Source organism: Coregonus clupeaformis, chromosome 11, assembly GCF_020615455.1.
Source record: "Coregonus clupeaformis isolate EN_2021a chromosome 11, ASM2061545v1, whole genome shotgun sequence".
Taxonomy (NCBI): domain Eukaryota; kingdom Metazoa; phylum Chordata; class Actinopteri; order Salmoniformes; family Salmonidae; genus Coregonus; species Coregonus clupeaformis.
Genome location: NC_059202.1, coordinates 50,950,744 through 51,092,111, shown reverse-complemented (window position 1 = coordinate 51,092,111; position 141,368 = coordinate 50,950,744). Strand labels below are relative to the sequence as shown.

The window sequence follows — 141,368 nt, the reverse complement described above, 5'->3', positions numbered from 1 at the left end:
TGCTTGCTTTAATATTTTGACACTTGTTCTGTGGACTGAAAGGGGCATCAAACGGTCATAGAATCATGTCTAAAAATAATAACCATTTGACTACCATGTTGGTCACCTTTTCCCACATCGAAGGAACACTTCTATGATCCTGACACGGGCAAAGGATATCTGAATTATCGCCTGAAGACGGTATCAAGGAAGACCTCAAGTCGACCCATCAAGAAGAGTATTTCACCCCAGTCAGGAGGCCCAACCCATAGGAAGAAGACTAACCTGGACCACCAGCTTGTTGGTGATGCTTGCAAGGAGGCCATATCATTCCTTGTCCGCTCAGCTGATGAAAAACAAATCTATCAGAAGATAGGTATTCCACTATTGCCAGGAGCTAGTTTATAGTCCAGACAGAAGCACAGATGTCCTCAGTCTTTCCCAGGTTTCTGGACATCAAAGGATTGGTGAGTGATGTAGTATGTCTTGGAATCAGAACTACGGGCTATTTGTCTGATTGTGAACATGATTTTGTGTTGGTCATGAAGTTGAGTTGATCCACTTTTTTTAGGTGAATCAGGACTTTTTGCTGATGTTCGACGATGAAACATCCTCTAAGCTCCTTAAAGTGGGACACCTGTATTGAAACCTAAAGTCATCAAACTGGCAAAATCCCTGACTGCGACCACCGATTTGCTTCGCCTCCTGAAGTCTGCCGAAAAACTGCCAGAGAATGACAGCGAAACCAGTAAGTGGATTCTCTCGTGGGTAGTGCAATGTTTCAAACTCAGCGATATTCTTATGTGAGTTGGGGTGTTTGCCTTTTCTTGCCCTCAGACTGGGACAATGATATGTCCTCCCTGCTGCTGCTGCTTCATCTCCTCCCACCACCAGCAGGAGGGAAGAGGACCAAGATCAGTGCCAGTGATGCTTTTGGCAGACTAGTGCACTTTCATAAGGGAAGATGATACAGTAATTGTTGTGAAATTTCTTTTTTGGGTTGTCTCTTCATTGTCTTAACATGTGGAGGGTGACTTAAAAATACCCTTTGTGTGTTGCAGTCATGCTGCAGCATTGAAGACCATCATGATGGGAGCCATGGTCGGAAGAAGACAGAGCAAGATTGACAACTACTACATCGTGGTGGACAAGAGGCTTGTTCCCTGCCAGGTGGTCTGTGTGCATTTTATGAACTGTTCAAAGCCCACTTTGTCTTCCACTTTTGTCTTTAACCTCTACTTGATCAGTGTCCCGTATACGGGAAGGTTGAACTAACGTGTGCTAATGTGATTAGCATGACTGTTGTAAGTAACAGCAAACTTTCCAGGACATGGACATGTCTTATGGGCAGAAGGTTTAAGTTCTTGTTAATCTAACTGCACTGTCCAATTTACAGTAGCTATTACAGTGAAAAAATACCAATACCATCTAGATGTGTGAAAGTTAGTGTATACGCTAATGATCCATCATGTATGACATTCCTGGGAGTGTGTAAACTTACATTTTGTATTACCATATCAGTTTTGTATGTTTTCTATAGTTATGTACTTGAAAATGTATAAATTGACCAATTCGGCACATTTGGGCAGACTTTATACAAAATAGTCTAGTATTGCAATGCTTCACTGGATCAGCCTGAAACTTTGCACACACTAAATTGCGCCTAAACTGCAATATTATATTGTGGCCTTTCTCTTGCATTTCAAAGATGATGGAACAAAAAAATAAATAGAACGCATGTTTTTTTGTTTGTATTATCTTTTACAAGATCTAATGTGTTATATTCTCCTACATTAATTTCACATTTCCACAAACTTCAAAGTGTTTCCTTTCAAATGGTATCAAGAATATGCATATCCTTGCTTCAGGTCCTGAGCTACAGGCAGTTAGATTTGGGTATGTCATTTTAGGCAAAAATGGAAAAAAAGGGTCAGATCCTTAAGAGGTTAACCTGACATATGATGATGCTCTTGTCAACTTCTACACATTTGTGCAGACAACTATCTACAACATTGATGTAGGCAACAAGAGGCCCCTAGCGTGATAAGAGTTGAGGACAAAACTTAACTAGATAAATGTATGTTACGGTGCTTTTGTTGTCAAGAGTTGCACAGAAACAGCCAGTTATTGATCTCTCAGTTGAGAATTGAGCATAGCTCCTATCCCTCCAAGTTTAGATTGGTCTGTGCTCAATATACACTGCTAAAAAAAATTAAGGGAACACTAAAATAACACATCTTAGATCTGAATGAATGAAATAATCTTATTAAATACTTTTTTATTTACATAGTTGAATGTGCTGACAACAAAATCACACAAAAATGATCAATGGAAATCAAATGTATCAACCCATGGAGGTCTGGATTTGGAGCCACACTCAAAATAAAAGTGGAAAACCACACTACAGGCTGATCCAACTTTGATGTAATGTCAAAATGAGGCTCAGTAGTATGTGTGGCCTCCACGTGCCTGTATGACCTCCCTACAACGCCTGGGCATGCTCCTGATGAGGTGGCGGATGGTCTCCTGAGGGATCTCCTCCCAGACCTGGACTAAAGCATCCGCCAACTCCTGGACAGTCTGTGGTGCAACGTGGCGTTGGTGGATGGAGCGAGACATGATGTCCCAGATGTGCTCAATTGGATTCAGGTCTGGGGAACGGGCGGGCCAGTCCATAGCATCAATGCCTTCCTCTTGCAGGAACTGCTGACACACTCCAGCCACATGAGGTCTAGCATTGTCTTGCATTAGGAGGAACCCAGCGCCAACCGCACCTGCATATGGTCTCACAAGGGTTCTGAGGATCTCATCCTGGTACCTAATGGCAATCAGGCTACCTCTGGCGAGCACATGGAGGGCTGTGCAGCCCCCCAAAGAAATGCCACCCCACACCATGACTGACCCACCGCCAAACCGGTCATGCTGGAGGATGTTGCAGGCAGCAGAACGTTCTCCACGGCGTCTCCAGACTCTGTCACGTCTGTCACATGTGCTCAGTGTGAACCTGCTTTCATCTGTGAAGAGCACAGGACGCCAGTGGCGAATTTGCCAATCTTGGTGTTCTCTGGCAAATGCCAAACGTCCTGCACGGTGTTGGGCTGTAAGCACAATCCCCACCTGTGGACGTCGGGCCCTCATACCACCCTCATGGAGTCTGTTTCTGACTGTTTGAGCAGACACATGCACATTTGTGGCCTGCTGAAGGTCATTTTGCAGGTCTCTGGCAGTGCTCCTCCTGCTCCTCCTTGCACAAAGGCGGAGGTAGCGGTCCTGTTGCTGGGTTGTTGCCCTCCTACGGCCTCCTCCACGTCTCCTGATGTACTGGCCTGTCTCCTGGTAGCGCCTCCATGCTCTGGACACTACGCTGACAGACACAGCAAACCTTCTTGCCACAGCTCGCATTGATGTGCCATCCTGGATGAGCTGCACTACCTGAGCCACTTGTGTGGGTTGTAGACTCCGTCTCATGCTACCACTAGAGTGAAAGCACCGCCAGCATTCAAAAGTGACCAAAACATCAGCCAGTAAGCATAGGAACTGAGAAGTGGTCTGTGGTCACCACCTGCAGAACCACTCCTTTATTGGGGGGTGTCTTGCTAATTGCCTATAATTTCCACCTGTTGTCTATTCCATTTGCACAACATCATGTGAAATGTATTGTCAATCAGTGTTGCTTCCTAAGTGGACTGTTTGATTTCACAGAAGTGTGATTGACTTGGAGTTACATTGTGTTGTTTAAGTGTTCCCTTTATTTTTTTGAGCAGTGTAGTTGTAGACAGCAGTTTTCAACATACTCAGGTTTCAGAAAACATTTGAGTAGTATTCATAAGAATATTGGTCAAGTAGTTGATGCACTGAGCTTAGAAGGGCCCTCTCATGTTGCTGATTTTCCAGTCCAGTTAGAAGCTCCACAAAAGGGTGGTGACATTGGTGTCCCACATGATAACACTCAAAAGCGATTGTTTTGAGGAAAATTGACAGTCTTGCTAAAGATGTGTGCCTCCATCATTGCCAAGTTGCAAGCTAGTGGAGTTGCAAATAGTGTTGTGTCGACAGTAGTGTGTGATTTAGAAGAGCTTACTACTAGTCTGCACTCCCAAATTAAACAAGATGTTCTGTCAGTTATGCCTATGGATAACCCCTCTACATCTGCTGTAAAGGATAGTTTCGAGATTTTTTAAAACCCATTTGCCAGTTTTAAGACCGAAACCAAGAGAACCAAAAATGGAGTATTGTGGAGCCAGTAGAAGTAGTGTTAGGAGTTAGATATGATAGCAGGCGAAATAAACAAACAGGCATGTATGATCAAGTCCCAGTGAAAGACACTTTTGTATATATTCCTATACTGGAAACGTTGACGTTCATGTCTCGCAATTCTGAAATCTGTAAGTTATTGGAAAATGAACCTAGGGATACATCTGTGGAAGACACTTATGAAGACTTTTGTACTGGAAGTTAATTTAAGACTCATCCCTTGTTCTCAAAACATAATGCTTTACAGATCCAATTGTACTATGATGACTTTGAAACTGCAAACCCACTTGGATCCAAGCGTGGTGTTCAATAATAATAATAATAATAATATGCCATTTAGCAGACGCTTTTATCCAAAGCGACTTACAGTCATGTGCGCATAAATTTTTACGTATGGGTGGTCCCGGGGATCAAACCCACTACCCTGGCGTTACAAGCGCCATGCTCTACCAATTGAGCTACAGAGGACCACAAGATAGGCGCCATTTATTTTGTTCTCCGGAATCTGCCTCCCAAGTTTAACTCTGCTGTGATTAATATTAATTTACTGTCATTTCATTATCAAGATCTAAAGAAATATGGCTTTGATGCCATTCTAGAGCCCTTGGTTAATGATGTTAAACAACTGGAGAGTGATGGTGTAAATTTGCCTTTTTCAACTGATAGTGCCATAAACTCTATCTGCCAAATAACTGGAGACAATTTGGGGATGCATGCAGTCCTTGGTTTCATTACTTTTGCCGGTGCTGTTTGATAGAAAAGTCTAATGCTCAGACGGTATACATTGTCTTGCGTGGTAAAGATCAATTTGAAATGCATTTGAATCAGTTGCAATCACACCCAAAGCTCCAATATGTGTATGGTGTAAAGAACAATTCTAAACTAAACAATTTGCAGCACTTCCATGTTTGTAGTAATTTTTCTGTGGACATAATGCATGACATTCTTGAAGGTGTGGCTCAGTTTGAGTTAAAACTGTTTGAATATGTCTCTGAATTTTATTTTGAAACGTGCGCTTCTCTCTAGAATCTACTCGTTTGACTATGGGTACTTGGAGCGCAAAAACCGTCCAACTAAAGTCAACCTAGAGAACAGTGGAAATAGCATAGCACTTAATTCTATTCAAACTCTGTCTTGTGAGAAACGTTCCCTTGATTTTAGGTGATGTTCCACCAGGAAATGAGAACTGGAATGTCCACCTGTTATCAGAGAATTGAACGCATGTCACCCACTGAGCAGGTTTGGGATGCTCTGGATCGACGTGTACGACAGCGTGTTCCAGTTCCCGCCAATATCCAGCAAACTTCGGACAGCCATTTAAGAGGAGTGGGACAACATTCCACAGGCCACAATCAACAGCCTGATCAACTGTATGCGAAGGAGATGTGTCGCACTGCATGAAGCAAATGGTGGTCACACCAGATACTGACTGGTTTTCTGATCCATGCAGGTTTGGGATGCTATGGATCGTTAATTTAAGACTCATCCCTTGTTCTCAAAACATAATGCTTTACAGATCCAATTGTACTATGATGACTTTGAAACTGCAAACCCACTTGGATCCAAGCGTGGTGTTCAATAATAATAATAATTATTATTTTTAAGGTATCTGTGACCAACAGATGCATATCTGTATTCCCAGTCATGTGAAATCCATAGATTAGGGTCTAATGAATTTATTTCAGTTGACGGATTTCCTTATATGAACTGTAACTCGGTAAAATCTTAGACATTGTTGCATGTTGCATTTATATTTTGTTCAGTATACACACACACACACACACACACACACACACAAAGAGACACATCACCTGACAGTTGTCAGGCAGACAACCCTGGACCTGGGGTTATCTGACCCTTGACCTCAATAATCAGCCATTTGTGAGCCAGTTGTTTACGTCATGATAATATCACCAGAGTCAACAGACAAAGGGGAAGAAAGAGAAAAAGAGAGCTTTCAGCAAGAGCTGATACACTGTATGTGCATGCGTGTTTGGATGTGTGTGTGTTTGCGTAAGTTCAACTGCATTGTCACGAATAGGTTACTATTTTGATATATCATAACAGTGCCTTCAGAAAGTATTCATGCCCCTTGACTTATTCAACATTTTGTTTTGTTACAGCCTGAATTCAAAATTGATTAAATATTTTTTTTTTATAACTCATCTACACACAATACTCCATAATGACAAAGTGAAAACATGTTTTTAGAATTTTTTGAAAATGTTTTGATAATGAAATACAGAAATATCTAATTTACATAAGTATTCACAGCCCCTGAGTCAATACATGTTAGTCACCTTTGGCAGTGATTACAGCTGTGAGTCTTTCTGGGCTTTGCACATCTGGATTGTACAATATTTTCACATATTTTTTTTTTAAATTCTTCAAGCTCTGTTAAGTTGGTTGTTGATCATTGCTAGACAGACATGTTCAAGTCTTGCCATAGATTTTCAAGCTGATTTAAGTCAAAACTGTAACTAGGCCACTGGTAAGCAACTTCAGTGTATATTTGGCCTTGTGTTTTAGGTAATTGTCCTGTGGAAGGTGAATTTGTCTCTCAGTGTGTTGGAAAGCAGACTGAACCAGGTTTGTCTCTAGGGTTTTGCCTGTGCTTAGCTCTATTCCATTTATTATTATCCTAAAAACTCCCTAGTCCTTGCCGTGACAAGCATACCCATAACATGATGCAGCCACCACCATGCTTGAAAATATGAATAGTGGTACTCAGTGATGTGTTGTGTTGAATTTGCCCCAAACATAATGCTTTTTTTATATTCAGGACATAAAGTTCATTTCTTTGCCACTCTGTCATTTAGGTTAGTATTGTGGAGTAACTACAATGTTGTTGATCAATCCTCAGTTCTCCTATTACAGCCATTAAACTCTGTAACTGTTTTAAAGTCACCATTGGCCTCATTGTGAAATCCCTGAGCGGTTTCCTTCCTCTCCGGCAACTGAGTTAGGAAGGACACCTGTATCTTTGTGGTGACTGGGTGTATTGATACACCACCCAAAGTGTAATTAATAACTTCACCATGCTCAAAGGGATTTACTCCTGAACTTATTGAGGCTTGCCATAACAAAGGGGTTGAATACTTATTGACTCAAGGCATTTCAGCTTTTCATTTAATTACATTTGTAAAAATGCCTAAAAACATAATTCCACTTTGACATGATGGGGTATTGTGTTTAGGACAGTGACAAAATATCCATTTAATCCATTTTAAATTCAGGCTGTAACAAAACAAAATGTGGAAAAAGTCAATACTTTCTGAAGGCACTGTAGATGATTGATGATGAGAGTTAGTCAGAGAGAGTGCGAAAGGAGGAGGGACTGATGGGCTAAGATGAATAGGTGAGGGTGTCAGAGTTCAGGTCATGGCTGTAAATACATGAGGTCAGGAGTAATCGCTTCTCACTCTGAACACGACCTGTCACTGTCTCACTGAATCATCTGCTCTCTCTCCGTTTTCTCACTTTGGCCTGACTCTTTGGCGTGTGTAGTTAGTAAACAGGTGTCAAACTCATTCCATGGAGGGCCGAGTGTCTGCGTGTTTTTCGCTCCTTCCTTGTACTTGATTAATTAATTAAGGTCACTAATTAGTAAGGAACTCCCCACATCTGGTTGTCTAGGGCTTAATTGAAAGGAGAAAAAAACCTGCAGACACTAGGCCCTCCATGGAATGAGTTTGACACCCCTGAGTTAGTACATATAATGTTTGAGGAAGGAGTGTGTGTGTTGTGGTGGATATTTTAAATACTATCAAATGAGGAGAGACAAACTTATCACACAAGTCAGAGTTACACTTAAACTAAATCTTTATTCAAATAACTTATCGATAAGGGAGCTGGTCGCAATACCCACACAACCAAGTGGATAGAGTGAGAGCCCAACGAACAGGAAATGCTGACGTCTTATATAGTGGATCTAAAAATGCTTAGTCATGGCTGGTTCCACCCCTCCCCGGCAGATCAGGAGCTACCTTGTTTTCTTCTTGTGGCTATGTGTATCGGGTCATAGTGCACAAACAAGTGATAACGTTAGCTCCGTTACTGCCCATATCTCCACACAGCTGCTTCCTTGGAAGATAGCAAAAGACAGGATGAACTGAAAAACTGTGGTCACTCTGAGGCTCTTTGTCTTATGCCATGTGACCTGGTTACTCAGAAGCAACGAGAAAGTGAAATAATACAGGTCTATCTGTTCATCGAGTTTATCTCTATCCCATGTCCTTGACTACACGCCCAGACCAGCTGCAGGGAGCTAGAGGGAACCATCCTTATGAAAAGCACAGCATTGGTAGTTAAGAAATGTCTCTACTATTCATATTAAACAAATCAGGTAAATACATGATTTTTCTCCCACATTGTGTATGTGTGTGAGTGAATCATTCTTTCTTTGAACCCGACCTGTCACTGGCTCACTGAATCATTCTCTCTCGGTTTTCTTAATTTGGCCTGACTCGAGCGTGTGTGTAACACTGCGTCAAAACAAGGCTCGTCTCCATACACAATTTGTTTTGTTACCAAAACATTCAACGATGTTGTGTGTCCGATGTTGTATGGCTTGTGTTTATGTTTCAGTGTGTGTGCGTACGTGTGTTTTGTGTTGGATGGAGAAGAGAGAAGCATTATGTTTCTCCCCTAGGCATCCCAACCCTAGTGGATCAGGTTCAGGACATTCTTGGAATGCTGTGACTCTCTCTCGTTAACTCTGACTGACAGGATTCTGCTTGATGTCTCGGGGGAACGGGGTTCATGTCTGTGTGTTTTTGCATTTTCATGGGTTATGTTCAGAGTGCTCTAATGATTAGATGGGTCAGGGCTGGGTTGATGCACCTTTAGCCTTTGACTATGCATCAGCAACATGTTTCCAATCCACAAATCCCAAGAGAAAATTCCCAAATCATGGAAAACTGTTTCAGAAAGGATGTCTAATCATGGTCTGTCTTTTTCACTCTCCCTCATTAGCAGCAGGATGAAAGAGATACAGAACAAAGAGAAATGCCTCTATGGTGACGAGGTGTGAATGAAGGAGTCAGGCGCAGGAGGTAAAACACCGAAGTCCAGAGTTTATCCCGTTTGCATAAATAAAATGCACCAAGCGTCAAATGAAACTATTACAAGGGAAAACATCCACCTTGGCATAAACACAGTGAATAGTAGCTCAACCGAGCTACACGCTCTCACAACAAACAATCACTCACAAAGACAAGGGGAACAGAGGGAACACTTGTACACATACTAATTAGGGGAATGAGCACCAGGTGTGTGTGATTGACAAGACATGACAAGTGGAGTGATGAGAATGGGATCGGCAGTAGCTAGTACTCCGGTGACGACGAACGCCGAAGCCTGCCCGAACCAGGAGGGGGGGCAGCCTCGACGGAATCCGTCTACGTCCCTGTAAAAGTCAGACAGTCAACCAGACATGCTAGAAGGCTAGCGTGTAATGTAAAGCCTTGTATAATGCTATATGTGGAATGCTATAGGGCACTTGAAATGACCCCCTCTATATTGTCCTCTACCCAATTTATTTCTTGTCATCCCTCATCTCTTTTATTTCCCCAGCTACTTGTAATTTTCCTCTCTTTCCTCATACCCCTCTTGCCTGTATCGCTCCTAGTCACCTTCCCTTCTGAATAATATTTCAAACAGGCGTTCCATGGAACAGTGCACCCTGACAGTTCTGGAAGTTTTCATTCATATTTCTTTCTCTTCACCTTGTGACATCCTCTCTTGTTGCACAGGAAAGATTGTCCGGTCAGATGACCGAGTGCTGGCCTAAATTAGCAACAACCGAGCGAGGCAGAGACAAGGGAATTCTAGGAAGGAGTTTCACCTTCATGAAAGCCAGACCCAGACCACAGATCTGTCCCACATTTTGTATTATAAGGCAAAGGGGGAGAAAGGGGGTTAACGGAAACTACAGAGGGGCCAAATTATACGACATGTACGGTGTCATCTTGGTACACACACTCCCCAGACAGTGCGACGTGTCATCTCCCTCTTGGCATGAATGAAGACCTAACAGTATTATTGAGACAAGGAGAGGATATGATGTTATACAGTATTATTAAAGAGAGGATATGGGGGACAGAGGGAAAGGTCTTGTTCTTTACATAGACACTTCATTGTATAAACTCCAGCTCCTGAGTGGCGCAGTGGTCTAAGGCACTGCATCGCAGTGCTAACTGTGCTACTAGAGATCCTGGTTCGAATCCAGGCTCTGTCGCAGCCGGCCGCGACCGGGAGACTCATGGGCGGCGCACAATTGGCCCAGCATCGTCCAGGGTAGGGGAGGGAATGGCCGGCAGGGATGTAGCTCAGTTGATAGAGCATGGCGTTTGCAACGCCAGGGTTGTGGGTTCGTTTCCCATGGGGGGCCAGTATAAAAATAAAAAAAATGTATTCACTAACTGTAAGTCGCTCTGGATAAGAGCGTCTGCTAAATGACGTAAATGTAATAAACCAATGTTATACTTTATAGTTTCCTCTTTTCTATCAGCAAGTTGTAATATGAGACACTTCACTTAATAACAGCTTTTTGGTATCCCTGAATTTTTGGGAGGTGTTAGAATAGGTAAGGTTAAAGCAGGTTTCTAATGTAACATGGCGAATGAGGCCTGGGCTATTATGGCACAGTTCATTAGATGCCTGCCTCTGTACCTCAGGACCTACAGTCCAAGTCTCTGTTGCAGCTCTCGCTCTCCTGCTACACTAATTATTTTTCAGCCACTTTCTTCCTCCCTAGACAGTGTCTGTAGTGTTTCTCAATGAGGAGAGAAATCATTACTAATGTCATAGAAGGAACACTGCGGGTTAAAGGGCAGTATTGATTGTTAATAAGGGAACTTGATGACAGGGTGGATGACACAGTGTCACTGTATTAAGAACCAATTACAAGGTGAAAGGGTCACATGGTGAGAGAGACAATTGCAGACAGGGGCTGTGTCTGAAAACGGTACTAGCTGTCAAATCCTTGCTTCCTCCATCCTTGATAATTCATTCCAACCGCAGACCTCCTCCTCCAAGGTTTAACTGTTAACATTTTCAGACATAGCCAGGATGTAGAAAAAGCTAAGTGCATGGACTTAGTTTTCCTTGTGCTTTCAGTTGCGGATATGTGCCCAGCACAACACTGGGTGGATGTTGTCCCTGTTTCTACGGGTCAAGGCTATGCACAGCATGAGGATGTGATGGATACCACCAACCTTATGACCATGTTGTTAAAAGCATCACAAATTCACATTATTTGCAGCTGTCAGGTAATCGGAAAACAGTAGAATACTTAGATATTGCATGGTAAAATAATAATTACACAATAATAAACTATGAGTTTGTTTGGGGTGGTGGGTGGTGTTGAAGTGTTTTGTTGAGGTTTGAAGTGACAGATGGATAACTCAAGCTGTTCTGAAGTAACTGTAGCCTGCTGTAGCCTGCCCCCCTTCTATCCCCCCCACCCTCAGGCAAAAAGGACAGGGGGTAATCAGGGCCTCTCCTGGACCCTGCACGGAGGACCATACCGGATGATATTCTGGGTTGAGGATAGGGAAGGAGCTGGGATCAGTGCGTGTGTTATGATCGGAATGTCTACCGCCCTGACGCAGTGACCCTGCTTTAGGCTCCATGTCTATGTGAGAAAGTGTGTGTAAAGTAATGCCCCTGTCTGTGTGTGTGTGTGTGTGTGTGTGTGTGTGTGTGTGTGTGTGTGTGTGTGTGTGTGTGTGTGTGTGTGTGTGTGTGTGTGTGTGTGTGTGTGTGTGTGTGTGTGTGTGTAACTAGAAGTCCCCAGTAAACTGAATAGTAAACTAACAAAGAAATTGACCAAATGGGGACATTTTGTTGGTCCCCACAAGGTCAAATGCTATTTCTAGGGAGTTTAGGGTTTAGGTTAGAATTAGTGTTAGGGTTAGGTTTAGGGTTAGGAGCTAGGGTTAGTTTTATCCTAACAGATTGGTCACTCTCCATCAACAACAGGTGCAGATCAGGGATGGTTTTCATTATGTTGTTGTATCCTTATTACATATCTCTTTAATGATACAGATTGTTTCTCAGGTTGTACTTTCCTTTCTCCTGATTTATTCATCTTGCCTGTTGCAATGGAACCAGTAGAACAGTTCATAAAGTGCAAACCCTGTCCACCTGTCACTCCAGGCAGGCTAAAGCATACTCTAATTTAAAAGATTTTCTAAGTATTTGAATCCAGGCCTGGTGGGAATTGGCGAGTCTCGCAGGACTGCAGTTTACTTTTTCTAGCTCTGATTTTGGGCACTGTAACTGAATCCGTTGCTAAGGAATTCTGAACATAGTCAATGTTTTTTTGAGTCATCATCAGTAGACTAGGCTCTATCATGTTACTTGTATCCGAGGACTTTATGAGGTTTACATGTAAAAATCTGATAAACAATAGAGTTAAACATTACATTAATACCACTAACAGCAGCACAAACACACACACACACACACACATACACACACAACTTGTAATCTTGTATGGAACTTCATTCATTGTAACTGAAAATGGAGAGGCCTCTGTCAAAAGCATGTCCATGGACTGACTGTTTATCAACTTGTAAATTCCACCACTTAACACCCTATCTGTGTAATCCTCAGGCACATCTTTTGATTGGTAAGAAGAAATGTAAACAACAACCCACCCAGTAGAGCTCTGTATATAATAACAATGTATTGAAAATACTCTGATCTTTCTTGTCAGCACCCATCTCAAAGACAGAGATAATAGAGTAACGAATCTGTCTCATATCTCTCCTCAGGGCCTGTATTCAAAAAGTGTCTCAGAGTAGGAGTGCTGGTATAGGATCAGTATTGTCTTCTGGATCATAATGAATAAGGGGACCTGATCCTAGATCAGCACTCCTACTCTGAGACACTTTTTGAATACAGGCCCTGGTATGATTTGGAGTCACATGATCCCATATCAGAGTGTGGATGTTGGTTGCAGAGAGAGAGAGAGAGAGAGAGAGAGAGAGAGAGAGAGAGAGAGAGAGAGAGAGAGAGAGAGAGAGAGAGAGAGAGAGAGAGAGAGAGAGAGAGAGAGAGCACACGGTGCCAATGAGAGCCACCAAATAGTAGACTTCTGAGAGAGAGAGCAATTCCACAAATAGCCAACATTATTTAGTCTACTGTGTGGCTGCATTATCTGAATATAATATACATTTTAAAGAGGAGATAACATTTCAAAATGTTCACATGTTATGCAAAGCATTCACAGTGGTTGGGAGAGTAAGCTACTTCAATCAATGTGAGAACATTATCTCCTAGTGGTTATTACTGTAACTCAATCTGCTGATGTTCCATTTTGTCTCTTCTCCATGTGGAGCGCCCTACGTCTTGCGAGCGAGAGAGACTATAATGTATCAAGTATCTGATTGTAACACTGTAACTATAACTGTTTCATTAACATCTAATCTTTCCCGCAAAGCCCTGTCTGGTGTTCTTTCTGGTTCTGTAGCCAATCAGGATGAATGATGACATAAATTGAACCAATCAGATTGCAGCTTTTGTACAGAGCAGAGAAGAAGAGGTGAAGCAAGAAGGTTACTCCTCCCAAAAACTGTGCATGTTAAGCAGATCATTAGTTATTTAGCAAGTGAGGACTTTTTGTGTGGGGGGCAATGAGAGCGTCGAATTTTGTCAAGATAAAAATGAATTGCTATTTTGAAACGTGAGGCTTATTTTATCTAATAGAAGTTTTGAAATGCTACTGCTGTACTAATTTAACTGTGATGCACGTTACAACTTTGAGAAAAAAACATAGAAACGGACTTGCATATTCATGAGGCTAGCATAGCGTCTTACTCCCCGTTGGCAGTCCTATGGGGGTGCCACAGGGTTCAATTCTTGGGCCGACTCTTTTCTCTGTGTATATCAATGACGTCGCTCTTGCTGCTGGTGACTCTCAGATCCACCTCTACGCAGACGACACCATTTTGTATACATCTGGCCCTTCATTGGACACTGTGTTAACAAACCTCCAAACGAGCTTCAATGCCATTCAACACTCCTTCAGTAGCCTCCAACTGCTCTTAAACACTAGTAAAACTAAATGCATGCTCTTCAACCGAACGCTGCTTGCACCCGCCCACCCGACTAGAATCACTACTCTCGACGGGTCTGACCTAGAGTATGTGGACAACTACAAATACCTAGGTGTCTGGTTAGACTGTAAACTCTCCTTCCAGACTCACATTAAGAATCTCCAATCCAAAGTTAAATCTAGAATCGGTTTCCTATTTCGCAACAAAGCCTCCCTTCACTCATGCTGCCAAACATGCCCTCGTAAAACTGACTATCCTACCGATCCTTGACTTCGGCGATGTCATTTACAAAATAGCCTCCAACACTGTACTCAGCAAATTGGATGTAGTCTATCACAGTGCCATCCGTTTTGTCTCCAAAGCCCCATATAATACCCACCACTGTGACCTGTACGCTCTTGTTGGCTGGTCCTCACTACATATTCGTCGCCAAACCCACTGGCTCCAGGCCATCTATAAATCACTGCTAGGCAAATCCCCGCCTTATCTTAGCTCATTGGTCACCATAGCAACACCCACCCGTAGTCTGCGCTCCAGCAGGTATATCTCACTGGTCATCCCCAAAACCAACACCTCCTTTGGCCGCAATTCCTTCCAGTTCTCTGCTGCCAATGACTGGAACAAATTGCAAAAATCTCTGAAGCTGGAGACACTTATCTCCCTCACTAACTTTAAGCATCAGTTGTCAGAGCACCTTACCGATCACTGCACCTGTACACAGCCCATCTGAAATTAGCCCGCCCAACTACCTCATCCCTATATTGTTATTTATTTTGCTCATTTGTACCCCAGTATCTCTATTTGCACATCATCTCTTGCACATCTATCATTCCAGTGTTAATACTAATTGTAATTATTTTGCACTATAGCCTATTTATTGCCTTACCTCCATAACTTGCTACATTTGCACACACTGTATATATATGTATTTCTGTTGTATTTTTGACTTTGTTTTGTTTTACCCCATATGTAACTCTGTGTTGTTGTTTTTATCGCACTGCTTTGCTTTATCTTGGCCAGGTCGCAGTTGTAAATGAGAACTTGTTCTCAACTGGTTTACCTGGTTAAATAAAGGTGAAATAAAATAAATAAATAAAAAAATACAGGCGGTTGACGTCAACACCCCTCATCAAATATTCAAGAAAGTATTCAAATAACGAGATGTATCCACCAATCCAAAGAGAGGAATAGGCTTGAGCTTGACAGCCCGCCGGTCCGCTCTGTGGACAACGAATCCCATTGTTAGGGCAGAGACAAACATCTCATCATTATATCCAGTATCTCTGTTCAGAGTTCACCACTGTTGTTCCATCAGTGTACAATTCACGTTTTCACAGAGCGTGCTAGCTAGAATGTGACGCTCGGCTCGTAGCTTTGAGGATTGAGGCTCTTGCAACAGTTAAAAGTTATTAAATTAGGAGCCATGCTGAAGTCAAAGAGGAACAAGAAAAGTAGGAGCAACAAGCATCAGACAGGTGCCCATCCTTTTGGGAGGGAAGCCTACCATGGCGGCTGCCAAGAGACGCAAAATAAAAGTAGTAGTGGAAAAGGATGGAGACACATGAAACCAGGATTCCGACAGTGATGGTGATAATGATTCTGATGAAAGTGTAATTCCAGGTTTGGGGTCGATGAAGAGATAGCTGAAAGTAGGTTACGTGTTTCCTGATGAAGCTAGCAATAATGAGGGAAACGGGGCATCGAGGAAGATTGGCGTCAAGTACAAACAGGATGAGCCATACTCCAATAGCTCTGGAGGTGAATTGGAAGAGAATGAGGATGGAGTACCTGAGGTGGCAGTTGTGATAAAGATCTCAGAGCTCGAGTCTCGCACCGATGGTCAAGATAAAGATACATCTGGTCCAGTAGGAATGAAATTGGCTGACCCCTTTGTGGTGTCAGGTTGGGTGAAAAAGGAGTTGGGTACTGTTGAATCGGTGAAGGTAACCCGAAGTGTACTTGTGATAATAGTTTATTCCGCCCAGAGGGAGCGGGCACGCCACACCACGTGTCTGGGGAAAATACCTGTTAATTGCTTTGCTCTCAGGAACAGAGCACCATTGAAAGGAGTGATTACTGAGAGGGTGGAGGTGGATCAACAGAAGTTGAAGATTCTCGGTGTCTGTGACGCCCGCCGTTTGGTGCAACGCAGGCCCGGTGGTGAGCGTGGTGAAACAGAAAAGTCACTGTCTGTCCTTTTGAGTTTTGATTCTGAGTCTTTACCTGCCAAAGTAATGTTAGGATACTGTATATCAGTTATCCCGTAACAGCTTTTGTTCCGGACCCACTACGGTGTTTCAGATGCCAAGCTTATGGTCATGTTGAAGCAGTGTGTAGGAGGGAGATTCGTAGATGTGAGAAGTGTGCAGGAGGGCATGGGACAAAGAAATGTGTAGTGTCGGTAAAAGTAGCTGTCACAAGTGTAGTGAGGAGTAGGCAGTCGCAGGTTTAGAACTACTGAATTTATTAAAGCACCATAGCTTAAAGCAGGACGAACCCACAGTGCAAAATATAAAGTACACAGGCAATAGTAGGAGAGATTCTTCTCAGGATAAAAGCAACATATACAATGACCGACAAAGACAAATGACATAGGGAGTATATATACAGTGATAGAGTGGGGATTGGAACCAGGGGTGTGTAATGATGACGAGACAAGTCCAGGGTTGATGAGTGAAGGGCGTTTGCCAGCAGCAGGTTCAGCAGGCAGCAGCTAGAAGGCAGGCGACGCCGAACGCCTGAGCTGGACAGGAGGGGAGCCAAAGCGAAGGCTGGTGTGACAGTAGCGGTATGTGTTAACTGTAGGGGTGCCCATGTTGCTGGGGATCAGAGGTGCCATGGTTATCAACTGTACCACAGAAATGGTGGCAGCTGCAGAGAAGTACTTGAGTTTACGAGATTTTACTGAAGAGGAGTTACAGGGAGTGTTGAATGCAGGGGTGAAACTAAGGCGATATGGTCTGGTACGGCAAAATAAATAGTTGGGGTACGCCATACTGGTAAAACATGAGCCTATCACAATAATTAAAACAAAATGTCAAAGAAACGGTAAGCTAGTACATCACTTTTTATTATTACCGCATGTCAGAGGCATGAAAAATGAGCGATTGGATTTGAAAATGTGTGGTATAGCCTACACTCCAAAATGCGATGTGGTTCGACGAGAACACTGATATTTTGCCAAGGCAGAAATGAGTGGCCGGCACCGAGACGCGCGCGGACAGCAGTGGACACATCAATTCTGGCCAATTCTGGCCTAATGACAATCACCAAATGTCATTACACTTTTTGATGTTTTATGTAACAGATGTCTCTTTCCATTCACCACTGTTTGGAGAGTGGAAATATGTTGCGAGTGGATGAACGTGCACTCGTAGCCTAGTAAAGGAGCCCTTTGAAGTGATTGTTTGACAATCAGATGAAAACATGACTGGCTGTGTTTATGTCACAACAAAAGGTAATACATTTTAAAAGTTAAATGACAAATCTTTACGACTAGGCCCACGGAGATCCTATTGAATTAATAGGGATTCTATTTGTAATTCTATTAAATGTTTTCGTATTTCTGAATTGTAGCAATGTTTAAGACATGGATTTCATGTTGTTGAAATGTTAACAAGACACCCAAAAGTCGTTTGAAGTAACATTTTCATGTTATTAGCTAAACAAACCTTGTTTAGGAGAAAATACTCATATAGGAGGTCCCGTACGGGGAATAAATTAATTCTACTTTCACTCCTGGTTGAATGGTAGTGTCCCATCCTCCCAGGCTGTTGGCCTGGTGTAGGATCAGAAAGGGTCAAAGTAGTGGAATGTGGTGGTGGGTTTTCTTTTGTTTATATATATATATTATTTTATTTTTTTCTCCCTTTTGCCTTTTGTATAATAAAGTGTAATGGATTTACATTCCACTCTGTGCTACGTAATTTGGGGAAAGACCTGTATCTTGCTTTGCGCTTGTTCCCATGTAGCTCAGTTGGTAGAGCATGGCAAGCGTCAGGGTTGTGGGTTCGATTAGCACGGGGGACCAGAATTAAAAAAGTATTCAAATGTATTCACTACTGTAAGTCGCTCTGGATAAGAGCATCTGCTAAATGACTAAAATGTTAAAATGTACAGGGCACCATTGAAAGGAGTGATTTCTGGGGTAGCATTAAGTGTGGAGGTGGAGCAATTGAAGTTGAAGATTCCTGGTGAAGAAGAAGAAGAAGAAGAAGAAGAAGAAGAAGAAGAAGAAGAAGAAGAAGAAGAAGAAGAAGAAGAAGAAGAAGAAGAAGAAGAAGAAGAATTACAATTTACAATTTACACTCCAGTCCAGTTGGTGGCGGTCATGCACCTTTTGGTTGCCAACCGCCATTGAAAAAAACAGAAGAGTTCACCACTGCTTCCTGCAACCAACAACGGCGTGCAGTCGTGGTTAGCGCTCATACAACATACAAATGGTAAATATAGACTATATAATGAGGTGTTGGATGAGAATTAATAATATGTAGTGAAATGCCAGGCTATCATAAAAATTCCAGTAGCTACAGTAGCTATCATAAATTCGCATTGTGCGCTTTTGTTGTGATTATCCAACTAGCTAGCTAGTTAGCATCTAAGTTAGCTAGCTAACTTGTTAGCCGCTTTTGCTTTGCACTGCCACAGTATGTGAAAGGCTAGTTTGACTAGCTAGGAATCTAAGTAGCTAGCTGTGAGATGGAGCTAATGTGATCAAATGTACATTAATGCTAGCTAGTCTCATAACAGCACGTGAATAAATATCATTTCAGAGTTTACCGCTGAATCCCAAACCGTTCCTGAATGGTCTAACTGGCAAGCCCGTGATGGTGAAGCTGAAGTGGGGTATGGAATACAAAGGATACCTGGTGTCCGTGGACAGCTACATGAACATGCAGGTACGTGGACCAGACCGATGTCTAAAATGTGTGAACATGATTATCCTCAAATGGTGAAATGCACCATTGTACAGCATGCTCTGGAATGATTACCTTATGTGCAGACAATTAAATCCAGAGCCATACATATGTACATGTCTGGTTTTGCATTGCCATCTGTAACATATCTATAATAACCACTAATATCTATAACACCTAGTTATAAAATCTATTGTCTCTGATTTATAGTTGGCCAACACTGAAGAGTATGTGGATGGAGCATTGGCTGGACACCTAGGAGAGGTGCTTGTCAGGTAAGTTCAGTGGAATGCTCATTTGTTTACTTGCACTTCACATAGCTGATTGCACACATTAGCCTGGTCCCAGATCTGTTTGTACTGCCTTGTTAACTCCTATTATGGTCATCATAGTTTGGTGTGACAATGACCAAGGGAGTTGCGAGACAACAGAAACAGATCTGGGACCAGGCTACACGCATGTAGAACTAGCCCTTCTCTCTGTCATACAACCAGCCCGCACTGAGCTAACAGTTTCCATATGTTTCCCCTCCACACAGATGCAACAATGTCTTGTTCATAAGAGGAGTAGAAGAGGAGGAGGAGGATGGTGAAATGAAAGACGCTTGAAAACTGAATGCTACAGCAGGCTTCTTCTACTTTTTCCCCCCACGTTTTTTTGTCCGGGCGCTAATCTTGTTCACTGAATTAGTCCTCATTTTTTTATGATAAACATCTTGTTGTGAAAACAGTTATGTATTTTTTATATGATGATGAACCAAGCTGTTGTGCCCCTCTGGGCACAAAGATAATAAAATTGTGCATATTGCACTTTTCAGGAACATCTTTTTATGGTATTATTTTGTGCAATGTACATACCGGTACTTTCTATCTGTAAATTATCATATTTAAGAATCAATAACAGAATATACTGAGGCAAGAATATTAAACAATTTAGTTATTTTATAATCAAAGTATACAGTACATTTAATTATCGATCTAACTGAAATAACATTAGACAATAGCACATTTATGAATAGTGATTTTATTTTTATCCTTCTTTGGCTTGAGCTAACTGAAATATAGGCCTAACATATAAAAGCTAATTTATATCAGTAAATGTTTTCAGACGCCGAACTTATGGCAAGTCGAACTGAAAATAAATTAAGAGCGGGCTGGCATGGTAATTCAGAATGTATCTCACTGTTTCTCATAGAATATTTCACACAGGGTGCCTTTCCTTAGCCGGGCAGGCTGTTTAGGAAATGTTGAGCAAAATTAAGAGTATACCCTCTTCTTCAGACACCACTACACCACTGAATACTCTCCCAAGTAATCGAACACTAACGTCCATTCAGATATTTGAATAACCGTGCCCATCCCTATTTGTCAGCCCTGTACTCTCCGAAGGAGAATATCCTGGACACACTGTTAGCAGTTAGTCTGAGTGCCAGTCTGTGCTATCAAATGCCAAGTACATACATCTGGGATCAGGCTAGATAGCAGTCACATATGCAAAGGATCATGGTCATATTCATTAGGCATGAAACAGAAGAAATGAGGGACAAGGAGGGACTACTTGGATTTGTCCAATACAAAACACTCATTGTTGTTTCCCATGGCAAAAAAAACGTTTAAAAAAGGTTTTGCTATGGTGTGCCCTAATGAACATGACCCTGGTCACACACTATGATATTGAACAGATTGTATGCCCAACTGCCCTTCCTTACATTTTTTTCCTGCGCTAGCTGGACGGTTTTGCAGATCTCGTCCGTGGCCTCCTCTGTCCCCTGGAAGTTCTGGATGTAGGACAGGTTATTATCATCCAGGTCAGTCAGCACGTTCAGCTTGTCCCTGGGGTTTACTTTGAGTAACACAACTCTGGCTCCTTGGAGGAGAGGAGACCGCAGAGAGAAATAAATGGAAGTGCTTATGATAACACAAATATTAGTCTGGTCCCAGATCTGTTTGTGCTGTCTTGTCAACTCCTATGATCATGTAGTGGAGGGTCAACACAAGTAAACCCAGTTTCTGTCTTATTTTGCGAATAGGGCTACGCATTTATTATGGTAGATATGTTATTTATTACTTTTTTTGCATTAAGGACTTCATTCAAATTTTTAAAAAATCCTCAGCAATCTACACACAATACCCCATAATGACAAAGCGAAAACAGGTTTTTATAAATTTTAGCAAATGTATTAAAAACAAAAAACTGAAATACCTTATTTACATATGTATTCAGACCCTTTGCTATGAGACTCAACATTGAGCTCAGGTGCATCCTGTTTCCATTGATCATCCTTGAGATGTTTCTACAACTTGATTGGAGTCCACCTGTGGTAAATTCAATTGATTGGACATGATTTGGAAAGGCACACACCTGTCTATATTAGGTCCCACAGTTGACAGTACATGTCAGAGCAATAACCAAGCCATGAGGTCAAAGGAATTGTCTTTAGAGCTCCGAGACAGGATTGTGTCGAAGGCACAGATCTGGGGAAGGGTACCAAAAAATGTCTGCAGCCTTGAAGGTCCCGAAGAACACAGTGGCCTCCATCATTCTTAAATGGAAGAAGTCTGGAACCAGCAAGACTCTTCCTAGAGCTGGCCGCCCGGCCAAACTGAGCAATCAGGGGAGAAGGGCCTTGTTCAGGGAGGTGACCAAGAACCCGATGGTCACTCTGAAAGAGCTCTAGAGTTCCTCTGTGGAGATTGGAGAACCTTCCAGAAAGACAACCATCTTTGCAGCACTCCACCAATCAGGCCTTTATGGTAGAGTGGCCAGACGGAAGCCACTCAGCAGTAAAAGGTACATGACAGCCCGCTTGGAGTTTGCCAAAAGGCACCTAAAGACTCTCAGACCATGAGAAACAAGATTATCTGGTCTGATGAAACCAAGATTGAACTCTTTGGCCTGAATGCCAAGCGTCACATCTGGAGGAAATGTGGCAGCTTCCCTACGGTGAAGCATGGTGGTGGCAGCATCATGCTGTGGGGATGTTTTTCAGTGGCAGGGACTGGGAGACTAGTCAGGATCGAGGCAAAGATGAACGGAGCAAAGTACAGAGAGATCCTTGATGAAAACCTGCTCCAGAGCGCTCAGGACCTCAAACTGGGGCGAAGGTTCACATTCCAACAGGACAACGACCCTAGTCCCTGAATGTCCTTGAGTGGCCCAACCAGAGCCTGGACTTGAACCCGATCGAACATCTCTGGAGAGACCTGAAAATAGCTGTGCAGCAACGCTCCCCATCCAACCTGACAGAGCTTGAGAGGATCTGCAGAGAAGAATGAGAGAAATTCCCCAAATAAAGCTGTGCCAAGCTTGTAGTGTCATACCCAAGAAGACTCGAGGCTGTAATCACTGCCAAAGGTGCTTCAACAAAGTACTGAGGAAAGGGTCGGAATACTTATGTAAATGTAATATTTTTATTGAATTTTTTTTCATTAGCAAAAATGTCTGAAAACGTGTTTTTGCTTTGTCATTATGTTGTTTTGTTTGTAGATCAATGAGGGAAAAAAACGATTTAATACATTTTAGAATAAGCCTGTAACTTACAAAAAGTAGAAAAAGTCAAGGGTTCTGAATACTTTCCAAAGGCACTGTATATACAAATATATGTGGACACCCCATCAAATTAGTGGATTCGGCTATTTCAGCCACACCGTTGCTGACAGGTGTATAAACTCGAACACACAGCCATGCAATCTCCATAGTATCTCCATAGACAAACATTGGCAGTAGAATGGCCTTTCCAACGAGTCAGTTCATCAAATTTCTGCCCTCCTAGAGCTGCCCCAGTCAACTGTAAGTGCTGTTATTGTGAAGTGGAAACGTCTAGGAGCAACAACGGCTCAGCCTCGAAGTGGTAGGCCACACAAGCTCACAGAACGGGACCGCCGAGTGCTGAAGCGCGTAGAGTGTAAAAATCGTCTGTCCTCGGTTGCAACACCGAGTTCCAAACTGCCTCTGGAAGCAACGTTAGCACAATAAATGTTCGTCGAGAGCGTCATGAAATGGTCGAGCAGCCGCACACAAGCCTAAAATCATGCGCAATGCCAAGCGTCAGCTGGAGTGGTGTAAAGCTCGCCGCAATTGGACTCTGGAGCAGTGGAAACGCGTTCTCTGGAGTGATGAATCACGCTTCAACATCTGGCAGTCCACCAAACGAATCTGGGTTTGGCGGATGCCAGGTAATGCTAACTGCCCGAATGCATAGTGCCAACTGTAAAGTTTGGTGGAGGAGGAATAATGGTCTGGGGCTGTTTTTCATGGTTCGGGCTAGGCCCCTTAGTTCCAGTGAAAGGAAATCTTAACGCTACAGCATACAATGACATTCTAGACAATTCTGTGCTTCAACTTTGTGGCAACAGTTTGGGGAAGGCCCTTTCCTGTTTCAGCATGATAATGCCCCCGTGCACAAAGCGAGGCCTGCACAGAGCCCTGACCTCAACCCCTTCGAACACCTTTGAAATGAATTGGAACGCCGACTGCGAGCCAGGCCTAATCGCCCAACATCATTGCCCGACCTCACTAATGCTCTTGTGGCTGAATGGAAGCAAGTCCCCGCAGCAATGTTCCAACATCTAGTGGAAAGCCTTCCCAGAAGAGTGGAGTCTGTTATAGAAGCAAAGGGGGACCAACTCCATATTAATGCCCATGATTTTGGAATGAGATGTTCGACGAGCAGGTGTCCACATAGTTTTGGTCATGTAATGTAGTTTACATGCATCTAATTAGCTTATTTCTCAGTGGTGCCGGCAGCAGCCCGCCTCGGCCTCCTTACCTAATTGGTTATCAAGTTCAAAAAAGTTAGGTGAATCAGGTGGATAGTGAGTGCGTTGTTCACGATGGATTAAGGCAAGACCAAGTGGTGCACATAAACACCACAAAAATGCTTTATCGGATCAAGCTCGTGGCAAATCCACCAAACACCATCGCAGGTGGAAGCTAGTAGGCCTACTTATGCAGCAGCTAGCACTAGCAGCCTCCCAGTCCCAACAGAGACCTCACTACAGTGGCCGTGCTCCTTCCCCACTATTCCCCTCGAGAATAGTGACAGTTCCTCTAATGAGAGTGCCTGCTCTCCTCCTCCTCTCCCAGAAAACCAAGCTGATGACTGCCAGAGACCCAGAGAGCGACCCGCCCTTCTGTGAACACTGTAAAGCCTATGAGTGATGAGACGGATAGTCCCGACAGCGTGGAGTCTGAGTTCCAATGTGTATTATAAACCGGGTGGTTCGAGCCCTGAATGCTGATTGGCTGAAACCCGTGGTATATCAGACCGTATAGCATGGGTATGATAATTGTATTTTTTTATTTTTTTACAATTTACTGGTTTAATTACGTTGGTAAGCAGTTTATAATAGCAATAAAGCAACCAAAAAGAAGGCACTGGCTGTCGTTGGTGACCCCTCCCACCCTCTACACCCTCAGTTCGAGAGGCTTCCCTCTGGCCGGCGCTTCACAATGCCCATGGCCAAGAAGAACGTGTTCAAACATTCATTAGTTCCTTGTGCTGTTGGACTACTAAATGCAAAGTAAATTGTATCGGTATATGTACTTATCTATCCAGTACAGTTGGGACAGCGGTCAGTTGTGAGTTAATGTATCAATGTCCTCTATGTTTTTAGTGCATGCAGTATGATGGACTGGCTGGTTTAAATGTGTATGATGTGAGAATGGATGTGTATGTGATCCTTTTAATGAAACATTTCCATCCTGGATGGACTAAGTTTTATTCTATTATATTCTAAGGCACCTCTGGGGTTTGTGGTATATGGCCAATATACCACGGCTAAGGACTCTATCCAGGCACTCTGCGTTGCGTCGTGCTTAAGAACAGCCCTTAGCAATGGTATATTGGCCATATACCACACCTCCTCTGGCCTTATTGCTTAATGTGTACAAAACATTAGGAACACCTGCTCTTTCCATGACATAGACTGACCAGGTGAATCCAGGTGAAAGCTATGATCCCTTATTGATGTCACTTGTTAAATCCACTTCAATCAGTGTAGATGAAGGGGAGGAGACAGGTTAAATAAGGATTTCTAAGCATTGAGACATGGATTGGGTATGTGTGTCATTCAGAGGGTGAATGGGCAAGACAAAATATTGAAGTGCCTTTAAACAGGGTATGGTAGTAGGTGCCAGGCGAACCGGTTTGAGTGTGTCAAGAACTGCAACGCTGCTGGGTTTTTTACACCTAACAGTTTCCGTGTGTATCAAGAATGGTCCACCAACCAAAGGACATCCAGCCAACTTGACACAACTGTGGGAAGCATTGGAGTCAACATGGGCCAGCATCCCTGTGGAACGCTTTCGACACCTTGTTGAGTCCATGCCCCAACAAATTGAGACTGTTCTGAGGGCAAAAGGGGGTGCAACTCAATATAGGGAAGGTGTTCCTAATGTTTTGTACACTCAGTGTAACTAGGCTACCAGCTAAATACTGTAGATGGCTAGTAGGCTAGACTGCATTGTCTGCATGATAGGGGAGTGCTCAATATAAATACATTGTGATTTAGTTTCGGTATCAGACTAAGTTTTCTTATGATTTTGCTTACCGCCAGTTCACCCCATTGTCACAAGGGAGAATTGGACGAGGAGTACGGCCGTCATCCCTGCATGTGTGGTCTCTTCCATAAGGCGCGCAAACCCAGAAGCAAGGGTTTGAGTTTGAATAAAACCAGTTAATTTAGTAAATCTAGCCTGCTGTAATTATTTCAAGACATGGTCTAATGCCAGCGCCTTATGTAAAAAGTGTATTAGTTTGCACTATAACAACAGGTTCAAGTGTAACCAGAGAAACTTGCATGGAAGACAACTACTTTCAACGCGCACTAACCTGCTGGCCCTGTTGCTAGACAAGTGACTTCAACTAAACTAGCTTTGGCTGCCATCTATTGTAAAGTAATGGTAACTACATGTCTTGTTTTGTACGCTTTGTACAAAATAATAAAATGCAGGACGACAGGATATTTATAAACGTAGCTCTTTATTAACTAGCTATAACGTGCATGTCCATGTGTCTCTGGCCATGATCATCTTAGAATGACCTCACCACCTGGGTGGTCTTAACCAATCATTGCACAGTATGATGCATCCAATTACAATTCAGTATGGTGACACATATGAATATTACACTACACTGGGCAGCTAGTTGGCAAAGGAGACTTTAATAATATTAGCAGACACTTTTATCCAAAGCGAACTGGGTACATGGTAGTAAAAACAGATCACAGAAACAGGATTATAAAAATGCATAGTAAATTACAGGGTTATTACGTTGCTTTTACACGTTCCAATGAAACAAGAAAAGGTTTCACATGAAAGGCTGTGAAAGGTTGTGGTTGCCAGTCTTTGCCTCATGCACGAGATCAATAGATACTACAGCAGTAGCTTACCTTCCAGGTGCGATCAGCAGTTGCTACATACATTTTTGCACTTTTTAAATGAATGATATGTACCCATTCATTCATGAAGAATATAACTTATAAATGCCTCGTGAGCTTAGTTCAACTGTCTTACCCCATCAGAACCAAAAATATAAGCTTGTTTGTAAAAAAAAAAAAAAATGTAAACAAACACAATATAGCCCCAAAACATGGTTCTGTCGAGTGGTTACATTTCTCCAGCCCCATCCCTCAGCTTTTTACCGAATCAGGGACATGGAGAACACTTTTTTTTTTATTGTTTCTACTGCTGATTGCCGCTTTAAGAAGTTAAATTGCAGATTAAATACACACCAAAATATGTCACAGATACTATAAAATGTCTCAGACAGTTAGTGAATACACAGCATGCAGCACAGCAAGCAATCAATAAATCAAATGTATTTTACATCAAAATAATAACCACAGTGGTTATAGAGGGTGCAACCGTTCAAGAACTCAGGAGCAAATGTCATCTGGCTTTTCATAGCCGCGCATTCAGAGGTCGAGACAGCATGTCCGAGAGAGAGAGAGTCGAAACAGCAGGTCTGGGACAAGGAAGCACGTCCGTTTAACAGCTCAAAAAAATCAGTGGAAAAGCAATTCCACTCCGATTCCCTCTATGGATGGGGGCATCTTTGGATTCGCTGTTGAATTGCCTGTTCCTTCAGCATTTTCGGAACACCAGTCCGCTTCCCCAAGGTGACCGCCACTCTCTCTCTCTCTTTGGGCACTCAGGAGAGTCCGCTGGGATGGTCCTAGAGCCAGATATAAGTTACATATATCATTTTAGGTAATTTCCTCTCAGCCAGCAGATGAACTTCCATCAACAAACTGACTTGGTCATCTGTACTGTTGACCACTAGGCTATGTGCATAAACTTATTTCACACCATTTAATCAACTATCTTTATGTCAACATCTATATGTCAACTTACCATTGGCACAGCGGTCAACGATGCCGTCTAGAAGATCAGACCGGAAACACCATGTCTGCTCCTTGATGGGTTTCACCACAAATGCCCTGGCAGCCTTGGAGAACTCTTGCTTGAAACGGAGCACTCCCTCCTTTGTTGTAGCCTGCTGTCTGTCCACCGAATAATTGACCGAATAATTGTGGTCCAAGTCAGCCACTTGGAGTCTTGCGACATCCCTTGTAGGCCGAACTTGTTCCTCCTGGGCATGTATTTATTGTACAGGGCATGTACACTCTCGAGTTCACCTATCTGAACACACTTCGCCACCTACAAAATACAATTTCTAATTAATGTAACTAGAGATTAATAAGTAGGCTACTACAATTATACTGTTAATGATTTTATTAAATCAATTGGCTGTAGTTATTCACATAGGAATGCACAAAAAACTAAAACAAGGTTTGAAAAATTTGCTTATTCATTTACTAAAAAGGTTGCAATATACAGTACCAGTCAAAAGTTTGGACAAACCTACTCATTCAACGGTTTTTCTTTATTTTTTACTATTTTCGACATTGAAGAATGATAGTGAATACATCAACACTATGAAATAACACATACAGTGAGGGAAAAAAGTATTTGATCCCCTGCTGATTTTGTACATTTGCCCACTGACAAAGAAATGATCAGTCTATAATTTTAATGGTAGGTTTATTTGAACAGTGAGAGACAGAATAACAACATAATAATCCAGAAAAACGCATGTCAAAATGTAATAAATTGATTTGCATTTTAATGAGGGAAATAAGTATTTGACCCCATCTCAATCAGAAAGATTTCTGGCTCCCAGGTGTCTTAAATACAGGTAACGAGCTGAGATTAGGAGCACACTCTTAAAGGGAGTGCTCCTAATCTCAGTTTGTTACCTGTATAAAAGACACCTGTCCACAGAAGCAATCAATCAATCAGATTCCAAACTTTCCACCATGGCCAAGACCAAATAGCTCTCCAAGGATGTCAGGGAGAAGATTGTAGACCTACACACGGCTGGAATGGGCTACAAGACCATCGCCAAGCAGCTTGGTGAGAAGGTGACAACAGTTGGTGCGATTATTCGCAAATGGAAGAAACACAAAATAACTGTCAATCTTCCTCGGCCTGGGGCTCCATGCAAGATCTCACCTCGTGGAGTTGCAATGATCATGAGAACGGTGAGGAATCAGCCCAGAACTACACGGGAGGATCTTGTCAATGATCTCAAGGCAGCTGGGACCATAGTCACCAAGAAAACAATTGGTAACACACTACGCCGTGAAGGACTGAAATCCTGCAGCGCCCGCAAGGTCCCCCTGCTCAAGAAAGCACATATACAGGCCCGTCTGAAGTTTGCCAATGAACATCTGAATGATTCAGAGGAGAACTGGGTGAAAGTGTTGTGGTCAGATGAGACCAAAATCGAGCTCTTTGGCATCAACTCAACTCGCCGTGTTTGGAGGAGGAGGAATGCTGCCTATGACCCCAAGAACACCATCCCCACCGTCAAACATGGAGGTGGAAACATTATGCTTTGGGGGTGTTTTTCTGCTAAGGGGACAGGACAACTTCACCGCATCAAAGGGACGATGGACGGGGCCATGTACCGTCAAATCTTGGGTGAGAACCTCCTTCCCTCAGCCAGGGCATTGAAAATGGGTTGTGGATGGGTATTCCAGCATGACAATGACCCAAAACACACGGCCAAGGCAACAAAGGAGTGGCTCAAGAAGAAGCACATTAAGGTCCTGGAGTGGCCTAGCCAGTCTCCAGACCTTAATCCCATAGAAAATCTGTGGAGGCAGCTGAAGGTTCGAGTTGCCAAACGTCAGCCTCGAAACCTTAATGACTTGGAGAAGATCTGCAAAGAGGAGTGGGACAAAATCCCTCCTGAGATGTGTGCAAACCTGGTGGCCAACTACAAGAAATGTCTGACCTCTGATTGCCAACAAGGGTTTTGCCACCAAGTACTAAGTCATGTTTTGCAGAGGGGTCAAATACTTATTTCCCTCATTAAAATGCAAATCAATTTATAACATTTTTGACATGTGTTTTTCTGGATTTTTTTTGTTTGTTATTCTGTCTCTCACTTTTCAAATAAACCTACCATTAAAATTATAGACTGATCATGTCTTTGTCAGTGGGCAAACGTACAAAATCAGCAGGGGATCAAATACCTTTTTCCCTCACTGTACCTGTCTTGTATGCTATGTCAGCACACACACATATACACACAGCAAAGCAAATGCAGGGACATTTCTTTTTCAGCAAACATTAGCTATGTCAACTTCAGTCTAGCTATCTGAGGTGGAGCTAAGAAAGCATGCCAAAAACTAATCTGTCAGCAAAATGTATTAATTGACTATCTGAGGTGGAACTAGCTAGCTAGTTATCTAATTACAGGGCTACACGGAGAAACTGTGTTGCAATTTTCATTGCCGTTGTGTGGCTTGCTAGTTGCTGGAGGTGATACACAAAGTGGCGCTGACCATAGCTCAAATAAACCTTGTAGACGATCAAAATACTAAATATAGAGACGTTTTTATGTTAAATGCACATTAGTAATAGTGGATTGAATACATCTCTTTGCTTAGCTTTACCTCCTATAGTGCTTCCATTCCCCTTTAAAGCTGCTCTATGGATTTTATTTACTGCACTGTGTGTGTGAGAGAGAGAGGGTCCCTTATGAAAAAAGATTGCAGTCAGAGGGCAGTATAACTGCAGTATGCTGCAAATACTGTCCAAAATAACACCGTTTTTTTACTGCAGTAATTTTGCAGTGTAACTGCAGTTACAGTGCAGTATAACTGCAGTTCAACTGCAGTACACTGCAGTTATTCTGCAATTACTGCTTCCAAAATACTACAGTCGACTGCAGTTACTGCACTTTTACTGCAGTTTCAATACTGCAATCTTTTTTTGTAGTGGGTGTTTGGGCACTGTGGGATTCTTGAAACAATGTGGCTCATTGGACAGGTCAGAGTTTATGTTTGAAGTTGTTAAGTGGAGTGGAGGTTTTTGGAAATACTGTACACTGTAGACTTATGTGTTCCAGAGTAGAGAGTAGAGAGTGTTTTGAACGCAATTGAAAATCTGTCATAAATCACATCATCGTTTCATAAATAATTTGTTCATCCAAACCTTTGGTAATTGTAACAGCATCGATATAGACAAAATGCTGACTGTACAATTTAGCTAGCTAGCCAGAATGTTCCCTATTTGCAAACCATGTTTTACCAAGCTAGCTAGCTAACATTAGCTAACCAAGCTAGCAACAAGCTAAGCTAGCTAGCTAGTGCAGTTCATGTTGGACAATTTCAGTTGAAACTGGACAGAGAAAGGTCTGGGTTCACTTTTAAAATTACATTTATTGACTGCCAGACCATTTACATAAACCATGACTAGCCGTGGTGTCTACTATTTTTTAAATACAGTATATTTCCCATTTGGCTTGTCTCTTTTGTTGTGGTTTGCAGCAGCAGCATTGACAGCTGTGTTGACATGACAACTGGGTCGGAGTTCCGAACCGAACCATATGATGAGCCATGTAAACTTTTGCGTGAAATAGGGTTAATTTCTATCTCTTGCAATGCAATGCAACAAAGCTGGGGGGTGACACACTGAGCAACGCAGATGCAAGCAACATAAATTGCGTCCAGATTGTTTCGTGTGACATCGGCTTTATTAGGTCGTTGGTTCAAATCCGTCTCGAATGAGATACCTTACGATTTTTTTATTATAATATTGGTAATTGTTTAGTGGGATACCTGGACATGGTCTGTGTATGTAATACATTACCTTTTCATCGCCATCATTTGTGCAGTTTCTTTTTTAATTTGTGCAGTTTTCTCCATTTCCATCATAGTCTCTTTCTCTGCCCTGGAAAGAAAGACAAAAAAACAAACATAGACATGTGATGTTTTTATTTCTTGTTACACTAACTAAACTAATTGACTTAATTTTGGATTTACTATAATCTACCTGTGGTGGACCTATTGTGAGTAAACTGACAAATTGTAACTACTTCTGTAAATGCAATTTGCTGGTTATTTGTCAATCAGGTAGCTATGACATTCTTAAAGCTAATACAACATGTGTAGGCTCATATTCATTGGTGTAATAATGATGATAGGGATACCAAAAATGTAACAGCTTCCACTGAGCTCAGGTCGTGTTCCTTGATGAATTTCTCAAAGGCGAGAGAGTCCTCCAGATGTTTCTCAGCCTGGCTGATCCTCTGAAGCTCCTTGACCGTGTCCTTCTCCAGCTTCTTGATGGTGTCTTGCTTCACTGACAGAGTACTAGAGAGAGATAATAATAATAATAATAATAATAATAATAATAATAATAATAATAATAATAATAATATACATTTAATGTGTATAGCACTTTTCATTTGGCACAGTGTCATCTCAAAGCTCTACTTAGGCAAAACATTTTCATACAAAAAAACAACAACATTTGAAGATAGAGAGATAGATTAATTATATCAAACCCACTGTAGACATGATGGCTTAGCATAACAAGTTTGGTTGAATTCAGCCCAGAGTCTCATTGACAGTGTTTACACAGGCAGCCACTAATTGGTCTTTTGACCAATCAGATCAGATATTTTACCAATACTTGGTGTAAACACAGCCATTGACACCCATTCACAAAGTCTGTGTTTAGACAGGCAGCCAAATTCTGATATTTTTTTCACTAATTGGTCTTTTGGGTTTATACTGTATCTCAAAATGGTATTCCTGTCAACACTTGTTAGGCCTAAATTAGCTCTACAGGCCTTGATCTATGCAGAGGCGGCATACTGTTAATCTTTGCTCAGATTCTATAATATTTTTATTATATTCTACAGACTGGAAGTGAATGCATAAAAGTCCCAGAAGGTATTACAGTAGCCTACATACATGTTGTTTGATTAGAGTCAATCACTCTCTTTTTGAAGATGTCAACATCCATGGGAAGGGCAAATGGGTTGTTGGCTTTTCTGTCTTCATCTGCATATCAGAGACAAGACAAATGTGTTTCCATGGCTGGTGCGTATTCATTAAACAGCTCAACAAATATCCTATCAAAGTGCTTTTAACAAGATGTAACAAGCATGAGCTCTTGAACGCAGCCTCATGGCCTGTTAGCACAGGTGTACCTTGTTGTTAATTAAGGGCCTTCAGTTCAGTCAGGGGATCCCCTTGCTTGGTATGCTGTAGGAGGACAGGGGTGGTTTTTATCCAAAGTAATTATGTAGAGAATTGTAAGAGTAGTGTTTAATGGTAATGCCCTAGTCCACCTATACTGTATATGCTTTACTTCTACCTGGGCATGCCTTCCTCTAAGTTTTGCAACACTGTCTTCTTTGTCTGATTGAAGCAAATGTATATTGTAAGTAACCCTTTAAAGTAATCATTGTTCTCCAACCCCAGTTGTAACTAATCCGATTCAGTTTATCAACATGCTAATTATTAGAATCAGGTGCGCTATATTAGGGTTGAGTGAACCTACAGGATGGTAGCTCTCCTGGAACAGGGTTAGAGAGCCCTGTTTTAGTTGTGTTTGGCTATTTACCAGAGGACATAATCTCTTTAAACCAGGTAGCGTAGGTCGTCTACAAACCTTCATAGTACTACAAAGATTTACAGATATTAAAACTTAAAACCAAAAAAAACATAATGAAAGTACATAGACCTTTCTCATGGTCCAATTTGCATGAATATTATGTAAATAAATGCCTGTACTATTTGATTTCGGCCAGACTTTCTGTAATAAATTAGATTTATTTGTTATTCATAAACTTGAGTTACAGTAAAATCAAACAAATTGTATATTTGTCCTCATTAAATACCTGTCATTCCATGTCTTCTCCTTAAGAGGTACACTATATGACCAAAAGTATGTGCACACCTGCTTGTCAAACATCTCATTCCAAAATCATGGGCATTAATATGGAATTGGTCCCCCCTTTGCTATAACGGCCTCCACTCTTCTGGGAAGGCGTTCCACTAGGTGTTGGAACATTGCTGCGGGGACGTGATTCCATTCAGCCACAAGAGCCTTAGTGAGGTCGGGCACTGATGTTGGGCGATTAGGCTTGGATTGCAGTCGTTCCAATTCATCCCAAAGGTGTTTGATGGAGTTGAGGTCAGGGCTCTGTGCAGGCCAGTCAAGTTCTTCCACACCAATCTCGACAAACCATTTCTGTATGGACCTTGCTTTGTGCACAGGCGCATTGTCTTGCTGAAACAGGAAAGGGCCTTCCCCCAAACTGTTGCCACAAAGTTGGAAGCACAGAATCGTCTAGAATATAATTGTATGCTGTAGCGTTAAGATTTCCTTTCACTCTAACTAAGGGGCCTACCCCGAACCATGAAAAACAGCCCCAGACCATTATTCCTCCTCCACCAAACTTTACAGTTGGGACTATGCATTCGGGCAGGTAGCGTTCTCCTGGCATCCGCCAAACCCAGTTTCGTCCATCGGATTGCCAAATGGTGAAGCATGATTAATCACTCCAGAGAACGCGTTTCCACTGCTTCAGAGTCCAATGGCGGTGAGCTTTATACCACTCCAGCCGACGCTTGGCATTGATCTTAGGCTTTATGCGGCTGCTCAGCCATGGAAACCCATTTCATGATGCTCCCGACGAACAGTTATTGTTCTGACGTTGCTTCCAGAGGAAGTTTGGAACTCGGTAGTGAGTGTTGCAACTGAGGACAGACCATTTTTACACGCTACGCGATTCAGCACTCGGCGGTCCAGTTCTGTGAGCTTGTGTGGCCTACCACTTCGTGGCTGAGCCGTTGTTGCTCCTAGATGTTTCCACTTCACAATAACAGCACTTACAGTTGACCAGGGCAGCTCTAGCAGGGCAGAAATTTGACGAACTGGCAGGAGATTGGCCTTACTGAAGATCTCAGTGACTTTCAATGTGGCACCGTCATAGGATGCCACCTTTCCAACAAGCCAATGTTTGTCTATGGAGATTGCATGGCTGTGTGCTCGATTTTTATACACCTGTCAGCAACGGGTGTGGCTGAAATAGCCAAATCTACAAATTTGAATGGGTGTCTACATACTTTTGTATATATAGTATATTCAGCAGCAGGAGTGTGTATGGGCAAAAACTGGTTGAATCAATGTAGTTTTAACATCATTTCAACCCAAAAAATCAGTTTGATGATGTTGACTCAATGTGCGAAAACTGATTGGATTTGCAGAGTCATCAACATAAGGGCATTTCGTATTTTTCACAACTTTGAACCTAAATCCAATGACATGGTGACATTTTTTGTTTTCACGTTGAATTCCCGTTAGTTGACAACTCAATGTACATTTATGTCTACTACTCAATGTAAATCAAAGTTAGACGTTGAACTGACGTCTGTGCCCAGTTTATCTTCACTGAAAGAACATAAAATACAAACATTGCTATTGATGGTATCATAAAATATCAACAAATAAAGTTTAGATATAAATCTGCTTGAATATTTACAACAAATTAACAGCTGTAAATGCAGCTTTATATCAGGCATTCTTAGAGGGGAGTGAATGTGATATTAAAGCCCGTAAATTAGCATTTCAATGTTAGTCTACACCTGTTGTTTACGAAGCATGTGACAAATAAAATGTGATTTGATTTGTAGGCCATTACAAAAATAATGTCAAGGAAATATTGATTCCATCACTGAAATACGAGGCCTTCGTGGTTTCTTTCAAATGTTTTTGATGTTCAGTATTTAAATCCATTTGTTTATTTATAGATACATAGGCCTATATATATTTTATTTACAGATTGAAATGTTTAATGTCTAGAGAATTGTATAACTTCAACTCAATCTTCTATTTCCACCATGTCCCTACAGAAGTAGCTTAGGCCTACATTTTTTCTCTTGAAATGAAATGAAATCCAGTGCAAATTTACCAATGTGGATAATATTACCTAATTTCATTTAAATATCATTTACATATTCTATTCTAATCACACTCAATTGGGTGCAATGGGGTGGTTTCTCTCCATGTCATAAAATGGCCTGGCACAGCATTATGTCTTGCACAGGAGCTTGTTCAGTTGCATTTCTCAGAAAATACATATTTACACAGCTACTGTGTTTGTTCTACCACCAACTCCGAAATCCACTTGAGTGAGTGAGTGATAAAAATCCAGTTGTTGGATATTTATTTTACTATAACCATTACCATGTTATTACCCCTTTATTGAGTGCTATAATGTAAAGCAGTGGTATTCTAACTTTTTCACGGGGACCCCATTTTTTTCCACTAGAATCTCTGGGGACCCATTTTTTCCCCCAATAATTTATTGCGATCCCACCCCAAATCTAATGACACAACCTTAAAATCTGTACATTTTTTATTTTTACATCAACAAATAACCTTCAATTCATTGCATTTTCATCTCTTATCAAAATGAAAATAAACCAATAAATACAATTTTATTGAGTAAATTTTTCTTTCTCAAAAACGTTTGTATATTGCCCCATACAATAATCCATATTTTGCATAAACATGAAGAATACAGTGTGGACATGTAGGCCTAATGTTGTAAGAATCTTCAGTTAATCTTCATTTATGGGGAAATAGCAGTGTAAAAATGCAAAATGGAATACCAAATCCAATTTCAGTGCCGAAAATACATATTTGTTTACTGTTTAAATTCTTCAGGTGGACATTGTAGGTTTAATTCATTATTTAGGGTTAGATTAAATCCGTATCGTGGAAGTATCGCAGAAGATCCCCGTTATAGCTTGATTTAAATTTACCGCGTCCGTGGAGACTGCATTCACGGTAAACGCGTTTGTCGGCTCAATCGGAAATTACCTTCAAATTTATTTAGGATCTTCCGCGATAATTCTGCGATAAGGATGGAATCCAGCCCTCACTCGAATTACAAAGTAACTTCTGTGTACGATCAGTTCCCAAAATTACAATTTAAAGAAGTATGAATATATGAAATAACTGAGGTAATATTAAGGCATTAAATGAGTATCATTTATTGAAAAATTAGTAATTGAATAAAGTTGAATACATTAAATCAAGCTCTATCAATACTAAATAAAAATATGAACACAACATGTAAAGTGTTGGTCCCATGTTTCATGAGCTGAAATAAAAGATCCCAGAAATGTGATCACGTTTGGGACGACCGTGTATTCCAGGTCCCACCAATATCCAGCAACTTCGCACAGTCATTGAAGAGGAGAGGGACAACATTCCACAGGCCACAAACAACAGCCTGATCAACTCTATGCAAAGGAAATGTGTCGCGCTGCATAAGGCAAATGGTGGTCACACCAGATACTGACAGGTTCTCTGATCCACACCCAGGGACGGCCTGTTCAATAGGGCGATATGGGCGACGCACTGCCAAACGGGAAAAGGAAGGGATTTTTTTTCTAATCAATTATATCACGGCAACAGTAGTTATCAGTGTTCACGTCTGATCTGCCAGCCACTAAATGTCAAATCAGGCTAAAGTCGTGCTTCAAATGGCCCCGCCCGTTTTTGGGGCGATTTCAGTCAAGTTGAAAATCGCCCAGAAGTCTCTCATAGCCTGTCATGTAAAATCTATTTTTTCAAATTTCAAAGCTTTCAATACATTCTCTATGGGTGTCTGTGGGCTTGCACTTACGCGCTTTCGTCATACGTGACGTAACCATGAACGTAACTAAGACAATAGCGGCTAGCAGCGTCTCTGTTGCGACCTGCAGTGTGGCGTTATTTTATGTTTTTAATTTGTAGACTTAGTTTACAAACATTCTGCCAACCATGGATTTCCAGTGGTTGGTTTTGGACTGATCTTGTTGATCGTGGTACATACCCGCTACGAACGGACTAAATAATGAAAACGCTGCTGGCAGCGGAATCCCAATACAGCTGGGAGACTTGGCTGGATGACAGAGTCCCGGACAGAGAAGTGGAGCCGGCCGGCTTCACCCTGGTCAGAGCGGACCGCGATCCTGGTAAGAGAGCGACTCTGTACCCGACATTGAACTGCTTTCTGTGTCATTGCGACCTTACTATCTGCCCCGTGAGTTCCCCCAATTGTTTGTTACCGTTGTGTACTGTTGATAATCACAAGTTTACTGGAGAACTGAGACCAAGTAGAGACTTTGGACAGGGGTGGATATGGTATAATAAAGGCAGTTTATTCAGAGGTAAAGATATCTGGAATCGCGTGCACGGACTCGTTCGTCAAACTCTTAGGGAGAAGAGAGCCCCGAAAACATTGTGTGCAGACATTTTATACAATAAATGATGTAGGTTGAATCTAGTAGTTCTGATCTTCTGATTGGTCCTGATGAGTTGGGCGAGGTCCCCTCCACTGTTGCATTGGCTCTGAGTCGGTTTCTCTGTCTTCAAATGTTCAGCCTAAAGAGAGGGGATTTTTGTGTGTGTGTGTGTGTGTGTTTAACAGTGATGATGTGTGTGTGTGTGTGTGTTATCAGTGATGATGTGTGTGTGTGTGTGTGTGTGTGTGTGTCCTCAGAGCAAGAACTCGTGAGTTGGAAGAACTGAGAGACCTATGGCGTGGGTGTTGTCCTTGGCCACCTGCTGACAAGGCTGACAAGATAGGACTCTTTGTCCATTGTTATAGGATAGGAACAGCATTGATTGAAAACAAACGCCCAACACAAAATGGGTCATGCACAAGATTTTAGTCAGACCAAGCTATAACATTATATATTTACTACGACAGTACATTCAACCAAAAGCTAATATAACAAAGGCATCAGAGATTATTTATAATCTGTCACAGAAACTGGAATCCATCTCCCCAGATCAGTCAATAAATGCTTCTGGTATTGACTTATATGCTGCCCCTGTCTTCATGTTGTTGCTGGACATATCTTTTTTTAAATGTGTGTAGGTCACCTAAATCATCAGAAAAATTGCCCCTCCTGAGAATTTTTTCAGGAGCCGCCACTGTCCACACCCCTACCTTTTTTTAAGGTATCTGTATTGCCAGTCGTGAAATCCATATTGAATTTATTTCAATTGACTGATTTCCTTATATGAACTGTAACAAAGATGATATTGACGATGATTTCACTCGAGGCGGTCTCGTTTCCGTGGTGATGCCGGGGGATCCAATGAGAAAGCAGTAGGAGAGATGGGGTGGGACTCAGGAAGGAACTCCATGTTATACTTCTCAATGTATGGCTGAGCCACGTTCCACACCTGAAAAATCACATCAAATACACAAACTTGGTTAAAAGCGTTCTACTAAATGGCCATATTTATATTTATTGAATAAATATAGACTCAGAGTGACATCTATAATGACCACACACTTTCCTTCTGGTCTAGAAGAAGACGATGGACAGCATCAATGTCTGGTGACATGAACCTATCCTTGATCCAGGATCTGAGAAGAGGGGGGAGACAGAGAGGGTGAGGAGGAGACAGAGGGTGGAGGTGGAGAGTGAGGGAGAAGAGGGAGGAGAATAGACTGGAGGCAGAGGGTGAAGGAGAAGAGGGGGAGGCAGAAAGGGGGAGCGAATCGGGTGAGTAGGAGGCAGAGAATGAGGAGAAGAGGAGTCACAGGAAAAAGAGGGACATTGGATAGATATTAACCAATGTGCTCAATAATTTCAGGGGACTGAGATGTGTGTTACAGTGTGTACATACTGGCCAGATCTGTTTCCCTTACTTGACTACGCTGTGTACAAGGTCATAGACCTTCTCCAATGGTGTTGTGGTACGCAGGGGGTGGAGGAACACGATGCCCTGGCAGGCAGCTAGCAGCTCGGGGGGGGGGATGTACCATTCATGGACCTGCAGAATAACACATCATTCACATGAATACATTTTTTAATTTCTTAGTAATGGTCAATGCACAGAAATATGCCAAAATAGAGAACAAAAAAAACCTTGCATACAGGTAAAAAGTATTTTAACTCTGTATTTTTTTCTGTTTGTATGAACTCCTATACCGCTGTTGTCAGCATCACTGTAAAGTTACATACAGAGAATATCTACTGTCAGTAGAAGTAAGCCTAGGACATTTTCTAAGTAACTGGGTCAATGTTTCCCAATTTCCGGGGATATTGTTCCCTGTGTGCCTGTATTTTGTTGACGCTATCCAGCGTAACTGTGTCCTATGGAATAAACTCTGTATTCAGTGATTTACCCTCCTGCGCCTGACTCCTTCAAATCACACTCTCACAGAATCCCCCACCTTGCAACTATGGAGTCAGTGGGAGAGTGCATGCCTGGAGTCATGGCACGGGACCAGGAGCATTCCATGATGCTGGCCAGCTTGGGGGAAGCGATGGATCGGGTTCTTCAGGTCGTCCAACGCCTGGAGAGGAGAGGACCCGATCTGTCGAGGCCAGCTGGCCTACCGGATCCAGCCACCCACACCCCAGCACCCGGAGGGATCCAGATATCCCGACCACGGGAGTTTGAGGGGACGGCGGCTCTCTGCCAAGGATTCCTCCTCCAACTGGAGCTCTATTTCTTCAGCATCAGGCGGGCCCCATCGGAGCGGGAGAAGGTGTCCGCCCTCGTCTCCTGCCTCTCGGGGAAAGCCCTGGAGTGGGCCAACGAGGTGTGGAACGAAGGAGGAGCCGCGTTGGAGAACTACGGGGAATTCGCTCGCCTCTTTCGGGCTGTCTTCGATCACCCGCCCGAAGGTCGAGAGGCGGGCGAGGGGCTGGTCCACCTGAGGCAGGGGATGAGGACTGCACAGGACATCGCCTTGGAGTTTCGGACTCTGGCAGCGGGGTCCGGGTGGAACAAGCGGGCCCTTATCGACCATTTCCGGTGCCATCTGCGGGAGGACGTCCAAATGGAGCTAGCCTTCCGGGACACCATGTTGTCCTTCGCGCAACTGGTGGACATGGCCATTCGTTTGGACAACCTGCTGGCAGCCAGAGGACGTCCTGGAAGGGGTCTGCCCGTTCCCACCTCGGCCGACTCGGATCCCGAGCCGATGGAGCTGGGTGGAACCGCCATCCGAGAGAGCGGAGGACGACAGCGACAGTGTCACACTGGTGGAAAGAAGGGACAGTACACCACACGTTGTCGTCAGCGCTCTTTTGGGTCTGGAGGCGGCAGGCAGGGCAATCTCGCATCACCCCAGGTATCGAACACCCACACTCGTTCAGAGCCCTCTGCTGCGCACTGTTTCCTACTCATCTACTTTCCCGATCACATGGTAGTTCCCCAGTGTAAGGCGCTAGTCGATTCAGGCGCAGCTGGGAACTTTATGGACAGGGCATTCTCACACCGGCTAGGCATTTCATTGGTTCCCCTATCCATTCCACTCCCCATCAGAGCACTTGATATTCGACCATTAGGGTCCGGGTTTGTTAAGGAGGTTACTGCACCAGTCACCATGATTACCCAGGAGACTCATTGTGAGCAGGTCACTTTTTATATTATTGAGTCTCCTGCTTTCCCTGTGGTATTAGGTCTCCCTTGATTAGCACTCCACAACCCCACCTTCTCATGGCCGCAGAGGGTTCTCACGGGGTGGTCGCGAGAGTGTCAGGGTAGGTGTCTAGGTATTTCCGTTGGTGCAACCACGGTGGAAAGTCCAGACAGTACCTCCACCGTGCACATTCCCCCCAAATACCTCGATTTGGCGCACGCATTCTCTAAAACGCAGGCTACCAAGTTACCACCTCATCAGGCGGGGGATTACGCGATAAACCTCCGGGTAGACGCTATACCTCCCAGGAGTCATGTGTACACCCTGTCGCAGGCTGAAACGGCGGCTATGGAAACATACGTCGCCGAGTCCCTGCGCCAGGGGTATATATGTCCTTCCACTTCACCCGCCTCCTCGAGTTTCTTCTTTGTGAAGAAGAAAGACGGTGGTCTGCGCCCTTGCATTGATTATCGACCACTGAACAAGCTCCCATTACATCTCTGTTGAAGGGTGGGCCGTCCCGGCTCCGCTGGTCTGCTGAGGCTGACCTGGCCTTCAGGAAACTGAGGGGTCTGTTCACCTCAGCCCCGGTACTGGCCCACCCCGATCCATCACTACCCTTCATAGTGGAGGTGGATGCGTCCGAGGCAGGGATAGGCGCTGTCCTATCTCAACGCTCGGGCACGCCACCCAAGCTCCGCATCTGTGCCTTCTTCTCTAAGAAGCTCGGCCCGGCGGAGAACTACGACGTTGGTGATCGGGAGCTGTTGGCTGTTGTCCGAGCCTTTACCGTGTGGAGGCATTGGCTCAAAGGGGCGAAACACCCTTTCCTCGTCTGGACGGACCACCGTAACCTGGAGTACTTCCGGGCAGCGAGGAGGCTGAATCCTCGCCAGGCCAGGTGGGCCCTATTCTTCACCCGGTTTGATTTTTCACTGTCATACATCCCGGATACGAAGAACGTGAAGGCAGACACATTGTCACGGCTGTATGACACAGAGGAGAGGACCAGAGACAACACCCCCATACTCACGGCTTCCTGCATTGTGGCACCGGTAGTATGGGCGATGGATGTCGATATTGAGCAGGCATTACGCACAGATCCATCTCCACCTCAGTGTCCAGCTGGGCTGCGGTACGTGCCTGCTCTTATCCGTGATCGTCTGATCTACTGGGCACACACGTCACCCTCCTCTGGTCACCCAGGTATCGGTCGTACAGTGCGCTGCCTGACCGGAAAGTACTGGTGGCCTACCTTGGCTAAGGACGTGAGGGTGTGTGTCTCCTGCTCGGTGTGCGCCCAGAGTAAGGCACCTAGGCACCTCCCAGTGGGTAAGTTACAACCTTTACCAATTCCACAACGACCATGGTCTCACCTAAGTGTTGATTTCCTGACTGATCTTCCCCTCTCCCAAGGTAACACCACCATCCTGGTCGTTGTGGACCACTTTTCAAAGGCCTGCCGCCTCCTTCCTCTGCCCGGTCTCCCCACGGCCCTGCAAACTGCGGAGGCCCTGTTTACACATGTCTTCCGGCACTACGGGGTACCAGAGGATATAGTGTCTGACCGAGGTCCCCAGCTCACATCCAAAGTCTGGAAGGCGTTCATGGAATGTCTGGGGGTCTCTTCAGCCTGACCTCTGGGTTCCACCCCGAGTCTAATGGGCAGGTGGAACGGGTAAATCAGGATGTGGGTAGGTTCCTGCGGTCCTCCTGCCAGGACAGGCCGGGGGAGTGGTTGGTGTTCTTGGCATGGGCAGAATATGCCCAGAACTCTCTCCGCCACTCCTCTGCTAACCTAATGCCATTCCAATGTGTTTTAGGTTACCAACCGGTTCTGGCACCGTGGCACCTGAGCCAGACCGAGGCTCCTGCGGTGGATGACTGGTTTCGGCGGGTGGAGGAGATGTGGGACGCTGCCCACGTTCACCTCCAACGCGCCGTGCGTTGTCAGAAGGCCAACGCTGACCACCACCACAGTGAGGCCCCGGTCTTCGTACCAGGGGATCGGGTCTGGCTCTCGACCCAGAATCTGCCCCTTCGCCTGTCCTGCCGGAAGCTGAACCCGCGATTTGTGGGGCCGTTCAAAGTCCTGAGGAGAATCAACGAGGTGACCTATAGGTTATTACTTCCCCCTGATTACCGTATTAACCCCTCGTTTCATGTGTCTCTCCTCAGGCTGGTGGTGGCTGGTCCGCTCCAGGAGTCTGAGGTGTGGGAGGTCCCTCCACCTCTTCTGGACATTGAGGGGATAATCTAAGTGTCACATGATCTCAGTATATATACACCTGTTCTGAAAGGCCCCAGAGTCTGCAACACCACTAAGCAAGGGGTAACACCAAGCAATCGGCACCATGAAGACCAAGGAGCTCTCCAAACAGGTCAGGGACAAAGTTGTGGAGAAGTACAGATCAGGGTTGGGTTATACAAAAATATCCTAAACTTTGAACATCCCACGGAGCACCATTAAATCCATTATTAAAAAATTGAAAGAATATGGCACCACAACAAACCTGCCAAGAGAGGGCTGCCCACCAAAACTCACGGACCAGGCAAGGAGGGCATTAATCAGAGAGGCAACAAAGAGACCAAAGATAACCCTGAAGGAGCTGCAAAGCTCCACAGCAGAGATTGGAGTATCTGTCCATAGGACCACTTTAAGCCGTACACTCCACAGAGCTGGGCTTTACGGAAGAGTGGCCAGAAAAAAGCCATTGCTTAAAGAAAAAAATAAGCAAACACATTTGGTGTTCGCCAAAAGGCATGTGGGAGACTCCCCAAACATATGGAAGAAGGTACTCTGGTCAGATGAGACTAAAATTGAGCATTTTTGCCATCAAGGAAAACGCTATGTCTGGCGCAAACCCAACACCTCTCATCACCCCGAGAACACCATCCCCACTGTGAAGCATGGTGGTGGCAGCATCATGCTGTGGGGATGTTTTCATTGGCAGGGACTGGGAAACTGGTCAGAATTGAAGGAATGATGGATGGCGCTAAATACAGGGAAATTCTTGAGGGAAACCTGTTTCAGTCTTCCAGAGATTTGAGACTGGGACGGAGGTTCACCTTCCAGCAGGACAATGACCCTAAGCATACTGCTAAAGCAACACTCGAGTGGTTTAAGGGGAAACATTTAAATGGGTGTGTGAATAGTTACGCTCAAGTTTTTATTTTTATTTTTTTTACAAGAAAATATATTTTGCATCTTCAAAGTGGTGGGCATGTTGTGTAAATCATGTGATACAAACCCCCCAAAAAAACATTTTAATTCCAGGTTGTAAGGCAAAAAAATTTGAAAAATGCCAAGGGGGGTGAATACTTTTGCAAGCCACTGTAAGTTGAACAACCCTTCTACTACATAAACATCAGTATGATCCTTATTAACTTCCATTGTTTGCTGCTCACTATTGACATTACCATAATACTACTCATGATCAAAAGCAGATAACATTGAGGTTTTGAATGAGTGATCAATTTGATACACACAGCTCGTGGTGGGAATTCTATTCAACAAACAATTGAAACCTTGTGCAAACATGCCCCAGCCCAGGCTAGAACAAATTAAATGATTTCCTTATTTTTGCTGCTTTGTGTATGAACCCAGCCAAGCCAATATTTCTGTGTGAATTACAGAGAAAATCTGACAGGAACAGTTGAAGTCGGAAGTTTACATACACCTTGGCCAAATACATTTAAACTCAGTTTTTCACAATTCCTGAGATTTAATCCTAGTAAAAATTCCCTCTCTTAGGTCAGTTAGGATCACCACTTTATTTTAAGAATGATTTATTTCAGCTTTTATTTCTTTCATCACATTCCCAGTGGGTCAGAAGTTTACATACACTCAATTAGTATTTGGTAGCATTGTCTTTAAATTGTTTAACTTGGGTCAAACGTTTCGGGTAGCCTTCCACAAGCTTCCCACAATAAGTTGGGTGAATTTTGGCCCATTCCTCCTGACAGAGCTGGTGTAACTGAGTCAGGTTTGTAGGCCTCCTTGCTTGCACATGCTTTTTCAGTTCTGCCCACACATTTTCTATAGGATTGAGGTCAGGGCTTTGTGATGGCCACTCCAATACCTTGACTTTGTTGTCCTTAAGCCATTTTGCCACAACTTTTGAAGTATGCTTGGGGTCATTATCCATTTGGAAGCCCCATTTGCGACCAAGCTTTAACTTCCTGACTGATGTCTTGACATGTTGCTTCAATATATCCACAAAATGTTCCTTCCTCATGATGCCATCTATTTTGTGAAGTGCACCAGTCCCTCCTGCAGCAAAACACCCCCCACAGCATGATGCTGCCACCCCCGTGCTTCTCGGTTGGGATGGTGTTCTTTGGCTTGCAAGCAACCCCCTTTTTCCTCCAAACATAATGATGGTCATTATGGCCAAACAGTTCTATTTTTGTTTAATCAGACCAGAGGACATTTCTCCAAAAAGTACGATCTTTGTCCCCATGTGCAGTTGCAAACCGTAGTCTGGCTTTTTTATGGCGGTTTTGGAGCCGTGGCTTCTTCCTTGCTGAGCGGCCTTTCAGGTTATGTCGATATAGGACTTGTTTTGCTGTGGATATAGATAATTTTGTACCTGTTTCCTCCAGCATCTTCACAAGGTCCTTTGCTGTTGTTCTGGGATTGATTTGCACTTTTCGCACCAAAGTACGTTCATCTCTAGGAGACAGAACGAGTCTCCTTCCTGAGCGGTATGACGACTGCGTGGTCCCATGGTGTTTATACTTGCGTACTATTGTTTGTACAGAGAAACGTGGTACCTTCAGGCGTTTGGAAATTGCTCCCAAGAATGAACCAGACTTGTGGAGGTCTACAATTTTTTTCTGAGGTCTTGGCTGATTTCTTTGGATTTTTCCATGATGTCAAGCAAAGAGGCACTGAGTTTGAAGGTAGGCCTTGAAATACATCCACAGGTACACCTCCAATTGACTCAAATGATGTCAATTAGCGTATCAGAAGCTTCTAAAGCCATGACAACATTTTCTGGAATTTTCCAAGCTGTTTACAGGCACAGTCAACTTAGTGTATGTAAACTTCTGACCCACTGGAATTGTGATACAGTGAATTATAAGTGAAATAATCTGTCTGTAAACAATTGTTGGAAAAATTACTTGTGTCATGCACGAAGTAGATGTCCTAACCGACTTGCCAAAACTGTAGTTTGTTAACAAGAAATTTGTGGAGTGGTTGAAAAACGAGTTTTAATGACTTTAACCTAAGTGTATGTAAACATCCGACTTCAACTGTAACTAATTAATTAATATCTAGTATTTAAATATTGCTTAGTTTCAACAGTAACAAATATTCAAAAGATGAATATCTACTGTATCAAGTCCAAATGAATGGTTCGTTTCTTACCTTGTTCCACTACCCTCAAGGCCTTTCTAGCAGCCCAGCCTCCCATGGACACGTGGTCCTCTGTGGACAGGAAATCCACTGAAGACGGGTGGCACAGCACCTTGTTCTCTGAAACTACACAAGGGAAGAGGATATACAGTTTAATGAAAGGTTATGGATGAATTTAGGAGCAACCTATTGGGAATAGGGATTGGGAATTGGCCAAAAGGGAATCTCCTAATTAAATAAAACAAATGGAAGTCTCATGGTATTCTCTTTGTGCTGTCTTGCCAACTCCTATAGTTGTTGTTTGGCATAGGAGTTGGCTATACAACACAAACAGATCCAGGACAAGGCTAGTTCAGAAATGTAGGGGAAGTATAGTATTCTGTATGTAAGCCATCGTACACTAACCCAGGGAAGTGGCGGTGCAGTGTGCGATCATGAATCCGTTGACTAGGAAGGCTGGCAGCTCACTGAGAGTGGGGTTACACAGCCGCTCAATCCTCCTCTGACTGATGGTTGCCAGCTCATACACACCTATAGCCAAGAAATCCAGGACCTATAGACAGAGAGAGAATAATAGAGGAACGGGAGTTAGATATTGCATGTCTAAACACACAGACAAACTATGACAAGGGGCACATACAGTGAGCTCCCAAAATATTGGGACAGTGACACATTTTCTGTTGTCTTGGCTCTGTACTCCAGCACTTTGGACAATGACTATGAGGTTAAAGTGCAGAATAGAATATGTTTCTAAACACTTTTACATTAATCTGGATGCTACCATGATTACGGATAATCCTGAATGAATCGTGAATAATGATGAGTGAGAAAGTTATAGACGCACAAATATCATACCCCCCCAAAAATGCTAACCTCCCCTGTTATTGTAATGGTGAGAGGTTAGCATGTCTTGGAGGTATGATATTTGTGCGTCTAACTTTCTCACTCATCATTATTAACGATTCATTCAGGATTATCCATAATCATGGTAGTATTCACATTAATGTAGAAGTGTTTAGAAACATATCCTATTCTTATTTACAATAAAAGTGACTCCAAAATGACACAATACATTATTTATCATTCATTTCTATCGGGCACAAAATAATCTGAAACACAACTAAAACAAACAGCAAATGCATCCAACAAATATGTAGAGTCACAACCTTGATATAGTCATTCTGTGCTATGAATATGTGACCAAATACTTAACTTTTTACTACACATATAAGTGAACTTGTCCAAATACTTTTGGTTCCCTAAAATGGGGGGGAACATGTACAAAAAGTGCTGTAATTTCTAAATGGTTCACCCACATTGTATCATTTCAAATCCAAAGTCCTGGAGTACAGAGCCGAAACAACAACAAATGTGTCACTGTCCAAATACTGCTCAAAGAAGCTACATAGCACTAAGAAGCTACATACAGTGGGGAGAACAAGTATTTGATACACTGCCGATTTTGCAGGTTTTCCTACTTACAAAGCATGTAGAGGTCTGTAATTTTTATCATAGGTACACTTCAAGTGTGAGAGACGGAATGTAAAACAAAAATCCAGAAAATCACATTGTATGAGTTTTAAGTAATTAATTTGCATTTTATTGCATGACATAAGTATTTGATACATCAGAAAAGCAGAACTTAATATTTGGTACAGAAACCTTTGTTTGCAATTATAGAGATCATATGTTTCCTGTAGGTCTTGACCAGGTTTGCACACACTGCAGCAGGGATTTTGGCCCACTCCTCCATACAGAACTTCTCCAGATCCTTCAGGTTTTGGGGTTGTCGTTGGGCAATACAGACTTTCAGCTCCCTCCAAAGATTTTCTATTGGGTTCAGGTCTGGAGACTGGCTAGGCTACTCCAGGACCTTGAGATGCTTCTTACTGAGCCACTCCTTAGTTGCCCTGGCTGTGTGTTTCGGGTCATTGTCATGCTGGAAGACCCAGCCACGACCCATCTTTAATGCTCTTACTGAGGGAAGGAGGTTGTTGGCCAAGATCTCGCGATACATGGCCCCATCCATCCTCCCCTCAAGACGGTGCAGTCGTCCTGTCCCCTTTGCAGAAAAGCATCCCCAAAGAATGATGTTTCCACCTCCATGCTTCATGGTTGGGATGGTGTTCTTGGGGTTGTACTCATCCTTCTTCTTCCTCCAAACACGTTGAGTGGAGTTTAGACCAAAAAGCTCTATTTTTGTCTCATCAGACCACATGACCTTCTCCCATTCCTCCTCTGGATCATCCAGATGGTCATTGGCAAACTTCAGACGGGCCTGGACATGCGCTGGCTTGAGCAGGATTTTAATCCATGACGGCTTAGTGTGTTACTAATGGTTTTCTTTGAGACTGTGGTCCCAGCTCTCTTCAGGTCATTGACCAGGTCCTGCCGTGTAGTTCTGGGCTGATCCCTCACCTTCCTCATGATCATTGATGCCCCACGAGGTGAGATCTTGCATGGAGCCCCAGACCGAGGGTGATTGACCGTCATCTTGAACTTATTCCATTTTCTAATAATTGCACTAACAGTTGTTGCCTTCTCACCAAGCTGCTTGCCTATTGTCCTGTAGCCCATCCCAGCCTTGTGCAGGTCTACAATTTTATACCTGATGTCCTTACACAGCTCTCTGTTCTTGGCCATTGTGGAGAGGTTGGAGTCTGTTTGATTGAGTGTGTGGACAGGTGTCTTTTATACAGGTAACGAGTTCAAACAGGTGCAGTTAATACAGGTAATGAGTGGAGAACAGGAGGGCTTCTTAAAGAAAAACTAACAGGTCTGTGAGAGCTGGAATTCTCAATGCTATCTGAAGAATCCCGGAACATATTCCAGTCTGTGCTAGCAAAACAGTCCTGTAGCTTAGCATCTGCGTCATCTGACCACTTTTTTATTAACCGAGTCACTGGTGCTTCCTGCTTTAGTTTTTGCTTATAAGCAGGAATCAGGAGGATAGAGTTATGGTCAGATTTGCCAAATGGAGGGTGAGGGAGAGCTTTGTATGCGTCTCTGTGTGTGGAGTAAAGGTGGTCTAGAGTTTTGGTTGCACATTTAACATGCAGGTAGAAATGACATAGAACGGATTTAAGTTTGCCTGTATTAAAGTCCCCGGCCACTAGGAGCGCTGCCTCCTGGATGAGCGTTTTCCTGTTTACTTATGGCCTTGTCAGCTCGTTACTGTCATGATAACACAGCTAGACAACAAGCTTGTTGATCATTACCTTTAATCTGTTTTTGGTGATCAACTGTTTATACATTTTTGGTGAAACGGTTACAAAATGGCAAATACAAACAACTCTTTGGCCTACATTTGCTAGAGATATTGCCAAAATGATTAATATGTTTTTAAATAAATAAATAACTAGGGGAAAATAAATAATTACCTTAATCTTGTACATACCCCTTCCTAAATTCACCAGGTCCGTCGAAGTCAGGGTTTTGCCATCTAAGAAAAGGTACTAAAGAGAGAGAGTGTTTGTTCAACACATGGTCACTTGTTAATTATAGAATATGAGGAAATAACATGTTTGACAGTGTCATGAGACAATAATACTCACATCGTCTGATTCTCTGTATGCAGCTGTTCTGTTTGATAGTGGTTAAGGATATGGACCAGAAATTATGCTATATACAATATCAACCCACAAATGACTATGGTGTCTCAATCAATGACCGTAAGTACTATGACATATTTTGACATGTGAATGCATAATGACAACCCAGCTCACATTTATTATGACAACTAATATGAGATTTGTAGAAAATGTATGACACACATTTGAAGTGAAATTATACTCATAATACAAATACTTATCTTGGTAATAAATTCCATTCCAACATTTACATGAGCAGTTGATCAAGCACAATAAGGACGCAGGTGTGAAACTCCAGGCTGGTATGGAACAAAGTCTGGACACTTGTCATCTCCTTCAATGGCTACAAATATATTATTTACAGTGCCTTCAGAATGTATTCAGACCCCTTGACTTTTTCCACATTTTGTTACATTACAGCCTTATTCTAAAATTGATTAAATAAATCCAAATCCTCAGCAATCTACACACAATACCCCATAATGACAAAGAGAAAACTGGTTTTTAGACATTTTTGCAAATGTATATATATTTGTAAACAGAAATACCTTATTTACATAAGTATTCAGACCCTTTGCTATGAGACTCGAAATTGAGCTCAGGTGCATCCTGTTTCCATTGATCATCCTTGAGATGTTTCTACAACTTGGTTAGAGACCACCTGTGGTAAATTCAGTTGATTGGACATGATTTGGAAAGGCACACACCTGTCTATATAAGGTCCCACAGTTCACAGTGCATGTCAGAGCAAAAACCAAGCCATGAGGTCGAAGGGTTTTTCCATATAGCTCCGAGACAGGATTGTGTCAAGGCACTGATCTGGGGATGGGTACCAAAAAATGTCTGCAGCATTGAAGGTCCCCAAGAACGCAGTGGCCTCCATCATTCTTAATTGGAAGATGTTTGGAACCACCAAGACTCTTCCTAGAGCTGGCCACCCAACCAAACTGAGCAATTGGGGGAGAAGGGCCTTGGTCAGGGAGGTGACCAAGAAGCCAAAGGTCACTCTGACAGAGCTCTAGAGTTCCTCTGTGGAGATGGAAGAACCTTCCAGAAGGACAACCATCTCTGCGGCACTCCACCAATCAGGCCTTTATGGTAAGAGTGGCCAGACGGAAGCCACTCCTCAGTAAAAGGCACATGACAGCCCACTTGCAGTTTGCCAAAAGGCACCTAAAGACTCTCAGACCATGAGAAACAAGATTCTCTGGTCTGATGAAACCAATATTGAACTCTTTGGCCTGAATGCCAATCGTCACATCTGGCGGAAACATGGCACCATCCCTACAGTGAAGCATGGTTGTGGCAGCATCATGCTGTGGGGATGTTTTTCAGTGGCAGGGACTGGGAGACTAGTCAGGATCGAGACAAAGATGAACAGAGCAAAGTACAGAGAGATCCTTGATGATAACCTGCTCCAGTGCGCTCAGGGCCTCAGACTGGGGCAAAGGTTCACCTTCTAACAGGACAACAACCCTAAGCACACAGCCAAGACAACGTAGGAGTCGCTTCGGGACAAGTTTCTGAATGTCCTTGAGTGGCCCAGCCAGAGCCCGGACATGAACCCGATCTAACATCTCTGGAGAGACCAGAAAATAGCTGTGCAGCAACGCTCCCCATCCAACCTGACAGAGCTTGAGAGGATCTGCAGAGAAGAATGGGAGAAACACCCCAAATACAGGTGCGCCAAGCTTGTAGCATCATACCCAAGAAGACTCGATGCTGTAATCACTGTCAAAGGTGCTTCAACAAAGTACTGAGTAAAGGGTCTGAATACTTATGTAAATTTGATATTTCATATTAGTTTTTTATTAATATTAGCAAAAAAATCTAAAAACCTATTTTTGCTTTGTCATTATGGGGTATTGTGTGTAGATTGATGAGGGGGAAACAATGTAATCAATTTTAGAATAAGGCTGTAAAGTAACAAAATGTTTAAAAGGTCAAGTGGTCTGAATACTTTCCGAAGGCACTGTAAATTGTATTATATCAATATAAACTATACAATAGATAATATCAGTCAGTACACCTAATCATAGACAATATTCCAAGGAAACACACGCTGCTGGCTGGCTTAATTGGCTCAATCCCCTGCAATTTTCTATATCGCATTAATTTCATTAGGCATGCATGGAACATGGTCATGTTTTCGTTCCACCTGAGGAAATGTACTTGTTCTATTCCATGTTTATACCTTCTGTAATAATTTTCCCAACGACTATAATTGGTACACAACAAATTAGGTGATACGTTTTTATTTTTTATTTTTTTTGGGGGGGGTAGATCAGCTTTAATATTGCAGATAGATTGTAACTTCCATCAATGTAATTGTCTGCATCACTTCCAATCCCCCATATGTTTTTTTTTCTCGCATATATACATACATACATACATATATATACATATCCTTTAAAAATATATAGATTTCCCTTTATTACTTTCCAACCCCACCACCCCTTCCTTAATTGGAGTAAACTAGTGAACAACAATGGTTAGGCCTCTACTTCCAGCTTATACATACTATATACATTTTATGGACACAGTCAATTTTACAATAATTCTATTTGGTTTGTTTTTACTCATGAACTTCCTCTACCCTCAACCTCTCCGATCATTTTCATGATGTCCATCCGGTTTGCTTCTATATGCCATATCTTTCTAACTGTGCTCTTTCACAAAAGCTCTCAACCTATATACTTATTATGGACACAGTATGCTTTACATTAGTTATCTTGTTGTTATTAGTTGTTGTTAGTTGTTATTAGTCACATCCTTCAACTCCATTCAACACCACCCATCTATCTCTTAACACCATCCATATTGGATTTCTCTTTCCCATATATTTTTTAACTGTACTGTGATGTTTTACAAAAGTTCTGAACCCTTCTATTGTCATTGTTTCTACAGATTGTAAATTGAAAATAAACATTTTTGCTAAAAGTATTAGTATATTATTGATCGATTGACTATGACTTTTCAGATCACACAGTAGTGCTATCTGCAGGGTTAGCTCCAGGTAAATATTGCAATCCTTTAGCCATTCCTGGACCTGTGTCCAAAAACAAGCTACAAATGGACAGTACCAAAACAAATAATCGAATGATTCTGTCTCTTCGCAGCAAAATCTGCAGAGCTGGGAAGATTGTATCCCCCATATAAATAACATTATATTGGTAGCAAGAATTGTATATAATAATTTAAATTGAAAAATTCTAAGTTTTGAATCCGGCGTCGTTTTGCGCATCAGTTCATAAACACTATGCCATGGAATCGGTACGTCAAAAATCTCTTCCCAACTATTTCGCAATCTATAATTTTCCCGACGACTATAATTGGTACGCAACAAGTTAGGTGATAAGGGTTTTTAGTTTCTTTACCAATTTTCGACAAAGTCATTGTCTTCGAGGACATCTTCGATGGTGTCATCACCGTTCAACAGCCCCTTCCCCTGCACCGCCTTCATGCCCCCGTTTCCCGGTTTGTTCTTGGTGTAGCGTTTGAGCGCCTCATACCCCAGCCATTGGATGGTGTAGGTCCGGTCCCGACAGGGAACCGCAAGCCATTCGTCCGGATTGTGAACAGTATAGCGAGGCATGGCGCGCGTCACTTAGGATTCCGTTACTGTAGAATGACTCTCGAGCGTCGCTATCCAAGGTACCAGGTTCAGGGGGCAAAAGGCAACAGCAAATCACGCCTCATTCTTTACCTTTCTCCATGGTGGGGTGGAATTCAAAGAAACCTTTGGTGTGCTGTATATTTTCCATAGATCCATGGTAGCCCACTGTCAATGGCTGAAGCCTACGTGGAATAACAAAAACCACCATGGTCATTTTATCAACAGGTCAGTTGCAGCTATTTTTCTCTTTTGTAGATGTCAATCAAGTTCTCGCTAAATAAACATCTCCTAGGTGAGGGTTATCTTACCGGTATTCCTATTCAATTTATTTGCAAGCAGGTTCTGTTTGTGAAGAAAAACAGGCCTACAAGGAAGACGTTATCAGGCTTTGACTCCAAACAGCATTAACCAGGATTTCTTCAAGAGTTGGCTATGGTGTTCAATAGGCTTGCTGTCACGTATTAAATCGATGTTTGTCACAGAGGTTGACTAGACATTTGCCCCCCTGCACCCAGTCTGGTCTAGGCTAGTTCCAAAATCAATGTATCTGCCCTGACAACTATGCAAAAGTACGCACCATAACGCACTCAACCTGGAGCAGTGGACATTGTGTATATCCCTTTTAATATCAGTGCCAATGTTATTAGTAGTAAAGAATAAAGACTAACAAAAATATATATTCACCACAGCCTATCCCTTTGCCTCAATAACTTTCTCTCTCACATACACTTTAGAATTAGCCATGACGTCAGCTCAACTGTAGAGTAGTTGGATAGTTACAATATTGCCATGTGTGTTATAATCGAAAGCTACTGTCTGTTGGCCATCGGCGGGTAGATATATATATATATATATATATATATATATATATATATATATATATATAGAGAGAGAGAGAGAGAGAGAGAGAGAGAGAGAGAGAGAGAGAGAGAGCGAGAGAGAGAGAGAAAGAGAGAGAGAGAGTAAAGCGTGTTTACACAGACGGCAAACCGCCGGGGGAATCGTAGGGGAGAGGAAGTCAGCCGGCTCTCTGTCTGCCTGCTCCAACTTCCTGCAACAAAAAAAAAGCCAGGATCTTATTTCAGTCCAGCAGAGCTGTGTAGCCTAGCTAGACGACAGTCAGCATGGAAAAACAAGGGATCATACCAATTTCATCATAAAAGTTTTGCAAGGAGGGGAAGGAAAGGCAAACAAGATATTGCAGGTAATGTGAAAACAAGGGATTTGTGTTTATTATTAGGTTATTATGTTTTTTATGGATGGCTTTGATAGTGAAAAGGGGACATATATTGGAATGTGAGTGGTTGAATTATTGTTATTGTAGATGATAGCCTATATTTTGTGTGAGTGGGCTACAGAATGACATATTTTGTTTCTAGCCTAACCAAAGTTCGACAGACATAAACCTATAAGTATTGTTGCTGTTTATTTTTATTTTTTACTGTACACTCAACGTGCCAGAGGAATAGAATAGAGCCCGCAGCAAAAGTTTCTGGTTTTTCTGGTATGGAGTACACCTAATTTCTACGAGCTTCCGGTTTGAATCTATCTTGTAGTGAACATCTTGAAAATGAATCAGTAAGGCGGAACAAGAAATAGACAGTCTCGAAGAGTCAACTTATTTCAACTCCGTACAATCCTATCTCCCTTGTGAATTATATTTTAATAGTCTATTCTAAAGGAAAAGAACGAGACAGACAGACATAGAAATAGATCATAAAAAAATGGGGTACTACAGCGACACCTAGATTAAAGTGAACAAACAGTTTGTGCTTCACTTTCTAAAGCTATGCAAAGACTACGGCGCTCACTCGCGATGTGTGGTTGGACTTTCCAGCGACAGACTGTGAATGTGAACAGGAAGAGAACAGATTTAGTCATGGCTAAGTAATGTCTGCACACAGCACCTAATCACATTAGGATTTTCCGTTCCCCAAACACTGGATGGCTTTGTACGGCGGCGCACCAGCAGTGTGACTTTTCAATCTTAGGCGACACTGAGCATCTGCAAAGGAGGCAAAGGATATTCACAACTCACAGCTTCGTGTGGGCATAGTGTGAAGGGACAGGGGCTTGCTGTCGCAATTAGAACATGTCATTAATGTAAAAAGTTAAACAAAAGAGGATTTATTTAGTATACAAGAACTCTGACTAACCAACAAGAGGATGATTCTTATTACAAAGGTGTCAGATGTGTTGTAATGAGTGCTGAGGTGATGTGGAAAGTACAACTGAAATAACCATGAACATAGAACGCCCTACCAAACAGTAATGTGTTGTCTTAGTATATGTCCAAGGGTTGGAGTGGGAGGGGGACAGTTTGACTTGATGTCATGATCCAGGCAGAGTCGGAAGTGGAACAGGATTGGGGAAATGCGCCACATAGTGTGGGATCCCCCTCTCCCTACCATACATATGCCCTTGGAAGTAGAATAGGAGGAAGTCCTGACTTTGACAGTTTTGTGGTTTCACATGGCAGATAGAAAACTCTAGGGATTGAATGTGCCAGAAACATGTTCAATCAGCTTTGACAGTGTGTGTGGGGGACGGTTTCAACCTGGTCACAGAGCATTTCGTATTATTCTGTATGTAAATCTCAAACACGTTTCGTATGGTTACATAAGACAGATGGTTACTTAAGGCAAAAACAAAAGTATGGTGGTTGGTCAGGGTGTATGGGTGGGCGTATAACGCAAACGTCTAGCGAGTTCGAATGTCATTGTTACGGAGTCTAGTTGATAGGTAATGGACTAGTTGGACTGTTCCCCAGACTCCAGGCGTAGGGATTTGTACAAGGCTTAACAAGGCTATTGAACTGAACATTGGTGTCTGTCTTTATTCCTTAATCCAACATATCATACAGAAACATGGTATCAGAAGTGGCTCGGAAAACACACGTTTGTTATTTTTGTAGCTAAGTACAGTATAGGCGCAGTTACGTTCCATATGCGAACACAAGCCGTTTCCTACTCACAACACTGATCAACTCGTGTTAGCTGGCTAGCTAGCATCACTACCTACCTCCATGACTGAAGACAAAGAAATCTCCTATTCCATTGCTATGGCAGCGAACATTCCGCCACCAAATCACATGGTTCTCACAGGGGACTGGAATACTAATTGGGACAACTTCAGGGATGAATTCGAGGACTATGCGCTGGCGACCGGTCTACATGAGAAACCCAACGAGGTACAAGCGGCAACTCTGAGGAGTTTAATGGGCAGCGAATGCAGGCATATCTACCGGCACAATCTCACCCTCACGGCACGACAACAGTGTGATGCAAAGGCTATATTGGATGCATTGAGAATTACTTCAAACCCGCCAGAAACGTAATTTACGAGCGGTTCGTTTTTCGGAAGCTGCAAACAGGAAGAGGGTGAGTCAGTACACAACTTTGTAACCCGTTTGAGAGAGAAATCCGCCACTTGTGAATACGGGGGATTGAAAGATGAACTGATTCGTGACAAAATAGTACTGGGAATTGCAAATGAGAATACGCGCCGGCGTCTACTGAGAGAGAGAGGCTTAACATTAGCAACTGCCATCGAAATGTGCCGCACTGCTGAAGTCACTGACATGAGAATGAGAGCAATGGAAACGGAAACCCCACGCTCCGACGTTGATACTGTTCACGCTGTTGCTAGGCAGACATTCAGACAAAACCAATCGAGGCAGAGTAATTCACCACGAACGGTGAACACAGAGAGCCCCGTAGCATGTAAATACTGTGGGAATACACACACACGTGGCAAAGAGCACTGCCCGGCCTATGGAAAACCATGCAGAGCTTGTGGAACTAATAATCACTTTGCAAAAGTGTGTCTCAAAAGCAAAAGAAGGGTGAGTGAGGGCAAGATTCACTGTGTTGATGATGTTACTCAATGTTCAGAGCTGAACAGTGAAAGTGACATTTACATGCATGAATCCATTGGGGCTGTACACTCAAGAGGGAAGAAATGGTTTGTGACACTACGATTACACAACAAGCAACAACAATGTCAACTGGATTCGGGTGCTACATGCAACGTAATGAGCTACAAAGACAAAATCAATCTGGCACCTGACACACATCTATTTCCCAGCGATACTAGACTAAAGCTGTACTCAGGAGAACTAATGAGCTCTATGGGCACCTTTGAGACCGAATGTGTTATTCGGGGACGCAAACACAAGCTGGAGTTCGAGATTGTGAAAACCAGTCAAAATCCTCTCCTCTCAGGCTCTACATGCGAACGCCTGGGACTGATGCAGTTCACTGTACCAAATGACCTGCACATTGTGGATCATGTCCAGCATGGACCCCTGTCCAAAGAACAACTACTCAGCAGATATGACGATGTATTCAACATGCCCGTTGAATCAGTGCCTGGGGAGGTACACTTTGAAGTGGATGAGAGCATTACTCCAGTCCAGTGTGCTCCTCGCAATGTGCCCATTGCAATGAAAGTGGCTGTGAAGGCCCAGCTGGACAAGTATGAGGCCGATGGCCACATGACATCTGTGACTGAACCAACTGACTGGATCAGCAATATGGTCATAGTGAAAAAAACCAGAGAAGCTGAGGGTCTGCATCGACCCAAAGCATCTGAACCAAGCACTGAAACGATCCCACTACATCATGCCGACACTAGAGGATGTCCTCTATAAGCTTCCCAAGGCCAGGATTTTCACCTTGGTGGATGCCCGAGATGCATTCCTTCAGTGCAAGCTGGACGAAGAAAGCAGCTTCATGACTACCTTCTGGACCCCCTGGGGTCGGAAACGCTGGCTCAAGCTCCCGTTTGGTGTCTCAGTGGCGCCTGAGGTATACCAACGCAAGCAGCACGAGTTACTGGCTGGGCTCAAGGGCATTGAACCCATCGCCGATGATATCCTGATCGTAGGCTGTGGTGAAACAGACGAAGAAGCAGAACGCGACCACGATGTGAAGCTCCTGGCACTGATGGAGCGCTGCCGATCAGTTAAGCTCGTCTTGGCCTGAAGAAGCTGCAGTTCAAGGTGAAAGACGTCCACTTCCATGGCCACATTCTCTCGGCAAAAGGCCTGAAGCCGGACCCAGACAAGGTCCAAGCGATCCTCGACATGCCAAACCCGTCTGATGCAAAAGGAGTACAGCGTCTCATCGGCTTTGCAAACTATCTTGCAAAGTTCATGCCACACCTATCAGCAGTCTGTGAGCCTCTGCGCCGGTTGCTGGACAAAGACACACCATGGCACTGGCTACCCAAGCACGAGGCCGCAGTGCAGGAGATGAAATCTCTGGCTTCATCCATGCCAGTGTTGCGCTACTACGACGTCACGAAGCCTGTCACAATCCAGAGCGACTCTAGCCAAAGGGGACTTGGATGCTGCCTTATGCAGGAAGGCCAGCCCGTTGCGTTTGCCTCGAGAGCGCTCACCCCCACCGAACAAAACTATGCACAAATTGAGAAAGAGTGCCTCAGCATCGTCTTCTCCTGCCAGCGATTCCATCACTACTTATATGGTCGAGAGCTGGTCACCGCTGAAACTGACCACAAACCACTCATTGCCATATTCAGTAAACCTCTCCTCAACGCGCCCAAGAGGCTTCAAAGTATGCTCCTGACTCTGCAAAACTACAGCCTGAAGGTCATTTACAAGCCAGGACCTGAGATGTACATCAGCGACACACTGAGCAGGGCAACAGCACAATGTACAGGTAGAGGCACTGCCTATCAGCGGCAGGCCATCTGTTCGCTACAGCAGGAACAACAAGATGTTCAACAGATCAATCAGGCAGACTACTTAAACGTGACAGATCACCGCCTAGCCCAGATCAGGCAACATACTGACAAGGACGAACACCTACAGTCACTGAAGTCCATGGCTCTAGCAGGTTGGCCATATCTGAAAGAGGAGACACCTTTCACAGTGAGAGAATACTGGACCTTTCGAGATGAGATCAGTGTGCAAAATGGCGTCTTGTTCAGAGGTCAGAAGGTCATTATTCCCAAATCACTACGTCCAGAGATGCTTACCCGCATACACTCCAGTCACGTCGGAGGTGACGCATGCTACCGTCAGGCTCGTGAAACATTATACTGGCCAAACATGCAAGCAGAAATTAAAGACTTTGTCAGCAACTGTACCACATGCAACGAGTACGCTCATGAACAGCAAAAGGAAACCATGATGTCACACGAACTGCCCACAAGGGCCTGGCAAATCATCAGCATGGACTTATTCAGCCACAGACAAAAGGACTATCTTCTCCTCGTTGATCATTACTCTGACTTTTGGGAAATTGAACTGCTCCCTGACTTGTCCGCAGAGACGGTCATAAAGCGCTGCAAGGCGCAGTTTGCAAGGCAAGGTCAGCCTGACAAGGTAATCACGGACAATGGCCCACAATTCACTGCACAGTTCAAGCGTTTCGCCTCAGAATGGGAGTTTGACCACGTGACCTCCTCTCCAAGACACCCAAAAGCAAATGGCAAGGCAGAATCAGCTGTCAAGATTGCAAAAAACCTGTTAAGCAGGGCCTTGCGCGACAGCAACGACCCATGGAAAGCGATCTTACAGTGGAGGAACACACCCACCGAAAACATGGACAGCAGCCCAGCACAACGCCTTCTGTCCAGACGTCTGAAGACTACTATCCCCGTAGCTAACAAGCTACTTGAGCCCTGCGTCATGGTTGGCGTCACGGACAAACTGCGTCACAGAAAGCAGCTCGCTAAGTGCTTCTACGACCGGACTGCTCGAGACCTACCAGAGCTGGAGGTGGGTGAAACTATAAGGATGAAACCGCTGCCGGGAGACCACACAGGACTTTGGAGGCTGGGCACATGCCTACAGAGAGTTGCACCACGTTCTTACCTGGTGGATGTTGGTGGCTCCCTCTATCGTCGCATCGGGTGGATCTGCGCGTAGCAGAGCAGACAAACCAGAACATGCCATACACTCACTTAGATGAGCTGGATCACAGTCCAGGCCTAAGGGTAAGGGGTGCAGAATTGAGACATGAGCCAACTGAAGGTGAAGCTTCTACCCCACCAAACTCTCCAGCTCGTGGCCCTAATCCTACCCCTGTCAGAGCCAATACTTACTCACGGGTGGGTCGGCTGTGCAAGCCACCGGACAGGCTTACTCTGTAAGCAAGAGACTTAACTTGTTGTCTGTTAATTTAAAAAAAATATTTCAAAAAATAAAAAATAAAAAATAAATTTAAAAAAGGAAGATGACAGCTGAAGTAAAAAGAAAATGTCATGCTTTTCAATTGTTATGACTTGACTGTTAAGAACGCAATGTTATGCCGTTATGTTTGCACTTTCTATTGAAAAGGATGATGTTACGGAGTCTAGTTGATAGGTAATGGACTAGTTGGACTGTTCCCCAGACTCCAGGCGTAGGGATTTGTACAAGGCTTAACAAGGCTATTGAACTGAACATTGGTGTCTGTCTTTATTCCTTAATCCAACATATCATACAGAAACAGTCATCACGGACACCTTTAGCATTTTAGCTAATTAGCAACTTTTAAAATGACTTACTACTTTTTAGCTACTTTGCAACTACTTAGCTTGTTAGCTAACCCTTCCCCTAACCCTATCCTTAACCCTTTTAGCTAACCCTACTCCTAACCCTAACTTTAAACCTTTTAGCTAACCCTTCCCCTAACCTTTTAACCTAACTCCTAAATTTAACCCTAACCTTAACCCCTAACCCTAACCCCTAGCCTAGCAAAAGTTAGCCACCTAGCTAGAATTTGTAACATATCATACATTTTGCAAAATCGTAACATATCATACGTTTTGCAAATTCGTAACATATTGTACATTTTACACATTTGTAACATATACACATTTTGCAAATTCGTAACAGATAATATGAATTGTAATTCGTAACATATCATACGAAATGGGCGATGGACATCCACAAATTAATACATACCATACGCAACGTAACATATCATACTAAATGGCATGTCTCGGATTTACGAAATGCTTTGAGACCAGGTTGGGGTGAGACTGTGTGTGTGTGTGTGTGTGTGTATACAGTGCCTTCAGAAAGTATTCAAACCCCTTGACCTTTTCCACATTTTGTTGAGTTACCTGATTTCAAAATGGATGAAATTCAGATTGTTTTGTCACTGGCCTACACACAATTCCCCATAATGTCAAAGTGGAATAATGTTCTTCTAAATTTTTTACAAATGAATTAAAAATGAAAAGCTGAAATGTCTTGAGTCAATTAGTATTCAAACCCTTTGTATGGCAAGCCTAAATATGTTCAGGAGTAAAAATGTGCTTAACAAGTCACATAATAATTTGCATGGACTCACTCTCTGTGCAAAAATAGTGTTTAACATGATTTTTGAATGACTGCCTCATCTCTGTACCCCACACATACAATTATCTGTAAGGTCCCTCAGTCAAGCAGTGCATTTCAAACAGATTCAACCACAAAGACCAGGGAGGTATTCCAATGCCTTGCAAAGTAGGGCACCTATTGGTAGATGCGTAAAAAAAAAAAACAGACATTGAATATCCTTTTGAGCATGGGGAAGTTGTTCATTACACTTTGGATGGTGTATCAATACCCCCAGTCACCAAAGATACAGACGTCCTTCCTAACTCAGTTGCCGGAGAGGAAGGAAACCGCTCAGGGCTTTCACCATGAGGCCAATGTTGACTTTAAAACAGTTATAGAGTTTAATGGCTGTGATAGGAGAAAACTGAGGATGGATCAACAACATTGTAGTTTCTCCACAATACTAACCTAATTGATAGAGTGAAAAGAAGGAAGCTTGTATAGAATACAAATATTCCAAAACATGCATCCTCTAAAGTAATACTGCAAAACATGTGGCAAAGCAATTCACTTTTTGTCCTGAATACAAAGTGTTATGTTTGGGGCAAATCCAATACAACACATTACTGAGTACCACTCTCCATATTTTCAAGCATAGTGGTGGCTGCATCATGTTATGGGTATGCTTAAAATCGTTAAGGACTGGGGAGTTTTTCAGGATAAAAAAGAAACGGAATGGAGCTAATCACAGGCAAAATCCTAGAGGATAACCTGGTTCAGTCTGCTTTCCACCAGACACAGGGAGATGAATTTACCTTTCAGCAGCACAATAACCTAAAACACTGGAGTTGCTTACCAAGAAGACAATGAATGTTCCTGAGTGGCCGAGTTACAGTTTTGACTTAAATCTGCTTGTAAATCTATGGCAAGACCTGAAAATGGTTGCCTAGTAATGATCAACAACCAATTTGACAGAGCTTGAAGAATTTTGAAAATAATAATGGTCAAATGTTGCACAATCCAGGTGTGGAAAGCTCTTAGAAACGTACCCAGAAAGACTCACAACTGTAATCGCTGCCAAAGGTGCTTCTACAAAGTATTGACTCAGGGGTGTGAATACTTATGTAAATTAGATATTTCTGTATGTAATTTTCATAAATGTGCACAAATTTATAAAAACATGTTTTCACTTTGACATTATGGGGTATTGTGTGTAGACGGATGACAAAACATCTATTTAATCAATTTTGAATTCGAGCTGTAACACAACAAAATGTTGAATAAGTCAAGGGGTATGAATACTTTCTGAAGGCACTGTATGTACTATGAACGTGTGTGTGTAATTATGTGTGTGTGAGTACATGTGTGTTTACCACATACGTGTGTCTGGGTGTATCTGTGTACGTATGTCTGGGTGTGTATGTGTACATGTGTCTGGGTGTGTATGTGTACATGTGTCTGGGTGTGTATGTGTACATGTGTCTGGGTGTGTATGTGTACATGTGTCTGGGTGTGTACGTTTGTCTGGGTGTGTATGTGTATGTGTGTCTGGGTGTGTATGTGTACATGTGTCTGGGTATGGATGTGTACGTGTGTCTGGGTGTGTACGTGTGTCTGGGTGTGTATGTGTACGTGTGTCTGGGTGTGTATGTGTACGTGTGTCTGGGTGTGTATGTGTACATGTGTGGTGTACAGTAAGTGAGTGTATGGTTGATAAGGCATTCATTGATCAGGGTCACTAACATTTTACTTTTCTCACCACAAAAACAATCATTGAGTTTGCCTGTCTCAGATATTGAAAGAGAGACAGACGAGAACAATTTCCCAGGTAATGTCCAAAATGGCACCCAATTCCCTATGAAGTGCACTACTTCTGATCAGACTAGTCTGTGTGCTAGTCTCTGTTCTACCAGGCAGACAGGAGCTCATAGGGCTACACATTCCTTTATTAAATGACAAACCCACCCTGGTCTCTTTCTCTGGGCCCGTCATACTTCCTGTAGCCTCAGCCAGGTTGGACCGCAGCATACTTCTGGCGTGAACTGTTGTCCTACTTTTCTTTTTTCTCTCTCATCTGCTACTCTGTTACTTTACACTACACACTAGTCGGTACTGTTATATTCCACACTATGACTTTTCTTTACACTACAAATATCGTCTCAAAACATCACAGTACAGGCTACTACAGTGTAATACTCTAGGTATACAATACAATAAATGTTTATTGATCCATTATAGAAACGACACCTTACAACACACACAACAGGCTAGGAGCAGCACAGGGTCACTCTCCGGTGGCTGGCCCGCTTATCTAACCTCCAGGCTACCGCCGCCCACGAACAGCACCATAACCCTGGTCCCATGTTGATGATGTCAGTTGTGTTTGAGAAAGGTCCCCACTGGCAGATAGTTCATGTCCCTCTAGGTATGAACAGTGCCATCACCTTGTGGCAGTTCTTGAACTTGCCAACAGTCGTTGATGTTGGTGATGTGTCTGTCGCAATCCCATATTGAGGACGTCAGAGGTGTGTTCTTCTTGGTACCGACAGTAAAATCATAACCATAGCCCTTATAACCCTTGCTGTAGGTATGGACAGTGCCATCACGTTGTGGCAATTCCTGCTGCAACTTCTCTTGGACCAGAGCTACAAGCACCTGATCTGCTGGACGTCCACTGACGGGGAGTTCAAACTGCTCAAGTCAGAGGAGGTGGCCAAGCTATGGGGGCTCCGCAAGAACAAGACTAATATGAACTATGACAAGCTCAGCAGAGCACTGAGATACTACTATGACAAGGTGCAATACACTCTCACTACACCTACACCTACACACACATAATAACACTACCCAGACACTACACTAACTGTACTACACATAAATAACAAGACCAACATGAACTATGAGAAGCTGAGCAGAGCACTCAAATACTACTATGACAAGGTAGAATACAATCATATCACAATACATTCTTATAAAAAAGGATTCTCAAAAGGTTCTTTGGAGAGGTTCTTTCATCCAGATTTTTTTTGGGCTCTAAGTAGCACCTTTCTTTCAAAGAGTATCTGTAAACTTTTAATTTGACATTTGGGTTGATGTGACCTTTCTCAAAACATTACTTGAGTGAGCCCATTTACATCAGTGTTAAACACTCTCACATAGGGGAAAATCTCACTTAGTTGTTCTTCTTTTTCAACCAAAGATCCCCACTGGCAGATAGTTCCACTTCCACTTCCTCTTCTCACCTTAACAACAGCACAGCCATATACGGTGATGCATCTCTCAAACACATGTAAGGGCCATTTTGCGATCATTTTTGTGTGGCTTTGGTAGAATATATCTATGATAGAAATGTGGTGAAATCAAAATGGCCCCGTCAACACTGATCATTTAGGGTTCTGTTATTCGTTGACAACAGAAATAAAAATGTATATTGTTGTTATCAGCTTATAAATGTGTAATAGAGCTTTTGACTATTAATGAAGAAATAGTATGTATGAAGAAAATACAAGGTAAATCAGGAGGTCATTTTAAGGTTCAACCTGCACACTAATCCCACCCTCCTCTCTGTTCCAGAACATCATCAAGAAAGTGATCGGCCAGAAGTTTGTCTACAAGTTTGTCTCGTTCCCGGAGATCTTGAAGATGGACCCTGCGGCGGTAGAGATGGGCTTGACGTCCGGCAGGGTGACCCTCCACGAGGATGACGTCAGGGACCTAGACGTAGAGGAGGAAGAGGAGGAGGAGGAGGAGGAGGCACAGCAGCAGAGGAGAGCCCTGGGGGCAGCGTTGGGGGCGGCTGCTGCGGCTCAACAGGCTGCGTGTCGTAACGACTACCTCCGCTCTGGTCTCTACTCCTCCTTCAGCATCAGCTCCCTCCATCATCCTCCAGAGGAGCTGCTCAGAGCCTTGAGGGAGAGGCAGGAAAGACAGCAGGACGAGGCCCAGTCCGGAGTCATCCGCTTCGGGGCCGGTACCACAGAGCGAACTCCACCCTCACCCTCCCTCATCAAGCCTTCATCACAATCCTTCAGCACCCACAGTCCATCTAAACCCTCCCCCCTCCACCACCATCACCACCGGCGCTCCCCATCCTCCTCCCCTCCCAGCCCTAACCCCCAGCCCGGACCGGGGCGAGGAGGCTGGAGCCCAGAGGCTGAAGAGGAGGAGGGTGAGGACTCTGACCAGGGGGCCCAGCCCTTGAATCTCTCCTCTGGGCACAGAGAGAGAGAGAGGGCCCTGCAGCCTCCGGAGAAGAGGACCAGTGGTGGTATTAGGGCTAATGGTAGTAGTTATGGAGACAGTGGACATGGACTCCCACCCAAAACAAAGAAGCCCAAAGCCCTAGAGATCTCCTCCCCCTCCCTGCTCCTGACAGGAAGTGACATTGGCTCCATAGCCCTTAACAGCCCCGCCCTGCCATCCGGGTCCCTCACCCCGGCCTTCTTCACTGCACAGGTGAATTATACTGCTATGTAGCTATGTTATAGGCTACTTGGCAGAAGCTTTTATCCAAAGCGTATAGTGTTGCAGTGATTTTCTGTTTCTATCTCATCTGTACCGTTGCCTGCCTGGCCATGGAGGGATGGGCTTTATATTTTCTCAATTGTCTAAAAAATAACTGAAAAAACTGACCAGCTAGAAGCCACTCTTAGAAAAAGTGTTCCAAAAGGGTTATTTGGCTGTCCCCATAGGATAACCCTTTTTGGTTCCAGGTAGAACCATTATGGGTTCCAGGTAGAACCCTCTGTGGAAAGGGTTCTACATAGAACCCAAAAGGGTTCTACCTGGTATCAAAATGGGTTCTACCTGGAACCAAAATGGGTTCTACCAGGAACCAAAAAGGGTTCTTCCGGGAACCAAAAAGGGTTCTTCAAAGGGTTTTCCTGTGGGGACAGCCGAAGAACCCTTTTAGGTTCTAGGGATCCCCTTTTTTTCCCCAATAATAACCTTCCAACATGATTGTTTTCAGTCTTTTCCAATCAGTGTAGATGAAGGGAAGGAGACGAGAGGACAGATTTTTAGACAGAGGAGAAAGAGCCATGGATCTTATCCAGACCTGAGGTCATCAGTCTCCCCAAAGCCCAGCTAAAGTAGCAAGGCTCTGCCACAGGCCACAGGCCACAGTCTGGCTCTGGAAACACTTATAGATGATATGGGCCATGGAATATCATGGGCAACTCTTCAGTACAATTTTATTGAGCGTACTCTCTGTTAAAAAGCTGCATTCCAACTCAAGCAGCAGTGAAAATCCACATCAAAAAGACACATTTTCTACAATGTTTTTTTTAGTTAAAAAGATATCATTATCCCAGAACAGAAATTACACCAGAACAGAAAACTTCTGCACACAGTGAGATACAGCCTATACAGCAGGGATCATTAACTAGATTCAGCCGCGGGCCGATTTTTTCATGAGCGGATGGATGGTCGGGGGGCCAGAACATAATTACAAATAATTTGTAGACTGCAAATTAAAGCCCAAACAGATATAATGTTTGACTAAAACATAATCATTTCAAACCTTGCTTACATTTGTATATGATCATGTCTCTTTATTATGTGTGGGAATACTTGGGAACAGATTTCTTAAATTAAAATCACTTGGAGCTGATTTCCTGGTGTTTTTACAGTCTTTTATGTCCACACAAAAAAACAACCCAAAAAAATGTTTTTTTTTTCAGAAATAAAAACACCCACTGGCCAAATTCGGGCCGCCAGTTGGGGAACCCTGCTATACAGCAACAACAGAACAACACCAACAGTTTATTGGTGTGCGAAGTGAGATCAGAGGAAAAACCTGAGATTTACAAAAATCCTGTCCTCATCAGGGAGAGAGAGAGGGAGCAAGAGAGAGAGAGAGAGAGAAAGACAGAGAAAGAGGGGAAGAGGCCCTAATTGATGCCATATGCTCCAATCATTCCATTAATAGTGAAGCGGCAGACCAGGCAGGCAGGGCGTCCCACTCCTCTGCTCCCTCCACAACACTGGCTTATTTCTCTCCCTGGAGGTGAATTGATTTGAACATATGTTGCTCTCGAGCCTCTACAGGCGTTCCAAGGAAGGGCTGTGATGCCTAAGGAGTGAAACCCTAATCAACAACAATCACCCCTCTCCCCGCTACCTCACCCCTGTATCACCCCTGTATCGAAAGGAGAAACCACAGAAATGTGTTTTTGCTGTTCATAATAACACCAAGCTGAGGGAAATGAACATTTTTACATTTCAGGATGTTTTCACATTGAGTCACCTTATAAAAAAGGGAATAATACTTTCAAAATGTATTATACCTCAAGTGAAGGAGTTTTATTTCAAACAGTGGTCATTGCAGTTATTATCACAGATCCAAATCTCACATACTCTTTACTATCTCTGCACCCCCCTCCCCCTCTTCCTTCTCACTCCCTAGACTCCGTCTGGCCTGCTGCTGGCTCACAGCCCTCTGTTGTCAGGCATCCACTTCTGGAGCAGTCTTAGTCCCATAGCCCCTCTGAGCCCTGCACGGCTGCAAGGCCATGGATCTCTGTTCCAGGTAAGCAAGACAAGGGAAGGAGGGAGGGAGGGAGGGAGGGAGGGAGGGAGGGAGGAGGGAGGGAGGGAGGGAGGGAAGGAAGGAAGGAAGCGAGGGAGAGAAGGATGGAGAGAGATAAAGGAAGGGAGAGAGCAGTCTGAGTCCCGTAGCTGCTCTGAGCGCTGCACGGCTGCAAGGACGCGGATCATTGTTCCAGGTAAGCAAGAGAAGGAGCGAGGGAGAGAGAGAGACGTTAGGTGAAAGAACAGAGAAGTGCTGAATGGACTGTGTTTGTTTGTTTACTGAAGCTTGTTTGTTTACTCCTGAAGATGGATAGGCAAAGAGGAAGTTCTTAGAGAGATGGTTCAATTCTACTCAACTGTAATAATGAGCGAAGCACAGGGCAGGGGAACCCCACACTGTTCTTTTTCGTTCCTCTATCTGTTAACATTTTCCATCCGGCAGTATAATGTATGAAAATGTGTCAGGTAGAATAAATGTTAGCATTTCTCTCCATGTCTCCATTTCTCAAAACACTTGACTTGCCTGGTAATATTAATACGTAACTTTTTCCACATCCCTCTTTATCCATTTGATCTTAAGTACACTTACCTCTAATTCTACATTACAGGTCATTTTAAGATGTTCTATAATAGGGTACTTAGTGTGTGTATAAAGTAGACAACCAGATGAGATAACATGAGCAGTCTTTGTTACTGGCTGGGTTTGTTACATTAGGAGAAGCTTTCTCGTCTCTCAGTCAGTATACCTCAGTCCAGCGGTTCCGGAGGTGTCCAATTTCAGCGCTCAGCAAAGGCAGAGAGGGAGAGGATATCCTGTGAATACTTCCTGTTTGAGCCCAAGGGAGCCGAGGCAGACTGAACAGGGTGGACTGGTTTCTGAGAGGGCTGATCCTGGTCTGCATCCCAAATGGAACCCTATCCCCTAAATAGTATACTACTTTTGAACAGAGCCCTATGGACCCTGGTCAAAAGTAGTGCATTATGTAGGGAAGTTTGCCATTTGGGACACAGACCTGCTCCTCGTTTGTGCAGCTAGGCTGCTAGCTAGCCCCCTCCTCCGCTCCCATCAACACACACACACAAACCTGTGGCCTTTTTTTTATGTACAATGCGCTCACTTCTCCCTCTATACAGCCTGTTGTGGTGGTAGAAACGATCAGATGGGAGTGAGAAGGGAGGGAAAGGAGGAAGAGGCACAGTGCATAGAACAACAGGAAACCGGGAAACTGGAGCAGTGACAACACTACAGTTCCTCTCGTGATAGGAGCATTGGCAGAGAGACCTGGCAAAGGCTTCTGTGAAGTGGAAACATAGTGAATTTGTTGGAAGGAATAAAGCACTCGGGGGCAGTATTAAATGCAGTGTACAGGCCTCATCCACAGTTTCTTCATCCACAGTTCTGTTTGCCCAGCACTAGTTTTAGAAAGTTTGGGATGTACAGTATACTGACACTTCAGGAGCATTGGCTGAACCTCCACCTCGCTTCCCCCTGCTCTCTCTCCACAGTTTCCCAGTCTAATGAATGGACACCTCCCGGTCCCCCTGCCAAACCTGGATGGGTCCCCCTCCCACCTGCTCCTGTCCCCTGCCAATCACAAGTCCTGATTCAGACTCTCTACTTAGACCATCTTCATCAAGCATCTCTTCTCAAGGACTATAATCATCATTAGTCGTTGTTTATGTTCAGGCAAACGTGCTTATGATTTGGGGTCTCAAAAACTCCCCATCAGCCACCTGTATAAGTAGTAGTATTATTATAGTCTTCATCGTTAGCCTTAAGTTTCTGTAAAATGATTTTACAATGTAAATACGCAAGATTGACTCTACATTACATGGCTTGTTGACCTCACTTTTTATTGCACTTAAGTTGGTTAAAATTCCAGTTGCATTGTTGAAAGCACTTGGTTAAAGCCATACACCGTGAGGTCTGTGAGACCTCTGGCGTGTTATAATTAAGTACATTTCCACAGCAGGACCCTGTCCAAATGGACAGTAGTTAGGGTTAGCCCTGGGGTGGGCAAACCTTTTGGCTCAAGGGCCACTTTGAGTTTTTGAAATCAAGTGAAGGGCCACATACTATATGCGTGACAAAACATGTGAAGCCTTTATTCATTTTCACATTGACACGCAACTACTAGTGGACTGTAGGTGTACATATGCTTGCAGAACAATTCTTCCCTTGTACCATCTACACTTGTTTTTTGTGAACACATTTTTCACAAAATGTACAATTTATAACATCACAGACACAGTCAAACACACACAGATCCTGCATCTCTACCCTTGTAAAGTAAAATCAAACTTACAGTCACAATATGCAAACTTAAAAATAGATATATATTATATGACTGGAGACATGCAAAATGTGTAAAAAAAAAAAAAAACTATTCTAAATTTGAGTGATACATATGGTAAGAGCATCCGTTTCATTTGGAATGATCTGTTTTTGAAAGCATATTAAGGAACAATTCTCATCTCCATTGTGAGCCATATTTACAGTTATCCAATCACCTCAGCCCAAATCTGACTGATTAGTTATTACCTGTATCCAAGTGCATTGCTGGATAATTCTCACTGCATAACCATCACCATGAAAAAGCATTATCCTTGCCTACCCCAGTCATGGTTATTCGAGTCTTAATGTGAACAATGGAGCTGGTCACCTCTCTTGGCAAGGGCATCAAAGTCTGGTATCATCTTTGATGTAGAGATTCTCAGAACAGCTGACAAGTGGTCATTTGTTAAATTTGACCTGTGAAGGGTTTGTTGTAATTCATGACTGAGAACGTTTGTTCACACACATATGTAGACCCGAATAAAACAAGCATCCTTTTGGCTTGCTTTTTAATGTTTGGAAACTTTTTTTTCATTCAGTGAGCAATAGAACTGGTCTATTGTTGCTGTTTTGTACTTGTCCTTCAAAGCACTGTCACATTGGATGTCGATGAGCTCCAATTGTGTGTCTGGTGGTGCTTTCTCACAGTCGAAAGACAGGGGGCATGATACAAGCTCCAGCTCAGTCTCAATCTTGGTGAAGTCTGAGAAGCGGCGGGAAAATGTAGCATGCAGGTCGATCAAAGTGCTACTGTATGTCTAAGTGCCGCACTGCGATGTGGGCGTGTTCAGTATGGCCAGTGTCGGAAAATGAGCGATAGATTGGCTGCTCATTTGTCTGGAGAACAACATAAGTTTGGCCTTGAATGCTTTCACATTGGAATACAGTTCATGCACAAAAACACAATTTCCCTGCAGTTTCACATTTAGATCGTTCAGATGCCCCAATATGTCCACACCGAAAGCAAAGTCGCTCAGCCAGTCTGTGTTTTACAACTCGGGAGAAGTCGTCAGACAAGTTTTACAACCACTTTGACAACATTTTCCAGCTTTAACACACTTTTACACAGGGCTTCCTGATGAATAATACAGAGAAGAAATATAAATTCCTCAGAGTTAGGGTTTTCTTCTTTTACTTTGTCTTGTAATCTTTTTAGTAGGCCGATGTTTTTACCGGTTAGATTTGGTGATCTGTTGTGACGTTTGTCAGTTTCCTCCACGGTAGATTCATTTTTTCCAAGCAGATAGACACCCTGTCATATAAATCAGAGTCCCTAGTTGATCCCATCATTGATTCCATTGCAAGAATTTCCTCTGTTATTTCAAAGTTCTCATTTATTCCTCTGACAAAAATGTAAAGTTGAGCGGCATTCAGAGTCCACTTTCCTCATTTTTGCAGCACTCATTTTTCACGTCAAAAGTCGTCAAGCGATGAAGTGGCTATGATGCCTGAGCGCATTCTGAATCTGACAGTAGGCCCAAATACAGAGTGCGCTGCCAGGCTACAGCGCCATCTATTGGAGGTTGTTTGTATATCATGGAATTAGTAATTTTAGGCCAAAAATCTTAACTCAAATATAATAATATTTAATACATTTAAAAAACGTCTCGCGGGCCGGATTGAAGTGCCCAGCAGGCCGAAGATGGCTGGACAGCAAACAGGTCTAGGACCAGGCTAGTTAAGCATAGCTTAGCGATGTATGACAACATGTACGACAGGATCCACACATCAGCTAACAAATGCTCTCTTCATGCACAGGGCTTGGTTGTTTTAATCTTGTACAAAATATATTTCTTTGTCTTTTTTTATGATTTTCATAATAGAATGTGAAACATTGTTGTTTCCATTGAATTACATTGAATTGCATTATATGCAGTGTGCTTTTTAAATAGTACCAGCTGTGCCTTTTCAAAATGTAAGAATATTATTGCTGTATTTCTCCTCCTTTAAAAAAAAAAATGTTTTATATAAAACATAATTATATAAAGAAGAGATTCCAAATCAATGAAAAAGCTTTGTAACACTTTAATGTTTTTTTGTTATGCAGTATATATTCTGTATAATTTTATATTGGTGAAAAGTTTTGAATAAACCTGAAGCATTGAATGTTGCAACTGCCTTCTGGTCTTCATATTATACAGTAGAAGTCTGAAGCACTGTGTGCAGAAGTGACACACCAGAAAACTTCTCCAAGTATTTTTCACCTTCAGTTACATTTTATTTTCTCTGAAAAAAATCAAGCTCAAATATAAGGAGGACATCCCCAACGACATGCCACACCAATAATAACAATGATCCACAAATAAACTTCATGTAATAGTATCATACAAAACATCAGGTAGGTAACACTGTTAAATTGACCGTAGCAGGCTCAGTACTGTATTCACTAGGAGAACTGGGCCTTCATTCATAAAGCGTCTCCGAATAGGAGTGCTGATCTAGGATCAGGTCCTCCCAGTCCATGTAATCTTATTCATAGTCTCTTCTCAGAGCCGCTGGAGTACCCAGAGTCTTATTCATTATGATCATAAAGGTATAACTGACCCTAGATCAGAATTCCTACTCTGAGATGCTTCATAAATATGGGCCTTGGACTAGTACTAAGAGCACCCTGAATAGAATCGGAAGGGTCCATCCGAAATAGCACCCTATTCCATATAGTCTACTACTTTTGACCAGAACCCCATAGTAGGGTGACATTTCGGACGCAACCGAGAAGTTCAGTGACTGTATGTGCGCTTCTTTTCCCATACAGAGCAAGCATGCAACACAATTATGATGAACGCAATCCAAAACAAGGTACGATTTTACAGTTGGTTGATGGAGGATGGGAATGAATGAATGTATGGATGGATGACAGTGGTTGGACAGTACAGTGGGATTTCAGCTCCGCTCACACATCCTTCATGACAGACACAGGAAGTTTGGTGCAATAGAGAGGAGAGGAGTTGTCATCATGCGGTGGTAATAGACGCGTTCCAGGTCGCCTACATCACAGTCACGTTGTGCAGGGTATTAGATTGTTAGGTCATATTGATAGATTTACTGTCATTAAAAAAATAGTTCCTCATTTGTAGAAGATCTATGACCAATTACATTTGTATCAGATTTCTACAAATGAGAAAGTAGCATTTCATATTGCAGGAACCCTCATCAATATGACTTAATGATCCAATAACCTGAGCAACCCATCTGCAATGTAGGTGACCTGGACCATGGCCAATGTCTCTGGGTGTTCAGAAGAATTTGGGAGTCATATATTTGTCACATTCCTGTAATGCCTATGTCAAATTCTACATGTCTTTGTCTTTCTGTTTTTTTTGTTCATTCATTGGTCATGAGTCATGACAAGAGACCACAGCATTCTGGAATGATATGACATTGCAAAGCAATCATCCAGACGGTCTCAATCTTCTCCCTATCGGCTTGCTTCCGCGCTCTAACTAGTAGGTGTTGGGAGCAATACTGTATGGTGGAAGCTCCAGATCTACATAGCTTATATCCACTAACAACTATGTGAACCTGTTTTCACCAAGCCAATCACTGCTCGCATATCTTCTATCAAAATGGAGGTACAGTATTTCAGGTTGACAGCAGGTGGATATGGTCAGGGCTGAACTGGCCTCAACAGTATCTTGTGAAATAAAAGGTCCAGAAATATGGATGATGTTTGAATGCACGCCAACAGAAAAGAGAAAATCCAAAACATCAGACTCCGCAACAACAAAGATCCCTCTGTCTGTCTGTCTTACACTCACACACACTTAGAGGAGTTTTGAGGTGGCAATAATGGAAATGAATGATGACTAAAGAGCAAAACACCACTTAAAAATAATAAAAAATCTATACACATTGCATGTTTTTTTTTTTAAAGTGACTGAGCCAGTTAGAATCTTCTAGACAGTAGTTGGATTTTTAGCAGCAAATTCTCCCAGTTTCACCGGGCCAGAACCACAGGGGCCAAACTGTACTGTAGATAGGGGCCCCTGGCAGGTAGGGGGGGGCCACACAGAGGGAGGAGGAGGGGGGGGGGGTATCCTACCCCCCTGGCCCTTGTAGATATCCATCTCTGGGACTGAACTGTCTCCGTCTGTATGACTGTACAGGTAGCTGTTGAACAGGAACCTAGAAGAGCATGCTCTGCCTTCTGTTCTTGCCATTACCTGAGGGATAAAACCAAAACAAAAGCACAAATTCATAATTTGAAGGGACTATTGTGTTATTGTGGTTTTATCTTAAACCACTAGGTAAATGAAGACGATTTGGAGGTGATAATAAATAAACACCTTTTTCAGGGTATTAATGTATATTGAATGTTTTTAAATTGTTTTTCATTTTTGAAAAATGGAAACAGTATTAAAATTGATCCCTGGGGGACTCCACTCACCTGACTCAGGATAGTTAGAGTTCCTATAGCCAGGATCTCTTTGCAGTTGGACCTCCTTCAGTGTAAATATGGATATGCCTGTCACACAAACACAAAAGAGAGAAAAGGAACGAAGATAAGCATTACCATAGCCAGAACAATTCCATTTCCATATTTAGAACACTCAGAGCTTTGTTACACAGTTGCAGCTGACTACTTGAGTGTGTAAACTGCAGACTGATATCACTAGAACAGTAAGCAGAGCCTGCCAAGTCTCCAGCCCTGCTCTCTGGCAGTGTGTGTGTGTGTGTATCACTCACTCTCTGGCAGTGTGTGTGTGTGTGTGTATCACTCACTCTCTGGCAGTGTGTGTGCGTGTGTGTATCACTCACTCTCTGGCAGTGTGTGTGCGCGCGTTCCCAGGCTGCTGAAGTAGGGCTCTCTCATCGACTCATCTGCAGACATCCGCTTCTTGGACTCGTACTGGAAAAGCAACGACAGAGAAACATTACAGTGTGTGTGTGTGTGGGTGTGTCCCTCTATTGGAGAACTCATGACATACAAACATCACCACTCTGCATTTCAACTCCTGCCTACAGGAAGCTAAATAGTAAGTCATATTAAATATTAAATAATGTACTGTACACGTCTACCTTCTGGTGAAGTTATTATAGGCCATGTGTTCACTGAGTGTTCCCTTACAATTCTCCCAGTTTTGTCCAAGTACATTGTCCCAATGTAACATCAACATGTGACTGGTTTTCAGATACGGGTGTTGGAACAGTGGAGCAACGCTTCGGATGATTGTTTATTCAATGAGTTCATGTGTTTTTATCCGTCCCTATTCAAATATAGTGGAACTCACTTTTAGAAATGACAGAAGCAGGTCAATGCCGTCAGTGTCTAACCTGAGAACGGAGAACCACAGAGAGCGAGAGAAACAGAGAGAGAGAGAGAGAGAGAGAGAGAGAGAGAGAGAGAGAGAGAGAGAGAGAGAGAGAGAGAAATACAGAGGGGGAAGGGACAAGGGAGAGAACAGAGGGAGAGGAAAGAGAGAAACAGAGAGATAGAGAGAGAAATACAGAGGGGGAAGAGACAAGGGAGAGAACAGAGGGAGAGGAGAGAGAGAAACAGAGAGAGAGAGAAATACAGAGGGGGAAGAGACAAGGGAGAGAACAGAGGGAGAGGAGAGAGAGAGAAAACAGAGAGAGACAAGGGAGAGAACAGAGGGAGAGGAGAGAGAAACAGAGAGAGAGAGAAATACAGAGGGGGAAGAGACAAGGGAGAGAACAGAGGGAGAGGAGAGAGAGAGAGAGAAATACAGAGGGGGAAGAGACAAGGGAGAGAACAGAGGGAGAGGAGAGAGAGAAACAGAGAGAGAGAGAAATACAGAGGGGGAAGAGACAAGGGAGAGAACAGAGGGAGAGGAGAGAGAGAGAGAGAAATACAGAGGTAGAGCGAGGGATAGGAGAGAGAGATTGGGAGGGAAAGAGATACAGAGAGAGACAGGGGGGACATAGAGAACAGAGGGAGAGGTGTTAGATCAGTGGGAGTGACTCATGGTGGTGTAGCAAACTCTAGGAGTCGACTATTCCACAGGATGTCCTCCACAGGAAGTGAAGCACACACACGCACACAAACACACACACAGAAAGCAGCACAGCACAAAAGCACAGCACACACACACTCTCAGAAAACATTTTTCAAAGCAGAATGGCCAGTAATACCAAGGTACTTCACTAAAAAAGAAACACCTGGATTTTACACATAAGCCATTCACTTTGGGAAAAGAGCTGACAAGGGATATGTGGTGTAGCTACTTGTTGTGGGAATCTGTGGAAATCGCTTTGGAAAAGGCGTCTGTCTGATAAGGGGCGAAATCCTAACTTACATTCAAGTCAAATGTTCACTTATTCATGCATTGGCGACAATTTGAGAACTTCAGTGGATGTTAGGACAATATTTATTCATATGAAACCCCTCAGCTCCAACCACAGGCAGCCCTACATACCTGGGTGCATGGTTGATAAGGGGCTGTGTCTTGTACTTGGGGAACTTGTAGGACTTGAACTCGTCCATGGAGGAGATCCCAGGCCAGCTGTCCTCTGTGGGTGTGCCTGTTTGAGGGGGGTGGGGGAGAGGATATTCAGACATACAGGAAGGCTAAAGGCCCAGCGCAGTCAAAAACGTGATTTTCCTGTGTTTTATATACATTTCAACACTACGAGGTTGGAATAATACTGTGAAATTGTGAAAATAATGATAATGCCCTTTTAGTGTAAGAGCTGTTTGAAATTTTCAGTTTTCCTCTCTCCACTCAAACCACTCCTTGACAGTCCAAGCTAAATTAAACAATCACAGTGCGGTACTTAATTGTTAACCAGAAATGATTTGATATTGAGATAAAAACAGCTGCATTGGACCTTTAATCATAACAGCTGACTTAGATTAACTTTACTTTTCCAGAGACAATTTTATGTGTGGTACTGTGGCATATACACTACCAGTCAAAAGTTTGGACACACCTACTCATTCAAGGGTTTTTCTTTATTTTTAAAAAATTTTACACTGTAGAATAATAGTGAAGACATCAAAACTATGAAATAACATATATGGAATCATGTAGTAACCCAAAAAGTGTTAAACAAATCAAAATCAAAATATAATTTATATTTGAGATTCTTCAAAGTAGCCACCCTTTACATTGATGATAGCTTTGCACACTCTTGGCATTCTCTCAACCAGCTTCATGAGGTAGTCACCTGGAATGCATTTGAATTAACAGGTGTGCCTTCTTAAAAGTTAATTTGTGGAATTTCTTTCCTTCTTTATGCGTTTGAGCCAATGAGTTGTGTTGTGACAGAGAATAGCCCTATTTGGTAAAAGACCAAGTCCATACTATGGCAAGAACAGCTCAAATAAGCAAAGAGAAACGACAGTCATCATTACTTTAAGACATGGTCAGTCAATCCGGAAAATTTCAAGAACTTTGAAAGTTTCTTCAAGTGCAGTTGCAAAAACCATCAAGCGCTATTATGAAATAATAGGTGGTAAGCGTAGGGTAGGGTAAGGGTAGGTAACAACACATCTGCCAGGCTGATCCTCAACACGGGGGCACCTCAGGGGTGCGTTCTCAGTCCCCTCCTGTACTCCCTGTTCACCCATGACTGCATGGCCAGGCACGACTCCAACACCATCATTAACTTTGCTGACGACACAACAGTGGTAGGCCTGATCACCGACAACGATGAGACAGCCTATAGGGAGGAGGTCAGAGACCTAGCCGTGTGGTGCCAGGATAACAACCTCTCACTCAACGTGACCAAGACAAAGGAGATGATTGTGGACTACAGGAAAAAAAAGAGGACTGAGCACGCCCCCATTCTCATCGACGGGGCTGCAGTGAATCAGGTTGAGAGCTTCAAGTTCCTTGGTGTCCACATCACCAACAAACTATCATGACCAAGACAGTCGTGAAGAGGGCACGACAAAGCCTATTCCCCCTCAGGAGACTGAAAAGATTTGGCATGGGTCCTCAGATCCTCAAAAAGTTATACAGCTGCACCATCGAGAGCATCCTGACTGGTTGCATCACCGCCTGGTATGGCAACTGCTCGGTCTCCGACCGCAAGGCACTACAGAGGGTAGTGCGTACGACCCAGTACATCACTGGGGCCAAGCTTCCTGCCATCCAGGACCTCTATACCAGGCGGTGTCAGAGGAAGGCCCTCAAAATTGTCAAAGACTCCAGCCACCCTAGTCATAGACTGTTCTTTCTGCTACCGCACAGCAAGCGGTACCGGAGCGCCAAGTCTAGGTCCAAAAGGCTTCTCAACAGCTTCTACCCCCAAGCCATAAGACTCCTGAACAGCTAATCATGGCTACTCAGACTATTTGCACCCCCACCCCATCTTTTTACACTGCTGCTACTCTGTTAATTATTTATGCATAGTCACTTTAACTCTACCCACATATTAGCTCAACTACCTCAACTAGCCAGTGCCCCCGCACATTGACTCTGCACCGGTACCCCCCTGTAAATAGCCTCCCTACTGTTATTTTATTTTACTTCTGCTCTTTTTTTCAACACTTTTTTGTTGTTGTTGTTTTATTTTACTTTTTTATTAAGAAATAAATGCATTGTTGGTTAAGGGCTGTAAGTAAGCATTTCACGGTAATGTCTACACCTGTTGTATTCGGCGCATGTGGCAAATAAAATGAATTGATTTGATTTGAACTGGCTCTCACGAGGACCGCCACAGGAATGGAAGACCCAGAGTTACCTCTGCTGCAGAGGATAAGTTAATTAGTTACCAGCCTCAGAAATTGAAGCCCAAATAAATGCTTCACAGAGTTCAAGTCACAGGCACATCTCACCATCAACTGTTCAGAGGGGACTGTGTGAATCAGGCCTTCATGGTCGAATTGCTGCAAAGAAACCACTACTAAAGGACACCAATAATAAGAAGAGACCTGCTTGGGCAAGAAACACGAGCAATGGACATTAGACCGTTGGAAAATTGTCCTTTGGTCTGGAGTCCAAATTTGAGATTTTTGGTTCCAACCGGCGTGGCTTTGTGAGACGCGGTGTGGGTGAACGGATGATCTCTGCATGTGTATTTCCCACCGTAAAGCATGGAGGAGGAGGAGGTGTTATGGTGTAGGGGTGCTTTGCTGGTGACACTGTCTGTGATTTATTTAGAATTCAAGGCACACTTAACCAGCATGGCTACCACAGCATTCTGCAGCGATACGCCATCCCATCTGGTTTGCGATTAGTGTGCCTATCATTTGTTTTTCAACAGGACAATGACCCAACACACCTCCAGGCTGTGTAAGGGCTATTTTACCAAGAAGGAGAGTGATGGAGTGCTGCATCAGATGACCTGGCCTCCACAATCCCCTGACCTCAACCCAATTGGGGTGGTTTGGGATGAGTCGGACCGCAGAGTGAAGGAAAAGCAGCCACACGTGCTCAGCATATGTGGGAACTCCTTCAAGACTGTTGGAAAAGCATTCCAGGTGAAGCTGGTTGAGAGAATGCCAAGAGTGTACAAAGCTTGAATGAGTAGGTGTGTCCAAACTTTTGACTGGTACTGTACAAGCAAACTAAAATGATTAATAACACACAACAGTGCACAACATTGAATTACATAGGTAAGAGAGAGCAAATTGATTTAACCGTAGCATGCCATGTCATATTGTATTCCCGCCACCAGATGGCAGCACTCACCCAGCAGTCTAAAGATGAGATGCAGTTCATCCTCCACAGCAGAACCAGGGAACAGAGGCCTCCCGGCAGCCATCTCATAGAATATACACCCCACACCCCTGGGGTCAGATGGTTCAGGTTAGGGGTCAAATAGATGTAAAACAAGTCAATACATATCTTTATTAGGGGATTCTATCCACTCCCTTCCACTTAACCTTCCCTGCCCTTCACTGTAAATGAGATGCATGTTTATTCTCATTATTCAGGGGAACATAAGGACTGCCAAAAGTGTGATAGATATAGGGGTCAAGATTGCTTTCAGTTTGGCATATATAATTCAGATTAGATAAATAAATTATGGCTCATGATAACCCTCAAGTAATGCTCATGGTTCTATGTTGGTTCTCTCATGGTTCTAGATCACCTCAGCCCACTCACCACATGTCTATCTGTGTGGAGTACTCTGAGGAGCCCAGTAGAACGTCAGGAGGCCGGTACCAGAGCGTCACCACCTCGTTGGAGTACGTCTTAGTGGGGACTGACTTGGCCCGGGCCAGACCTGGAACAAAATACCAATGTGTTACACAAAGGGACATTTCTGTCAGACTTTACTGAATAGACAGGCTCAATGTCTCCCGAGTGGCACAGCGGTCCAAGGCATTGTATCTCAGTGCTTGAGGCGTCACTACAGACCCCCTGGTTCGATTCCAGGCTGTATCACAACCGGCCGTGATTGGGAGTCCCATAGGGCGGCGCAAAATTGGCCCAGCGTCGTCCGGGTTTGGCCGGTGTAGGCCGTCATTGTAAATAAGAATTTGTTCTTAACTGACTTGCCTAGTTAAATAAAGGTACAATTAAAAATTAATAATAAATAAAATAAAATGTCAGGAATCACGACAAACTGAGCCAAGCTGACATGGACTGTGCTGGCCTGGTTCCACCTCCATCCTAGTTGCTGGAACCAGACCATGTGAAAAGAAAATATCCAAGCCAGCTCAGTACGGTTCAGGTTGGCACGATAGTGTGAAATGTGAATTTGAGGAACAACCAGTGTTTTCAACCCCTAGAACCCAGGGCAGAATGAGAGCATATCTCTCACCGAAGTCTGCCAGTTTGAGTTCTCCTCGGTCGTTGATGAGCAGGTTCTGAGGCTTCAGATCTCTGTGTAGAACCTTCCGTTTGTGACAGTACGCCAGCCCTCGCAAGATCTGGAACAAGAATATCTGAGACAAAACAACACATGTCAGATCTCTTAAGTCAGATACTTTCAACTGTGGAAACACCAGCAAAATTATTATTACCTTAAACTACGCGAGTAGGAATAAAGACGTAGTAGTTTCCCTAAAATCTCCTTTAGATTAGAATAACTTTATTTTTCCATGAGAGAACTTCCATTTGTGGTGACACATTTCAATTCTTTGAGTTGACACTGCACTAGTCACAGGAGGAGCCTCGTCTCTATGGAGACAGGGAGGCCATGGCCGGCAGCCTGTAGTGCACTGTAGACACTCACCTTGACGTTCTGCATGCTCAGGATGTTCCCACAGTCGTCCATGTACTGCTTCAGATCCTTGTCCTGCAGGAGAGCAGGAGAGAAGACAAGATGAGGCACTGAATACAGCAGCAACACAGAAACACAAATGACCTCGTACCGCTGCACATCGACTCTGTACTGGTAACCCGTGTATATAGCCAAGTTATCATTACTCATTGTGTATTTATTCCTTGGCTTTCTATTCTTTTTGATATTTTTCTCTCTGCGTTGTTGGAAAGGGCCCGTAAGTAAACATTTCACTGTTAAGTCTACACCTGTTGTTTACGAAGCATGTGACACATTCCATTTGATTTGATTGATTTCACCAGGCTGTACTGTTCCTGAAACTATTACATCCTATCTATCCTCAATGATATGAGGCGTAAGAAAGAGGATGTTGTTCTCACCAGGTACTCGAAGACTAGCGTCAGGGACTTGTCTGTGTGGATGATATCGTGCAGGGTCACAATGTTGGCGTGTTTCAGGTCCTTCAGTAAGGACACCTCTCTGATGGCGGTGCAGGGTGCTCCTTCCTCGTGCTCCAGTCTGATCTCCTTCAGAGCCACCAGGTTGTCTGTCAGTTTACTCCTTCCTTTAAACACTGTAGCATACGTCCCCTGGAGGGAGAGACGGAGGGATAGAGAGATGGGTGAGAAACTTGGACTTTTGAGGGAGACCTCGCTTACTTAGGGGGTTAGGGTTAAAACACCACATTACACTCCGGCCCCCATAAAACAAGAGGGGTGAGAGATCAGAGAGACAGAGGGGGAGAAGGATGACAGTGAGTGAGAGAGTAGAGAGCGAGAGAGTGAGAGAAAGGGAGCGAGAGAGAGGAAAGAGGGATGAAAGAACTAACAGATCCAGTTGGACAGACAAGTGATTGTGTGTGTTTGAGATCAACTACACAGAATTACTGATCTATAAATCACCTTGCATCCTAATTAAAGGGGAAATCTGCAGTTGAAACAATAACAAACTATTTTGGCAAAAAGGTGAGTGAAGGGGCTGGCGAAATGTATCCACTCTCAAATTCATAGACAGAGTAATGAATGCAAGGACTGACCATCCATGACTTTAAAATAACGTTTTTTGGGGAGACTATAAAGTGTTTGTTTACAATACAATTACAATGTTTACAAACAGTGGAGTAAAACAATCATATATTTTAGGTTCTGATGGGGTACGACAGTTGAACTAAGGTCATGAGGCATTTATAAGTTATATTCTTCAAGAATCAATGGGTATATTTAATCAATTTAAACATCCAAAAATGGATGCAGCAACAGCAGATTGCCCCTTTAACTAATCACTATGTGATCAAGATAATTTGTGATTCTGTGCTTTGCTCAAACTGATCCCCTCAACACTGATTATCAGCTAAGAGTAGAGGTGAGAGGTCAAGGTCTCTATGAACTCAATGACCAGGTGAAGGTGCAATGACTGAGTGTCTAAGTCTAATTAATGACCATTGGAAACCAGCAGCTGTGGCCTTTGAGATAGTGGTAGATTTGGGAGAAGACAAGACTGGAAACACACACACACACACACACACACACACACACATATACCTCTCCTAATTTGTCCAGTTTGATGTAGGTCTCCAGTTTGCCGAATCCAATTTCTGACTAAGAGAGAAGAGAGAAGTAAACGATCGTATTAATATGGTGTATGTCCTCGTTAGCAGAGACGGACTCACACAAGCACACAGACACACACGTCACAAATCCTTCTAACTGCCTCACGTGTGTGTGTGTGTTTGTGTGTGACAGAGAGAGAGAGAGAGAGAGAGAGAGCGTGAGTGAGTGCGTGCTTGCACATGCACTCTATATGGCCCCATCCCATCCCTTCCTCCACTGACTGGGGCTAATTTCATCTGACACTGGACGGACCATTAGCCTTTATGGCATGAGAGAGAGGAGGAGGAGAAGCAGTTTGGTGCATGTGAGTGGAAGCATGTGATTCGCTCAACAGAACAGAGAACCGTACTGTTCCTCTACTCTCATCCTGACAGAGGCAAAAGCATGAACACTCACGCACACACACAGAACACAGTTATGCAGTGTGCTCGCTGACAGATGCCGACGTATAAACACTAACATGGAGCACAATTATGCAGCGGTGCTGACGCAGGCCATTCTGAGGCTAGATGTAAACAGACGACAACAGGAAGAGCAGAAGAGACAGTCCAGGTGTGAGCCCTCTCATCTTCAGTCTCTCTCGATCAGTTTTTCTCGGACTGTATTACAGTCTCTATCACACAGTTTTTAATCTACCTGTTGTCTGCCTCTCTCTCTCTTTTGCTCGGCTTCTCTCCTAGAGGCGGCGGCTCAGGGGCGGTCGAAGGAGAGGCTCCTATACGTCTCTCCTTTCCCTCCACCCCCCCCAATCCTTCCCACCCCCCCAATCCTTCCCACCTCCCCAATCCTTCCCACCTCCCCAATCCTTCCCACCTCCCCAATCCTTCCCACCTCCCCAATCCTTCCCATCTCCCCAGGGTGTGTGTGTGTCTCTCACCAGTGATGCTCTTCGGGAGCGGCGGCTGAGGGGCTGGTCAAAGGAGGGGCTGGTCAGCTGTAGTTTCTCCAGGTAACCGTCTGGGATACGGATGTCAGCAGGCAGGGACAGACGCTTGTTCAGGTCCTACACACACACACACACACACACACAAAGAGAGAGAGAGACAGAGACAGCGAGAGAGTGAGAGAGGGAAAGGGAGTGAGAGAGAGAAAGAGAGAGGTAGAGAGACAGATTGACAGAGACAGACAGACAAAACGACAGAGAGAAAGCGATGGTGAAAACAGTGAGTAAACAAGCTAGTGTAAATCTTGAACACACAATGTTAAACCTTAGATAAACAGAGCAAGCTCTAAACAAATACGGTGGACCCTAAACTAAATGGTGGAAGAGAGTGTTGGATCAACAACACAGTCGCTGCTAGCCCCATGAACAACCCACTTTAGACTCTATTAGCCCAGGGTTTCCCAAACTCGGTCCTGGGGCCCTCCTGGGTGCACGTTTTGGTTTTTGCCCTAGCACTACACAGCAGATTCAAATCATCAAAGCTTGATGATGAGTTGGTTATTTGAATCACCCTGCATTAGCCAACAGAGAGCGCTGTCTTTGTGTGTGTGTGTGTGTGTGTGTGTGTGTGTATACAGTGTCTGTAGTGTGTGCGTAAACATTCAACTGCATTTACGCGACACTGTAAAATACTGAACTCTCAACGTTTTTTCCTAATGCTATATATACTGTATAGACACTGACTGACTTGACCCTTTCTGTTTCTGTTTGTCTGACTGAACGTGACTATGACCTCATCTGCCTTTTGGTTGGGATGTTGATTTATACTCCATTTGTTAATGGAATATCAGTATGGTTATGCCTTAGGTAAGTATCTAATTTGGTCCCTCCAATGCCAGGACTGGCGATATTGGGGGTAGGGGGTGACGACCTCTGAACCCCCCCCATCCTCTCCAGTCGTCCAATCAGCCGGTCCTAATCCCGTACAACGGTGCCCATCTGGAACGTATTAGAGTCTGTAATCCCAGGCAGTGATGTAATCCCAAAACAGCCATGCTTCCTCCCTAGTCTAGCACTACAGGACAATATAATACTACTGTACCTAACCTGACTGACCACAGACAAGACTCCACGTGAGCATAGTGGAGCAGTAGGAAATCCCACTCAGCGCTCCACGTCCTTTCCAACCGCTCCGCTAAAAAAATGCTTCACGGTCACAAAAATAAATAAAACTGCTGCTCCAAATTCCCTCCATTCATTAAAATCACAATTTAACCAACACCCATCTATTTTTGTGACTACCTGGACCTACCATTTGGTTTTGAAGTATTGAAACCAAACCATATGATTTGAATGAAAAGCATTTGAATAAACATGAAAAAGTGACTGTAAGAAGCGCTCATCATTTCAAATAGGCTACATGTCATATTAAACACCATATAAACACTCTAAATAGGAGCCAGACAGGGAGCTTAAGAAGGAACGAAAATGAATTATTTAAGCTATATTATTTCAATTATTTCAAGGCTATAGCCTACAAATAAATACATTGTGAAGCATTTGCGGGTAGGGAGTCAGGGACATTAAGCGCAACATTTTGTTAGTCTATAAATCGCGCATATAGGCTGTGACTTTAAACAACAAATGCCTTAATAGGCTCAGTCTACAGTGCCTGGTGCCTGGAGAGCAGGCCAGCAGCGGTGAATATCCTCTCCACACTTGCAGAGCCACTGGGGATACTAAACACCCTTTTGACCACTCTTGCCAGGCTGGGCAGGGATGCATTTATTTTTCTATAGGTAGGCCTAAAGGTATTTAGGAAAAATAACCTCCATGAAAGTTGGAATATGCCAGGCCTATTGGGACAAAATCAATTATGGCCTATTGTATAGATAATAGAACAAAAATGAAGGAAACTTTCTAAGAGATCAGATCTGTAGTTTATAAATCCACAATGACACAGTTAGCTACCCACCTCGTTCCTTTCTTTCAGCATGTGCATGTAGTGCACCATCATGCTTTCAGGATACGTGTCTCTTCAGATTCCACAATGATTCTTTAGTTCTGGACATTACATCACAAGAAATGGCTCTTGGTTCTCATCTTTGTAAGTCACCTTGATTTTGCACCTGTTTGTTTTATCAGTTTTTTTATGAAAATATTTAGCAAACTCCATGACAGTAGCTAAAGCAAGGGGCTATTAGCAGCACACAAGTAGACTACAAATGCATGCTGGGCCGGGCATGCCCTGCGCTCGTGAAGTGAGCGCTACTGGAGCGAAATTGGAGCAGGCGAGAAGGCCGACGCGCCAACCTTTGGGAATCTCGCTCCGTGCTCCAGTCAATTTGGGCACGCTCCGCTCCTCGCTCCGCTCCTCGCTCCGCTCACATACTCTGCCACAGACACAGGGGAGGCTCAGTCACGGAGGACAGGGAGTCCCCTCCTGCTATTTGGACGCTAGGTGTCTATGTGTACAGCGTGTCCGGTTCAATGTTTTTAAATGTGTATGATCAGCCTGGGTAGCAGTCTGATTAAGTCATCATTCCACTCCATGCTACTCTTTGGAGTGAAACGTTAGCACGGCTAGTGTATGATGTGATGTTTTATACATTTTGTATGGTGGAAAAGATATTATATTCTTCTCCTCTGTGCCTTACAGGCAACGTCACCCCAGAGTGCTGGTATGAGCTGTGTGACAGGCTCCAGGCAGCACAGCAGTGTGTACTGTAAGGGTCTGCTATTGATGGAGCACTGGGACAGAATGGCTCCTAATGTGTATAGCTCCTTTCTCTCTCCCTAATGGCACTGTGTCGCCACTCACCAGGTGATGTGATGTTTTGTGGTGCTCTGGGCTGAAGCTGTGCTGCCTGGAGGGGGCCAAATCGGACGGCTCATACCGACACACAGAAAGCAGGACTCTGTAGTGAGTGGATCCAAACAGGAGCTAGCTAATCTATTGTGGATCGCCTACAGGAGGCAGACAGGAGAGAGATGTGGTAGAGATTGTGGTGTTTCACGTTACAGTGTAGCCCCCCTGAAATAAGCTGCTTAACATTTTTGGGGGTTTGGTTGTTTTTAATCTGGCCTGAACACTTGGCCTGCATCCCAAATGGCACCCTAATCCCTATATAGTGCAGTACTTTTGACCAGGGCCCATATATAGTACACTTTATAGGGAATAGGGTGCCATTTGGAATGCAACCTTGGTCTTTTGAATGCAGCGACAGGAGCCCCTGACAAATCCCCAGAGGCCCTGTGGTCAAAACAACCAATAAACACAGTCGGAGTGGACCTCCAATCAGATGCTCCCCCTCGAACCTGTCCCTGGTGATGGCCCAGCAGGTTGTAAAGAACATACGTTGTGTTTCCCTGTCTGAGGGTTTAACCAGTGCACTGCACAACCAGACTCAAACCACTCTAAATCATATAGTACATCGACAGATAATACTCTCTCTCTCTGTACTGTCATACCATCTGACATTTTGTTTTGATATTAAATCAAAGAAAAAATTGAATCAAAGTTTTCTGGTCGCTCACACCGATTTGCAGATGTTATCGCAGGTGCAGAGAAATGCTTTTGTTTCTAGTTCCAACAGTGTCGTAATAGCTAGCAATAAAAAATTAAAATAAATACACACATAATCCAGAAAAATAGAAAAATCAGTTATATAGGATGAGCCATGACTACATATAAAGTGGGTGAAACAGTATGTAAACATTATTAAAGTGATCAGTGTTCTACGACTACGTACATAGGCCAGCAATCTCTAAGGTGCAGGGTAGAGTACCGGGTGGTAGAACAGTGACTAAGGTTCAGGGCAGGGTACTGGGCAGAGGCCGGCTAGTGGTGACTGTGTAACAGTCTGATGGCCTGGAGATAGAAGCTGTTTCTCAGTCTCTCGGTCCCAGCATTGATGCACCTGTACTGTCGCCGCCTTCTAGATGGTAGCCGGGTAAACAGGCCGTGGCTTGGGTGGCCGAGGTTCTTGATGATTTTCTTGGCCTTCCTGTGACACCGGATGCTGTAGATATCCTGGAGGGCAGGTAGTGTGCCCCCGGTGATACATACCACCCTCTGGAGAGCCCTGCGGTTACGGACGGTGCAATTACCATACGAGGCGGTGATACAGTCCGACAGGATGCTCTCAATGGTGCATCTGTAGAATAAAGGGAGGATCTTAGGGGCCAAGACACATTTTATTCAGCCTCCTGAGGTTAAGTGGCGCGGTTGCGCCTTCTTCACCACAAGGTCTGTGTGAAGGGATCATTTCAGGTTGTCAGTGATGTGCATGCCAAGGAACTTGAAGCTTTTGACCCTATCCACTGCGGCCCGTCCATGTGAATGGGGGCGTGCTCTCTCTGCTGTCTACTGTAGTCCACGATCAGCTCCTTCGTTTTGTTGAAGGAGAGGTTATTTCCTGGCCCCACTCCACCAGAGCCCTCACCTTCTCCCTGTAGGCTCTCATCGTTGTTGGTAATCAGGCCTACCACTGTTGTGTCGTCAGCAGACATGATGATCGAGTTGGAGACGTGCGTGGCCACGAGGTCATGGGTGAATAGGGAGTACAGGAGGGGGCTGAGCACGCACACCTGTGGGGCCCCCGTGTTGAGGATCAGCATGGTGGAGGTGTTGTTGCCTACCTTCATCACTTGGGGTCGGCCCGTCAGGAAGTCCAGGACCCAGTTGCACAGGGCGGAGTGATGAGCTTGGAGGGCACTACTGTGTTGAAGGCTGAGCTGTGGTCGATGAACGGCATTCATAGGTATTTCTCTTGTCCAGGTGGGATTGGGCAGTGTGCAGTGAAATGGCGATTGCGTTGTCCGTGGATCTGTTGGGGCAATATGCGAATTGTAGTGGGTCTTGGGTGTCAGGTAAGGTGGAGGTGATATGGTCCTTAACTAGCCTCTCAAAGCACTTCATGATGACAGAAGTGAGTGCTACGGGGCGATAGTCATTTACTTCAGTTACCTTTGCTTTTCTGGGTACAGGAACAATGGTGGACATCTTGAAGCTAGTGGGGACAACAGACTGGGATATGGAGAGATTGAAAATGTCCGTAAACACTCCAGCCAGCTGGTCTGCACATGCTTTGAGGACGCGGCTTGGAATGCCGTCTGGGCCGGCAGCCTTGCGAGGGTTAACACACTTAAATGACTTACTCACGTCGGCCACGGAGAACGAGAGCACACAGTCCTCGTGAGCATCGGGTCCGAGTCGGCGGCTCTGTGTGGTTTTCCTCGAAGCAGGCGAAGGAGTTTAGCTCGTCCGGGGTGATGTGTCCGCAACGTGGATGGCTTTCCCTGCCACATACATCTTGTGTATGAGCCGTTGAATTGCGACTCCACTTCATCCCTGTACTGTCGTTTTGCCTCTGATTGCCTAGCTGGTAGCTGGTCTGTTTGTACACGTCCATGTACCCAGTCCAGCATGGTTAAATGCGGTGGTTCACGCTTTTCATCATCTACCCACGGTTTTTGGTTTGGATAAGTTCTAATCGTCACAGTGGGAACAACATCCTCTATGCACTTCCTGATGAACCCAGTCACTGAGTCAGTGTATACGTCAATCCTATTCTCAGAGGCGACCTGGAACATTCCCAGTCCACAAGACGAAAACAATCTTGAAGCGTACATTCCGATTGGTCAGACCAACGTTGAACAGTCCTTACCACGGGAGCTTCCTGTTGAAGTTTCTGCCTATAGGCAGAGAGGAGAAGAATAGAGGCGTGATCTGATTTGCCAAAAGGAGGGCCTTGTAGCTTTCCCGGAAGGGAGCGTAGCAATGATCCAGGGTTCGTGTTGCGCGTGTAGCACAGGAGATGTGTTGATAGAATTTAGGTAGCGTTTTCCTCAGATTTCCTCTATTAAAAGTCCCCAGCTACAATAAATGTGGCCTCAGGATATGTGATTTCCAGTTTGCACATAGTCTAGTGTAGTTCCTTAAGAGCCGTCGCAGTGTCGGCTTGGGGGGGAACATACATGGCAGTGATGATGACCGAAGAAAATTCTCTCTGGCGGTAATGCGGTCGCCATTTGATGGCAAGGTATTCCAGATCGGGAGAACAAAAGGACTTGAGTTTGTGTACGTTACAACAATCATGAAACAAACCCCTCTGCCTTTCTTTTTCCCAGAGAGTTCTTTCTTCCGGTCTGCACGATGGACGGAGAACCCTGCTGGCTGAATGGACAGGAACAATATATCCAGAGAGATCCATGATTCCATAAAACAGAGCATGTTACAGTCCCTGATGTCTCTGGAAGGAGCATCTCGCCCTGAACTCGTCTACTTTATTGTCCAGGGCCTGAACGTTAGCGAGTAATATACTCAGAAACAGAGGATGGTATGCAAGCCCTCTGAGTCTGACTAGGGCCCCACTCCTATCTCTTCTGCGGTGTTGGCGTTTTGATGAAGACCCCAGGATGACTAGAGCTGCCACGGAAAGTTCAAACAAAGGATCCAGGTCAAATTTCTACTCTAATTAATATCCGCCGATCCAATATCCAAAAGTTATTTCTGACTGTAGGTAATAATACAATAAACATTCGGAGCAAATAATGTACGAAAAAAACACAAATATACAGTGGGGAGAACAAGTATTTGATACACTGCCGATTTTGCAGGTTTTCCTACTTAGAAAGCATGTAGAGGTCTGTAATTTTTATCATAGGTACACTTCAACTGTGAGAGACGGAATCTAAAACAAAAATCCAGAAAATCACATTGTATGATTAAGTAATTAATTTGCATTTTATTGCATGACATAAGTATTTGATCACCTACCAACCAGTAAGAATTCCGGCTCTCACAGAACTGTTAGTTTTTCTTTAAGAAGCCCTCCTGTTCTCCACTCATTACCTGTATAAAAGACACCTGTCCACACACTCAATCAAACAGACTCCAACCTATCCACAATGGCCAAGACCAGAGAGCTGTGTAAGGACATCAGGGATAAAATTGTAGACCTGCACAAGGCTGGGATGGGCTACAGGACAATAGGCAAGCAGCTTGGTGAGAAGGCAACAACTGTTGGCGCAATTATTAGAAAATGGAAGAAGTTCAAGATGACGGTCAATCACCCTCGGTCTGGGGCTCCATGCAAGATCTCACCTCGTGGGGCATCAATGATCATGAGGAAGGTGAGGGATCAGCCCAGAACTACACGGCAGGACCTGGTCAATGACCTGAAGAGAGCTGGGACCACAGTCTCAAAGAAAACCATTAGTAACACACTACGCCGTCATGGATTAAAATCCTGCAGCGCACGCAAGGTCCCCCTGCTCAAGCCAGTGCATATCCAGGCCCGTATGAAGTTTGCCAATGACCATCTGGATGATCCAGAGAAGGAATGGGAGAAGGTCATGTGGTCTGATGAGACAAAAATAGAGCTTTTTGGTCTAAACTCCACTCGCCGTGTTTGGAGGAAGAAGAAGGATGAGTACAACCCCAAGAACACCATCCCAACCGTGAAGCATGGAGGTGGAAACATCATTATTTGGGGATGCTTTTCTGCAAAGGGGACAGGACGACTGCACCGTATTGAGGGGAGGATGGATGGGGCCATGTATCGCGAGATCTTTGGAGGGAGCTGAAAGTCCGTACTGCCCAGCGACAGCCCCGAAACCTGAAGGATCTGGAGAAGGTCTGTATAGAGGAGTGGGCCAAAATCCCTGCTGCAGTGTGTGCAAACCTGGTCAAGACCTACAGGAAACGTATGATCTCTGTAATTGCAAACAAAGGTTTCTGTACCAAATATTAAGTTCTGCTTTTCTGATGTATCAAATACTTATGTCATGCAATAAAATGCAAATTAATTACTTTAAAATCATACAATGTGATTTTCTGGATTTTTGTTTTAGATTCCGTCTCTCACAGTTGAAGTGTACATATGATAAAAATTACAGACCTCTACATGCTTTGTAGGTAGGAAAACCTGCAAAATCGGCAGTGTATCAAATACTTGTTCTCCCCACTGTATATATACTACAAAGTTGTCTAGGAGCTAGAAACAGGGAGACAGTGTCAATCTCAATACATATCATGTTAAAAGAAGAATATACTTGATCGGTCATCCCAAGTGGTGCAGCGTTCTAAGGCACTGCATCGCAGTGCTTGAGGCGTCACTACAGATCCGGGTTCGAACCCGGGCTGTGTCGCAGCCGGCCATGACCGGGAGACCCATGAGGCGGCGTACAGTTGGCCCAGCGTCGTCCGGGTTAGGGGACGGTTTGGCTGGCCGGGATGTCCTTGTCCCATCGCGCTCTAGCGACTCCTGTGGCGGGCCGGGCGCATGCACGCTGACACTGTCGCCATTTGTACGGTGTTTCCTCCGACACATTGGTGCGGCTGGTCTCCGGGTTAAGCGGGCAGTGTGTCTAGAAGCAGTGCGGCTTGGCAGGGTCGTGTTTCGGAGGATGCATGGCTCTCGACCTTCGCCTCTCCCGAGTCCGTACGGGAGTGGCAGCGATGGGACAAGACTGTAACTACCAATTGGATATCACGAAATTGGGGAGGAAAAAAAGGGTAAGAAGTACCAAAATAAATAAATAAAAGAAAATAATATACTTGATCAATATGTACAGTAAGGAACATACAGGGGGGGACAGATTTTGGATTCTATCAAACTAATTATTTGCATCATTTCTAATCCCCCTATTTTTCCAACCCTACCACCCCCTCCCCTGATTGGAGCAAACTAACAGACAACAATATGTCTTCTACTGCTACTTACAGCTATTTTCACTCACACACAGTGCCTTCGGAAAGTATTGAGACCCTTTGACTTTTTCCACATTTTGTTAGGTTTTCCTCATGCATCTACACACAATACCCCCAAAACATAATGACAAAGCAAAAACAGGTTCTTAGAAATGTTGCTTAAGAAAACACAAAAATAACTGAAATATCAAATTTACATAAGTATTCAGACCCTTTACTCAGTACTTTGTTGAAGCACCTTTGGCAGCAATTACATCCTCGAGCCTTCTTGGGTATGACGCTACAAGCTTGGCACACCTGTATTTGGGGAGTTTCTCCCATTCTTCTCTGCAAATCCTCTCAAGCTCTGTCAGATTGGATGGGGAGAGTTGCTGCACAGCTATTTTCAGGTCTCTCCAGAGATGTTCGATCGGGTTCAAGTCCGGGCTCTGGCTGGGCCACTCAAGGACATTCAGAGACTTGTCCCGAAGACATTCCTGCATTGTCTTGGCTGTGTGCCTGAGGTCCTGAGTGCTCTGGAGCAGGTTTTCATTAAGGAACTCTGTCCTTTGCTCCGTTCATCTTTGCCTCGATCCTGACTAGTCTCCCAGTTCCTTCCGCTGAACAACATCCCCACAGCATGATGCTGCCACCACCATGCTTCACCGTAGGGATGGTGCCAGGTTTCCTCCAGACGTGACGCTTGGCATTCAGGCCAAAGAGTTCAATCTTGGTTTCACCAGACCACATAATCTTGTTTCACATGGTCTGAGAGTCTTTAGGTGCCTTTTGGCAAACTCCAAGCGGGCTGTCATGTGCCTTTTACTGAGGAGTGGCTTCAGTCTGGCCACTCTACCATAAAGGCCTGATTGGTGGAGTGCTGCAGAGATGGTTGTCCTTCTGGAAGGTTCTAACATCTCCACAGAGGAACTCTAGAGCTCTGTCAGAGTGACCGTCGGGTTCTTGGTCACCTCCCTGACCAAGGCCCTTCTCCCCCGATTGCTCAGTTTGGCCGGGCGGCTAGCTCTAGGAAGAGTCTTGGTGGTTCCAAACTTCTTCCATTTAAGAATGATGGAGGCCACTGTATTCTTGTGGACCTTCAATGCTGCAGAAATGTTTTGGTAACCTTCCCCAGATCTCTGCCTCGACAAAATCCTGTCTTGGAGCTCTACGGACAATTCCTTCGACCTCATGGCTTGGTTTTTGCTCTAATGTCCTGTCAACTGTGGGACCTTATATAGACAGGAGTGTGCCTTTCCAAATCATGTCCAATCAATCGAATTGACCACAGGTGGACTCCAATCAAGTTGTAGAAACATCTCAAGGATGATCAATGGAAACAGGATGCACCGGAGCTCAATTTCGAGTCTCATAGCAAAGGGTCTGAATACTTATGTAAATAAGGTATTTCTGTTTTTAATTTTGAAAAAAGCTGGTTGTTGATTATTGCTAGACAGCAATTTTCAAGTCTTGCCATAGACTTTCAAGCCAATTTAAGTACAAAGTGTAACTAAGCCACTCAGGAACATTCAATGCCGTCTTGGTAAGCAACTCCAGTGTACATTTGGCCTTGTGTTTTAGGTTATTGTCCTGCTGAAAGGTGAATTTGTCTCCCAGTGTCTGTTGGAAAGCAGACTGAACCTGGTTTTTCTGTAGGATTTTGCCTGTGCTCAGATCTATTCAGTTTATTTTTATACTAAAAAAGTCCTTAGTCCTTACCGATGACAATCATACACATAACACAGTGTTTCCGTTAGCTGCTAGGTATAGCCGGGTTCTGAAAAGCCGATAAATAAATTTGCCACTGGCACCAAAAATCCCATTGCGAAATAATGCATTTTAGCCAATTAATTGATTGAAATACCAGTCCATGTAGCACGAGAGATGCTGCTACAGCTCATCAAATAGCAGTTTTTTTGCTGTTGGAGAGAAACGTGCGTTAACAGGCCAATCATTGCGCAACAATTCTAAAGTAAAACAAAAAACAATGGCCTCGATTTTAAAGAGCCACTATTTTTATTTCTCAACTGGTCATTGAAACGCGCTTCCCATTCAAGTGCTTAGGCAACTAGGCAGGCTTCAGCGCGTCACACACCAATTTCCAAAATCTAACCAAACACATGCAGGCAATTATTTTATAAAGACTAAAAACAAGTATCTTTTTTTCTCTCTTTCTATTCGTACAGAACGACAAGCTGACCAATAGAATGGGTAAACTTTTCTACTATGGGGGGGTAGTAGATTGACATAGGCTAGTGATTTTGCTGTTCATTACTCATCTTGTTGGCTGAGGAAAAATAAATATGGACAGTTATTCTAACATAGGCGGCGCATGGGTTTCAAGTTAGGGGAAGCTAATTTTCACCATAAAAATGCACCTTTATAATAAAGAATTCCATGCATCTTTACATTTGCAGATTTATCTAAGATAGCCTACTATTCCTAATGTGTTGATTAGATTGGACACTCATTATTTAGGCTTATAATAGAACTCAAATCACTGTTCGCAAAAAAAACTGTTCAATGCAGCTCATAGTTGCGTGGAGTAGACCTAGGCTGTCACGCTCGTCGAACAGAGAGGACCAAGGCGCAGCGTTGCGGGTGAACATATTATATTTATTCAACTGATCACACGATCAAAACAAAGAACGAAACGTGAAGTCCTTCGATACACAACCAAAAGGAACAAGAAACCACAAAAACCAAAGTGCAAGACAAACAGTTAAATATGGCTCCCAATCAGAGACACCCAGCTGACACTCGTTGCCTCTGATTGGGAGTCACTCAGACCAACATAGAAAATTAAACATAGACTTACACACCCTGGCTCAACATAACATAGTCCCCAGAGCCAGGTCGTGACAGTACCCCCCCCCAAAGGCGCGGACTCCGGCCGCGCCAAACAACCACAACAGGGGGAGGACCGGGTGGGCACTCCGCCTCGGCGGCGGATCCGGCTCGGACATGACCCAGGCACGGGTTGTGCTGGACTGACGACGCACACCCCTGGCTTGATGCGTGGAGGAGGAACGGGCCGGACCGGGCTGACGAAGCGCACCCCCTGACTTGGTGCGGGGAGCAGGAATGAGCCGGACCGGGCTGACGACGCGCACCACTGACCCGGTGCGGGGAGCTTGGACGGGCCGGACCGGGCTGGCGACGCACACCACAGACTTGGTGCGGAGAGCAGGAACGGGCCGGACAGGGCTGACGACGCACACCACAGGCTTGGTGCGGGAAGCTTGGATGGGCCGGACTGGGCTGGCGACGCGCACCACAGACTTGGTGCGGAGAGCAGGAACGGGCCGTGCCGGACTGACGACGCACACCACTGGCCTGGTGCGGGGAAGCTTGGATGGGCCGGACTGGGCTGGCGACGCGCACCACAGACTTGGTGCGGAGAGCAGGAACGGGCCGGGCTGGGCTGTCGACGCACACCGTAGGCTTTGTGCGTGGAGCAGGGACAGGCCGGGCTGGGCTGTCGACGCACACCACTGACTTGGTGGGAATGGCAGGAACAGGCCGGGCTGGGCTGACGACGCGCACCACTGACTTGGTGGGAATGGCAGGAACAGGCCGGGCCGGGCTGACGACGCGCACCACTGACTTGGTGGGAATGGCAGGAACAGGCCGGGCTGGGCTGACGACGCGCACCACTGACTTGGTGGGAATGGCAGGAACAGGCCGGACCGTACTGGGGACACACACCACTGGCCCCACGCAGGGATCAGGAACGGGCCGGACCGGACTGGTAACACACCCCAGTACCTCTCGCCGTGCCTCCACACTTTCCCTCTCCTCTGTGCCCAGTGGCCCCCCTAACCTGGCGGCCTTCTCTGCCAACGCTTTGCACCGCTCTAACCCGTACACCTGCTGGCCCGACGTTGTGAGCCCCCCCCTAAAAATTTCCTGGGGGTCTCTCCTCCCTCTTGCCAGACTCGCAATCATCTCCTCCCACGTCCATCCTCTCTCCTCGTCACGCTGCTTGATCCAGTCGAGGTTGCCACGGAGATCTGCCAGCGATGGCTCCTGAACACGCTGCTTGGTCTGGTTAAGGTGGTTTCTTCTGTCTCGCTCGTCGAACAGAGAGGACCAAGGCGCAGCGTTGCGGGTGAACATATTATATTTATTCAACTGATCACACGATCAAAACAAAGAACGAAACGTGAAGTCCTTCGATACACAACCAAAAGGAACAAGAAACCACAAAAACCAAAGTGCAAGACAAACAGTTAAATATGGCTCCCAATCAGAGACACCCAGCTGACACTCGTTGCCTCTGATTGGGAGTCACTCAGACCAACATAGAAAATTAAACATAGACTTACACACCCTGGCTCAACATAACATAGTCCCCAGAGCCAGGGCGTGACATAGGCTATATCTGATAGCCTACATTTCTTCTTTGCACAGGAAAATGTTGGCCTTTCATATACACATTTAATGCAATTCTACTACACTTTATATGACTGGAAAGGACACAGCAGAATATTTTTTTAATATGACAAAATTTACAGGGTAGCCTACTCTGATGACACTGACAAACAGATCAATAAAAACTATATAAAACACAACATGCAACAATTTCAACGATTTGACTGAGTTACAGTTCATAAGGAAATCAGTCAATTGAAATAAATAAATTAGACCCTAATCTATGGATTTCACATGACTGAGCAGGGGCGCAGCCATGGGTGAGCCTAGGGGGGCATAGGCCCACCCACTTGGGAGCCAGGCACAGCCAATCAGAATGAGTATATCCCCACAAAAGGGGTTTATTACAGACAGAAATACTCCTCAGTTTCATCAGCTGTCCGGGTGGCTGGTCTCAGACGATCCCACAGGTGAAGAAGCCGGATGTGGAGGTCCTGGGATGGCATGGTTACACGTGGTCTGCGGTTGTGAGGCCGGTTGGACGTACTGCCAACCGTACTGCCGGTTGGACGTACTGCCAACCGTACTCCCAAATTCTCTAAAACGACGTTGGAGGCGGGTTATGGTAGAGAAATAAACAGTACATTCTCTGGCAACAGCTCTGGTGGACATTCCTGCAGTCAGCATGCCAACTGCATGCTCCCTCAAAACTTGAGACATCTGTGGCATTGTGTTGTGTAACAAAACTGCACATTTTAGAGTGGCCTTTTTATTGGCCCCAGAACAAGGTGCACCTGGGTAATGATCCTGCTGATTAATCAGCTTCTTGATATGCCATACCTGTCAGGTGGATGGATTATCTTGGCTAAGGAGAAATGCTCACTAACAGGGATGTAAACAAATGTGTGCACTAAATTGGAGAGGAATAAGCTTTTTGTGCGTATGGACCATTTCGGGGATCTTTTATTTCAGCTCATGAAACATGGGACCAACACTTTACATGTTGTGTTTATATTTTTGTTCAGTATACGTTGTCTGATCCATATATTAGGCATACGAAAAGGGGAGACGTAAATACAATATGACATCCATCGAACATACAGTACCAGCCAAAAGTTCGGACACACCTACTCATTCAAGGGTTTTTCTTAATTTTTTATACTATTTTCTACATTGTAGAATAACAGTGAAGACATGAAAACTATGAAATAACACATATGGAATCATGTAGTAACCAAAAAAGTGTTAAACAAATCAAAACATATTGTATATTTGAGATTCTTCAAAGTAGCCACCCTTTGCCTTGAGCTATGCACACGCTTGCCATTCTCTCAACCAGCTTCATGAGGTAGTCACCTGGAATGCATTTCAATTAACAGGTGTGCCTTGTTAAATGTTAATTTGTGGAATTTCTTTCCTTCTTAATGTGTTTGAGCCAATCAGTTGTGTTGTGACAAGGTAGGGGTGGTATACAGAAGTTAGAACTATTTGGTAAAGACCAAGTCCATATTATGGCAAGAACAGCTCAAATAAGCAAAGAGAAACAACAGTCCATCACTACTTTAAGACATGAAGGTCAGTCAAACCGGAAAATGTCAAGAACTTTGAACGTTTCTTCAAGTGCAGTCGCAAAAACCATCAAGCGATGAAACTGGCTCTCATGAGGACCGCCACAGGAAAGGAAGACCCAGTTACCTCTGCTGCAGAGGATAAGTTCATTAGAGTTGCCGGCCTCAGATTGAAGGCCAAAATAAATGTTTCACAGAGTTCAAGTAACAGACACATCTCAACATCAACTGTTCAGAGGAGACTGCGTGAATCAGGCCTTCATGGTCGAATTGCTGCAAAGAAACCACTACTAAAGGACACCAATAAGAAGAAGAGACTTGCTTGGGCCAAGAAACACAAGCAATGGACATCAGACTGGTGGAAATTTGTCCTTTGGTCTGGAGTCCAAATTGGAGATGTCTGGTTCTAACCGCCGTGTTTTTGTGAGACGCAGAATAGGTGAACGGATAATCTCTGCATGTGTGGTTCCCACCGTGAAGCATGGATGTGATGGAGCTTTGCTGGTGACACTGTCAGTGATTTATTTAGAATTCAAGGCACACTTAACCAGCATGGCTACCACAGCATTCTGCAGCGATATGCCATCCCATCTGGTTTGCGCTTTGTGGGACCATCATTTGTTTTTCAACAGAACAATGACCCAAAACACACCTCCAAGGAGAATGATGTAGTGCTGCATCAGATGACCTGGCCTCCACAATCACCCGACCTCAACCCAGTTGAGCTGGTTTGGGATGAGTTGGACAGGAGAGTGAAGGAAAAGCAGACAACAAGTGCTCAGCATATGTGGGAACTCCTTCAAGACTGTTGGAAAAGCATTCCTCATGAAGCTGGTTGAGAGAATGCCAAGAGTGTGCAAAGCTGTCATCAAGGCAAAGGTTGGCTACTTTGAAGAATCTAAAATCAAAAATATATTTTGATTTGTTTAACACTTTTTTGGTTACTACATGAATCCATATGTGTTATTTCATAGTTTTGATGTCTTCACTATTATTCCACAATGTAGAAAATAGTAAAAATAAAGAAAAACCCTTGAATGAGTAGGTGTGTGTCCAAACTTTAGACTGGTACTGTAGAGGAGGAAATGATTGTCCAAAAACAAACAAAAAAGTGGCACTGACACAATGATAAAGACAGTGAATATGCACACTCACCAGGGATATGGCCGATGTTCTCCGCTGGTGCCAATGAGATATGCTACTTTTCTCTCAATTAAGTTGAGAATTTTGATAACTCAAATTGGAGTCTTTTCATTGTCTTCTTTTTACAGCAATAACCATTTTGCTTTCCAAAAAGTTTTTCCGTGACTCTATTTTTAAATATTGCGATATGCCTGGCTGGGTCAATCTGCTCAAATTGTGGGCCCTTCCGACTGTAGGCTATGCAATATAAAACAATCCATAGTTAATGATCCTCTTTGGCCAAATCATGCTTTCTGGTGTAGAAGCCTATTTTGAATGATTTATTCATTTCTGTACAGACAGGAGTAAGCTATTTAGGTAATATAATTTTAGCAATTTAATTCAATTTACTTTAGGGAAAGCTTAACTTCATTATGCATTATGGACGCGCCGCCAATGTATTCTAACATCTTCAAATTGCTCATCGGAATTCAGTAAGAATGAAGCACAGTGTTGCATCCAAGTTGCATGTTCTGTTATGATTAATTACCATAAACTAAATGTGATTTCAGGTTGCGCAACCAATGCATATGGATCCGGTACATTTCTTAAATGTCCGGTAAATTAAAATGCTGCCGGTCAAATGTCCGGTGCCACATTTTCCTAATGGAAGCCCTGCCAAAACATGATGCAGCCACCCCCATACTTGAAATTATGAAGAGTGGTACTCAGTGAGATGTTGTGTTGGATTTGCCCCAAACATAACACTTTATATTCAGGACATAAAATTAATTAATTAATTTTACTGTAGTGCCTTATTGCAAACAGGATGCATGTTTTGCAAAAAAAATCTTCTGTACAGGCTTCCTTCTTTTCACTCTTTCTGTCATTTAGGTTAGTATTGTGGAGTAACCATAATGTTGTTGATCCATCCTTAGTTTTCTCCTATCACAGCCATTAAACTCTGTAACCGTTTTAAAGTCACCATTGGCCTCATGGTGAAATCCCTGAGCGGTGTAGACTTTACAGTGAAATGTTTCCTTACGAGCCCTTTCCCAACAAATCAGTTAAAAAGTATGAAAATTAACAAAGAGATAAAAAGAAAATAGTAACAATAAAATAACACTAAATAACAATAACGATGCTATATACAAGGAGTACCGAGTCAGTGTACTGGGGTACAAGGTAATTGGGGTGATTGATTGAGGTAACATGTACATGTAGGTTTGGTTATGTGATTGATTGAAGTACTATGTACATGTACAGTTGAAGTCGGAAGTTTACATAGACTTAGGTTGGAGTCATTAACACTCGTTTTTCAACCCCTCCACAAATTTCTTGTTAACAAACTATAGTTTTGGCAAGTCGGTTAGGACATCTACTTTGTGCATGACAACATTTTTCCAACAATTGTTTACAGACATATTATTTCACTTATAATTCACTGTATCACAATTCCAGTGGGTCAGAAGTTTTACTGTGCCTTTAAACAGCTTGGAAAATTCCAGAAAATGATGTCATGGCTTTAGAAGCTTCTGATAGGCTAATTGACATAATTTGAGTCAATCGGAGGTGTACCTGTGGATGTATTTCAAGGCCTACCTTCAAACTCAGTGCCTCTTTGCTTGACATCATGGGAAAATCAAAAGAAATCAGCCAAGACCTCAGAAAAAACATTGTTTGGTAAAGTGGTAAAAGAGGATGATAGCAGTGTGATGATTGTGAGGCGCTATACAAATGACAGCCACAAGACAGGGACTTCAAATAGGCCTATGGCACGTCAAGGGGACTGTAGCCTACTGTTCAGATGGGTTAAATGGAAACTGAAATCTGGACACTGACTGTAGGTCTATAACCTCTCACATAGCCTTAATATTAACAACTGTAGAATTAAGCATTTCCTGCAGTAAAATTATACACCAAATGTAGGCAAAATTCTGACTCGTGAACAGGAGTGGAGAAATATAATTTATTTATTCCAGCATCTTGAGAGAACGCAAAATGCGCAGTTAGATACCGTCTGTAGAGGTGCTGTCTTTATCAGCATCATAAAAGCTAATAGTATTTCAACCACATAAAACATGCATCCAAGCCGAACTCTTATCAGAAACATGTTGGGTCGTTTTCACAGCTTTCTATTTCCTTACAACTGGTCAAACAGTTTATTTTTTTGTTATTGCATTTTCTCCCCGGTCCCTAAACGTCTTTGCTCCGCCAAAGAACCAGAGATGACAGAGAAAACTTTACCAATGTCAACTAGATTGAAGCATTCATTCTATTGAAAAATATCCTGCACACCCTGTCAAAAAATCGTTGACTGCAGCATATTAGCAGTTTAGGGTCGGGTGCGGGCCTCAGATTTTCACTTTATCACATATAGTCGGGCGGATGGGTTATTAGCAATTGCGGGCGGGTGCGGGTGAACAAACAGCTGACCCACTACAATCCATCTTCCTTGAGGATCTATTTTAACCGATTGTGCCTCAAGATCTAGATTGTTTTTGAATAGGATCATAACACCTTTTTGAATTCCTTAGCCCATGACAGAAATAGATTTGACCATCCCACTCTTTTCCCCAAGCCACTTTGTCAGATTATATTGAATGAGTTTCCTATAAATAATAAATATGGTATTCCTTTTCCTTTAACCATGTAAAAACTGCTCTTCTTTTCCTATTATCAGCCAAACCATTGGAATTATAGCTAGCTATACTCAATTCACCAATTACCATGATGGGTTATAATTATGAGATACTTACCACTATCCTTGCCACTATTTTGAGATACTTATGCATACCAACCTACCAGTACCACCAGAATCAATGCCTGTCCATTATCCACATACAGTTGAAATCGCTCTTTGACAGCTCCTCTCCGTTTGTCATGAATGAATCATGTACGGTTGAAGTCGGAAGTTGAAATACACCTTCGCCAAATACATTTAAACTCAGTTTTTCACAATTTCTGACATTTATTCGTAGTAAAAATTCCCTGTCTTAGGTCAGTTAGGATCACCACTTTATTTTAAGAATGTGAAATGTCAGAATAGTAGTAGAGAACTATTTATTTCAGCTTTTATTTCTTTCATCACATTCCCAGTGGGTCAGAAGTTTACATACACTGAATTAGTATTTGGTAGCATTTCCTTTACATTGTTTAACTTGGGTCAAATGTTTCGGGTAGCCTTCCACAAGCTTCCCACAATAAGTTGGGTGAGTTTTGGCCCATTCCTCCGGACAGAGCTGGTGTAACTGAGTCAGGTTTGTAGGCCTCCTTGCTCGCACACGCTTTTTCAGTTTGATTGAGGTCAGGGCTTTGTGATGGCCACTCCAATACCTTAACTTTGTTGTCCTTAAGCCATTTTGCCACAACTTTGGAAGTATGCTTGGGGTCATTGTCCATTTGGAAGACCCATTTGCGACCAAGCTTTAACTTCCTGACGGATGTCTTGAGATGTTGCTTCAATATATCCACATAATATTCCTTCTTCATGATGCCATCTATTTTGTGAAGTGCACCAGTCCCTCCTGCAGCAAAGCACCCCCACAGCATGATGCTGCAACCCCCGTGCATCACAGTTGGGATGGTGTTATTCGGCTTGCAAGCTGCCCCCTTTTCCTCCAAACATAACAATGGTCATTATGGCCAAACAGTTCTATTTTTGTTTCATCAGACCAGAGGACATTTCTCCAAAAAGTATGATCTTTGTCCCCATGTGCAGTTGCAAACTGTAGTCTGGCTTTTTTATGGCAGTTTTGGAGCAGTGGTTTCTTCCTTGCTGAGCGGCCATTCAGGTTATGTCGATATAGGACTCGTTTTTCTGTGGATGTAGATACTTTTGTACCTGTTTCCTCCAGCATCTTCACAGGGTCCTTTGCTGTTGTTCTGGGATTGATTTGCACTTTTCGCACCAAAGTACGTTCATCTCTAGGAGACAGAATGTGTCTCCTTCCTGAGAGGTATGACGGCTGCGTGGTTCCATGGTGTTTATACTTGCGTACTATAGTTTGTACAGATGAACGTGGTACCTTCAGGCGTTTGGAAATTGCTCCCAAGGATGAACCAGTCTTGTGGAGGTCTACAATTTTTTATCTGAGGTCTTGGCTGATTTCTTTTGATTTTCCCATGATGTCAAGGAAAGAGGCACTGAGTTTGAAGGTAGGCCTTGAAATACATCCACAGGTACACCTCAAATTGACTCAAATTATGTCAATTAGCCTATCAGAAGCTTCTAAAGCCATGACATAATTTTCTGGAATTTTCCAAGCTGTTTAAAGGCACAGTAAACTTAGTGTATGTAAACTTCTGACCCACTGGAATTGTGATACAGTGAATTATAAGTGAAATGATCTGTCTGTAAACAATTGTTGGAAAAATTACTTGTGTCATGCACAAAATAGATGTCCTAACCGACTTGCCAAAACTTTAGTTTGTTAACAATACATTTTTTGGAGTGATTGAAAAACGAGTTTTAATGACTCCAACCTAAGTGTATGTAAACTTACGACTTCAAGTGTAGCTAGCAACAATGACAAGAAGCTGCCTTGTGGGGAATCGTAGGTGGCTCGCTTCAGCTAGTTTTATCTTGTTGTTGATACCATGTCTAGCTAGCTAACCAACAACTCTAACAATGTATTTGAGAGACAGTGCTAATTGTACAAATGTATTTATGTTTTAAGACGAAATATAGTTTACATGTCAACAACCTAAGCTAACCTTGTCTGTTTTGCCCCATAGTTGTGCACGTGTCAGTTTTGTTCCTAAACAACCAGCCCGTCTATATGGTCCCTAACATCGTTACCCCATAGCAACGACTGTGGGATGCATACACTCACACGCCCCCCACACACACCTACACCTCTCCCCTTCCACACATACACCCACCTACACGCACACACACACAAACACACACACACACACACACAAACACAACCACCTACACACAAACACAACCACCCACACACACAACCAACACACACACACACACACACACACACACACACACACACACACACACACACACACAAGCATCCGACCACAAGCTCAGTTGTTAATCAGTTGTTCCATCACCGAGCCCAGCTTAAGAATAAGACTTGCCGTGTGAATACGTATACCGTTGTAGCTGTTCAAGAGGAGTGCTAAATTGAGCAGGGATGGGAAGATTTGATTACCCAATGTCTAGTCCTGGCTGATAGAGTTCAGATACCCCCTTCCCTCCAACACACACACACACACACACGCTGTTCGTCCATGGAGACCCTTCTTCCCCGGCACCTCTGTGCAGTCAGACCATTATGATTATGCTGTGCTGCCAGGGCCAAAGTATTCTGCCCCTTCTCCGATTGTCCGAGTGTGACCCTCCCCCCATGGGTTACCCTTTACCTGGGTGTGGGTATTCCACCGGAATTCCAACCGGCTAGGTACGAGATCATCAAGGTTCTCTTAGAAGCTTTGAGAATATTATGCTCACCCATATGGGGGCTTTGGCTTAGTTGGACCAACGCTGCCAGGCAGGCTCAGACTCATTCGCTGTGTTTCCCTGAGCATTCAACCAGTGAGTGAGTGGACAACTAGATTCAAACCTCTCTGTATGCATACAGTACATCAATAAAGAATAGATGTATTCTCTGTCAATATGCTACAGTATGAAAGCCAATACATCATGTGTTGACATCATGAGAATAATCAGCAGAGGCCATTGATTTTTCTCTTTGGTTTTTGTTTGTTCCCAAGGCAGCTCTTGTTGCTATGTACTTGGCTGGAAATCTCTTTTCCTAGCGGATATCCCTCAGCATACATTTACATTTACATTTTAGTCATTTAGCAGACGCTCTTATCCAGAGCGACTTACAGTTAGTGAGTGCATACATGATTTTTTGAATTTTTCATACTGGCCCCCCGTGGGCATACGCACTTTATAGTCTAATGTCTTTCAAAGCCAAACATCCAGATGTAATAGTAAGATTTGAAAACCACCCCATGTTAAGCTCAGATGAGAACATCTGGATAGTTTGATAATAAACAACCGTAATAGACTGGTATGTCAGTCACACACACTGATAGCTTCATGAGGCATATGAGGACATACAGTGGGGGAAAAAAGTATTTAGTCAGCCACCAATTGTGCAAGTTCTCCCACTTAAAAAGATGAGAGAGGCCTGTAATTTTCATCATAGGTACACGTCAACTATGACAGACAAATTGAGAATTTTTTTTCCTGAAAATCACATTGTAGGATTTTTAATGAATTTATTTGCAAATTATGGTGGAAAATAAGTATTTGGTCACCTACAAACAAGCAAGATTTCTGGCTCTCACAGACCTGTAACTTCATCTTTAAGAGGCTCCTCTGTCCTCCACTCGTTACCTGTATTAATGGCACCTGTTTGAACTTGTTATCAGTATAAAAGACACCTGTCCACAACCCCAAACAGTCACACTCCAAACTCCACTATGGCCAAGACCAAAGAGCTGTCAAAGGACACCAGAAACAAAATTGTAGACCTGCACCAGGCTGGGAAGACTGAATCTGCAATAGGTAAGCAGCTTGGTTTGAAGAAATCAACTGTGGGAGCAATTATTAGGAAATGGAAGACATACAAGACCACTGATAATCTCCCTCGATCTGGGGCTCCACGCAAGATCTCACCCTGTGGGGTCAAAATTATCACAAGAACGGTGAGCAAAAATCCCAGAACCACACGGGGGGACCTAGTGAATGACCTGCAGAGAGCTGGGACCAAAGTAACAAAGCCTACCATCAGTAACACACTACGCCGCCAGGGACTCAAATCCTGCAGTGCCAGATGTGTCCCCCTGCTTAAGCCAGTACATGTCCAGGCCCGTCTGAAGTTTGCTAGAGTGCATTTGGATGATCCAGAAGAGGATTGGGAGAATGTCATATGGTCAGATGAAACCAAAATAGAACTTTTTGGTAAAAACTCAACTCGTCGTGTTTGGAGGACAAAGAATGCTGAGTTGCATCCAAAGAACACCATACCTACTGTGAAGCATGGGGGTGGAAACATCATGCTTTGGGGCTGTTTTTCTGCAAAGGGACCAGGACGACTGATCCGTGTAAAGGAAAGAATGAATGGGGCCATGTATCGTGAGATTTTGAGTGAAAACCTCCTTCCATCAACAAGGGCATTGAAGATGAAACGTGGCTCGGTCTTTCAGCATGACAATGATCCCAAACACACCGCCCGGGCAACAAAGGAGTGGCTTCGTAAGAAGCATTTCAAGGTCCTGGAGTGGCCTAGCCGGTCTCCAGATCTCAACCCCATAGAAAATCTTTGGAGGGAGTTGAAAGTCCGTGTTGCCCAGCGACAGCCCCAAAACATCACTGCTCTAGAGGAGATCTGCATAGAGGAATGGGCCAAAATACCAGCAACAGTGTGTGAAAACCTTGTGAAGACTTACAGAAAACGTTTGACCTGTGTCATTGCCAACAAAGGGTATATAACAAAGTATTGAGAAACTTTTGTTATTGACCAAATACTTATTTTCCACCATAATTTGCAAATAAATTCATTAAAAATCCTACAATGTGATTTTCTGGAAAAAAAATTCTCATTTTGTCTGTCATAGTTGACGTGTACCTGTGATGAAAATTACAGGCCTCTCTCATCTTTTTAAGTGGGAGAACTTGCACAATTGGTGGCTGACTAAATACTTTTTTTCCCCACTGTACGTGTGGTGTCCCAGCAAACCAAAATTGGTTTTGTAAAAGTTCCCAGAACATTCGTTAGGTCACGGCAAATGTTCTCATAACACAAACACTGTCCAGTCGGGCTGATGATTATAGAATGTTAGTATAAAACATTCGCCTGATGTTGCAAGAACATTCTTAGAACACATGTCATTTGTTCTTTAAAGGTATACAAACATTGTATAATCAACAGCATGAATGGACAGTTTTTGTGTTATGATAACATTTGCCGCAACCTAACGAATGTTCTGAAAACTTCCACAGAACCAATTTTGGTTTGCTGGGAAAACGTTACTTGTACATTGTGTTATTACTTTACCTGGAAACCTAATGAGAACTTTGGGGAATGTTCTGTGGTGGTTGTTACAGATGTTGTGCAGAACATTTTAGTGAATGTGAGGAGAATATTCAAAGGATATTTCAAACATGTATTTATTTATTTTTATTTTATGATTTTGTTATCAAAAACTGTTTTCATCCTAATGTTAGATAAAACCCTAACTAGAACTTAATGGAAATCGTATCTAATGTACTGGGAATGTTCTCGGTTTGCTGGGGTGTGTGATACACATTGTAAGATTATGTGTGGACTGTGGTGTAAAACACATGTTAAGATTACATGGGCAGCTGAGGACATCTGTTAGAGTAGTCCGCCCACGGGTGAAGGGATACGGGGAAGGATGGTCTGTTGCACCTTGGATGAACTGTGCGGTAGTATTTGTAACAAACAATCTGGATGTGTGAGATATAGTCTGCCACTCTTGGAGGATAATGGTAGTTGAATGGAAAATGCTACTGTTAAAAACATTTAAAATTATTAAAAACCTTTTTTTCCAACTTCCACTGTCCTCCAAGATTGTCTGAATCTCTCCCAAACAACACTTCCTATCCTCTGTTGGAGTTGGTAAAGAAGGGATGTAGTGATAGAGGGATGAAGAAGGTGTCAGACTCACCTCTGCGGAAATGCGTCGGTTGCCCCTGTTCCTTAGACACACTCCTGTGGGAGACTGCACCTCGTCTGAGCTCGTCCCTGATGCATGGTCACTCTCTCCATCAGAACCCATCTTCATGTTCTCATGGACAATGTCTGAGAGAGGGGGAGAGAAGGGGGGCGGGACAGAGACAGACAGATTTTTGTCATGAAGTCAACATTTCAAATAAATGTGTTTGATAAGACCAGGGGGCCCCATAAACGTATGAGTGAGGTTATTCTTTCCATCAACTCAACTTGATGTCATCCACAGCTGCTGCTGGGAACTATAGCAGCCACTCCCTGGTTAGTTTCCACTGTCCTGCCCTCTCCCCTGACTCAAATGACACTGTGTGTGTTTGTGTGTCCATGCCCGTGTGTGTGTGTGTCTCACCGAGGCGGCTGCCGTTGCGGGGCATAGCTATGAGAGACCCTAGCCCTCCTCCTCCTATGACACTCTGAGGTCTCCGTAGTGTGGGCTTCTTAAAGGGACCTGTGTACTGGTGCAGGAAGGAGTGAACACTGTGGACTGAGGGGGGGCGACCGTGACCGTTCCTCACCATTGGCTCTGTGGAGGGGGAGAGAAGAGAACTATATGACAACCAGTTCAGTTCAGTCCAGTACATACAATTCAGACAGCTTGGCTTAGAGCACCATCTATCATACTGTAGGTAGAGTCAGGAGGCTAAACCCTGTTTTAGTCAGGTCATATGGTCAAAAACAACACAGGGCCTTTAGGTATAATCATGGAGGTACGTATTCAATGTTTTCCATAAGCACCGGCCGTCCGCTAAATAAGAGTCATTGTCAGCCGGCTAATTTTTCCACTTCATTAATCCGTGCCGAACCCCCAGCAAAATATCTGCTTTTTATTTATCTGACTTTCATTTATCTGAATGTCCAACCCTTACACAGTGCCTTCAGAAAGTATTCGCACCCCTTGACTTTTTCCACATTTTGTTGCGTTGCGAGGTGGGATTATAATGGATTTAATTGTCATTTTTTGTCAACGATCTACACAAAATACTCTGTAATGTCAAAGTGGAAGAAGAATTCTACATTTGTAAAAAAAAAATATATATATATATATATCTTGATTAGATAAGTATTCAACTCCCTGAGTCAATACATGTTAGAATTACCTTTGGCAGCGATTACAGCCGAGTCTTTCTGGGTAATTCTCTGAGAGCTTTCCACACCTGGATTGTACAACATTTGCCCATTATTCTTTTCAAAAGTCTTCAAGCTCTGTCAAATTGGTTGTTGATCATTGCTAGACAACCATTTTCAGGTCTTACCATAGATTTTCAAGCAGATTTCAATCAGAACTATAACTCTGCCACTCAGGAACATTCATTGTCTTCTTGGTAAGCAACTCCAGTGTAGATTTGGCCTTATGTTTTAGGTTATTGTCCTGCTGAAAGTTGAACTAATCTCCCAGTGCCTGGTGGAAGGAAAGCAGACTGAACCAGGTTTTAATCCAGGATTTTGACTGTGATTAGCTCCATTCATCTTATTTTTTATCCTGAAAAACTTTCCAGTCCTTAACGATTACAAGCATACCTATAACATGATGCAGCCACCACTATGCTTGAAAATATGGAGAGGGGTACTCAGTAATGTGTGTATTGGAATTGGCCCAAACATAACACTTTGTATTCAGGACAAAAAATCTAAATCAAATTTTATTGGTCACATAGACATATTTAGCAGATGTTATTGCAGGTGCAGCAAAATGCTTGTGTTCCTAGCTCCAATAGTGCAGTAATATCAAACAATTCACAACAACGCACACAAATCTAAAGTAAAATAATGGAATGAAGAAATAAATAAATATTAGGACGAGCAATGTCGGAGTGGCATTGACTAAAATACAGTTGAATAGAATACAGTATATACATATGAAATCAGTAAAGCAGTATGTAAACATTATTCAAGTGACTAGTGTTCCATTATTAAAGTGGCCGGTGATTCCATGTCTATGTATATAGGGCAGCAGTCTCTAAGGTGCAGGGTTGAGTAACGGGTGGTAGCCGGCTAGTGACGGCTATTTAACAGTCTGATGGCCTTGAGATAGAAGCTGTTTTTCCAGTCTCTCGGTCCCAGCTTTGATGCACCTGTACTGACCTGGTCATGGCTCGGGTGGTTGATGTCCTTGATGATCTTTTTGGCCTTCCTGTGACATCGGGTGCTGTAGGTGTCCTGGAGGGCAGGCAGTGTGACCCCGGTGATGCGTTGGGCAGACCGTACCACCCTCTGGAGAGCCCTGCGGTTGCGGGCAGTGCAGTTGCCGTACCAGGCAATGATACAGCCCGACAGGATGCTCTCAATTGTGCATCTGTAAAAGTTTGTGAGGGTTTTAGGTGATAAGCCACATTTCTTCAGCCTCCTGGAGGTTGAAGAGGCTCTGTTGTGCCTTTCTTCACCACACTGTCTGTTTGGGTGGTCCATTTCAGTTTGTCAGTGATGTGTACGCCGAGGAACTTTAAGCTTTTCACCTTCACTCTGGTCCGGTCGATGTGGATAGGGGCGTGCTCCCTCTGTGGTTTCCTGAAGTCCACGATCAGCTCCTTTGTTTTGTTGACACCATTCCGCCAGGGCCCTCACCTCCTCCCTGTAGGCTGTCTCTTCATTGTTGGTAATCAGGCCTACTACTATTGTGTCGTCTGCAAACTTGATGATTGAGTTGGAGGCCTGGGTTGCCACGCAGTCATGGGTGAACAGGGAGTACAGGAGGGGGCTGAGCACGCACCCTTGTGGGGCCCCTGTGTTGACGATCAGTGAAGTGGAGGTGTTGTTTCCTACCTTCACCACCTGGGGGCGGCCCGTCAGGAAGTCCAGGACCCAGTTGCACAGGGCGGGGTTCAGACCCAGGGCCCCAAGCTTAATGATGAGCTTGGAGGGTGCTATGGTGTTGAAGGCTGAGCTATAGTCAATGAACAACATTCTTACGTAGGTTTTCCTCGTCCAGATGGGATAGGGCAGTGTGCAGTGCGATGGCGATTGCATCATCTGTGGATCTATTGGGGCGGTACGCAAATTGAAGTGGGTCTAGGGTGTCAGGTAAGGTAGAGGTGATATGATCCTTAACTAGCCTCACAAAGCACTAGTCTCTCAAAGCACTTCATGATGACAGATGACATATAGGTAATTGCTTTGCCACATTTTATGCAGTATTACTTTAGTGCCTTGTTGCAAACAGTTTTACGACGCCGAACTGCAGTCAGGTCAAGTCCCTGGTGAGGATGACGAGTACGCAGATGAGCTTCCCTGAGACGGTTTCTGACCGTTTGTGCAGAAATTATTTGGTTGTGCAAACCTACAGTTTCATCAGCTGTCTGGGTGGTCTCAGACGATCCCGCAGGTAAAGTAGCCGGATGTGGAGGTCCTGGGCTAGCGTGGTTACACGTGGTCTCCGGTTGTGAGGTCGGTTGGACGTACTGCCAAATTCTCTAAAATTACATTGGAGGTGGGTTATGGTAGAGAAATGAACTCTGGTGGACATTCCTGCAGTCAGCATGCCAATTGCATGCTCCCCTCAAAACTTGAGACATCTGTGGCATTGTGTTGTGTGACAAAACTGCACATTTTAGAGTGGCCTTTTATTGTCCCCAGCCCAAGTTGCACCTGTGTAATGATCATGCTGTTTAATCAGCTTCTTGATATGCCACACCTGTCAGGTGGATGGATTATTTGGTCAAAGGAGAAATGCTCACTAACAGGGATGTAAAAAAAAAATAGTGCACAAAATTTGCTTTTTGTGCGTATGGAACATTTCTGGGATCTTTTATTTCAGCTCATGAAACTTGGGACATTTTATTTGCCACAATAAAATAAATTGACAATTCCCTCAAAGTCCCACCCACAGCGATTGATTGACAGGTCTGAAACCCTACCAACTCTGTGACTCACAAACATTCTGCCCCCTCCCCTGACAATCCCACCCACAGCGATTGATTGACAGGTCTAAAACCCTACCAACTCCGTGACTCACACACATTCTGCCCCCTCCCCTGACAATCCCACCCACAGTGATTGATTGACAGAACTAAAATTACAAAATGACACATTGGTTTCCTTACCCTAAGCGACCACAGTAGCACAGCCAATAAAATGCATAATTTGTAAATATTACTTCAATCTCAAGAGGAGAAGTTTAATGTTAAAAAGGTTATATCTATAGTCCTGATCATATAGGCCTAGGCGATATCCAAAAGAACTAACAACACACTGAATTCATACATTTTCAGTCATTTAAAAAATTGTCAAAAAAATTATACTCAATACCACAACTTATTTGACCAATCTGGAAAGGTAAAGTGGTTATTCGAAGAATTCAATAATTTCGCTGTGTATTTCAGGTGGAATCAAGGCATTAGAATGTACCAGAGGCCACCAAAATAGAGCTTTTCTGCGATTTTCTTTTCCAGGGGGTCCCCCGCACCCCCCAAGCCCGGAACTCCCTGGCTGGCTACTTTTTATATTTGGCTGGCTACTTTTTATATTTGGCTGGCTACTCCTTGTACTTACGGAAAACACTAGGTATTATTAGGCCCTGTGTGTGGAAAGATATGAATCCATGTATAGACAGAAAGAGGGATATAGAGAGCAGCAACAATAGGTTGAAGATCAAGGAGGAGGAAGAACATTACATTAGAGACGAAACAAACAATGTCCGTCAACACAACAGATGACCACAAACAAACTCCATCCCACGCAGTTACTAGATAACACATACACGCGCACACACACTAAATCTCTTGTCCCACTACTCCTGCTGTGTGCTGCTGTTATGTTGTGTTACACAAATCAGATCAAGGCAAGGATATTAGGTTTCATCCCAATGACACTATGGTGGGTTCATCTGATCTCATCTATCTGGCCACTCCATTCTGTCTCCTCTCGCTCTATGACTTGTACTGTCACAAACACGTTAGAGAGTGCCGCAACGCACTCCCCTCCGCACAGAATGCACAAGCACCATGCTCATGGGAAATATCACAATCACACACATAAAAAGAGAACACACACACAAATAAATCCTCCTACGTACACACACAACTTTAATATTACACACACACACACACCTTGTATGTCCCTATTCAGGAGCAGGGAATGGTCAGGCCAGATCTGGAGTTAAATAACAGACAAAAAAACTTAGATGAGCTGATTGAGTGAAAACAACATCCTCTGTTGGAGAAAAGGATAGGGGAGCAAGGGAAAAGGAGAGAAAAGGAGAGGGAAGCTGAAGCTGTTGAAAAATTTAAGTAGAGGCGAGCTGGGGAAAATCTTGATAAAGCCAGGAGAGGAATGGAGAGAAGGGGAGAGAGAAAACGGAGGAGGAGGAGAGAAATGTGCTTCAAGATGCCCAGCTGCTTTCACAGTCCTCCCAAAGTCGCCGTGGCAATGTCATGGAAACTCTAGAATGTTCCAGACCCTGAACAGGCAGCACCATAGCAACGCCATGGCAGCCACCGTCAACACCAGACGCTAGACTATACCAAGCTGAGCGATAACTAACCAGCTATGTCACCTTATCTTTGTTTTGACGCCTCGCCGGCTACAACCTTCACTGGACGCTAACATGAAGAAGTAATACTGATGATATGTGTGTGTTCCGGATGTTAAAGAGAAAAAGTGTGTGTAGTGTGTACAGTCAAACAACACATAGCCAGACAGTCTCATTCATTGACTTACAGTGCATTTGGAAGGTATTCAGACCCCTTTACTTTTTCCACATTTTGTTACGTTACAGCCTTATTCTAAAATGGATGAAAAAATTATAATCTCATCACTCTACACAATACCCCATAATGACAAAGCGAAAACAGGTCTTTAGACATTTTTGCAAATAAAAAACAGAAATACCTTATTTACATAAGTATTCAGACCCTTTGCTATGAGACTCGAAATTGATTGATTGGACATGATTTGGAAAGGCACACACCTGTCTGTATAAGGTCCCACAGTTGACAGAGCATGTCAGAGCAAAAACCAAGCCATGAGGTGGAAGGAATTGTCCGTAGAGCTCCGAGACAGGATTGTGTCGAGGCACAGATCTGGGGAAGGGTACAAAAAAAGTCTGCAGCATTGAAGGTCCCCAAGAACACAGTGGCTTCCATCATCATTCTTAAATGGAAGTAGATTGGAACCACCCAGACTCTTCCTAGAGCTGGCCACCTGGCCAAACTGAGCAATCGGGGGAGAAGGGGGAGAAGGGCCTTGGTCAGGGAGGTGACCAAGAACCCGGTGACCACTCTGACAGAGCTCCAGAGTTCTTCTGTGGAGATGGGAGAACCTTCCAGAAGGACAACCATCTCTGCAGCACTCCACCAATCAGGCATTTATAATAGAGAGGCCAGCAGAAGCCACTCCTCAGTAAAAGGCACATGAAGGCCACTTGGAGTTTGCCAAAAGGCACCTAAATGACTCTCAGACCATAAGAAACAAGATTCTCTAGTCTGATGAAACCAAGATTCAACTCTTAGGCCTGAATGCCAAGCGTCACGTCTGGAGGAAACCAGGCACCGCTCATCACCTGGCCAATACCATCCCTACGATGAAGCATGGTGGTGGCAGCATCATACTGTGGAGATGTTTTTCAGCGGCAGGGAGTGGGAGACTAGTCAGGATCGAGGGAAAGATGAACGGAGAAAAGTACAGAGCACTTGATGAAAACCTGCTACAGAGCGCTCAGGACCTCAGACTGGGGCGAAGGTTCACCTTACAACAGGACAACGACCCTAAGCACACAGCCAAGACAACACAGGAGTGCCTTCGGGACAAGTCTCTGATTGTCCTTGAGTGGCCCAGCCAGATCCCGGACTTGAACCCGATAGAACATCTCTGGAGAGATCTGAAAATAGCTGTGCAGTGACGCTCCCCATCCAACCTGACAGAGCTTGAGAGGATGTGCAGAGAAGAATGGGAGAAACTCCCAAAATACAGGTGTGCCTACCTTGTAGCGTCATACCTGTGTAGCTCAGTTGGTAGAGCATGGCGCTTGCAACGCCAGGGTTGTGGGTTCGTTTCCCACGGGGGGCCAGTATGAAAAAAGTATGAAAATGTATGCACTCACTAACTGTAAGTCGCTCTGGATAAGAGCGTCTGCTAAATGACTAAAATGTAAATGTAAGACTCAAGGCTGTAAACGCAGACAAAGGTGCTGAGTAAATGTCATATTTCCGGATTTTTTTATATACATTTGCAAAAATGTATAAAAACCTGTTTTTGTTTTGTCATTATGGAGTATTGTGTGTAGATTGATAAGGGGAGGGGGGACTATTTCATACATTTTAGAATAAGGCTGTAAAGTAACAAAATGTGGAAAAAGTGAATGGGTCTGAATACTTTCCGTATGCAATTACATCCACATAACCACACATTCTCTCTCTCACACACACACACACACACACACTCACTCACCGCTGTCTTTGATGCCGTTCTCCTCTATAGTCATCTGTTCAGCCCGTTCAGACAGAGACTCATCCATGGTCTGACTACCTCTCAGAGTCTGGGACAGCCTCCTTCTGAACCTCTTCATCTTCTCCATGGAGCTCTCGGGCAGGGGAGGCCTGGGGATGGAGAGAAGAAGGGGACAGTCAGTTACACACACACACACACAACAGGCCTGGGGAGAGACAAGATTCATCAAAAGAGAAATAGATACCCCACACACCGTTATTGTTAAATGCTCCCACTGTTTATTTTGTTGAGTGGAATGTTACCGCAGACAGAGGAGTCGGACACAGAGAGGCAGTGAAGAAAAGCTACTGAGGACACACACACTCAAACAAAGAGGGCCGATAAAGCCTTAGAATACATATGGCCGGGAGTTCTTCTTGATCAGCCCTGGAATATGATATAAGGCCTTCAAAGTGAACCAGAGGGTAAAGTGGGTCTTTCTTTGACAATAACTGACAGTGCTTGTGCTTGAGAAAGCTTGACAAATGGTTGATCTTGTAACATAAGTGTGCGTGTCAAAGGGTGTGCTTCTTTTGAAAAGCACTCCACTATCATGTACGTGTGAGTAAGAGGTCTGAACAGGCCCCAACATGTTCCTGGGCTAGTCCCCTAATAAATATTGCTTTCAAAGAGTTCACAAAGAATATAGCCATCAAACACACCTCAAGCACCTTGAGCTATACACACTAATACCACATCTATAGCAAAATGAGTTTAAAAAAAATTATAACCATCAAACACCACAAACTACCTCAAGATAAATATCCTAGTAATCCCACATCCATAGTTAAATGAAGACATTGCAGGATACAAGATTTATAGCTACTGACTGGAGCAAACACGAGACGCCATCAACACTCAAGGAAACAGGCCTAATTTAGGAGTCAGTCACAGAGCCTAATTAATTTCCCACACTGGAAAAACCTGATGTATTGGGAGAGATCATCATTCATGTAGCTACGGGATGGGACTAATCTTGTGTGAAGAAGAACCTAGTGATCAACACATACAAACATAATTTCGACCTGAGTTATACACTGAGTGTACAAAACATTAGGAACACCTGCTCTTTCCATGACCTCGACTGAATCCAGGTGAAAGCTATGATCCCTTAAAGATGTCACCTGTTAAATCCACTTCAATCAGTGTAGATGAAGGGGAGGAGACTGGTTAAAGAAGGATATTCAAGCCTTGATACAATTGAGATTTGGATTGCGTATGTGTGCCATTAAGAGGGTGAATGGGCAAGACAAAAGATTTTAAGTGCCTTTGCACGGGGTATGGCAGGTTGTCGGTGCCTGGCGCGCCGGTTTGAGTGTGTCAAGAACTGCAACGCACCAAAGAACATCCAGCCAACTTGACACAACTGTGGGAAGCATTGGCGTCAACGTGGCCCAGCATCCCTGTGGAACGCTAGACACCTTGTAGAGTCCATGCCCCGGCGAATTGAGGCTGTTCTGAGGGCAAAAGGGGGGTGCAACTCAATATTAGGAAGGTGTTCCTAATGTTTTGTACACTCAGTGTATAACAGTCCTCGTAACTAATTTCCAACAGTGGAAAAACATGATGAATTGGGAGAGATATATGTTTTATTCATAGGGGATGGAACTAATGTGAGGCTACTTGAGTGAACAAGAAAGAACCTATCAACATTCAGGGAAAAATACATATTTTTTACAGTAGTAAAATAGGCTAATGAATTTCCCACACTGGAAAAACGTGATGTATTGGAAGAGATGGACAGAGTGATGGCACAGTCCATGAACTGTGTTAGCAGATGGTAAATCAAGGGATTTATGCGAGAATGGAGAACAGGACTAGCATAGGCTGCATCCAGTTCAAGTCACATTCCATCACCATTCAGTGTGAGGGAGAGAGAGAGTGTGTTTGAGAGCGAGAGAGAGAGAGATAGGGAGAGAGAGTGTGTGTGCGTGTTTGAGAGCGAGACAGAGAGAAATAGAGAGAAATAGAGAGAGAGAGAAAGTGAAAGAAAAGAGAGGGAGAGAAAATAATTGACAGAGAAGGGAGTGAAAATAAAGGACATGCTGGCGAGAGAGGTGAGAGAGTGAAGTGAATGAGGTTGTTTTTCAACCTGCTGATTCAGATCTCTCCCACCCTGCCAAATGTTATCTGACCTTAGTGAGGGGGAGATTACAACTCTACTACACTTTCACAGATATGGACATGTGTCTGTTTGTCTGTCTGTACTGGGGATGAGTAATAAGAGACATGAAGCCACATGAGCTGGGCCCTGAAGGTCTGTCTGTCTACTACTCTCCATTACAAGCCTTTGTCTTCCCAAACATCACTCAGGAGCTGGAGAGAGTTCTCAAACAAAACATGGAGTAGGGCAGGGGGGAAAGTTGTTTTGAAGGAAAGAGCAGAGCTACTAAGCTAAGCTACCATCCCGTCACTGTCTCTGACGCATAGCTCCCCATTCGTTCACTGTCTCTGACACATAGCTCCCCCATTCATTCACTGTCTCTGACACATAGCTCCCCCATTCATTCACTGTCTCTGACACATAGCTCCCCCATTCATTCACTGATCAGGGATAATTGGTGACGATTCCTGCCCTTCTTTTGCATTCTATTGCTCCATGCTTTAGCTCTGACAACTCTTCCAGAATGTTACAGCCAGCTCCTCCGGTCATAAGACAAGGCCGTTTTAGGACAGCGGAGATGAGATGAGGGAGTCAATCGGACTCTGGAGTCATCACCGCCAACGGAACAGCTCATAGCCTTCTTCTCATTTCTCACAGGAGGCTACAGCTCAGACTCAGAGCACACTGTGTTCCATGGATAATTAATTAATGGATTTATGAATGAAGGACGGACGGAATAATTAATGGCTGGATGAATTAATTTCACCAGAGTAAATGAATGAATTTGACTAGAGTTTTGACGGCAGTTTCTGAACCATCCCGTCCTTGTTCGCGTCCCCCATCCTATTCTTTCCCCTTTCCATGGCTCTGTGATCTAGTCTGGAGCCCTGGAGAGTTGGATGTGATCCCTGCTCCCACGAGTAAGTAGGTCGTGCAGAGTACTGAGCTCCAGATCCACTGGGTTACGGCCAAAGAAGTAGTCCCATTCAAGCACTGATTCGGATTTATTGCCGTGGCAACATTTTCCCCCCAATGTTTAAATGTAAAGCCCCTGCAGGAGACTAGGATGATATTATGTCTCTCTGTCTCCTTTCATCAAACACCCTGGCTTACGGTACACAAACACACACACAGACATCCTACAGTCTGTGTTCACACACACTCACCATGCTAGCACACACACACAGTTAACCATGATTTCCCCAGATGGACAAACTGATAGTTCCAGCTGTATGCAAAATTGCATTTTACACATCAGTTTGCCTGGCATGGACAGTGGGGATTGGAGGGGGTAGGGGAAAAACTAACAGAAGCATGGGAAAGGAGGGAGAGGAGGAGGAAGAAGAGGATGTGAGGAGAGTAGAAGAAGGTTAAGCAGCTCAATAAGACCGGGCCTTATGCGGCAAATATGTGGTAGGTAAACTTGCCACCAGGCACATAACTATTATTTAATTGAGTCCCTTTCGTGAAATTTGTCTTACATCTCAAACATAACAGCATCACCACATTGTGCATTTTGGGCAATTCCATGGTAACAGAGTGACGCTGAGACTCACTTTTCACTTTCAAATGTACGACAAGCAAAAACCATTGATTGCAAACCATACACCTATTCGCAGAAGTCTACTTTTAACAATTGCCACTGGACATTTTACTAAAACATTAACTTGAGGAACAGTGCAGATGCAAAGTTTGGTAACAGAATGACAGTAAAATCTCCATACGTTTTTTTATATGACCAGGTTTTCCAAAAACTCTTAAATATCTACTCCGAATTAAGACTAAGATGTCTGCAGAAAGAATGGTGTGTCAGCTATGATATGACACCTTGAGTTTGAAAAAATCTATTTTGGTTATTGAGCTACAGTAAGAGAAGTGGATTAACATCCGGTAACAGAATGATGGTAACAGAATGACATCATGGGTCCCTGATCTGTACTATACAGAAATGCATAATTATGAATATCGTTCTCCTCATGGTGATGTATCCTGAATAGGTACACAAAAAGGTAGAAAAATGTAATATCCTCCTTTGCATGCTGGGGTATTATTCTACCCACTGGCTATTACCGATTTGGTAGCAGAGCGACGCATTTTAATCACGTCATTATTCCTCATATAACCCAGGTCAACTAATGGGTTAATATTATGTGAAATGTGAGAAAAAAAACAACCAACTAGATTAACAGCCAATCAAAAGTGCACAAATCCTTTAGGTCCCGCCTTTGACAGTTCAATTGTTGCAATCTTGAGCAAGCCTTCTAGAGGAAACAGCATTTTTATGATAAACTTTTTCCTGTTTGTGAAGTCAGAAAACTGCGCTAAAGCTAGAAATAAAACCTATATGTTCTATCAGGTTCAAGTCCGGGCTCTGGCTGGGCCACTCAAGGACAATCAGAGACTTGTCCCGAGCCACTCCTGCGTTGTCCTGGCTGTGTGCTTAGGGTCGTTGTCCTGTTGGAAGGTGAACCTTCGCCCCAGTCTCATCCTGAGCACACTGGTGCAGGTTTTCATCAAGGATCTCTCTGTACTTTGCTCCGTTCATCTTTCCCTCAATCCTGACTAGTCTCCCAGTCCCTGCCGCTGAAAAACATCCCCACAGCATGATACTGCCACCACCATGCTTCAACGTAGGGATGGTGCCAGGTTTCCTCCAGACGTGACGCTTGGCATTCAGGTCAAAGACTTCCATCTTGGTTTCATCAGACCAGAGAATCTTGTTTCTCATGGTCTGAGAGTCTTTAGGTGCCTTTTGGCAAACTCCAAGCGGGCTGTCATGTGCCTTTTACTGAGGATTGGCTTCCGTCTGGCCACTCTACCCTAAAGGCCTGATTGGTGGAGTGCTGCAGAGATGGTTGTCCTTCTGGAAGGTACTCTCATCACCACAGAGAAACTCTGGAGCTCTGTCAGCGTGACCATCGGGTTTCTTGGTCACCTCCCTGACCAAGGCCCTTCTCCCCTGTTGGCCGGGCAGCCAGCTCTAGGAAGAGTCTTGGTGGTTCCAAACTTCTTCCATTTAAGAATGATAGACTACTGTGTTCTTGGGGACCTTCAATGCAAACATTTGTTGGTACCCTTCTCCAGATCTGTGTCGACACAATCCTGTCTCAGAGCTCTACAGACAATTCCTTCAACCTCATGGCTTGGTTTTTGCTCTGACATGCACTGTCAACTGTGGGACCTTATATTGACAGGTGTGTGCCTTTCCAAATCAGGTTCAATCAATTGAATTTACTACAGGTGAACTCCAATCAAGTTGTAGAAACATCAAGGATGATCAATGGAAATAGGACACAGCTAAGCTCAATTACGAGTCTCATAGAAAAGGGTCTGAATACTTATGTAAATGAGGTATCTTTTTTGTTTTTAATACATTTGCAAACATTTCTAAAACCCTGTTTTCACTTTGTCATTATGGGGTATTGTGTGTAGATTGAGGAATCTCTTTTATTTAATCAATTTTAGAATAAGGCTGTAACGTAACAAAATGTGGAAAAAGGGAAGGGGTCTGAATACTTTCCGAATGCACTGTAATGTATAAGTCTACTATTTGAGATACTTTATTTTTTATAAGAGATAACATAGACAATGGTGTACAACAAATGTGCGATTTTTATGTTCTTACCTTTCGCTATTGGGTTACTATTCCATAGTATGCATTTGTGTAAGTGTAAGCTTTTGCCTGCTTATTCAACATGCAGGGCAGGTTTTTGATGGAGTTTGAGTCTTCTTGGATGGTGAGCGAGAGATCAAGATTTTCTATTGCATGCAGAAGACATCTGAAGACATGGGTTGGCAGGTAGCCTAGCAGTTACGAGCGTTGGGCCAGTAACCGAAAGGTCACTGGTTCAAATCCCCAAGCCAACTTTGTGAAAAATCTGTCAATGTGCCCTTGAGCAAGGCACTTAACCCTAATTGCTCGAGTGAGTCGCTCTGGATAAGAGCATCCGCTAAATGACAGACATTTTAACTGTATTTTTCTTTTCTACTAAAATCTCTTCAAGAGGACCTTTTCTTGAAGGACACTTAAGTACACTATTCTCCACAGCTTTACTGTGCTCAATGTAGGGATGGTGCCTGGTCAGACTGATCACCCCATATTATGTGGTGGGACTGTGAAATATTGTATTGTATTTGTTTTCTGAATTGAACTTTACTGGTGATAATTGATACTATAGAAGGTAGAACTGATTTTTACCTGAGGTATTGAAATAGATCCATAGATTATGTGAACACTATAGATTATTGTGAATTGCATATTTTTGTTGTTGAGAACTACAATTTATTTTATTATAAAATAAACATGCCGGCATTAGCACTATCTCTAAACGTTATATCTTGGGCTCTGGTCTAATCTTTCTATGCTAATCTCATTACTGTTCTAGTCCCGAATGTAGTCCATTGGTCAGTTGCGTTGTTGGTGTTCCATGCAAAGCACATGGTACAATAAACAAAATTCTTATGAATAAAAACAGTAACTAATTGGTAGGTCTCCCTTTACTTCTTACTTCTGTGAACTTTCATTATCCTCCCTCATGAGAGAGAGAAATTATAAAATATTTTAAAGATACTGTATGTGGGTTTTTGCTAACAGAATGACAAGACACTAGGCAATATTTCTTAAACTTACAGAAGGTAAATCATTTCTGCAAAACTAAATATAAAATGTTCAACATTATTGTATTTTGATGTATTTCTAATACCTTAAGACTTTTTCTAGTATATGTTTTTCAAAGAACCCTTTTCCATCTGTGTGACCAGATACTATAACAGCCTCCTCCACTCTTCTGGGAAGGCTTTCCACTAGATGTTGGAACATTGCTGCAGGGACTTGCTTCCATTCAGCCACGAGCATTAGTGAGGTCGGGCTCGTAGTTGGCGTTCCAATTCATCCCAAAGGTGTTCGATGGGGTTGAGGTCAGGGCTCTGTGCAGGCCAGTCAAGTTCTTCCACACGAGCTCGACAAGCCATTTCTGTATGGACCTCGCTTTGTGCACGGGGGCATTGTCATGCTGAAACAGGAAAAGGCCTTCCTCAAACTGTTGCCACAATTGTCTAGAATGTCATTGTATTCTGTAACGTTAAGATTTCCCTTCACTGGAACTAAGGGGCCTAGCACAAACCATGAAAAACAGACCCAGACCATTATTCCTCCTGCACCAAACTTTACATTTGGCACTACGCATTGGGGCAGGTAGCGTTCTCCTGGCATCCGCCAAACCCAGATTTGTCTGTCGGACTGCCAGATGGTGAAGCATGATTCATCACTCCAGAGAACACGTTTCCACTGCTCCAGAGTCCAATGGCGGCGAGCTTTACACCACTCTAGCCGACACTTGGCATTGAGCATGTTGATCTTAGGCTTGTGTGCGGCTGCTCGGCCATGGAAACCCATTTCATGAAGCTCCCGACTAACAGTTATTGTGCTGATGTTGCTTCCAGAGGCCGTTTGGAACTCCATAGTGAGTGCTGCAACCGAGGACAGACAATTTTTAGGCGCTACGCACTTCAGCGGTCCCATTCTGTGTGGCCTACCACCTCGCGGCTGAGCCGTTGTTGCTCCTAGACGTTTCCCTTTCACAATAACAGCACTTACAGTTGACCGGGGCAGCTCTAGCAGGGCTTAAATTTGACGAACTGACTTGTTGGAAAGGTGGCATCCTATGACAGTGCCACATTGAAAGTCACTGAGCACATGACAACACTGTCTGTAACCACCATAGCTGTCTTTGGATACCTCATAGGCAGGTCCAAGATATGTAAAGACATCCTGTATCTGTATAAAGATATATCCTTTATACTGTGTTCTTCCCGCCAATTGACCCCTCCGTACGGAACGCGCATTCCCCCCCCAAAAAAATGTCACGATGCAATCGTATATCAACGCTGTTTGAACAGGACAATGTCATTCCAGACATCGCCCAACCCAAGTTGGCATGGTTCTAGTTTCTACATTAATGTTCCATTACATTCAAACCTGATGAATTAAGGCTACATTTTATAAGACCAATACAACATGTGTTCATACTGTTACTAACGCAATAGCTACATAATATAACTCTCTGGTTGTTAGTACAATCGGCTACACAATACCAGAGCTGTGTAGTTGGCACGATTCTAGGTTCTACATTCTGATCCATTATTACACAGAACCTGAGAAGGGGATTCCAGTTTCCACTAATAAAACAAAGCACACTTTGAATTTGTGTTGGTGTTATTATGTTACTATTAAGTACTTAGGCTTAATAACAACTAATTACACCAAAGCATCCTAATATGACCAGCTATTCAGACTAATGCTTTGGACTTTACAGGGGTAGATGACTGCCTTAACGATCAAATATATACAAGTTACACATCGCATGATCACTTAGCCTATGTCCAAAATGGCACCCTATTCCCTACATAGTGCACTACTTTTGACCAGGGCCCATAGGGATGTGGTCAAAAGTAGTGCACTCTATAGGGAATAGGGTGCCATTTGGGACACACACATTTGGGACACACTTAATTAATGCTTGTGCCAAAACAGTGGAAACACTTCACTCTTGTACCTGTGTAATAAGACTGTATTTACACTAGTAACAACATTGTATTAACCATAGACAATATCTATATTAATTTACCTGTAATAACATAATACCTTAGTATTATTGAGTGTAATGTCTACATTCATCCATCTACCCTCCCTAACCAGCTGACCCTTGGTGTAGGGTGAAGTTATCCTTAGATGCTGATCTTGGGTCGGTTTTCCATTTCCCCCACTAATGCTTCAGGTGAGAATTGGCAGAGGGAAAGCTGATCCTAGATCTGTACTTAGGGGAAAGCGTCACCCCGGAGCCTGACCCTCTGACCGCTGGATGGCTACTGTATGCTGAGTGAGACTTCCACTTTCAGCCTGAACGTAACGTGAGAAAGAATGTTCGGTGAGAGTTAGGGAGGCCACTATTAGGCCATTGAACAAAATTTGCTCACACTAGCATTTGTTGTCTATCACAACTGCATTTCAGGAGGGGCCGCTTTCAGAGCCTGAGTGCCAGGATTCTTATACTTATCAAGTAGAGAAAGAGGAAGAGTTTGCATGAATTGCTATGTATAGACCTGAGTTACGGGACTGGGGAGTGTGTGGTGTGGATTCCGTGTGTGTGTGTGTGTGTGTGTGTGTGTGTGTGTGTGTGTGTGTGTGTGTCATGGCAGCTGCTCAGTGGGGACTAGGGAGAGGCGGACACTAACCTTCAGCCAGCTGTCCTTGGCCTGGTTGCTTAAACATGAGCCCTGTCCACCACACACACAGTTATGCTCATACACACACACACGCATTTATGCTCATACACACACACACACACACGAACGAATAAAAACACACATACTTATTTATGCTCACACACATACAGGAAGGCACTCAAACATACATTCACAGAATGCATATATGCTGGCATTTCACACATATACTACTCAATACTCACTACCAAAGTTCCCTCAAACAAATTTTGGCACTGAGCAAATTTCAGGTCTGCTGAGCGCAAACTTGAACATTGTGCGTTTACTGTGAACACTGAGGATGTACCCGCTTTAAGTTACAGTTTTAACAGTGGCCAAGTAGGCTTCTATGGCTATTTGATCATAATGTAGGCCTGCTACAGTGGCCTACCATCAAAAACTATGGAGAAAATGCATCCCATAACATTTTAGCATGGAAATAGCTGTTATATCATTCAGTCTACAGTAGCAGACAATGTGTGGTGTTCAATGTCTTTTGAAAAATACATGCAGTGCTTGACATTAACCTGTTTATCCATTTGTCCTTCAGACAAGGAGGTGACTGAAAATGTTGTGCTGTTTGATGCAAGAAACCACTTTACAAAATAAAATGCATTATTATTCCCATACCATTTTTACAGAGAATCAGACATATTATTCTACCCTCTGCCTATTGGCTACTTAGCTTATTCGAGCCGGTCTCAAAATACATCGCTGCCCCTTTAAGAAATGTACACGTTTTGTGCTCTTGTAGGAAGCAATCACTCCCCTATTGCTGACTACAAATGATCTATAACTGGGCTAGTAACTCATTAACTAGCAAACGATATGAACAAAATGTGCACACGTGGCTACATGCAGCTCTCGCTTTGATCTCAAAACAAGCGCATCTACTCACGACCGCTCATGCTGTAAACACAGTCCAGCTCAAAGTAAATGGTACAGATCAATATGGCAATGGTCTATTAGCATACAGTGCATTCTGAAAGTATTCAGACCCCTTGACTTTTTCCACTTTATTATGTTACAGCCTTATTCTAAAATTGATTAAATTATTTTTTCTCATCAATCTACACACAATACCCCATAATGACAAAACGAAAACAGTTTTAGACATTTTTGCAAATGTATCAAAACTAAAACAGAAATACCTTATTTACATAAGTATTCAGACCCTTTGCTATTACATTTGAAATTGAGCTCAGGTGCATCCTGTTTCCATTGATCATATTTGATATGTTTCTGCAACTTGATTGGAGTCCACCTGTGGTAAATTAAATTAATTGGACATGATTTGAACAGGCACACACCTATCTATATAAGGTCCCACAGTTGACAGGGCATGTAGGAACAAAAACCAAACCATGATGTCGAAGGAATTGTCCGTAGAGCTCAGAGACAGGATTGTGTCGAGCACAGACCTGGGAAAGGGTACCAAAACATTTGAAAGTCCCCAAGAACACAGTGGCCTCCATCATTCTTAAATGGAAGAAGTTTGGAACCACCAAGACTCTTCCAAGAGCTTGCCGTCTGGCCAAACTGAGCAATCGGGGAAGAAGGGCCTTGGTCAGGGAGGTGACCAAGAACCCGATGGTCACTCTGACAGAGCTCTAGAGTTCTACTCCTCACTAAAAGGCACATGACAGCCCGCTTGGAGTTTGCCAAAAGGCACCTAAAGACTCTCAGACCATGAGAAACAAGATTATCTGGTCTGATGAAACCAAGATTGAACTCTTTGGCCTGAAGCCAAGCGTCACGTCTGGAGGAAACCTGGCACCATCCCTACGGTGAAGCATGGTGGTGGCAGCATCATGCTGTAGGGATGTTTTTCAGCGGCAGGGATTGGGAGACTAGTCAGGATCGAGGGAAAGATGAACGGAGCAAAGTACAGAGAGATCCTTGATGAAAACCTGCTCCAGAGCGCTCAGGACCTCAGACTGGGGCAAAGGTTCACCTTCCAACAGGACAATGACCCTAAGCACACAGCCAAGACAACGCAGGAGTGGCTTCGGGACAAGTCTCTGATTGTCCTTGAGTGGCCCAGCCAGAGCCCAGACTTGAACCCATTAGAACATCTCTGGAGAGACCTGAAAATAGATGTGCAGCGACGTTCCCCATCCAACCTCAAAGAGCTTGAGAGGATCTGCAGAGAAAAATGGGAGAAACTCCCCAAATACAGGTGTGCCAAGCTTGTAGTGGCATACCCAATAAGACTTGAGGCTGTAATCACTGCCAAATGTGATTCAACAAAGTACTGAGTAAAGGGTCTGAATACTTACTGTATGTAAATGTGATATTTCCATTTTTATGGGGTATTGTGTGTAGATTGATGAGGGAAAAAATCGATGTAATCCATTTTAGAATAAGCCTGTAACGTAACAAAATGTGGAAAGTCAAGGGGTCTGAATACTTTCCGAATGCACTGCATAGGCCTACTGCAGCTCTGATTGGTTATGTCACCGTTCTGTGTAGAGTACGGTCTGTGTAGAGTACGGGCTGAGTCGTGCATGTCAATGCAATAGAATCCTGCTCCGATGCGTTTTGCCTACAACATCTCTTGCATAGTTCGTTTTGTTTCGGTATGTTGCATTGAAAGTGGCTAATATTGCGTTATTTCGATCACAATTGCCACAGTAAAGGAAAACGTTGATAGTGTTAACATGGAAAACTCTAGAACAGTTGTCAACATCACTTTGAGTCAAAATGCAAGCCGAGATCTACCGCTCAGATTTTTTTTAACATGACTTAAAAAATGAAAGCCTATGCAACATTAACCAATTAAAAACCGTACTGTAGCAAATCAAATCGTATTGGTCACATGCGCCGAATACAACAGGTGCAGACATTACAGTGAAATGCTTACTTACAGCCCTTAACCAACAGTGCATTTATTTTTAACAAAAAAAGTAAAAATAAACAACAACAAAAAAGTGTTGAGAAAAAAGAGCAGAAGTAAAATAAAATAACAGTAGGGGAGGCTATATATACAGGGGGGTACTCGTGCAGAGTCAATGTGCGGGGGCACCGGCTAGTTGAGGTAGTTGAGGTAATATGTACATGTGGTAGAGTTAAAGTGACTATGCATAAATAATTAACAGAGTAGCAGCAGCGTAAAAGGATGGGGTGGGGGGCAGTGCAAATAGTCTGGGTAGCCATGATTAGCTGTTCAGGAGTCTTATGGCTTGGGGGGTAGAAGCTGTTGAGAAGTCTTTTGGACCTAGACTTGGCACTCCGGTACCGCTGCCATGCGGTAGCAGGGAGAACAGTCTATGACTAGGGTGGCTGGAGTCTTTGACAATTTTGAGGGCCTTCCTCTGACACCGCCTGGTATAGAGGTCCTGGATGGCAGGAAGCTTGGCCCCAGTGATGTACTGGGCCGTACGCACTACCCTCTGTAGTGCCTTGCGGTCGGAGGCCAAGCAGTTGCCATACCAGGCGGTGATGCAACCAGTCAGGATGCTCTCGATGGTGCAGCTGTAGAAATGTTTGAGGATCTGAGGACCCATGCCAAATCTTTTCAGTCTCCTGAGGGGGAATAGGCTTTGTCATGCCCTCTTCATGACTGTCTTGGTGTGTTTGGACCATGATAGTTTGTTGGTGATGTGGACACCAAGGAACTTGAACCTCTCAACCTGTTCCACTACAGCCCCGTCGATGAGAATGGGGGCGTGCTCAGTCCTCTTTTTTTTCCTGTAGTCCACAATCATCTCCTTTGTCTTGGTCACGTTGAGGGAGAGGTTGTTGTCCTGGCACCACACGGCCAGGTCTCTGACCTCCTCCCTATAGGCTGTCTCATCGTTGTCGGTGATCAGGCCTACCACTGTTGTGTCGTCGGCAAACTTAATGATGGTGTTGGAGTCGTGCCTGGCCATGCAGTCATGGGTGAACAGAGAGTACAGGAGGGGACTGAGCACGCACCCCTGAGGGGCCCCCGTGTTGAGGATCAGTGTGGCAGATGTGTTGTTACCTACCCCTTGACCACCTGGGGCGCCCGTCAGGAAGTCCAGGATCCAGTTGCAGAGGGAGGTGTTTAGTCCCAGGATCCTTAGCTTAGTGATGAGCTTAGAGGGCACTATGGTGTTGAGGTTTGTGCAGTAAGCTATAGGCCCAATACATTATCACTGCATATTGGCTTTGCTTTAATTTCCCTGCCAATGCATTGTTGTTCAGACCATTTAAAAATATATATATTTCAAAATTTGAGGCAGGCTATGTGATCACACCGGTAATAGATCCGTTGTTGTATTACTTGTGAGGCACAGCTGAGTGAACATACATTTAAATAACCTGCTTTTTATTTTACTGGGCTGATGGTGCCTGCATCTGATGGTCAGTCTCAGCGGAGGGAGAGAGCAGCAGCCTGAGGGTCCGCCTCTCAACATCCCTCCGCTCTCCCTTTCCTCCACTGACACTGAGCAAAAAGGGACACCGTCTTCCAGCTGATGGCGAAACTCGAGTCGCACCGCATTATTTCTGCCTCATGCACAAATTCATGTTGTTACTCCTATGAACAGAAAAAGTGAAATATTCCTTTATATGAAAAAAAGACCCAAGCCGCAACAACGCAAGCCTATCGATACACTTTCCTACTCATTCATTACTGCTGCAGTGCTTGTTGTAGCACTGAGTGGAAATAGGAAGAACATGCATTTTATGGCTTATAAAAGTGTTGAATACAAAGTGTTGACAGTGCTGAGTAAGAACTTAAACATTAACTCATTCATAAAAACAGCAGCTCTTCGCTGTTTGTGTTGACAGTCTCTCTCTAGTCATGGTTTTAAAAGTCTTTAAATCTCACAGTATCAACTTGTCTGTAGCTTTCTTTTATGCCTGCTACGTTACTGCAGACACGGTCATCTGAGCCATCCAATTAGCCAGCAGTAGGCCTATAGTGCACTTGATTTGCTCTCCGGGCCCGCCGGGAAGGCAGAGTTTGTACCTTCAGACACATGAAATGGTTCAAATGGCAACAGTTCGCCTCCCCGGCGCGCAGGGCAGCTGAATCGGGTCCACCTACCAACACAAGGCTTTAACATTGGGTGTTTAACAGAAATGTTTGACGATCGTCTAGGAATGCCTTGGAGATCGGCCAGTCGATAGCGATCGACCGGTTGGTGAACACTGCTCTAGAAAGTTGTAGTGAAGTTCAATCTCGCGCTTCTCTCAGTGGGCTGATATTTCTTCTGCACAGCAGTCCCGGGGGAGCTGCGAGGCAGTCTCGGGCTACTGCGCTCCCACGCACATGTGCAGCTTAGAGGGACAAGCGTGATAGCACACACACCTTCACAAACCATCCGCATACACACCCAACCACACACACACACTCGCACACCCTGAGAGAGCACAATCTGATATATCCTACCCTACCCTGTCCCTTTGGGGATCAGTGCTGCGTGGCTACAGCTGTTTCACAGAAGGTCAGGTTACCCTGCCTTCCCAATCCACCACCATCCCCAAGGTCCTCACCAAGGTAATACAACAACGTCAAACAAACACACACACACACAGGAAAGACTCAACTCCACTTTGGTGGCAACCATCTCCTTACAACCTCAGTGGGGCACCATGGAACACACAAAAGCTTGACATTCCTGACACCAAAAAGAAGAAATAGCCCCAAAACCAGATCTAAACATGAGTTAACATTTGAGACACAGGCTGACATGAGAGAAACTACAACTTCACTGCAACCAACCACTGAGAAGGACTACACTATATACACACTGGTTATTACAACTCTACAATGTTGGTAATCAATAACACTATAATGATCAGCTCCAGGCTAGATTCACTCTAAAATAAACTTGCAGCTAGTGGCTGCTCTGTGCCAGCAGCCTGTTTGTGTGTGTGCGCGTGTGTGTACTGTTCCTCAGGCTGAGTGAGCTCGCATTCAGAACAATGACGTCTTCCTTCAGGACATCCTGCCAACCTCCCACACACACACACACACAGAGGGTCGTATAACTGGTTAAGCCCAGTCAAACAGTAACCATTAAAGGAAGAGGAATCTCACCAAAAGGAAGGAATACCATGAAAACGACTGACTACCACTTGAGTCACCCTTGAACCCACAGACATTTTCCTGTAGTCTACTGTAAACCTGCTCTACAGGGTTCTGTCTGCCAAATAGCAAGGCTCCCTCATGCCAACAATGTATTGCCATGTATCTATCTCCACTCTCCACACAAACATAATTCAAAGGTTTTCAAGTTAAATGAATGAATTTGCCAAATATATTTTCAATTAAACATTTCGTTTAGTTCCTCTTACACTCTGTTGTGGGAAATAATTGTACCTTTCCTCATCAAACGACAACATACAGTATTTTTTCTGCGAATTCAGCACTTCCAAATAGTGCACACTTATCTACCCCACATAAAAACATGACAGCAGTGGCTTAGCTCCTGACTGTGTACCTTTTAAATGTTGAATTATTCTCTGTGAAGAGTATCCAGTTTACCTTCCACAGCCTAATAGGCAGGACAACGCCAATTTGAATAGAAACTGCCTGTACCCCACAACAAATAGAAAGCCATTCACACACACATAGGCGAGCGCTGTGAAGTAAACATTGCAACATTGTTACCCCATTTTGTGACAACGCGGGGTGGAATGTGTCTTGTTGTAGACGCCACAACTCGTTGCTATCGACATCAAGCCACTTGCACAGTAGGCATTTGTTGCAATTTCGTAAGGACCCATGAGAACAATGTTAGCGCTCACCAGAAACGATGTGCGTTGTTTCGACCAGTGACCCCGTCCCCGGAGCTTATTTTCAGGTCAGATGCAGTCTTTCCACCCGCCGTAAAAATAAAAAAAAGAAGAAAAAAAAGGAATGCTTTGTTGTCTCGATGTAGTAGTTTCTTATCTCCGATAATGTCACCTAAATCCGCGACGATGTTGCTCCCACCATGGCTATCGAGGATTCGAAGTTAGAACCGTTGTGGGGAAAAGCAGTAGCGAGTGAACTGTTCCCTTTTCGGTTGGAGAACATACCAGCGTGGGAAACCGATGATGACGATAGATCGCTCAGAGGGGTGCGAGCTCAGCTGTGTGTGCCTACTGCTTGCTGACGGTGCCACCACCGCGGTGTCATCGAACGTATTTTTTTCAGACAGAAGAATTTCAACCCAGATCACTAGGGGAAATAGCGCCATCCACTCTTCGTTATGGTCGCTAGTTCTTCTTCTTTTTCTTCTTCTTCAGTGGGGTTTATCGGCGGTTGGCATCCAACGTTATGGTGCATTACCGCCACCTACTGTACTAGAGTGTGGGCCAGAGACAGGGAGAAACGAAATCCTACCTGCCAACCCCGTTGCTCTTAAAAAATATAACAAAATATTTGAGACTTTATCTAATGACGTTCTACTCAATATACTCTTTAAACTAATTTCCTGTATCCCCTTCTCCCTCATACTAGATCTCATCCTCTCTATTTCCCTCTTATACTGCCCACACTGTAGCAATACATGCTCCACGGTCTCTCTTTCCTGACAATAATCACACTTTCCTGTTGGATGCTTTCCTATCACATTTAATTTCTTATTCAACTGGCTAGCCTCCTCTCTTCTGTCCCTTCCTGCCGTCCTCCCCTCCCCGGATTTTCCTCTGTACTTGAAATAAACGCCTTCCCTTATTATCTCTATTCCACTGCTCCTGCCATCTCTGCACCATCACTGTATATATCCGTATTTTTGCCTCTGCCTTGCTCATTGAAACTTCAACATCAACATCCCCACTACTAAGTGCTTGTTTAGCCTGTTCATCTACTGCCTCGTTCCCCTTCACCCCCACATAGGCTGGGACCCAAGTAAATCTTATCTGTATACCCATCTGTTTAATCCTGCCATGGGTTTGTAGCACCTCATAAAGCAGGTATTGTCTGCTACGTGAGCTAAAGGACTGGAGACTCATTAACACTGCACATAAATCAGAGCAAATAACTACGCTGTCTTGTTTGACTTCCTCCACCCACTGCAAGGCCAACAGTATGGCCATCAGCGCCGCCGGATATGCAGCCAGATGATCTGTAATACATTTCCTGACTTCCACCCCACATTCCTGCACTACAAATGCTGACCCAGTACGTCCTGTCCTTGGATCTTTTGAACCATCTGTGTAAATGGCCACAAAATCCTGATACACAGTGTCCAGACATCTCTTAAACAAATCAGATGGATCAACCCCCTCCCTATCTTTCTGTAGTCTCTCCAATACTTCTAGATCAACTACTGGAGGCGGGAGTAGCCATGGTGGATTTACAGGAATAACTACCGTTGGACTAAACTCCCTTCCATACAGTCCCATCTCCTTCCCAGGGTATTACCAAAGCTTGTGTTTTGTCTTCACTCATGTTCCCAGAATGCCTGTAAAATCCCTTTCGCAGGATGAGACACCCCATGTCTTTGTAGGTTGACCCAATAATTCATTGCCAGCTGCTGTCTCCTAATCTGCAATGGCATATCACCCATCTCCACCTGTAATGCAGCCACTGGGTACGTCCGAAACGCCCCACTACATATTCTGAGTCCTTGCCCCTGTATGACATCTAGCCTTTCCAGTGAGGTCCGGGCTGCCGAACCATATGCTATACTGCCATAGTCTATTACAGATCGGATCAATGCAACATACATGGTCTTCAATGAGGAACGCCCAGCACCCCACTCCTTCCCCGTCAGACAGCGCATCACATTTAGCACCTTCTTACACTTTCCCATCACTCTCTCAATGTGTTCTTCCCAGGTCAGTCTAGTGTCAAAGTATACCCCAAGGAACCTGAAGGCCCCCACCCTCTCCAAGTTTCTCCCATATAACCTCAAGCATACCTAATCTCCCACCTTCCTCCTGGTAAAGAACATTGTTTGAGTTTTCTCTACAGAGAACCTGAATCCCCACATTAATGCCCACCGCTCTACCTCATCAATTGCTTCCTGTACCTTCCTGACTATGTATGGCACATTTCTTCCCCTCTTCCATAAGGCCCCATCATCTGCAAATAACGACCTCCCTATATCCGGCTGTACCTGAGCGTAAACATCATTGATCATGATTGAGAACAACAGAGGACTAATCACGCTCCCCTGTGGGGTACCGTAATCCACCAGGTAGCTGCCTGATAAAGACTTCCCCACCCTCACCTGGATAGACCTTCCTAACAGGAAATCCTTTATCCAGTTGTACGTTCTTCCTCCTATCCCCATAATATCAAGCTTGATTAACAACCCCTCCTTCCACATCATATCATACGCCTTCTCCACAGCAAAAAAGACAGCTACAACAGTCTCCTTGTTCACCTGAGCCTTCCTGACCTCTGCTTCTAAGCAGAGCACTGGATCTATAGTTCCCCTACCCTTCCTGAACCCACTCTGATGTGGCGATACTAGCCCTCTGCTCTCCAGGAAGTAAATTAGCCTCTCCGTAATCATACGTTCCATAATCTTACATACATGTGATGTTAAAGCTATTGGCCGATAGCTTGTTGGCCTCATTGGATCCTTCCCGAGCTTCTGGATTGGTACCACTGTCACGATGTCCTCTGAAGCTGCCTCCTCTCCTTGTTCGGGCAGGCTTCGGTGTTCGTCGTTACCGGCCTTCTAGCCACTGCCGTTCCATATCTCATCATTCCATTTGTTTTGTCTTGTCTATTAAACACACCTGGTTCATATCCCCTCATTAGTACGTGTATAAGTGTTCCCTCTGCCCCCCTTGTCCTTGTGGGTGATTGTTTATTGTGAGGAGTATATTTTGTATTGCTGGGGTATATTTTCCCCATGTGCCTGTTTTGTTCCATTGCGCCTGTTTTGCACACTGGACTGGTTGATGCTATTCTGCATAACGCTGTATTACGGAATAAACTCTGTATTCTGTGATTTACCTCCTGCGCCTGACTCCTTCAAATCACACATCACAGAATCACCCACCCGCTATGGAGTCAGCGGGAGAGGAGCGCATGCCTGGAGTCGTGGCACGGGTCCAGGAGCATACAACTATGATAACCAGCTTGGGAGAAGCGATGGATCGGGTTCTCCAGGTCGTCCAACGCCTGGAGAGGAGAGGACCCGATCTGTCGAGACCAGCTGAGCGACCGGATCCAGCCACCCACACCCCAGCACCCAGAGGGATCCAGATATCCCGACCACGGGATTTTGACGGCACAGCTGCTCTCTGCCAGGGATTCCTCCTCCAACTGGAGCTCTACTTGTCCAGCATCAGCCTGGCCCCATCGGAGCGGGAGAAGGTGTCCGCCCTCGTCTCCTGCCTCTCGGGGAAAGCCCTGGAGTGGGCCAACACGGTCTGGAATGAAGGAGGAGCCGCATTGGACAACTATGGGGAGTTCGCTCGCCTCTTTCGGGCTGTCTTCGATCACCTGCCCGAGGGTCGAGAGGCGGGCGAGTGGCTGGTCCATCTGAGAAAACTCAGTATTTTGTTATTTACCCTCCTGCGCCTGACTCCTTCAAATCACGCATTACAACCACTACTGCCTCCTTCCAACTGCCTGGTAGTTTCCCCTCCTCAACACCAATACCTTATCCAGTGCCTCATCATTAAGATGGGCCAACATAACATAGCACACCTCATCTTTCCCAGGTGAAGTTAACCCAGCCTTACCTATTTCTCTTTTCACCTCTGCCATGGTAAATGGTGCATTCAACGCATCATTTACATCCTCCCTCCTATCCAGCACTCCAGGATGCTCCTCTCTCGTGTTCTCTCTCCATCATCTCTGCCTTTTCCTCATCTGTTACTGCCACATCCTCCCCACTCGTCAAAACTGGATAATCCCACTCCCTTCTGACCCCACTCATCCTCTTAACCATCCCCCACACTTCTCCCACAGATGTCGCCCTTCCAATGGTGTCACAGAACCGATGCCAACATGACCTCTTTGCCTGACGGATAGTTCTCCTCACCAGGGCCTGGGCCTGATTATACTGAATCAGATGTTGGAAGTTATGCGTCCTTTTCAGTACTCTAAATGCCCTGTTCCTACTCCGCAACATTGCCCCATATTCCTCCGTCCACCATGGGACTGCTTTCCTCCTCCTCCTCCCTGAACTCTTAGGTATAGCCTCAGTAGCTGCCCCCACTAACGCTGTTCTCACCCAGTTATTCATACTATCCACATCCCCTCTCATATCCACCCGAGCCATCACCTGCTCACTCAGCTCCTGAAACTGATCCCACTTTGCCCTTCCAAACACCCACCTGCCTACTCCATCCACTGACACCTCCTCCTCCCTCCGGCCTACTGTGCATACTATGGGGTAATGATCACTCCCTACTCTCGACTCCTCCCATACCTCCCACTCACATATTTCTGCCATCGCACTAGATACCAGAGTGAGGTCAAAGGCAGACTCTTTCCCTGTGGTTACATCAATCCTGGTCCCTTGGCCATCATTCAGGCACAAATTTTCCATCACTTGGCCATCAGGAGGATCTGATGGTTCACAGTATCAAAGGCAGCAGATAGGTCCAGAAGGATAAGAGCAGAGGAGAGAGAGTTAGCTTTAGCAGTGTGGAGAGCCTCCGTGACACAGAGAAGAGCAGTCTCAGTTGAATGACCAGTCTTGAAACCTGACTGGTTTGGATCAAGAAGGTCATTCTGAGAGAGATAGCAGGAGAGTTGGGTAGAGACGGCACGCTCAAGAGTTTTAGAGAGAAAAGAAAGAAGGGATACTGGTCTGTAGTTGTTGACATCGGAGGGATCAAGTGTAGGTTTTTTGAGGAGGGGTGCAACTCTTGCTCTCTTGAAGACGGAAGGGACATAGCCAGCGGTCAAGGATGAGTTGATGAGCGAGGTGAGGTAATGGAGAAGGTCTCCGGAAATGGTCTGGAGAAGAGAGGAGGGGATAGGGTCAAGCGGGCAGGTCAAGATTTCATCTGGAGAGAGAGGGGAGAAAGAAGTCAAAGCATATGGTAAGGTAATGTGAGCAGGACCAGCGGTGTCATTTGACTTAATAAATGAGGATCGGATGTCGTCAACCTTCTTTTCAAAATGGTTGACGAAGTCATCCACAGTGAGGGAGGAGGGAGGGGGAGGTGGAGGATTCAGCAGGGAGGAGAAGGTGGCAAAGAGCTTCCTAGGGTTAGAGGCAGAGGCTTGAAATTTAGAGTGGCTTTAGCAGCTATAACGTCTTAAAGGCTTCGGTACATAAGCCCTCACATAATAACTCATATATCCTATTGTTACTTCATTTGGCAGTACCCGGTCCATGAAATGTAACAGAATAGACGCGCTATCTACCCTAACTCCACCCCTTGTTGCTTGCAATCTTTGAACATTCACTAGAACGCCTCCTCTCAAATTGTCCCTTACCTCTTTAGTGCTAACACTCACAGGCACTCCTGTTATCACCCCTTTAATCCACTGCTTCCCTGATTGATCAGTCCAGCTGCTCGACTCCACCTTACACTTCCCTATTTGCTTCACTGTCCTTACAGAACACCAACAAGCTCCCATCTCTTAACACTTTAGCATTGACAACTTCCCCAATCAACTCTTTTATCACAGCCGTCAACCTTATCGGACTCATCACCCCAACTCCCCCTTCCTCCCTAAACTTCAGAATCACTTTATGCTCCTCCTCACCTCCACGTTCCCCTCGTATCTTATCTTGCCCTTCCTCTGCACTTTCTACCTCTGAACTTCCACTTGCGTTGGAAGCTAGATTGCTCTCCTCAAACTTCCTTTTCTGCCTCCTCTCTGCCTCCATAGACCTCACGCTCCCCTTCAAATCACTACTCCCTTTCTCTCCCACTTTATTTTTCTCTTTCTTACTCCCTCCTTTATTTGTACAACTATGTTCCATACTTGCTTCACTTTCTTCTCCATCACTACCTCCTACCATCTCGGACCCATTCACAGTACAGCCGTGCCGAACCGCCGCCACACAGAGTAAAGTTTGTTTGTTTTTCAACGATTTATCCCACCTACTCCTCTAACCTTCTCCAAACGCAACCTACCAGATACAAACCTTTCCGATTGCTTTCCTGGTCAATAGTTCATCGTTAGAACCGTCGTTAAATCCCCGAGCTGTTTCCAAAAATCTTCGTAACTAAAGTTGCACTTAAACGCTCGTTATTTATTTGTTTTGTATTTATTATTAGTTACTGCCTCAGACCACTTGTAGAACATCTAAGAGCGTCGTTAGCAGTGGTGTAAAGTACTTAAGTAAAAATACTTTAAAGTACTACTTAAGTAGTTTTTTTTGGGTATCTGTACTTTACTTCACTATTTATATTTTGACAACTTTTACTTTTGCTACACTACATTCCTAAATAAAATAATGTACTTTTTACTCCATACATTTCCCTGACACCAAAAAGTACTCGTTACATTTCGAATGCTTTGCAGGAAAGGAAAATGGTCCAATTCACGCACTTCTCAAGAGAACATCCCTGGTTATCCCTACTGCCTCTGATCTGACGGACTCACTAAACACAAATGCTTCGCTTGTAAATAATTATTTCTGAGTGTTGGAGTGGGCCCACTGGCTATCCTTTAAAAAAAAGTAAAAAAAATAAAAATGGTGCCATCTGGTTTGCTTAATATAAGGAACGTGAAGTGATTTATACTTTTACTTGTGATACTTACAGTTAAAGTCGGAAGTTTACATAAACTTATGTTGGAGTCATTAAAACTTGTTTTTCAACCATTCCACAAATGTCTTGTTAACAAACGATAGTTTTGGCAAGTCGGTTAGGACATCTACTTTGTGCATGACACAAGTCATTTTTCCAACAATTGTTTACAGACAGATTATTTCACTTATAATTCACTGTATCACAATTCCAGTGGGTCAGAAGTTTACATACACTAAGTTGACTGTGTCTTTAAACAGCTTGGAAAATTCCAGAAAATGATGTCATGGCTTTAGAGGCTTCTGATAGGCTAATTGACATCATTTGAGTCAATTGGAGGTGTACCTGTGGATGTATTTCAAGGCCTACCTTCAAACTCAGTGCCTCTTTCTTTGACATCATGGGAAAATCAAAAGAAATCAGCTAAGACCTCAGAAGAAGAATTGTAGACCTCCACAAGTCTGGTTCATCCTTGGGAGCTATTTCCAAACGCCTGAAAGTACCACGTTCATCTGTACAAACAATAATACGCAAGTATAAACACCATGGGACCACGCAGCCGTCATACCGCTCAGGAAGGAGACGCGTTCTGTCTCCTAGAGATGAACGTAGTTTGGTGCGAAAAGTGCAAATCAATCCCAGAACAACAGCAAAGGACCTTGTGAAGATGCTGGAGGAAACAGTTAGAAAAGTATCTATATCCACAATAAAACGAGTCCTATATCGACAAAACCTGAAAGGCCGCTTAGCAAGGAAGAAGCCACTGCTCCAAAACCGCCATAAAAAAGCCAGACTACAGTTTGCAACTGCACATGGGGATAAAGATCGTACTTTTTGGAGAAATGTCCTCTGGTCTGATGAAACAAAAATATATAACTGTTTGGCCATAATGACCATCGTTATGTTTGGAGGAAAAAGGGAGTTGATTGCAAGCCGAATAACACCATCCCAACCGTGAAGCACGGGGGTGGCAGCATCATGCTGTGGGGGTGCTTTGCTGCAGGAGGGACTGGTGCACTTCACAAAATAGATGGCATCATGAGGAAGGAACATTATGTGGATATATTGAAGCAACATCTCTAGACATCAGTCAGGAAGTTAAAGCTTGGTCGCAAATGGGTCTTCCAAATGGACAATGACCCCAAGCATACTTCCAAAGTTGTGGCAAAATGGCTTAAGGACAACAAAGTCAAGGTATTTTAGTGGCCATCACAAAGCCCTGACCTCAATCCTATAGAACATTTGTGGGCAGAACTGAAAAAGCGTGTGCGAGCAAGGAGGCCTACAAACTTCTGACCCACTGGGAAAGTGATGAAATAAATAAAAGCTGAAATAAATCCTTCTCTACTACTATTCTGACATTTCACATTCTTAAAATAAAGTGGTGATCCTAACTGACCTAACACAGGGAATTTTTACCAGGATTAAATGTCAGGAATTGTGAAAAACTGAGATTAAATGTATTTGGCTAAGGTGTATTTAAACTTCCGACTTCAACTCTAAGTATATTTAAAACCCAATACTTTTAGACTTTTACTCAAGTAGTAATTTACTGGATGACTTTTACTTGAGTCATTTTCTATTATGGTATCTTTACTTTTACTTTATCTTTACTTTTTCATTAGATGCTTTTTTGCCCTTCCGCGTCACTTTATTCACAGAAGACCTCCGCTAAACATAGAATCAATCTGTCTGACTGTGACCGCAAATAACTTCAGAACGAAGTTGACTACAAATACAAATTGTTACGAACAAGTGAAGGATAAAAACATGCTTCAAATGAAAACCGAGATGACTGCATTTAAAAATAAATAGGATGCATGGGCCTAAATATTTAAATCATACTAGGTTTGCAGGCAATTGGTGACACATATTCATGCAAATATTCTAGAATCCGCATAAAGAAAATATGCGAATTTTCAACCCATGATATGTTTCCACCAAACGGACTTGTTGAGGATTTTAAAAGATCAGTGGGTGATGACGTAGTGCACACGAAATGTACTTTGTCGCTTAAGTTGTCATGTACCGAATAAAAATCCATTGCATTTTCAACTCTATGATAGTTTTCTCACAAAAACTGTTGCGTTAAATAGAAAATGTGCCTACTCTGGTCTTGGCACCTGCGCTCTAGTCTACATGATGAGATTATTATGGATGAGAATATTTTTATTTGTCAAACGGTAGTCAAGCATTGATCATCAT

At 43.8% G+C, this 141,368-nt stretch overlaps 4 protein-coding genes across 7 annotated transcripts; 2 read left to right on the top strand and 2 right to left on the bottom strand.

Annotated features, from left to right (window-relative positions):
- The first annotated feature begins 18,647 nt into the window (after positions 1–18,647).
- Positions 18,648–20,033, top strand: LOC121577380 (small nuclear ribonucleoprotein F). The gene is made up of 4 exons (XM_041891136.1): positions 18,648–18,739; positions 19,070–19,195; positions 19,424–19,488; positions 19,752–20,033. The coding sequence occupies exons 1-4, from the start codon at positions 18,737–18,739 to the stop codon at positions 19,819–19,821; spliced, it is 264 nt and encodes an 87-aa protein (XP_041747070.1). The 5' UTR covers positions 18,648–18,736; the 3' UTR covers positions 19,822–20,033.
- Positions 20,034–38,553: 18,520 nt separating this feature from the next.
- LOC121577379 (histidine ammonia-lyase-like) lies at positions 38,554–50,307 on the bottom strand. Of its 3 annotated transcripts, XM_041891133.2 has the most exons (7): positions 49,884–50,307; positions 49,710–49,784; positions 46,735–46,882; positions 46,342–46,455; positions 39,243–39,367; positions 38,884–38,957; positions 38,554–38,770 (listed from the first exon to the last, which is right to left on the bottom strand). In XM_041891133.2, the coding sequence occupies exons 2-5, from the start codon at positions 49,722–49,724 to the stop codon at positions 39,360–39,362; spliced, it is 285 nt and encodes a 94-aa protein (XP_041747067.1). In that variant the 5' UTR covers positions 49,725–49,784; positions 49,884–50,307; the 3' UTR covers positions 38,554–38,770; positions 38,884–38,957; positions 39,243–39,359. The 3 variants fall into 3 exon arrangements, with proteins under 3 accessions (XP_041747067.1, XP_045079569.1, XP_041747069.1); XM_045223634.1 differs by having other exon boundaries at positions 49,710–50,307; XM_041891135.2 differs by lacking the exons at positions 38,554–38,770; positions 38,884–38,957 and adding an exon at positions 39,002–39,041 and having other exon boundaries at positions 49,710–50,307.
- Positions 50,308–54,533: 4,226 nt separating this feature from the next.
- Positions 54,534–70,653, top strand: LOC121577082 (ETS domain-containing protein Elk-3). Of its 2 annotated transcripts, none has more exons than XM_041890845.2 (5): positions 54,534–54,739; positions 64,401–64,609; positions 65,387–66,268; positions 68,220–68,342; positions 69,851–70,653. In XM_041890845.2, exons 2-5 carry the CDS (start codon positions 64,403–64,405, stop codon positions 69,947–69,949), a joined length of 1,311 nt encoding a protein of 436 aa, XP_041746779.2. In that variant the 5' UTR covers positions 54,534–54,739; positions 64,401–64,402; the 3' UTR covers positions 69,950–70,653. The 2 variants fall into 2 exon arrangements, with proteins under 2 accessions (XP_041746779.2, XP_041746780.2); XM_041890846.2 differs by lacking the exon at positions 69,851–70,653 and adding an exon at positions 69,479–69,842.
- A 2,027-nt stretch (positions 70,654–72,680) lies between these two features.
- On the bottom strand, positions 72,681–132,740 carry LOC121577081 (cyclin-dependent kinase 17-like). The gene is made up of 16 exons (XM_041890844.2): positions 132,303–132,740; positions 116,177–116,325; positions 109,146–109,319; positions 108,735–108,868; positions 84,306–84,431; positions 83,360–83,416; positions 82,199–82,408; positions 81,771–81,833; positions 81,357–81,480; positions 80,696–80,816; positions 80,279–80,376; positions 77,057–77,162; positions 75,911–75,953; positions 75,438–75,528; positions 75,067–75,144; positions 72,681–74,842 (listed from the first exon to the last, which is right to left on the bottom strand). The coding sequence occupies exons 2-16, from the start codon at positions 116,301–116,303 to the stop codon at positions 74,805–74,807; spliced, it is 1,590 nt and encodes a 529-aa protein (XP_041746778.2). The 5' UTR covers positions 116,304–116,325; positions 132,303–132,740; the 3' UTR covers positions 72,681–74,804.
- Positions 132,741–141,368: the final 8,628 nt, after the last annotated feature.

What these genes read in the sequence shown, in the direction of transcription:
- LOC121577082 (XM_041890845.2), top strand. Translation starts at nt 64,403, where the DNA reads ATGGACAGTGCCATCACGTTGTGGCAATTCCTGCTGCAACTTCTCTTG. An exon ending in CGGCCTTCTTCACTGCACAG is followed by an intron (nt 66,269 to 68,219) that starts GTGAATTATACT and finishes CTCACTCCCTAG; the next exon opens with ACTCCGTCTGGCCTGCTGCT. An exon ending in GCCATGGATCTCTGTTCCAG is followed by an intron (nt 68,343 to 69,850) that starts GTAAGCAAGACA and finishes CTCTCTCCACAG; the next exon opens with TTTCCCAGTCTAATGAATGG.
- LOC121577379 (XM_045223634.1), bottom strand. An exon ending in CTGCACCGCCACTTCCCTGG is followed by an intron (nt 46,456 to 46,734) that starts GTTAGTGTACGA and finishes TCCCTTGTGTAG; the next exon opens with TTTCAGAGAACAAGGTGCTG.
- LOC121577380 (XM_041891136.1), top strand. An exon ending in ACAGCTACATGAACATGCAG is followed by an intron (nt 19,196 to 19,423) that starts GTACGTGGACCA and finishes TCTGATTTATAG; the next exon opens with TTGGCCAACACTGAAGAGTA. An exon ending in CTAGGAGAGGTGCTTGTCAG is followed by an intron (nt 19,489 to 19,751) that starts GTAAGTTCAGTG and finishes CCCTCCACACAG; the next exon opens with ATGCAACAATGTCTTGTTCA.
- LOC121577081 (XM_041890844.2), bottom strand. Translation starts at nt 116,303, where the DNA reads ATGGAGAAGATGAAGAGGTTCAGAAGGAGGCTGTCCCAGACTCTGAGA. An exon ending in GCTCCCGAAGAGCATCACTG is followed by an intron (nt 83,417 to 84,305) that starts GTGAGAGACACA and finishes CTTCTCTCTTAG; the next exon opens with TCAGAAATTGGATTCGGCAA. An exon ending in TGAGCATGCAGAACGTCAAG is followed by an intron (nt 81,481 to 81,770) that starts GTGAGTGTCTAC and finishes GTTTTGTCTCAG; the next exon opens with ATATTCTTGTTCCAGATCTT.